At 45.8% G+C, this 111045-nt stretch overlaps 4 protein-coding genes across 5 annotated transcripts; 2 read left to right on the forward strand and 2 right to left on the reverse strand.

The window, feature by feature from the left end:
- Positions 1-30338: 30338 nt before the first annotated feature.
- Positions 30339-42293, forward strand: LOC8043329 (THAP domain-containing protein 1 A). The gene is made up of 8 exons (XM_002416215.5): positions 30339-30732; positions 31165-31233; positions 31308-31349; positions 34776-34847; positions 35850-35906; positions 36723-36789; positions 40418-40498; positions 42093-42293. Exons 1-8 carry the CDS (start codon positions 30430-30432, stop codon positions 42242-42244), a joined length of 843 nt encoding a protein of 280 aa, XP_002416260.3. The 5' UTR covers positions 30339-30429; the 3' UTR covers positions 42245-42293.
- A 1492-nt stretch (positions 42294-43785) lies between these two features.
- Positions 43786-57190, reverse strand: LOC8043328 (phospholipid phosphatase 6). 2 transcript variants are annotated; one of them, XM_002416214.5, is made up of 3 exons: positions 56960-57190; positions 50026-50326; positions 43786-44347 (listed from the first exon to the last, which is right to left on the reverse strand). In XM_002416214.5, exons 2-3 carry the CDS (start codon positions 50318-50320, stop codon positions 43953-43955), a joined length of 690 nt encoding a protein of 229 aa, XP_002416259.3. In that variant the 5' UTR covers positions 50321-50326; positions 56960-57190; the 3' UTR covers positions 43786-43952. The 2 variants fall into 2 exon arrangements, with proteins under 2 accessions (XP_002416259.3, XP_029830848.2); XM_029974988.3 differs by having other exon boundaries at positions 50026-50323; positions 56960-57121.
- Positions 57191-60608: 3418 nt separating this feature from the next.
- On the reverse strand, positions 60609-64884 carry LOC8043330 (phospholipid phosphatase 6). The gene is made up of 3 exons (XM_002416213.4): positions 64347-64884; positions 63004-63285; positions 60609-61892 (listed from the first exon to the last, which is right to left on the reverse strand). The coding sequence occupies exons 2-3, from the start codon at positions 63257-63259 to the stop codon at positions 61480-61482; spliced, it is 669 nt and encodes a 222-aa protein (XP_002416258.3). The 5' UTR covers positions 63260-63285; positions 64347-64884; the 3' UTR covers positions 60609-61479.
- A 271-nt stretch (positions 64885-65155) lies between these two features.
- LOC8043331 (chromosome transmission fidelity protein 18 homolog) lies at positions 65156-95163 on the forward strand. The gene is made up of 22 exons (XM_029974983.3): positions 65156-65389; positions 68316-68471; positions 70468-70829; positions 70911-70988; positions 71280-71471; positions 72282-72434; positions 75158-75190; positions 75354-75451; positions 76308-76431; positions 77051-77178; positions 77626-77719; positions 78370-78468; positions 79745-79872; positions 84115-84186; positions 84312-84423; positions 84830-85000; positions 86354-86503; positions 87680-87810; positions 89898-89982; positions 90080-90223; positions 91321-91378; positions 95003-95163. The coding sequence occupies exons 1-22, from the start codon at positions 65317-65319 to the stop codon at positions 95122-95124; spliced, it is 2763 nt and encodes a 920-aa protein (XP_029830843.2). The 5' UTR covers positions 65156-65316; the 3' UTR covers positions 95125-95163.
- The last annotated feature ends 15882 nt before the right edge of the window (positions 95164-111045 follow it).

Here is a 111045-nt window from a genome sequence, read left to right on the forward strand (position 1 = left end):
CCTCCAATGGGCCCTGGCGGAGCAAGCGCTCCTTTTCACAAGGCCGTAGTTTTTGGCTTTTAATAAAGTTGTTCTCCTCCTCAACTTTACAGCGCGCAAACTAACAAACGGTGCAGTGATAAAAAGCTAGTGGAACTGAAACTTCGTTTTCTACAATCGCTCGTGGAGAAGACAAAAAAAAAAGTCTTAAGCACGGTCGTGGGAAGCACGAGGAGCGACTCTCACGTGACTTCCGGCGAACACAATTTAGTGACGTAAGTCAATGCGTCCCTTCTGACCGCCCCGACACCTTGCGGTACACTGTTACGTCACAGGGTACTGGCGGGCACTTTGAAATTTTTTGGCGTGTCAGAGGCCCTTTAATTAAAAGCAAAATGCTCCGCCGTCACGGTAAGGACCCGGCCACCTGATCTGGTGATTCGCGTCATTGGTTCCTGATGAAACTGGCCATTTTAAGGCGGGGCAAAAGGGCAATGTGTCAGTCGTGGTCATTTCACACGGAGCTTTTGTCATCGGGTGCTTTCGTGCACCACCCGATCGTACATAGATCATCAACATTCTGTAAAGCGGTCTTCTTCGTGGAACTTCGAAGTCCACTGTAATAAGTGTTCGTGTGATCCTTTGCTGGCTAAAACACAGATTCCGGGGAAGTATTAACCCAAAACAGAGGAGAAATTTTTGAGGCGTTCAAAATCAGTGTAAATGAGTGCGTCGTCACTAAAATCAGTGCGTCGTCACTCGTTTCATCAAATAAGGAATTCAGGTTCATTTGGGGTGAGGTATAATAAAGTGTGTATATATGTTAGTTTTTTTTTTTTGTTTTTTTTTTTTTGTTTTTTTTTTTTTTAAATGAAATTTAGTTGCTTGTAGCGCTCCGAGTGTGCACGCCCACTTCTTTGTGCTCAATTTCTTTGCGTCTTTAAGTATAATAGCGACTTCGTTTCACAACACTCGTGTCCACGCGTGCCCACTCGCGGCGTAAAGCGAGTTCGTTTCGGCAGGCACTCCACGAGTGGTTGCACTTTCCGAGTTCGTTTCAGCGGCGGCAACCCCACGCGTGCATGTATACTCGCTGCACCGAGAAAATCGAGCGTGCGCCAAAATGCAATCCCGTCATGCCTCGCTCCGGCAAGGCCGGCGAGGAGCGGGAGCAGACGACGAGGGTTCGTCTGCTACGATGTGTCGCGGAACCGAAAAGAAAATAAGTAGATTTTCTGATAGAAATCGAGTCCCGCGTGCAACATAATAAAACGCGAGCTTGAATTGTCAGCGTCTGCTATTTCATAAAGAAGCAATTAACAACCCGCGCTTTATTTGCAGGTTTTAAGTCGCTCTGTTACCGTACAGAAGCTGAAATATACCAGTCTGTCAAGAAATGCTCAGAACAAACGCATCAGCGGCCCCCGAGATGTTTATGCCCATCCGTGTGCGGATGAAAAATTTAACATTTGTCGACAAAACTCCCCCAGCAGATACCTCTGTCTGCCCAATAAGCATCAGAGAAAGCTAAACATAGTGACTTTACTCGAGGCTTGGGCAACATCATCATGTTTAACAATTATCTACGTCAGCTAACTTGCCCCGTTATATTTTGTTCGAGAAAGCTCTCATTCTCGACGTCCTCCTGATCCTCCTGTAATGACGATCGAAATCGAAAGTTCCACGAAAAGTTTTGCTGGATATTTCAGCAGACAAGTTTTAAGCCACACCCTTTCAGTGGTTCACGCATAATACCATGCTCAAACGGATCAAGCTTCTGCTCGGACAGCATCATCAGTTTTCTTCACTGTAAACGCAACCAGCTGCTTTGTAGACAGCTGCATGCGGAAATTTATGCCGTCTGTAACTATCTCTACGACAGCCGAGTTGTTTGAAGTCATCGCAACTGTAAACCACAGGTTTCAGCGTTCAGTGGCTACACTCTCGCATTCCCCACCCATCACTCCGAACAGAAAGGCGCTAGTTTCGTTTTGAGGTCGGTACTCTTTCAACAACATAGATGGCGGCGTCATCAGTCTTCTGCACTCGGTGCATTTGGCGTGTTCGTTTGAGTGCAGTTCTCCGTGCAACACTCTGCGAGTGCGATCCATTCTGGGGATTCTGGGAGAGAACTCGAACGGTGCCAGTGCGTGTGAAACGAACTCGCTATTAGAGTTTGCACCTGACGTCACTTCCGGTTAGACTCGAAATCGAAACGATCGAAACTAGTGATGGGACGAATCTTTATCCGAATCGAGATTCGGAGCCGAATCTGCAGAATCGGAAAGATTCGAAAGAGTAGCCGAATCTCAAGCGATTCGGAAAAGTTCGGAAAGATTCGGAGCGTTGCCATGGTTGCCAAATCACGTTGATGTGTGTTTCAATGTTTTGTGATATTAAATTCACTAAATTCTACAAAGTACACGAAAGATTATTGTAATATAATATCACAGTAATAAATCAAATGTTCCGCTTTGTTTATATTATTTTGGATGTTTATCGAGAACGGTAGCCAGACATCGCGGGAAGGTTGGTTTCGGTTCTGGATTACGACCCAAATAGGCATGCCCGGTGCACGGACGTGGAAATACAAGCGCATGTTTTTATCGCCGCAAGAGATCGATGCCGTTAGTGCTGTTCGGTAGAGACACATTTCGTGCCGATAATTACTGTCAGTGTGGCACACACCACACAAGTGAGTATGCTCGATTCGATTATCTCCAACGATCGAGTATCCACTGAGGTATTGCTATCGGAACACGGGAAACAATCTGAAACTCCTGGTTAATGCATGCTATCCGATTTAGTTAGTGTCTGTTTCCTAACAATGACGTTGCGTTGGACACCCCTGTATTGTGTTTCTTTTTCATCAAATAAAGTTCACGTATACAAAACTTGCTGCCGAGAACGGAGAAACGACAGTTCGACGTTTTTCTTTGCCACCGGTATCTCGCTCTCGCGCCTTACAGGTACAGACATATGCAGCTCTAGAGAAGGAGACGAATCATTTCCTTGGCTGAATATATATTTATTTTTCGTTGCGCCACATTACGTATAATACACAGCGTTTCGCTACATTTTACCGATCACCGCGAAACCGCACAGAAAGCGAGACCGTGCATTGGTTAGGCCTAGCTCAACCACACCGATCAGCTCAGCTGGACCTGGGCGCGTGCAAGGGTCTAGAATGACAGTACAGTACATACCATACGTTGGAATAAACAAGACGAAATCTGGTTATATGCAGTAACAGCAGCTAAGAAAAGCACAACTGACCGCATTCGCGAGGTTTACAACAAGGTTCATGCTGCCGCCTGCAACCAGCGACGATTCGGGCGAATCTCCGAATCTGCCGAATATTCGTCGCGGGAAGTTCGGAAATTTCTGAATCTGTCCGAATCCGAATCTCGGGTGATTCGTCCCATCACTAATCGAAACCAACATTGTCGTCTGCTATCAGTGCCTTGACGCCATGTTGGAGGCATTCTGCGTCTTATTGTGGCAGCGGTAGTGCCGTCAGAGAGCCATCTTTTTATAATCACATTTCAGAATATATTTTTTTCTAGTCAATCGCAAAGAGGTTCCTCATCTGACACGAAGTGTTGTCCATAAACCCGTAGTTGGGGTACAAAGCTTGTCTGTCGGGATTATAGAGTCAACATAATAATCTAGAGCGAAAGTCCCATGCATTTGGGAACGAAGGAATGGCGAGGCATAGACGCGTGGACGTAACGGCGGCCCTAGTTGGCGGTCCCGATGAACCCATTTTGGTTGCGACGCCTTAACATGCACAAAGAAACAGGAAAACATATATAATTTCTGTACCACGCTATTTTCTTTTTTACTTTGCAGAAATTCACCTGAATCGCGCGTTGACAAAATTAAACAAAGTTTACAAGCGTTCGAGCAACTTCAACTTCTCGAGGCAAAGCTAACCCGCCTAAACCAGCCTATTTAAGCATGCTTCCAGTAATAAGCTAAAGGTATTTCCAGACTAACACTGACCATTATATGCCACTAAGTTCTTGCAATGTCGATGAGTAGATTCTGCATAATTTTTATGTGCGCGTTTAGCGTGACGAAAAAGCGCGTTCAAAACTTCGATCCACGAAGTTCCTTCAGCGTGGCGCAAGGGTTAGGTTACCTTAAGTTAAGCAAGCTTTATGTTATCAGCTCCACTCAATATCGGTGACCTAAATTTTTGTCCCAAATCGTCGCTTCGCCTGTTATGGCTTATCTGTCGACACCTTTGTATGGTAAGGGGTACCAGTTCTCCTAAAAATGGTACAATGTCCATCGTGTCCGCACTTTATCCCAGCCTGTCTTTCGCCCTGGTAGCCAAAAAAATTAGGTGAGCTTTTGTCGGTGAGCTTTTGTCCGGTGAGCTTTTGTCCGGTTACCTAGTGAGCTCGTGCACAAATAGAAACTCAGTGCGACTTCGATTGCTTTCTCATAAAGACGGAGTTAATTAATCGTAATTTTTTTTTTTACTCGCCTTGCAATTTTTTTTACATCTCTTTTAAGCATTTCTAATTGTTCTTCCCCACCATGGCAATCCCGTCGCTTTTGCTTTATGACATACCGCCCCCGTATACGTAATCTTTCAGGATTTTCATGACAAAATTGATACCTGAACGTTAAGCCGGGGTCACAGTGCTCATAAATCCTACGAAGGACGGCCTGCGGACAGATTCGAACGCGAGTCACCGCGAGGTCCATTCTTCGAATGCTGCAGGGCAATGAGTTGAAGAAGAGACATGGCACGCGGCATTCGAAACACGGATCTCGCGGTGACTCGATCGTGTCTGTCAGACTGTCTTTTGTATGAGGTGTAAGCTGTGAGAGCCGGATTTCAATTTAGAGTTCCATGTCGGGCCTCTGGATCAAAAAGGAGCAAATCCCATTCCGTAGATCTCCTCATTTGTTTTGCATCCAAACGTTCGCTTAGAAGACTTTTTCTTTGCAAATTACCTAGATCGATCGCACACACAATTCAGAGTGCACAGAATGTGTAATATGTGCGATAGGCTTAGCTGCCCTCGTAGGAGTATTTTGCACTTTTTTTTTGGCCACCTCAGACACCACACATCAAGTGTACTCCGAATTTATCCGTGGGATCATGGTAAGTTCATTTTTCTTTTGTTGGCAGGGGCTCAGAAAAAACTGAGGTTCTGCCTCTTGCCTTCCACTGTGAGGGCTTATAAAGTCGGAAGTAGTAGTACGCGACGAAATGAAGCTCCTGACCTTGCCGCGTGAAGACACTGCGCCAGTCAGCCTAGAGGGGAGCTTCTATTCAAACAGGGCTTGTGCTCGCGCCCTATTGGGCAAGCACATAGAAGACAAAGATGTTGAGACAATAGATCGATCTCACTAAGCGTTTGGCGCATGCGTGACGCCGCCATAACTTTAGTTCACATAAAGCAAACGGCAGTGCACGAAAGGGCTCGTGCTCCACGCGCGCAGAGCTCCAGCGCAGTTGTCGCACATGCGGAAAGACTAAAGTTCCCTCGATGCATTGCGGCAGCGGTGGCGTGGTCAAACTGGCTGGTGAGATCGGTCTATTTAAGAGCCTCCTGTATTATAGCGAAAGCTAGAGGACGAGTTCATAGCACTGCAAGAGGATCTGGCTGCACGAGAGCTCATGCAGCGGGATTACGTTGTTTCGCTTTTCCAGACTTCACTCTGTCGTTACAATCGCTCGCTCAAAATGTGTGTTAAAAAAAAAAAGAAGGTTTTTAGGCCACGGTGGAAGAAACACATTTTTCTTTCACCGTGCTCCACGCCAGACTCGTCAAACGAAACAGGCCTCCAAACAGAAAGGAGCGAAAACAGGGCGCGCCATCTATCGGTTTTCTTTCCAACGAATTCCCGCGTCGACGAAGGAGCCACGCCGTGCTCTGATCGCTCTAATCCCCTACCCCGTTATCGGCCCTTACGCTTCCCTTAGCCTTGCCGCCGTGCCCGGCCTTCCCCCCTCTTTCGTCCTCGACACCCTTCCCGGCCCTTTCACAGTCGTCTGCCTAGCCCCGGCACTCGGCAGTTCCGGCTCGCTCGGCCCTAATCCACGCTCGGCCCTTCCGCGAGGGTCGGCCCAGGGGGGATGCTGCCCGTGCGGACTGGGTCACTACCAGTTCGGCCGGCCCTCGCGGAAGGGCCAAACGTGGATTAGGGCCGAGCGAGCCGGAACTGCCGAGTGCGGGGGCTAGGCCGGCGACTGCGAAAGGGCCGGGAGGGGTGTCAAGGCCGAAAGAGGGGGGAAGGCCGGGCACGGCGGCAAGGCTAAGGGAGGCGAAATGGCCGAGAACGGGTGTGGGGATTAGAGCGATCAGCACACGCGTGGCTACTCCGGCGTCGCGGGAATTGGTTGAAAAGAAGACCGATAGATGGCGCGCCCTGTTTTCGCTCCTTTCTGTTTGAAGATCTGTTTGGTTTGACGAGTCTGGCGTGGAGCACGGTGGGGACCTGTTTGGTCGGAGAAGTTTAGTTTGGAAACTTGTTTTTTTTTTCTTTTATATTTTTAACGCACAGTTTATTAGCAAAACTATCATAAGGAAAAATATGAGGGAAACCAACCCGTCCTGGGTTTCGAAACCCAGGACGGGTTGGTTTCCTTTATATTTTAATTAAAAATCCACTCGCTAGGTAGGCCAAAGTAGCAGCCCTCTTATCCGCTAGGCCATGGACGCATGAGGTATTTTGCGTCACCTTTTTAGGAATATAAATAGAAAAAACGAGAATGCACATCTCGTGTTTTTTTTTTCTTCATTTCTCTCTATCACGAATTTTAGCAATCTCAAATATACTTGCCGCAGCCAAAGGACAGCAAGATGTTTACTTTCAGTCATGATTAAAACTGTTGAGTCCCGCTACGACACCGGAATAAAAATTTTGTAATCGGTGCGAGAACAGTAGCCGTGGTTCTAGCCGGCCCGTTACGCGCCCAGGCATAACTACTCCATGGCCGATCGCACCGCTGAAGTATCGTATCGAAGGTGCAAAAACGGTCTGCTAAAACTGAGGGATCACGGATGGCAAAGCATGCTTGGAAGTCACTGCACGCTTGAGTCACAGCTCTATATAATGACTGTAGAAGTCACCTGCGTCGCAGACGGAATCTGCGCGAGGAAGACCGATGATTCAGTCCAGCGAGAACGCGCTTGAGAGCGGACGACAAAACACATATCACTTCCAGAAAAAAAAACAAAAAAACATAGTGCGTTATCTTTTAGACGATTACTGCGCCCCAACTTCCAAGCAGCACAGCATTGTTTGACCAAATAGGCCCGCAAATGGCAAACATTGGCTCCAATGTTGGCCTAATGTTGATTTTCTCGAAACCGCTACCCGATCCAACGTTAGACCATTAAGTAATGCCAATGTAGGACCACGATTCAACCAATATTTAGGCTAATATTGAACCATCATTTATGCCATCGTTGGACCGCCTTTTAGCCCAAATGTAAGCCCAACGTTGGGCTATAATTTCACCAACACCTAAGCCATCATTGGACAACTACTGATTGTGAATCCTACAACCAATATTGGCATCAAACCTTAATCACTGGCTTATCCAATATTAGCTCTTAACCTTATGCCCTGGCTATTTAAATTTTGGCATTCGATTTCAAGCGCGGGTTGTACTATTTTCGGCAGCCATTTTAGCGGACATACAGCTTTCTTTTCAGATGTATTTATAGTGGTCAGTTGAACACTACATATACATCTGAAAAGAAAGCTGCAGTAAACAAGCCACATTCACTGTGGAATTTTTTTTATCACATCCAGGTAAATATAGAAGCATGCAATTCAAAGTGTACCGTCAATACATTTTATTAAGTATTACGATTAAAGAAAAATTAAAGCAAAAATGAGTGCCAGGATTCACCCCTGCAAGCTGTGAACCGGGCAAGAACGTGATGGCCGGGATCCCACGCAGAGTTCTGGGCTCACAGTTCTGAAAGAAACAGAATCGGGGGCCTCGATTCAGGTGCCAGTTCCCGCTAGGCCACCTCATACCACTGTAATTTTAAATATTCATTTACCTTTCATCTTCAGTCGCTGTCAGTTCTCTCTTACCTTTGTCAATTATGAATATCCAAATAAAATATAGCTTTATTAATCGTCGCCCTTTAATCAACTGTTCGATTGATCGATTCAGTTGCTCTCTAACATAAAATCTCAGGAAGGCCTACCGACTTTTTTAATGTTTACTTTTCTATAATGAAAACTTTCTTTTCCAGCGAATATTTTTCGTTATTTTGTATACAATAAACTTGAGTATTTTAGGAGATAGCAGTACTGCCTTATATAACAAATAGATGAGCAAGTAAGACACCTGGGCCGACTTGCTGGAATCAGCGTACCAGCCGACAATAGGTGAAAAAAAGCACTGCAAAGGGTGGGGCGCGCGAGCGTCTTGAGAAGAGGTGTGAGTCGCGCTCAGCTTCTGCGCTGGCTTTGGCAGTGCTTTCCCTAGTCTCAGCTGAGACGCTGTTTCCAGCAAGCCGGCATAGGCGTTAACTGTTGTTTTGTTAGCCCGACTTGTCACTCAGAGCTCAATCGATCTAGTATTAAATACTGATAGTGATTAAAGAAATTAATAAAATAGTAGAAAGGTTAATCCATAAATTGCTTAGCCCTATTCTTGCAATAGTTCAATAAATAGTCTGTTATACGAGAGGAACATTACAGTTGAACAGAACATAACGCTTGAATCAATCAAGAATTTCAAATAAATCACGCACGTAAAAAAAGCTTGACGAGTAAAGAAAATGACTGGCACTCCACTTCCAGCCAACAAACCAAATTTGGGGAAATAAGGGTTAACCAACGCTTCTGTGGTATTCAGCTTTAGATATACTGGGAGGCAAACATCTTGCGACACGAAAACACCCATATTTTAACAGGAAAAATAAAATAAAAATGACTTCGAACATAAAAGAATAACCAATCAGAACGTCTCTAACAGTCTATTAGAATAAAAAAAAAAAATACTTACAATTAGGGCTGTATAAGGCCTGTCGGGCCGATCTCTGTGGGTTACAGGCTGGACTCGTCGAATATTCCTGTCACAGAGTTCGACGCAGTCCAAACTCATCGGATCATGACAAAGCGTACATCGCGTAGCAAGAACACATGTCCCCGATGGTCAAGAGGTCCTCTCTTTGTCACTCACATGGAAGGAAGGGCGGTTCGTTGCGTCTTCGGTCCGTCGAAGGTAGTAGTGACATGTATGCACGCTACAAAGGAAGGTCACAGGTGTTTAGGGGCTGCCGAGAGTATATCCATGGTTTGGACTAGAGCCACTAAATGAGCTGCGTCTAGAGTTTCGGCACTCCGTTCGCTGACAAGGAAGCTGATGTAATACAGCTTTGCTTTGTCGCGAACTGTTTAAACATTTGTGGAGGACAAAAAAGTGTTTTCTGTGATTTCAGATAAAGCTTCACATAACTGCCAACCATGATTTTAAGCCACAATACGGCCAATGGGGTGGTTATCATTTGAGCCCGTTCTCGTTTCGACGTTCTCACTTGGCCCTTCTCAAAACAACCATTCTCAAAAAGATCTTCTCGCTTTGACCCGTCGTATTTGGCCCTTTCCCGTTTTGTCTTTCGCATTCCAACCCTCCTCATTAGGGCCCGTTCTCGTTTCGCCCTTCTCACCTAGCCCTTTTCAAAACAGCCATTCTCAAAAATATCTCGGTTTGACCCCGTCGCACTTGACTCTTTCTATACCAAAATCGTTTTTTTTAGGGTAACATTGATATACTTTGCGTGTGTGTGCGTGTGTGTGTGCCACACTGCAGGCATACTCTCGCTGCTAAGGATTTTAGCAGTGCGTTGAGGTCGTCCTAAAAGGCTACTAGCTGACAATAAAACAGACCAACTATTTATCGCAGTCAGATCATATTCCGAAATGTCACGTTGTTCGAGGTCTCTCAACTTGGGACAATGCCACCACTTCTATAATGCAGTGGTTCTCAAAAGGGGGTCTGCGAAGTCATCCTAGGGGACCGCGAAGCCCTGTCTCATCAGTCACGCACGGCAATATTAGTTGTCTTTCTTCACATTGAAAAGAAACGTTTCAAATTTCGGGAGAGTACTCTCGTGTGTATGTCAATGAGATAAGTCTAGCTACTTTACATTAGCAGTTAGTTATATCTATTTATTAAATCATTACCATGATAACTTATACCTTTCTATTCCCCGCACCCCAAACGGGGTCCTCCATTATCTCCGCCTTTCTACAAGGCGTCTGCGAAACATCAATGGTTGAGAACCACTGCTATTATGTATGCTATTTCTGTTCAAACAAAGTTTCCGAATTAAATGTTCATCGCTTTTTTTTCTTGGTTGCTTAGATGAAGGGAAGCAGGCGTCAATGTACGATTCTCAGTGCGTACCTCTACACATAACATATATCTGATGGTATGTTGGGAACCCAACGAAGGTAAGGCTCACAAGGCCGCGAAGGCATAACAACGTTAGAAGCATGCCGAACTAGTGTCATTCGGTCGTAGCGCGAACGGGCGAAATGAGAATGGGGTCCAGTTGCGAAAAACACGATTCGGATCTTATGAGAAGGTTAATGAGAAGGGGTCGAAATGTGCACGGTTCAAATGCGAATGGGACGTTTTGAGATCCCGTTACTCTGAAGCGTAGCTTATTTAGTGGCACAAGTTTTGACAATCCGCATGTTCAAGATCGCACTTGGCATTAAGACGGAATGCGCTGCTGGTGATCGGAGCTCTAAAATAGAGCACTGCACGGGCCGGAATTTCTAGGCCCGGCCCGACCCGGCCCGGTAGAGACACGGCCCGGGCCCGGCCCGAGCCCGACAGAATTTTAAATTTCTAGGCCCGGCCCGACCCGGCCCGAAAGAGACACGGCCCGGGCCCGGCCCGAGCCCGACAGAATTGTTAATTTCAAGGCCCCGCCCGACCCGGCCCGATGGCTGTAGCCCGAAGCAACCCATTTCCGTTTGAACCCGTCTTGTTTCGACCCACTCCCGAAACGAGCTCCCCATTTGAACCCGTCCTGTTTCGACCCATTCTTTAAACACCCTTCCCATATGAACCCGTCACGTTTCGACCAGTTCCCTAAACGCCCTTCTCGTTTGAATTTGTCCTGTTTCGACCCATTCCCTAAACGCCCTTCTTATTTGAACCAGTTTCCGAAACACCCTTTGCGTTTGACCGTGTCCCGTGTCAACCTACTTTTATAAGGCCCTGCACATCGCAACCTCTTCGCAAAAAGTCTCCATCGTTCTAAGCCTGGTATGCGCACCTTTTCTGTTTAAGAATGCGTTCTGAAGTAGCTTTACATGTCAACGCGTTCTTAAAATATACAACCCTTTCAGGCAAGCTTAAGTTTAATATATTCCTAGTTAACCCCTTAAAACGTTTGTTTCAAGATGGTTCCCCATACGTGCAAGCGCGGAACGGACTTTGTACACTGCGCGACACTGATACCGCGAACAGGACGTTGGCTCTTTTTTCGAATTTTACTTCGAAATGGTTTTAGTAGGCACCAAAGTATACCGCTTAGGTCTGTGGCCCAGATGAGCACTTCTAAAGACACTAATATTTTTGAAAACAGCGTTTTGATTCTATGAGATAAGCATAAAAACACGACGATCGCTTGTTCGCGCTAATATAGTGTCGCGCTCTGCAATAAGGGAGTCTTAGAATAACGTACTCAAGCACTTTGGGCAAGCTAAAATTAGCATCGCCATAGGTTTTACATCGCAACGCTATTTTTACGGTACCCAAAGCGCTTGCGTACGTTAAATCTTCCTAATAGTGAACTAGATATTTTTGAGAGCGATGAATCAGACAGGTTGACAAGCATATGACTTGGACTTTATTTTGTTTACAACTTATAACACAACCCTTGCTCACACGGAAAAAGCTTGAAGGCTTTCTAGCTCCAAAATGTCTTTTAGTTATTATTTTTAACGACGCTGTAGTGAATTTGCACTTCGCTTTTTTGTATTCAATGAACCTAAAATATTAATGAGCAAACTTATTGCTATCAACAACAATTTTTGATTTACGGCACAAAACTTGCCCAGGCACGGCTCGGGCCGGCCCGGGCCGGCGCGGCCCGAGAACTTTTTTGTTCAAGCCCGAGCCCGGCCCGGGCCCGAGGAAATACATGCTACCCGGCCCGAGCCCGGCCCGCGGGCCGGGCCGGGCTCGGGCTTTCGGGCTGGCCCGGGCCCGCGCAGTGCTCTACTCTAAAAACACCGTTTTTGCCGTTTCCAGTAGAGGTAGCGTGGGTGGCGAAGATGCCGAGCCGCTTCGCACGATAAAATCAGTCCGCTAAGCAATAAAATGCACTAAAACAACTTAAAAACTGGCACCACGATGTTCTGATATGCGCACGTTGATCTTGCTTGGAGAAAAGAGCTGTTTCTGCCCGTTTTCAGTACCCGGTTGCACAACACTGTTCACGATGGCGAACTTCGTCGAATTTTGCCGAAAGTTCCCCGAACCAGTCGAACAGTCCCCACTATTATAGGGAGCCTTCATGTGCGCTTATGAAGGCACCCTAGTCCCCACCGTTCTCCAGTCGACCCCTACCTTATCGTGTGGCCTTGGTCAACGTCACCTCACTTTCTGTGTGTGTTTCGCGGGCTGGACTCCGTCACCCCTGAGCTGACAGGGTAATGGAAGCCAAGGTGTTCGGTGAACCAATCGCACGTCTAACTTTAATCACGTGATCACGCTCCTTCCCGTAACCACGCGCAGAGAGCGGGGCAGGTGATGACTGATCCGGCGGGCGCGTAGCTCCCCCTGTACTGTCAGCTTAGGAATGAACGGATTCCTTGTCGCTCAAGGACGCCGAGTCCTCTTCGCCCACAAAGATTTGTGTGGGGAAAACGGGAGGGTAACTGTTCTCTCATCACGTCTCTCGCCCTTTCTGAGGGAAAGAGAGGGTGCGCCATGGGAGTTTAGCCGAGCGACCTTGGTAAGCAATCCGTTCCGAGGCCGTTAGGCTCGCCCCTCCCCTGTGCTCTCCCCTTTCTCAAATACTTCCGTCTGTCTCTGCTCAAATTTGCTATCCCGGTGTCCCAATTTCCAAAACGAATGAGGTAAAGTTTGCTTATATATATATATATATATATATATATACATATATATATATATATATATATATATATATATATATATATATATATATATATATATATATATATAAGAAAACAGTTCACGTCCGCTAACAATTGTAACTCTTCCTTCAAACCAGTAACCTCGGGAGTCCCACAGGGTAGCGTACTAGGTCCACTACTATTTCTAGTCTACATTAATGACTTGCCATCCTGTGTCTCATCCCGAATTAGAATTTTTGCTGACGATTGTGTAATTTACCGAATAATTTCCTCTGTCAATGACCAGAAAGCTTTGCAAACTGATCTAAATGCTATTAATGCATGGTGCTCTTCCTGGCTAATAACCCTAAATTGCTCTAAAACAAAGTTTATGTCTTTTACTAATCACGTACCCCGGATTCCTACCTCCTATGTGTTAAATAATAATACTGTTGACCTCGTCTCCACTTATAAATATCTTGGAATTCATTTGCAACCTGATCTGTCATGGCACTACCATATAAAGCTCACCCTGGCGGCTGCTAACCGCTCTTTCGGATTTCTCAAGCGTAACCTTAAACAGGCTCCTCCTAACATACGCAAACTTGCCTTTTCCACACTAATACGTCCAAAATTAGAATATGCATCAGCCATTTGGGATCCCGAACATGCTTACATCATAAACGACATTGAATCACTGCAAAATCGTGCCGCTCGCTTCATATTTTCAGATTATTCACGTCATTCCAGCGTCACAGCACTAAAACGCCGAGCAGAGCTACCCGAACTACTCCATCGTCGCAAACTTTCACGCCTATCTCTTTTCCATAAACTTTACCACCACGCGTCACTTCACGGTGATTTCTTCGAGCCACCTGCCGTTATTTTTCCACGCCGCGATCACCCCTACAAAGTTAAACGCATAACCTGTAAGTCATCTGCCTTTTCCCGGTCATTCATTCCACGTACCACAATCGATTGGAATAATCTACCATCGCACATTTCCTCAGAAAAAGACACCACGAAGTTTCAAGAACAAATTCAAAATACTGATGCCATCTAACTTTTGCTGTTTTACATTGTTGTTTCATCTTTTCCGGAACGTGCAGAGCAAATGTGTACTATTTTGTTTTTACCTTGACTCAGCTTTATTGCAGTGTGATGAGTGAATGTATGTTTTTTTTTTTTATTCGTTTTTGAGTGTATCCTTTATTTTCTTTTTATTATTAAGTGTATTGATTGTTTTCTAGTATTCTCATATGTTGTTCAATGTGCACTAGTTCCTATTGGAACGATTTATGTACCCCCCCCCTATGTAATACCCTCTCACGAGGGCCTTTAGGGGTAATATGAATAAATAAATAAATAAATATATATATATATAAGAAAACTCTAGAGCAAAAGGACAAAAAGCGACTGAGAGACAGGAAGCTCGAAACTCAACTTGAAGCCTACTGTCAAAATTAAAAAGAGACAATAAAAATGAAATGGTTACCAACAAAAAAAAAAAAAAGAAAAAAAAAGGGTCGGTATAAATTTTAAGAAAATTGTCGGCCTTGTTGGCGTTCCCTCAGATTTATTTATTTATTTATTTCAGTACCTTCAAGGCCCAGGGGGCGTTACAGAAGGGAGTGGTGGAAAACATAAAAACAAACAACAGGTAGTAAATACAGAAATTGAAACAGAATGAAAAATGCAGACAACGCCGGTTATTAAGAAAGTACATAACACTCAATGGCGGATCTGAAAGTGAAAACGTCGGTAATCATTGCGATGGAGGCGGGCAGGTGGTTCCATTCGTTACTAGTCCTTGGGATAAATGAATCGAAAAACCATTGAAGCTAACTAGATTATGCTTAAAAATAAACAAAAACAAAAAAGCATGCGCAAAAAAAAACAAAAAAAAAAACATACACACAAACATGTGGGATGCGCTACATCGGTAGTCTAAAATATCAACGACATATGGGCGATCGTACGTATGTAGCATGATAGCCCCACGTGCAGAATCGCTGTGCAAGCTTCAACCAGCATTGTTCCAAAGACTGCATGATTACGTTACACACGCTCGCGTGCCCACTTATTGTCGCTTAATTAGAAGCAAAGTGCTCCGCCGTCACGGTGAGGACCCGGCCACCTGATCTGGGGATTCGCGTCATTCCCTCCTGATGAAACTGGCCATTTTAAGGCGGGGCAAAAGAACGGTGTGTCAGTCATGGTCATTTCACACGGAGCTTTTATCATCGGGTGCTTCCGTGCACCACCCGATCGTACATAGGCTGAGTTTACATGGATGCGATCGTAGCGAATCGAATCGAGATTAACCGCCTATGATTGGGTAGACGAGGAAGGGAAAGGAGGATCGCAGGCGCGTGACTGGTCACATCTCGATTCGATGCGCCATGGTCGCATCCATGGAAACGTAGCCATAGGTCATCAACATTCTGTAAAGCGGTCTCCTTCATGGAACTTCGAAGTCCACTGTAATAAGTGTTCGTGTGATCCTTTGCTGGATAAAACACAGATTCCGGGGAAGTAGGAATCCAAAAAAAGCGGCAGAAAGTGTAAATGAGTATGACGGTTGCATGAGTGCGTCGTCACTCGTTTCATCAAATAAGGAATTCAGGTTCATTTGGGGTGAGGTATAATAAAGTGTGTATGTATGTTCGTTTTCTTCTTTTTTTTTTTCAAAATAAAATTCAGTTGTTTGTAGCGCTCCGAGTGTGCGCGCCTACTTCTTTGTGCTCATTTCTTTTGCGCCTTTAAGTATAAGATTTTGCACCTAACTCACTTCTGGTTAGACTCGAAATCGAAACCAACATTGTCGTCTGCTATCAGTGCCTTGACGCCATGTTGGAGGCATTCTGCGTCTTATTGTGGCAGCGGTAGTGCCGTAGTCAGAGAGCCGTCTTTTTATAATCACATTTCAGGATATATTTTTCCTATAGTCAATCGCAAAGAGGTTCCTTATCTGAGACGAAATGTTGTCCATAAACCCGTAGTTGGGGTACGAAGCTTGTCTAACATAATAATCTAGAGCGAAAGTCCCATGCATTTGGCCACGACGGAATGGCGAGGCATAGACGCGTGGACATAACGGCGGCCCTAGCTGGCGGTCCCGATGAACACATTTTGGTTCAGATGCCTTAAAATGCACAAAGAAACAGCAAAACATATATAATTCTGTACCACGCTATTTTCTTTTTTACTTTGCAGAAATACACCTGAATCGCGCGTTGACAAAATTAAACAAAGTTTACAAGCGCTCGAGCAACTTCAACTTCTGGAGGCAAAGCTAACACGCCTAAACCAGCCTATTTAAGCAAGCATGCTTCCAGTAATAAGCTAAAGGTATTTCCAGACTAAAGCGTGTTTCACATGCAGCGGTTTTGGCCCTAGAGCGGCGCGATTTCTGCCGTCCCGGCGCTTTGGCCAGCACCAGCGGTTGAGCGGCACGAGCGCCGCGACGGCAGAAATCGCGCCGCTCTAGGGCCGAAATCGCTGCATGTGAAACACGCTTACCACTGATCATTATAGACGCTTTCAGGCAGCTGTGCATGGGCGCCGCCATAACCGACCTTCAGTTTTTGTTCCCGCTTATTCCGTTCGCTCCACTTCATCATTACCACAGGAGGACAGGTTATTGCCCCTTTAAATGCTACTGTGTTCTTCTCCCCAGCGTAGGCCCTTGTGGAGGTTCGTCAACGCCCGTTTCAGTGGCTCGGCATCTCGGTGAGGCAAGAGAAGGTCGGTTATGGCGGCTCAATCTGGCGCGCGCTGAAAGCGTCTATATGCCACTGCGTTCTTGCAATGTCGATGAGTAGATTCTGCATAACCTTTATCTGCGCGTTCAGCGTGACATAAGAACATTGAAAAAGCGGGTTCAAAACTTCGATCCACGAAGTTCCTTCAGCGTGGCGCAAGGGTGCTCCGGCAAGTTTTATGTTATCAGCTCCACTCAATATCGGTGATCTAAATTTTGGTCCCAAATCGTCGCTTCGCCTGTTATGGCTTATCTGTTGACACCTTTGTATGGTAAGGGGTACCAGTTCTCCTAAAAATGGTGCAATGTCCATCGTGCCCGCACTTTATCCCAGCCTGTCTTTAGCCAAAAAAAATAAGGTGAGCTTTTGTCGGTGAGCTTTTGTCCGGTGAGCTTTTGTCCGGCTACCTAGTGAGCTCGTGCACAAATAGAAACTCAGTGCAACGTCAATTTCTTTCTCATAGAAACGCGGTTAATTAATCTTAATTCTTTGTTTTTACTCGCCTTGCAATTTGTTTACATCTCTTTTAAGCATCTCTGATTGTTCTTACCCACCATGGCAATCACGTCGCTTTTGCTTTATGACATACCGCCCCCGACTACGTAATATCTTTCAGGATTTTCATGATAAAATATATACCTGAACGTTAAGCTGGGGTCACACTGCTCATAAATCCTACGAAGGACGGTCTGCAGACAGGTTCGAACGCGGGTCACCGCGAGGTCCGTTCTTCGAATGCTGTGGGGCAATGAGTTCAAGAAGAAACATGGCACGCGGCATTCGAAACACGGTTCTCGCGGTGACTCGATCGTGTCTGTCAGACTGTCTTTTGTATGAGGTGTAAGCGGTGTGATCCGGATTTCAATTTAGAATTCTGTCGGGCCTTTGGATCAAAAAGGAGCAAATCCTATTCCGTAGTTCTCCTCATTTGTTTTGTATCCAAACGTTTGCTTAGTAGACTTTTTCTTTGCAAATTACCTAGATCGGTCGCACAGATGATTCGGAGTGCACAGAATGTGTAATATGTGCGATAGGCTTAGTTTCCCTCGTAGGAATTGTTTTTTTTTTTTTTTTTTTGGCCAGCTCAGACACCACGAATTTATCCCTGGGATCATGGTAAGTTTATTTTTCTTCTGTTGGCTGGGGTGCAGAAAAAACTGAGGTTCTGCCTCTTGCCTTTCACTGTGAGGGCTCATAAAGTCGGAAGTAGTAGTACTCGACGAAATGAAGCTCCTGACCTTGCCGCGTGAAGACAATGCGCCAGTCAGCCTAGAGGGGAGCCAAGAGGCTTCTATGCAAACAGGGCTTGTGACCGTGCCCTTTTGGGCAAGCACATAGAAGACAAAGATGTTGAGACACTTTAGGAGCCCCGTGTATTGTAGCGAAAGCTAGAGCACGAGTTCATATCACTGCAAGAGGATCTGGATGCACGAGAGCTCATGCAGCGGGATTACGTTGTTTCGCTTTTCCAGACTTCACTCTGCTGTGACAATCGCTCGCTCGCTCGCTCAAAATGTGTGTTAAAAAAAGAAAGGTTTTTAGGCCGCGGTGGAAGAAACACATTTTTCCTCCACCGTGCTCCACGCCAGACTCGTCAAACCTAGAGCCACTAAATGAGCTACGCTTAGAGTATCGGCACTCCGTTCCCCGACATTGTTGTGGGCGCCGCCATTTTGGCTCGTATGCAGAGCAGACGCAACTGCCGATCGTCATGATTCAAAAGTGCGACTTCCTCGGCATTCGGTTCGGTGTTAGAAAGGTTATGTAACATTGCTTTGCTCTGCGGCGAACTGTTTGAACATTTGTGGAGGGCGGAAAAGCGCTTCCTGTGATTTCAGATAAAGCTTCAGATAACTGGCAACCATGATTTTAAGACAGAATATGGCCAAGTGACGTTACTCTGAAGCGCAGCTTATTTAGTGGCACTAGTCAAACCAAACAGATCTCCAAACAGAAAGGAGCGAAACCAGGGCGCGCCATCTATCGGTTTTCTTTCCAACGAATTCCCGCGTCGACGAAGGAGCCACGCGTGCACTGATCGCTCTAATCCCCACCCCCGTTATCGGCCCTTACGCTTCCCTTAGCCTTGCCGCCGTGCCCGGCCTTCCCCCCTCTTTCGGCCTCGACACCCCTCCCGGCCCCCTCGCAGTGGTCGGCCTAGCCCCCGCACTCGGCAGTTCCGGCTCGCTCGGCCCTAATCCACGCTCGGCCCTTCCGCGGGGGTCGGCCCAGGGGGGATGCTGCCGTGCGGACTGCCGGAATGACCTTGGGGGGGGAGAGGGTTTTCGTAGCATCGGCGAGCGTTGAAAACCCTCGCCTCCGACCGTCGTATTGCGCGGTCGGACGTCGGACCGGACGGTTTCGTCGTACATGTGTTTCGCGCTTAAGGCTCGAAATACAAACGTGATTGTCATTTGCGGATGTTGTGGATCCTATTCAGCCTATTTGTGAGCAGGACGTGTATGTTTCAAATTTCGTTGAAGTATCACTTTAAAGGGATACTACAACGAAATTTCAGCGCTTATTTTATGGTCTATATGTGTTCAAAGGAGCAGTAGCACATCGAACACACCAATATCTTGTTAAAAAAAGTCGCGAAAATAAATTTTAAAACGAATCAAACGATTAGCAAAGAGCACCTGGTGGACGCTAACGCCTGGATTGTAATGCGCGTCTAGGAACCTTGACAGGTAGTGACGATGCCTGTCTCGCCTCCGGGAACAACGAGAAAAGGTGTCCCAGACGTCGATATTGTCCCTCTACAAGATTATAGTGGATTAACCCGTCACTCAAAATTCGTACAAAAGCAGCTTTGGGGTTAGTTGCGGTTGCCCGATCGCTGGCGTGCTTCGGCCGCTTCGATGGCTAGAACGGCTAGGACATCTTATCAACGTCAGCCTCGCCGCAGCTTTGCTCGTCCCAAGACAATCTTCGTCACGATTGCGGCGGATGCCACATGCTCTCCGCTGGCTGCTCTCCCAGCGCTACCCAGAGTGGGCCAAAAAAATTCAGCCCAGGCAGGTAGCCATGAGGGGGGGGGGGGGGGGGGGGGGGGGAGGGCATGGGGCCTGCTCCTTCCCCCCTCAAAAAAAAAAAAATCTTCAATTTTACTGGGACCTTGTCCCCCTCCCCCTCATACAGCATTTTGTCACGGGAGGGTCCCCGCCGAAACAAAATCCTGGCGACCGGCCAGCCACCAGACTCAAAATACAAACGTGCGATTATCATTTACGTATACTATGGATCATATTCAGCCTATTTCTGAAGATGACGGTTATATTTCCAATTTCGTTGAGGTATCCCTTTAAAGCCGGGCTCTACGCATGTGCAAAGCCCACACCTGTTGTTGGCAAAAGCGCGCTTGTTTGTCGAGACAGTGAACGACGGGGCGATGCGATCGCGAATGCGTTCTGCATACGGGGCGTTTAGGAGGTACGTTTGTAAAGCGCGCCTTAAATGCCTTACCCATTTCGTGTGTACTCAAACACCCCCTACATCGCACTAAAACACGATTCATTACGGCGATTCAGGCCGAAGAGTATCGTTAGGAAATCAATAACTGTGCGCTGCCAAGAAACCAACAAATTCTGCTTGCTCGGTTGTTCATGAAGGACGGAAACGTCATCCACGCTGCGTTGCCCGACACGTCGTGGCCATAAAATGTCCTGGAGAAGTCTTCGACGAAAGTTCGAGAGTCCCTCTGTGGCCTTGTCGAAGAGCGCCCTCTGCTGGAAGCCCTGCGGAATACGCGTGATGTCCCAGGTCAGCTGTGCCAGCCGGATGCACAGATGTTTCGTCTGTTTGTTGTCGGAGAGGAGTGGAGAGGAGTGGAGCAATGCGCCGAGAGTGCGAGGAAGAGGAGGAGACGAGAGTGCGCAAGGACATCAGAACGCCGAGCTCTGGTTGGAAGGATTAGTGGGTGGACCTAAAGCTAGGTGCCTTTGTCTCTACTCACACTTCGAATGCACTTGATTGCCATACACCGGGCTCCAGCGTTCCGAGTTCGCGTTCGAACGCGTTCGAAGAGTGAGTAATGACCAAGGCAGCTAGCTAGCCTTACGTCTCCCCACTAATCATTCCAGTCAGAGCTCGGCGTTTTGATGTCCTTGCGCGCTCTCGTCTCCTCTTCCTCGGTTTCTCGGCGCGTAATCGGTGAGAGACAGTGAACTCCTCTCCAGCGTTCCTTCCCTGAGCTCTTAACACGTCACCGACAGACCACTAGCACTATACCCTGTCGCAGGTTGAGAAAAGCAGGACAAGCTCTTTCCGCAAAGCCCTTCACCCTATCACTTTAGCAAACGAACGCTGGAGAGGAGGCGAGAGAGGAGCTCTCGCACCTCCTCTCAAGCTTTCGCTCTGCTAAAGTGAAAAGAGGCTTGCTGCTTTTCTTAACCGACAACAGGGTAGAGAGTATGACTAACAGAATAAGAACGGCACGGTGTATCTTTCGGATGCCCTGCCAGCATGCGTTAGTTGCCTCGCTGGTTTAGCTGCGCGTGCCCGCTCGAAGCTCACAAGGAATCAGTGTTACCGAAAGAACATAGCGCTTGAGGCGAGACAACTGAAAGACCTGCCTGTTGTTCTTACCCTGTCAGTGACTGTACGGAAAGAAACCGGGGGAAACGACGAGATGAGAGCCCGCGGGGACGTCAGACCGCCGAGCTTTCATTGGAATGATTGGTGGGTAGTTGCAAAGGCTAGCTGCCGTTGTCTGTATATATACTCACCGTTCGAACGCGTTTGAACGCCGAACGCTGGCGTTCGCGTTCTAAGAGTGAGTATGGAGACAAAGGCAGCTGAGTCCACCCCTGTGCTTAAAGTCTCCCGTTATCTGCGGAAGGTTTCTACAAACTCCGACTAAAGGGGAAGGGGGTCATATTAGATACACGCAAAACCGACTTGACTAGTATGTAAGTGTAGCGCGACATTTTTTTTTGTAGGAAACAAGAACGCATAACTTGAGGGGGCAATCAGATCATGTCTTATTGCATGATTCGATTAAGGTTTTCTCAACGCCAAAATTGTTGGGTGTCCGAGATCCCCCCTGGCACTGGTCCACATGCATTAAATGAAAGCTATGCGGTCGTCTGCTTCTTTCGCAGGAGTTGCGGTGACGTCAAAACGACGCCGAGCTCTGATTGCTCTTGATTGGGAGGATAGTGGGTAGACATCAATGCTATAGATGCCTTGAGGTCTACCCACTATCTTTTTTTAAATCAGCCAATAAGAGCTCGGCGTTATGACATCATCGCAACCGCTGTGCATGAAGCAGACGAACTTGCGCTCCGCATAGGCGCTCTGACGTCCCCGGATGCTCCCATCTCCACATGCATGTGCTATCGGCGTGGGCGCCCATCCGGTGCGTGACGTGCCTGCACGACGTTGTTCTGCAGCACTTGGACCAGGTTCTCGGCCACGGCGCCCACGAGCAGCACGGCGGCCGTGTGGCTCATGACGAAGCAGCAGAGGGACGCGGCCAGCATGCAGCTCCACAGCAGGCTGCGCATGCGCGTGCCCAGCAGCGCCACGGCGTGCAGCGAGGTGCGGTCCAGCAGCGACGTGGACTCCACGCGGCTCACCATTAGGATCAGCCCGACTTCGTGCAACAGCAGCTCCATCTGTGGGGTGCCGGAGACGCGAGGGCATGTAGAGCGAATTGAGCTCCAGTATTTGACCCTCGTGTGCTCAATCAATGCCACCTATAGAAGACAAAGCTACGCCTGACGTCGTCGTTAGTGGATCCCGCCCCAAGCGGCAGGAATGCTGACGCTTGACGAGAGCTGCCGCAAAGCGGCAAAGAGGAGAGGCCCCCTCCAGCTTTCTTTTGAATCTAAAATAAAAATAAAACGACAAAATAGTGTTCACCGTTTATGTCGTCAAGATTTTTGTTCAGGACAGCGGGTCATTGTAGTTTTGGGTCACGGCAAAAGCCACTGTTTTAGTTTTCAGTTTGGACTTCTTAGATGAAGGCGGGGTTGTGTGTTTATAACAATGAAGCCATAATCGTAGTACAGATTGGGAGCTGCTAGAAGTTTCACCTCACCGCTCCACCCTGCACAGATGCGGGGTAGAACGGAACGGGAAGAAAACGACATTTCCAAAGTCTACGTCTATAGAATTGAAGTGATTTTAAAAGTCTCGACGTTTATTAAAGCAACATTTGTTTGCAAGTTTTTGTTTTGAGACGGTACTACCAATAGCAACGGTGCGAATGTCCAATCCATCTGAAGGAATATTATTCGACACGGGTGAGTTCTTATAAATTTAAGGCAGGTTTGTGTCCAAATAATATTTTATATTTTTATAAAATTTTGAAGAAAACTGAGCACGCGCAGTATAATATGTGGGTTTTCTTTTTGGGGGTACCACGCAGAAACACAGTAGTTTCCTTGGGTCCGGATAATGACGTGTTTATTGACGAATACGCCATCCATTTGCCCGAGGGCCAACAAAGTCCGAGATAACGGCGCTGTCTCTTTTGACAGTATCACCACTCGGAGTCCGCGCCAATTTCAGGGAAGGGGGAGGGTCAGAACAAGAGAAAAATTGCAAGGAATTATTTCCGTCGAGCTTAGCTTCCCCCAGCGAGAGTCGCGCTTGGCCGCTGGTTTTTGCGGGGATGGACGGACCCGGAGAGGTCGGATGTAGGTTGGCTTCCCGGAGCGGCGGACGCGTCCTAGTATCAACATCCCGAAGGGTGTGCCTTTGGCAGATCACCCGAGAAGGGCGAGGGAGAGCCGTAATTAAACTCCGATAAACTCAAAATATTCGGCAAAATATAAACTCCGAAAAACACCCTCCGAATTTCACGAGAAATAAACTATACGAAAACACAGAATCCTATGTATAACCAGAGTGACCCCGGCTAAGCTCAGTTGAGAACGGCAGCGCGTCTCTCTCGGGCGCCCAAATCCCAGCACGCGCTGGTTGCCTTTCGCTGTGCGTACAAGCTCGATGGCTGGCCGAGACGCCGGAAGCTTTGTCGGAGATAGGAAGCTCACGCTGTCTGGACATAGGTCAACCTAAATTTCCCACGTTGTTTTTGTCCTGTCACTAACTATAATAGTTATCGCGTTCCACATAAAAGGCCAATACTGAACCACCTAAATCGGGAGTTCTGCGAAATCTCAAATAGACTTACAAAAAGCAAGATGCCGTACACTCGGAGGATGATAGGGATCGAATGTGGCCAGACTGTATTTCGGGAAGGGTATATTGGGGTGGAATATATACTCATAGATATCGGGCGGTGTAATGTACGAAACAAAAAAAAAAACAAAAAAATAGCTACATATTTTTAGTCTGTCGCTGATGGACACGAACGAATGGTTCAGGTGCGGGGACAGCGGACCAAGTCAAGCTTCTCATACCGAGAGAAACTGAAAGAGAGGAGATGTTGAGTTTTGATTGAAAGGATCGTGGTATATATAGAGGCTAGCGGCTTTGTCTGTACCCACTGTCGTACTCCAATTAGAGCGAACAAGAGTGTCATCTGCTCCTCGCAGTGCCTCGCGTTCGAACTTCGGACGCCGGAATTCGGTCTTTGAACTCGTTCGGACAGCGAGAAGAGACAGAGGAAGCTGGCCTTTGTGCCACTATCCTTTTAAATCAGAACTCGGCGTTCTCAGGTCTCTGGGAGCTCTTATATCCTTCGCTCCCTCAGCTTTTATGCGTACCGAAAGCTTTTAGTCCGGTGACCTCGGTACAAATCTGTTGTAATAAATTTCAATTACAAGTTCATTTATGTACGACTGCGTTAACCTAACAAATTACACGCACATAAAAAAAAAAGAAGAAAGAAGAAATGTCTTATTGAACTTACTGGTACATTGATGTTCACGGGGTCACTGTCCATCTCGGAGTTGACGAAGATAAGGAACGGCACCAGCGCGACCACCGGGGGAGGCAGTGCTTCGGTTACCATGAGGGCGACCACCGTGAACAGGCAGTAGGCTGACTTGGCCTCCTGCGTGTTGTTTTAATAAGAAATGAAATCGATCTTCACTGTCTCGCTTTCATCAAAAAGAGGTTTGGCAAGGCTGGGAAGGAACTGGCACCAAGAAGGATAAACTTTTTTTTTTAAATCGGATATTAGCTAATTGTTGAGATTAAAGTTTTGGCTAAATGGCGCAGGCCGCCGCCCGATCTGCGAGCCTTGGCTGTTTGTCTCAGGGAGTTCACGCCTCTGCCGCTGCTCTTATTTTATCGCGAGATGTGTTTATAGGCTGGTTTGGCCGCTTAGTCTGCAGCAGTGACAAATACTTGTGACACGGCTTTCCCCCTAAATAGAGCAGGGATGCTTTCTTGGTAGATTTATCGAAGACATTAGACGCAGAATATGTTCTGTGTATCTTGGCTCCCGAACAAGTCCCAAAGCCCCCAAAAGTCAGAGACCAATACACATGAAAGAGGTCTAAAGTAGTTAAAAAGTCAAGGAACCAACTTTGTGCAGCTCTCAGCTCTATGCAAAGAATCAAGTTCAGTTTCCATTTTTTATCAAACATTCTTTTTATCCTAGTGTAAAGTCATGACCCCTCTATTCTAATGCCTACCGAGTCGGTTTTTTTTTTTTTTTTTTTTTTTTGGGGGGGGGGGGGCGGAAGTTTTTAGAGCAGCAGTGATCAAGCGGCGGAGGCTCAGTAAACTGCTCATATGGGTACCGGGAACAAAGAGAAATGCTCGTTAAAGTCATGGAGCTGTTAAGTGTGACGACGGCAGTAAACAAGCGTTGCTCTCTTACGGGGGTCCCGATGAGGAAAATGGGAAAGAAAATGAACGGCGACCAGATGCCAAAGAAGGTGAGGCAGACGCCGTTTGCCGCCCTCGATCCGTAGGAGGACGCCCTCGCACGGAGCACACTGTCGCCTTCCATGGGGGCAACGCGTGGTCCCCTCCCTAAGAAACTGGCAGGAGGACGGGGTCCGTAGTCGACACCGTAGAATGGCTCGTGCCTGAACAGGATAGCCTCTTTCAAGACCGGGTGCCTAGACTTTTGACTAAACTAGCCGATTACTACCGCTCCAGTGGCCCCGGCATATCGGTGTTTGCTGATGTTCCTCGCACGTTCTCTATCGGAATCATACGAACGTCGATGTCGTCTTCTTTCTTGTTTCGTCTTCAAGCACGTGCGAGGCTGTACCAGGTCTACCTAAAGCCCCTTGATAAAGGTGTTTTCACAAGTACCGCCAACCATTGTTGTGGAAATGCGCAAGACACGTGCCACGAGCGGGTGCTCCGCCGCCATTCGCTTCCAAGGGCCGCTCATTTCAGTGCTGCGCCGCCATTTGCTTCCAAGGGCCGCTCGAGACCTGGGCCACGTGCGCTCGCGAATTAGGCGCTACTTGCAAACACAAACGAAAACATATCGAGGGGCTTTAGGTCTACCATGTGTATCTGCGAATTGACCCTGTAAGTGATGACGTCACATCATGGCGCTGTGCCCCAAAGCCAGCATTATTAGATTAGTTTATTTACGGAACTGGTCATAGACGCTGCTTGCACGAGCAGTGTACCCCAGAGGCTCCGGAAGTCTTTCTTTAGAGGGGGGGCTCGACATCCCCTAAATCCTCAAGGTTAGGTTGGTTTCAGGTTGACATTAATTGCCATCTTTGAATGAAAACATATTAATGCAGCGCGTTCGCATATTCACGCACATATCCATGGAAAACAAATTAAAACAATGGCTCAGTAAAATAACAGGAAAAGAAGCTTGCACTGACAACTCATACAATGATTGGATAATCATCGAAATCGGCCGCACCATGTGTTCTTTATTTTTTCTTTCCTATACCAACTGTTACATATCAACCGCAGCTGTGCCTATGCCAAATTGGCTATGTCTAAAAATGAAAACCTTCCTTCATTTAGGGATTCTCGGGAAGCATGATGTATTAACGCAGACGTACACAAACAGACTTCGTCCGTGTCGTTCTGTGTTTTGTCCCTTGTCCGTATCCCCAGTCTCGGGTTTACAACTATGCTCAAAGTGTTAAACGTTTTAGACAAAACCCCGAGACTCGGGGGAAAAAAAGGACAACACAACACAGTCTCAAACACAGCAAGTTGGGCTATCGGATGTCTCAACTGGAGGCAGAGATTGCACACATCGGTATGTACCTCAGGAACAAGTACATCGACCGTGATCGCTTCGGACTCCTGGCGTCAATGCAGGTTGGGGGGCATCACAAAAGGAAGGTGCTGAAGGATATGAGCTGTGTTTGAGACATCATGTTGTGTTGTCCTGAGTTTGTAAACATGCGTCGCCTCATACCTCACCACACTGCGGGCACGACGCCGCATGCGCGCAAAGCTTTCACCATCGAAGGCGCGCCTTGTCAAATTTGGGAGCTCGTAGACTTTCGCCTTTTCTAAGCACTCCCGAATCCCCACTCAAGCTCACCAGCCCCCCTCCCTCTCCTAATGATGGCCTTTTAGCGCCTCGGTAGTACCGCCTGCATCTTCTGGGCTTCTTCCTTCCACACGGTGGAAGCAGACAAACGCTCGCCAACGTCGTCTTGTCGGAATCCATTCATTTCGCTGTCCCCTCTTTGCTCGCTCTAAACTGGTTGTCAATCAGGCTCATGAGTCCTGCCTGTCATTTTCTTCTGGTTTTGACTTTTCAAGCAAGCCTCTCCGCCGCCCCGGTGCTTTTTGTGGTTGGCGGAGGTGAGGAGGGCGGTAGGTTAGCATGCATAAAGGGTCATTTCATTTATTTCGGCTCAGGAGAGACGGAGGTACAGCAGATAGGCCGAAGGCCCATACCAGATAACCTGCAAACACGCAAACTTAAAAAAAAAAAAAAAGAGGGAGAGGGAGGGGGGGCTCGGCAGCTCGGTCCTGAGGACAGGAGGGGCTCAAGCCCACTCTGCCCCCCCGCTTCCGGAGCCCCTGGTGTACCCCCTCACCACGACTCGCCTCCAATCGTTTGACGCGCCGGGCGACTGATATGGTAACTGCAGTGTATTCTATGGAATACATACGTTTCGGATGACAGCATCTAGGTGGCCGTAGATGCTGTCAACATCTACGGCCGATTTTGAACGATGTGCCGAATTTGAGCAATATTAGAAATCTTTTTTCCTGAGTTAATTTATCCCTCACCGTGAAAAGAACAATATATACATTAATTTGTATTCTGCAGGTAGTAATGATATGTACTGTCTCTGGTGTTAATTTAAATGCGATACCCCAAACAATGTAGGCGACAAAAAATACCACGTTTAGGGCATAATTGTCCGTAGGTACATGTTTGGATATTTATTCGAAACTCGTCTTGAACAACAATAATCATATCTTAAGACGACACTCACCTAGGCTATAGATCTTTCTTAAAAAGTTTGACATCTCTACCATAAATAGCTTCGGCTATAGCGCGCTTCAAATATGGCACAAACGACAATTGTCAAAAACCCGTCGTCCTTCCTCGCTCCTTCGGGAATCTATTTTTCTAAAACCAAGCATGCCAGATGATTGAAATAAACGGCATTGTCTTTCGCAAGGAATGCGGCACCCCATGTAAAATTGCAAAAAAAAAAAAAAAAAATTACGAATGTACCTTACTTTTTGAATCCAAATGAAACCGCCCGCCGGTCTTTTGAAGTTCGACGAACTTCGACCTTTTGCCCTAAAAGTTCGAACGTCGTCGAACTTTTGACTTTTCAGGAATCGAGAGTTCGACAATTTTCGAATTCTTTAGATTAATAAGTTCGAAAGTTTGAAAATTATCGAATTTCTTAGCGTAGAAAGTTCGATTTCCGTTGAATTTCTCGATATGAAACGTTCGAAAATTAGATATCTTTCGAACCTTTCGAACCGCGTGAATCGATCATCGAAACTTTGATTCGAAAAAAGTTCGCGGCATCCTTGGTTAGAAACTCGTCAGAAGGCACTACTCGTCACATGCTCGGAGGTTCGGATGTTCAAAGCTACGTCTTTTCGACCTAAATAACTGTGCCATTGGTAAAAGATAGTAAATAAATAAACATAAGAATAAATGCAAAAATAAAAAGCTGGCGAAAAAAAAAAAACTATATCTTCTTTCATTTCATTTATTGTTATAAACATAACAATAAATGCAAAAATAAAAAGTTGAAGAAAAAAACTATAAACTATGTTGTATTCTGGCATATTCAGAGGGCCAGAACTACGAAACAAGTTTCTCCGACCAAAATCTGTACAGGCTAAAAGAAACACGTCCCAAAAACGCAAAAAAAAAAAAAAAAAATTTGTATGACGTGCTGAGCTTGAACTATTTTAGAAATCTTCCCCTGTGAGTTAATTCATTTCTCAACGTGAAAAAAAAAACTATAAATACATTATTTTGTATTCTGCATATGGTAATGATATGTACTGTCCGTGGTGTTAATTTAACTGCGATACCTCAAACTATTTAGACGAAAAAAAAATTACCAAGTATAGGGCATAATTGCCCGTAAATACGTGTTTGGATATTTTTTCGAAACTCGTCTTCTTAAGACGATACTTACCTAGGCTATACATAGATAATTCTTAAAACGTTTAACATCTCTTGAAATAAGCGGTATTGTCTTTCGCAAGGTATGTGGCACCGCATGTAAAAATGCGAAGAAAAAAATTACGAATGTACTTCACTGCTTGAATTTAAATGAAACCGCCCGCTGGTCTTTCGAAGTTCGACGTACTTCGAACTTTTACTGAAAAACTTTTGACTTTTCAGTAATCAAAAGTTTGACAATTTTCGAATTCTTTAGATTAATAAGTGCGAAAATTCGAAAATTATCGAAATTCTTAGCGTAGGAAAATTCGAAAGCTCGAAAAACTTCGACCTTTTTAGTGCAGGAAGTTCGAAAGTTCGAAAATCATCAATTTTTTTAGTCTATCAAGTTTGAAAGTTCGACAAGCATCGAACTTTGCAGCGTAATAAGTTCGAAATTTCAAAAAGCGTCGAACTTCTTAGTTTAACAAGTTGAAAAATTCGACTTCCGTCAAATTTCTCGATATGGCAAGGTCGAAAATTCGAAATTTCTTTCGAACCTTTCGACCGCTTGAATCGATTATCGAACCTTCGGTTCGAAAGAAGTTAGCGGAATCGCTAGTAAAAGTAAAACGCACATTGCCCTCGCAAAACACATCCACATGGCGCCGGAACGAATCTTGATTGGTATCCAAGCGTGGGAAGGCACAGAGACGCAGGCTTTCGGCCCGGCGTGCCATGAAAGCTTTGATCCTGCCTCGAGACCAGCGAAACTTGCTTTTGATGAGTTGTGCCTCTTTTTTTGCAGCACTGCGCTTTGGTAAAATTTTCCATGTATTTACAACGGTAAGTCTCAACGGTTACATAGGGTCATGAAAAGCTCCATCGGCGAATGACGACGAACGAGATAAAAACATATCTTGAGCACGCTGTTTCCAGCCTCTGCGACGCTAGCAAAACCAAAAATCGTCTACGAGCAAGATGGTCGTCTGGTGGCTTCGCTCGCGCTCTTGCTCGCGCTCCAGCGAACAAGGGGGGGGGGGGGGGGGGGGGAGTATTATTTTCCTGGTTTTTCGCGCGCTCCTTTCGTCCCATTTGAGACGGAGACAAGTTTTCCGCGGGCGCTCAAAAATATCGGCTGCGATGAAATGTCTGGTGAACGGCTGCGGGAATACCCCAAAAAATCTCGGCGTGTCTTTCCATCGACTTCCAGCCAAGGAACCCCTTCGAACTCGGTGGTTGGAAGCCCTCGGTCAGCCCGCGTTGCCCGAGTACGACATGAAGTTCCTGCGCGTGTGCTCTGATCATTTTTCGCCGGAGTCCTACACGTCGTGGATTTCGAATCGACTCGGCTTTAGCTCGAAGAGAAAACGTCTCAACGACGTCGCACTTCCAACTCTTCACCTCGATCGAGCGGCGGCGGAGGCAGTAGCGCGACCACAACCTGTAAGTTTAATTCTTACATACACATTTTTATTTTCCTAGTTTCGTTCAATGCGGCCGCGCACCGTTTGAACACGAGTTCGTGGATGGGCGCTTCTGGGATAGTTACTGCATGTATGAAGCGAACGCGTCAATTCCAGAACTGCGCCCAAATCGAACGGATTTACTGTCCTAACAAAACAAGCACACACTCAACAGCCGGTTTGTAGGTAAGGAAGCTCATGCAGTGATTGGGAAGGTGAAGGGAACGACAGGGAGAGGAGCAGGCATGGTTCTTCGACATGAGGCAATATGGGAAGCAGACGGGCCAAAACGGCCGAGCAAAAGCAGCGTCCCCCTTCCCTTCTCCTTTCCTTGCTGGCAGCCGCTTGACTATGTTTTCATAGTAAACTCGCACCATCTGTAACCCCAGGTAACCCTCTTTACTTTCCCTAGGAAGATTCAGAAATGGTGACAAGAGCCAAGCAGCGTGCCAAAAAGAAACGTCCTCTGATGCTGGCCATCGTAAGTTCATGTTTGAGGCATTCTGCTAGCATGCAGGAGGATGTATTGCAGACCATGGTGTTTTTCATGCCTAGGTGCCGATGGCCAGCGACACTGCACTTGTCGCGCAGCGTGACGTAAGTGGAGTTGCTCTACTACGGCATGCTCAATATACTGCATAAACTTACCAGAGAAAAAAGTTAGAAGTCAAGCACTTGAAATCCCTACCTATGGTGTTTGTCATGCTAATAAAGGCGTCCAATTGTCGCATTAAATGAAGCCTTGTTCCGAAACAGCGTCCCAATCCAACGAATCTACTTTTCGAACACAAACAAAGTGGGCAGTTGATTTGTAGATAATGAAAGCTTGTATTTGCTCATGCAGTTATTGTAAAGGGAAAAGTGGCATTGGTTCTTCGACATGAGGCAATATGGTGACACTGCGATGTTCTGGGAGAGACCGCATGTCAGCAGGAAGAGGTGTAGTGTGCTCTGCGTGTGGCAAGCAGCGTGCCACACAAAAGGGCACTGCAAAAACAGGTTCCTTGGAATTTGTTATCAAAGTCCACGTGGAGCCTACAGAGAAAGGGCTCCAACTTCCTTGCAGCCTACTGAAACACACCATTAACGGTCACACAACAACCTTTAGCAGACCTCTTTGTGAAGAGGCAGTCACGAATTCAACTGTCGCTGCTGAGGCCCGGCTACACAGTTGACATGCATGACGAGCAGTCGGAGCAAAATGAAATAGCCAAGCTATGTCGGACCCCAATGCGATCGTTCGTGAGGTGCGCACTGGTTGAAAGTTGCAACTAAGCTATCGAACCCGGAGGGCATGTTTGAGATACGACCCAGGCAACCTCTACTGAGAGAGCAAGAATGTGGTATATTGACTGAGATTGCATGCCAGCATGCAGTGGTGTTGCAATCTCTTCTTGCACCGCTCTGCTGCAGCTCACGAATTATTAGAGATTGAACCCTCCATCTGGAACAACTTGTCTCTGCTCTATCGTTCAGTATATAACCGAAACAGACAAAAGACAAAGAGCCTGAGCAAAAGCAGCATGTTCCTTTTTCTCTGCTTGCCATACTGGTAACTATGCACATAACCAGAATTTTTTTTTTCTTTTTTTTTTTTTGGGGGGGGGGGGGGGGGGGGGGCAAAAAATATTTTGCTTTGAAGGGGCTCTCTGCTAGCCTCAATGTAAAAATATGCTGAGTATTCAGACATATTTAGGTCCAGTTCTCATCCTTGAAGCGTTTCTGTAAAATTTATCGTACAATGTATCAAATCATAACCAAAAACGAGCGAATCCCCGATTATTGAAGGCATACCTTTGGCACTTTAGAGAAGATTAAGCTTGTCAACTCCGGTGTTAATCCTTGTCGCTTGCTGGTTATCGAGCCGTTGCAGGCTCTGTCTTCATTTATTGCCCCCTTGTCGCTACGTTTTACTGTCGCGGATAGAGCCCTGCATGGATAACAGTTTGATCTTCCGCATCCGATCCTCATCCGTAATGATCTTAAATGATGGTATCTGCATCCAAACGGCATCCGCAAAATTGGGAACCGCATCCAACTCTCGATCCGTGCATTTTTTTTTTTAAAAACACGTGGATGGTATTTTATAGGCCGTCTGCTCGCTTTTTTACAAAATACTCTTCGTGTAAAGAAAAGGGGGAAGTCATTTTATTGTATTCTGTTTTATCGTATTTATAAAACAAGCAATCACCCTTCCAGCGACACTTTGTATCGCTCGAAAGATGATGGCAGTTATTAGATTGTCCTTGAAAGTCCGTGACACTGACACTCTGTCCAGTAATTTCCAGGAAGGAAATTTATGTTTATTATCCTTTTTGCTTTGTAAAACCCACTTCAAGCAGACACATATTTTACAAACAAATATTAAAGGACAGACTAAATTAACGAAGGACAGACTAATAACATTGTGTCATTTTATCTAGGCCAAACAATAAAAAAGTGGGAGAGGAAAGGCACTCACTCGCTGCAGCAAAATACTTGTGTATATGTGGTGATGCGCAAGTACACCACTGGGAAAATACACAATATTCAATAATGGCAGCACCTCCTATCGGTGACAGTTTTAAACACAAAACCTCAACTGCATGCTCGGAACTGGAACAAGTTGGTTCCAATTGTCGCAAAAAAGAAAACGCACACACACGCAATGTTTCACTTGTCAAAGTTGTTGTGTAGAAGAAACAGAATATTGTCAACTCGGATGGATTCATACTGGTTCGCCTATCAAATTATGATCCGCTAATGAGAAGTCTCTTTCCGTTGGTGCACTTGATGCTGGTATGGAATGCACAAAATGCACTACAAGAATGAGGTCCAAAAACTCGTGTTGGTGCAAGTTCCACCACTCCAGAGGATCGAATTCAGTCTCTATATATACCTGTAGGCGAAGAAGCCTCTTGCAGGCTTCTGCTTTCTTGTGGCTTGTACGTTTTGAGTTTTCTTTGCCCAAAAACTGTTTTCCACTCTTTCCCTGCCAAACAAGAGCATGCCTCCGGGATGACTGATAGTTCTACATTCTTTGCTTTTTCTAGAAACAGTATTTTTATCGATATAACATTTTAAAGAGATCTTTGGTGAGAATCAAAACTTTAATGACGTAAAGAACAATTTTCTCCCCGATTGGCACCTTTTATTTAAGCGAGTAGTTTGCGCCCGCAATGCATTTGATGATGCACTTTATAGTGTCACTCACTTATTCACTCCACACTGTACGGTCGCACACGTTTATGGGTTGTCTCGGCAGAAATGCATCCGGATCTGCAGATATCCGATCTGCATCTGCAGCCCCTGGTATCTGCATCCGATCTGCAGTCCGCCAAATCTCATACTTTTTATCCGAATCTGCCAGTTCACTGCGGATATCCGCAGATATTTGCGGATATGCAGGGCTCTGGTCGCAGAACATATCGTAGCCACGTTGAGGTACCCTAGCCAAGATTGTCGCATCACTCACTTTGCAAGTTTGCTGGTTTGCTAGACGAGTCTATTTTTAAAACTGATACTGGGCTCGCAAAAGGGATAGGAGGAGAGACTTTGGGGAAGGAGGAGAGATAGGATTAGCGACTTCACTCGTCTCGAAGGTTGTGAAAGATCATGTTGGGGACCTTCAGACACATGTGCACACCCTCGCCCCACAGAGAGGACGCGTGGCTCCATTTACAAACAATACCTATGGGGGACCGTATAACAAATACAGAGCTTGTTTTGGGGGAGACGGGATTTTATAACTTTTAACTGGTATCTGTTGTGCTACGTCATAGAGTGCAAGCTGTACTCCTCCGGACACTTTCCTTTGGCACCGTGGTGAAAGACAAAGATTGGTCTGCTGGAGTGTGCTGCTCACTTTCAATTTCTTTCCCTATTGGTGGAGGGGGGCGGTGAACCGGGTCCAGACCCTTATCCCTCCCCCTGGCTATGTGCCTGCTGGTAGCCACATGTCTACAGCTAACACCTGTTATGTGGTCTTTGTAGTCAGCTGCCATCATTTGTAACCTCTGGTAATTCTCCCTATTTCCTCCCCAGAAAGATTCAGAAATGGTGACAAGAGCCAAGCAGCATGCCGAAAAGAAGTTGCGGCTTCTGATGTTTTCCAATGTGAGTTCAGTTTCGGGGCATTGTGCCCGGGCAGAGGGCATATCGCAGACTACTATATTTTAGAGCGCAGCTCTTAGGCGCCCGTTTTTGCGTACACAGTCAGACCCATTTATAATGAACAGCAGGAAACGTCATGATCAGTTCGATATAGCAAAAAACATTTACAACGAGCTTCTACGATGAGTTCGTTGTAAGGCAAGAGCTTCTCTTTCTTTCTCATCTCTTCACTTTCGCCTTGTAACAACACGCTAAAAAGCTTCTTTTTTTTGCATGCATGCAGAGTTTGTTCTTTTAGCTTATCTCTCCTTCTAAATCGCTTTTCTTCGTGGGCAAACGCTTTGGGATGAAAAGTTTATTGTTATTTTTCTGTGTGCGCATGCAGAGTGTATTTTTTTTTAACTTTCTCTCCTTCTGAATCGCTTCTCTTCGTTCAATTTTGTTCGCAACTTGAGCTTTTGGAATTTTCTTTCTTTCCTACTTCTTTTTTGGGGAAGGGACAGGCTAGAAGACGTGTTTGCACATTTTTGGAAGCCTTCCCGGGGGGGGGGGGGGGGGGGGGGGGAGAGGGGGAGGGGAGGGGAGGGGAGGGAGGGAGGGAGGGAGGGAGGGAGGGAGGGAGGGAGGGAGGGAGGGGAGGAGGAGGAAGAGGAGGAGGGGGGGAGAGGGGTGTTTGATATAGCCAATATGTTGTTTGTTATAAAACATACTTTTTACATGCATTTTTATTTAAATTTTCCATGAGTTCGATATTGACAATAATTCGCTGTACACGAGTTCGTTCTAAATGGGTTTCACTGTAGCGGTGTCGCCGTTGGCGTAGCTGCCCCGCTAAATTTAAGGGAAATTGAATTGGTGTTGAGGTCATGTGATGTCAATTTTCCAGCTAAGGTTCACAGGAGGAGGAGGGGTAGGGGAGAGGGGCATACCCTCCCCTCCTCCTCCTCAAGTGCTGCACTCTAATTTTGCATTATAGAAGTTTGTAAACTTTTTTTTTTTTTTCAGGAACAGGCAAGGAAGGAGCTGGCCGCCGGTGTCACTGTACCCGTTGCACAGGGTGACGTGAGTGGAGCCACTCTACTATTGTGCATAATGGAAATGGGTCTCGTCATGTTAGCCGATGCCGTTTTGTTCAACGTTTTAGATATAATGAATGTACTTTGATTGGCTTGCTTTATAGAAATGAAAGTAAGGCTGATCTACTACTGTTTTTAGTAGATAGGGGGTGGGGGTAATCTCAGGGGGTAATCTCGTGCATAAATGTTGCTATAGCCAAAAGGAAAAAAGTGCCTTTGCCATTTGCAAAAACATTTGGTGAAGCTTTTATGGGCATTCATTGAACTGTTGAAGGTGAACGTTTTCCATCAGTAACATGTGGTTCTATTTACAGTCAGCCTGTGCAAAAAAAGCACTTTTCTACACCAACAGAACTGACAAGTGACATTTCCCAAGCACGTTGGTGTGTACTTAATTGAGTAGGTGTAGGAGGGAACAACGAAGGCATGAAGCCAGATATCAATGCAAGGATGTATATAAGCATGCATTGAAGTGCAGTCCGAATCGGCCGCAAATAAATGTAGCTCATGACTATCGTCCCCATAAAATTTAATTCCAGAAAAACTCATAAAAATGAATCTAAAAAGTAGAATGGACAAAAATTTGTTCAGAATGCTCCAACCTCTACCTTTTCTTTAGCATTGGTGTGCTGAAAATTATTTATAAAAAATTAACTAGGCAGTGTAAACTAATGAAACTTTCTGGGAATACTCTAGATGTTGGTGGATGTAAATATTACATTTTTCAAGTTCAACTTTTTTTTTTTGCAGAAATTGATTTTTCTGGGTAGTGCGCCCCCTTAAATATTGCTTCTCCCTCTAGAACTCTAAATACAGCTTGAAAGTGGAGCCATCGGATCATTTTCAGCATGTCCGGCAAAAGCACATGGGTAAGAAACAATTCAGTACTTTCAAATGCCAATTTATTTTTATATATTTATTTATACATACCCTCAATGCCTCGGGGGCGTTATAGAGGGCAGTGGGTCAATACAAGTGGTTCTGAACGGCTAGTCGGAATCGCTTGGAGTCGGGTATGGTAGCTATGGCGTCCGGGAGGTCATTCCAGTCCACAACTGCTTCTGGGATGAGGGAATGCTGGTGTGCTTGACTTGATGACTTGGGACGAGCGATCTTGCATGAATGGTCCAGTCTTTATGATATGTAGGTGGGCGGGTTTAGAAGAGACATTTTCAAGAAAGGTGTGTAAAAGACTTTATGAGGAAGAGAAAGACGGGAAATTCGATGGCGGGAAGAAGGTAGAGAAAGGTTAAGACGAGACTTCATTGATGATACACTTGAGGTACGAGAATAGTCATTAAAAATAAAGGGAGCAGTACGATTCTGAACGCGTTCAATAGAGTCTGTTCAATTTTCCTCTTCCGGATTATAATCAAGTAGTGGTTTCAATTTGTGAATCATTGAATTTACTCTACTGTTAGGGTTTCACAGGAAAGAGAGACAACACTGGTTTGAATTACAAACACAACAGAAGAAAGCTGTGCATGCTTTGAGATTGAAACCTTAAGTAAGATCAAAAGCCAAGCCAAGAAGTTATGTGGCTCTCTTGACCTCAAGCAACTTTGTTCATCTATCGACAGAAGCAAATCATCCAGCCTTGAGTCTTTCTTCAGTGCAAAAACACACAAGACTGACTGCCCCCTCAGGGTCATTGTGCCTGAACAAGGCACTTGGCAAAAGTCCATCGCAGTGTTCCTCCAAGACAAACTAAACCTTCTTGACATCAATGATCCCTACCTGATTAGGAGCTCAGATGAGGTCAGGCAATTCCTACATGATGTCACAGATAGAAGCCTCAACGCTTTTTCCATCGATGTCAAAGATCTTTATTATGCCCTTCCTCAAGACCGTCTTCTTAGGTGCATAGAAGAAAGTGTTGACTCCTTTGGTGTCATAGCCTTTCAAAACGCGTCAGGTGTCTCAGTCAAGGGTTTCCCTGATTTAATAACCGCCTACCTGAATTCTACTTTTGCCACCTGGGAAGGCTTAACATACCTGCAGAAAACGGGAGTATGTATTGGCTCCTGCATAGCTCCCGTACTCAGTGACCTTTTTCTGCCATTTCATAACAAATTATTGCAGCATAAACTTGACCAGTCCAAAGTAGTGCGAGTGTTTCGGTACGTGGATGATTACCTGATTTTACTTGACAGTAACAATAGAACCTTCCCCGACTTAGTGGCCAGTGTTCTGTCCACCTTCCAGGCCTGCCTTCACCCGTTAAGACTCGCCCATGAACTTCCAGTTGAGCGATCTATAAGATTCTTGGACCTTCGACTGTTTTTTGAAAGCAGTCACACCTGCTGGTCCTACGAACCTCAAGCAAAGAAGCCACTTCTAAACCATAGTTCCGCCCACTCTAAGCTTGTAAAAAGAGGCATTGTAAGACACTGCCTAAAAAACTCTCTGGAAAAATCTTGCAAGCACACAGTCCTCATGAGTTTCAACACGCAAATTTCCCGGTTGGTTACAGCGGGCTACCCCCCGTCTTTATTAACCTCCGTTGCCGAAGTCCTACTCAGGGAGGTGAAGAAGGAAGGAGCTATCACACGCAGAGCTAGAGACCGCACCACAAGGCCTGTCATAGTTCCCTACATTCATAACCTATCCCACAAGCTCAAGAAAATGGCCAATAGAATCAACGTAGACGTTGTTTTCTCCGCGCCGAATAGACTTTCTAGCTTGTGCAAGAAGGTGAATGGGACATCAGGTCGACCAGTTGGATGCATCAAAAACCATCAGACAAAGTTTGTGTCCTGCAATGAGGGAGTAATCTATTCCTTCCCCCTCACTTGTGGCAAGTGTTACATCGGACAGACGGGTCGCTGTCTAAATGACCGACTTCGTGAGCATCACAATAACGCCAAAAATGCCAACTCGGGTCATTTAGGCATCCACTGCAGAGAATGTGGATGTTCTCCCCTCCTGGACATATGCACCATACTGGGACGGAGCAGGAACAAACTGACGCGAGAAATAGTAGAAACCGCTAACATTGTAAGGCTAGATAGAATTTGTGTTAGTACTCCTTCGCTAGCCTTAACGGAAAAAGAGTTGAACTATATAGCACAAGCACAGTAGCAACGTCCACTGTACAGAGAATCCATTATTTTTTCTTCCTTCTATATTTTGTTTTATTCCTTTTTCTGTTTTTTTCCTTTCTCTTTTTCATATGATCATCGGTTTTTTGTTTCACTGTCATTTGCATCGGAGTGAAGGAAGATGAAGATGATGCATAATACACTTGAGTTGTCAGTCAGCGCTGCGTGAGTGTTCTTCCTGTGTATGCGTGAAATTTCTTTTAAGTGTGTCTGATCTTGTGCGCTGTGAAGCAGTATCATTAAAAACAGGTTTTGTGAATGCGACACAAAACGGCAAGCAAACCAAGTGGATTACTCTAGTTGCCTATTTATTACGAGGGACATTTTTGTTTTTGTTTATTTTATATGCACAAGGTATATGAGAAGAGATAATTCAAATATGTAAATGAGTAAACCTTACGTAAACCTTACCAGTCAAATGAAATAAGAAAAATACCAAAAACAATGTCTCCAGGCCAGGATTTGAACTGAGATCTGATCCAATAATCCATATCTTTTCGGCGATTTCCGAGAAAAAAAAAAAGGGGGGGGGGGGGGATTGTTGTTTATGGGCACAGAAGTGAAGAGACGACAATGATCGCTGGCTGGGGGTGTGTCTGCTGCCCTCTCGTTAGTATTGTTAGATAAAGTGGAAGCTTTCTGGCAGTAAGGTCGGTTCTATATAAATCTTCCCTACATGTCAAACCCCTGATGACCTCTCTACAAACCTCTCTATGAAACTGTTGGGAGATGGGACATTTCTAAGCTTTTTTAAGGGTGAAACTTTCATTTACCTTAGTATCTTCACTTATACGTATGAGTAGTCCCTCAAATCTGTGTACTAGTACAAGCATACTTCACATTTGTTTCACTTGTGCTTTACCATCTTACTATATAGAGAAAGCTTCTACAGAGCTAGCAACACGTGTTAATTAACAAGGCCGTGTTGCTGAATTGTCGGCATTGCCTAAACTTGTGTTCATTCGGAGAGAAGATCTTGGCACTCATGTCCGATCTGTGCCCCTTGTTGGCCCTCTTTCGGTGGTGCAAAAAATTCAGCACTACAGCTTTGTTATCTATGAGGTTGTTTGTGCTAGTCACTTGCTGGTCTTTTCGTTTCTATGATGCATAGGAGCTAGGTCGCAGTATGTGGGTCATGCCTGGTTGCGTAAGTGGAATCGGAGATATCTTCAATTTCGAGTTTCTAACAGAACCCGCTAGAGGGCAGCTTTCACACTTCCCATTGCGAGCAGACCAAGCGCTGAAAACTGTATGAAGAACTTGTGCCCTCGACACCCTTCGGCCAGTATGGGGCCTCAAAATATCTCTAGGATTAAGAATGGTGAGATGTTGTTTTGAGGAACTTTCACCGTAGCCTGGTGCAATCCTTGAGTGCATATTTTCATGCTGTTTTCAGGTACTCGGCTTAAACTGTGCTGGAGGAACCAGGTGGCTCAAGGGACCCAGACGAAACCTTCGGAATTTATGATGTCTCGCAGTACGTCAACGTGCCTCACAATCATCCACATTATTAGGCCGCACGATGGGACTGGAGCAACGGTTACTAGTACAGTAAACTCTCACTTGAGCAAACTTCAAGGGACCCAAGGAAATAGTTCACTAAACTGAATGTATTCACTAGAATATGGAACAGCATAGGGCACAGCATACATCGAGTCAAAAGTGTGAAATGCAGTTTATGGAGTCATGTACATCGATATATACAAATTCATAACAGTTATGTTGCTGCCTTTCTCATTTTGGAAAAAAAATCTAATCGGTGGGTGTTATAAAAATGCTTTCTGAAACGTTTAAGAGAGCATTTTTATAACACCCACAGAGTCGTAGCTGGACACTTGGGAATCCATCGTCGCGATTGTGGCTGTGTAGCACATTTTGAAAATTGTTCTGTAATAGGTAGGAGTAGAAACACATCGACAAGAGAAATAATGGAAGCGGAAAGGATAGCACAGCTGAAGGACAAGTGTGTAAGTAGTCCTTCTATAGCGCTGTCGACCAAAGAGCTCCAATTTCTATCTAAATGATAGCGATGAGGGAGAGGGACGATTTGTAAGTGTTTCGTTTAGATATTTTTCCGTTTCTTCATTTTTCTTCTCTTTTACTGTTCTTTTGCCTTCTCTTTAGAATTTTCCTTGTATTTCGTGCTACTTCTTCTACTTATCACGTTCTGAAGTCAACCCAGACGTTGAAGAGAAAGATGAAGTAGTCGAATACACAAGAATTGCAAGTTCAGCGCGTGTGCTTGTCTTCCTGAGTGTCTGGTGCGAGATTGGTTTTCCCTGCGCTGTCACCGTCAAGCATTTTTGCATAGATTGCGTATGAAAACCGCCAGGGACTTTTTAAAGATTGTTATTCTGAAGTATTTGTTAAGCCGACATTTGCTTAAGTGAGTTTACTGTAATCATATTCATTGCATCGGTTAGTGCCACTTACCATGCGATACCGCACCCTGCTGTCTCCAATCTTCATCAGCATGAATGTCATCCTTGAATGTCACATAAACCAACGAATCAAAGCACATAGCTGCCGTCACTTAAATAGCCCCTGAAAAAAAAAAAAAAAAAAAAAGTTTTTTCTGTAACAGTTTGGTTTGGACACGCGTGTCAAAAAAAATCAATTTTAACTCGTAAAAAAAAAATTTTTTTAGGGCAATATTGACGGCGCGAGACGCGATTTAATTGTTAGTCACCTCTTTTCCACTCGTCTCTCGGACTTGTGAAGGAGAGGTGGATCGGCTTCGCCTTCACGTTGAGGTGGAAAGACAGTGACCATATCGTAGAGCAAATGGCCATTCCGTGATGTCATGGACTTTGCACGCAGAATTTCAAATGAATCTCTCGCCGTCAATATTTGTCTAAAAAAATTTTTTTTTTTTAGCATAAAATTTATTTTTTTGACACGCGTGTCCCGTACAAACTGTTTAAATTTTTTAGTTTTTGTTTTTTTTGGTGGCTTTTTAAGTATGAGACCTCAAAATATCTCTGCGATTAAGAATGGTGAAATATTGTTTTGAGGAACTTTCAACATAGTGTGGTGCAATCCTTGAGTGCATATTTTTATGCTGTTTTCAGGTACTCAGCATAACCTGTGCTGGAGGGACCGGGTAGCTCAAGGGACCCAGACAAGCCCTTCAAAATTTATGATGTCTCGGGGTGCGTCACCGCGCCTCACAATCATCCGTCTTACTAGGTCGCACGATGGGACTGGAGCAACAAACAGTTAATAGTAATCATATTCATTGTGTCGGCTAGTGCCACTTACCATGCAATACCGGACCCGGTCTCCAAACTTCATCAGCAAGAGTGTCATCCTTGAGTGTCAACAAACCAACAAATCAAAATACATAGCTGCCGTCACCTTAAGTTAATTATTTACAGTGCCTTGAAAGTGAGATTTTGTGCTCTGAAACTACCGAGTGTGAGCATGAATTCAATATATCTAATCTAGGAGTGCTACATCAAGCTGTTGTAGCTCTTTGGTTGTCTTGGATGTCTTTATATCAGCATGGCTGTAATGAGCATTTCCACAAAAAGTTTTATTTATACTGTTCAGCGGAATGAGCCAACTTGTAATTATTTAATCTTTGGAATCAACTGCACACTTCTGCCTGACTCATGGCAAGTCCACTCCTATATTGCTAGTCACCAATGAAATTGCACGTTAAACTTGCACCTTCAGCAGTTTTTATCATAGATTCATTAGCTCCATACTTTAAACAAGTACCGAACAAAAGTTTAATGCATCCCTACAGTATGATGTTTCCTGTAACAAACTTGTTTTCAAAAGTTGTCTACACTTCTGTAATCTCTGAGCATTATTATTTAGTGATTCATATTAGTTCTTGACTTAGTTCCTCTCCAATTCAAACCAGTTGGCCATCGATTGTGAGTATTACAATACCTTTTCTAACCTTGCAATCTATGAATCGGCAAATCTGACTGAAGAATTCAGCAAAGCATGGGCTGCCATCGTGAGGTTTCTGAGAGGTTCCTCTCCAATATCTGTTTTCTGCATCCGCCGTTAAAAAAAAAAGTTCAGTGTTATTTTTCGCAATAAGGAAGCCATACGTTGAAATTTCACAAGGTAAACTCCACCACTGAAGTTTAGTTTACAACAAGCCCGGCGATTCAGAACACATGCAGAGGGTGTTTCACCAACAACCGAGAATAATTAAAAGACAAAATAAGTACACGAATTAGATGAAATGATTCCTGCAGAAAAGCTGAAATCCCGAGAAGCGTACATATTCGGAAAAGCTTGTGGAGCAAGCCAAAGACTGATTTTGCCACACGTCGTTTGGTTCATGGGGGAGGTAAACACATTTTAGTAAATAACACGTTAGCCTCTAGCCAACTTCCAGATTTGCTTACGCTTAGTGGGTAAGCAAATCTGGGAGCCAATCTTAACAAACAAACGCGTGAAGCTATGTTGCCTACAATAGGGAACTAAGCAGCGAAAGCAGACAGTGGCGGAGCGACCTCCTCCTGAACTCCTCTGCATTGCCTGTTGATTTCACCGGAGTTCACATTGCATGCGAGTCAAATTAGCGTGCTTGTGTTCTTTCTGTTTCCACTTTTTCTAAAAGATGAGGGTTATCCTGCCACATTGTAACTCGTCTTAAATTACATAAGTGGCGGATAAATGTTGGGAGGAAGTTGCAGTTCACGTCCAGTATCTCCAGCAGCCGAGCAGCCATGTTTGCAGCGTTTATAGAATAGAAGCCACATTTCTAAAAACAGGAAGAGAAAGTAGTATCGTAACAACTTAATTTAAACATTTTTATTATGTGAGGGAAACAAAATATAAAAACCCTAGAACGCTAATCCCCAGGGCACCACGCAGCGGTGGCCCAGCAAACGCATTGTTACATGCAACAGCAGACACGCATGTCAAGGTCGCAGACCACTTCATCGCATCGATCACTCAGTCACTCAATACACCACACCGTCCCCGAGGACATCCAACGAGCTAAAGAGGTAGCTGACAGCGTCCTGAGAAAGCCAGAGGGGACACGCGATCAGATGGTACTCGAAGTAGCCGAGCATGAAGCCTGCCAACGAGTCGCCGAGGAACTGCCTGCCCATGAGCAGCTTGGTGACGGTCACCGCCAGGCACCAGATGACGAAGGGTAGTTTAAAGAGCGGGAACAGGTGGCTGTGCTCCACCACGATCAGGGTGACCAGCACGGAGCGGGACACAAAGCCCGACGGGAAGCTCAGGTTGGACGACGACGGGTCCGACTCGTACTCCTCGCGGCTCACGCCCGGACGTCGTCTGCGAGCCACAGCCTTCAGCACGGCCACCAGGATGACGTCGATAGTCAGGGCTGGGAGAAGAAAGGCACACAAGGTTTCCCTATCTGTGCGTTCTAGTCATTTATCGTCAAGCTAAAAGGGCCATGAAACAATTTCTCTACTTTTGCAAAATACTACTCAGAATCCCTCCTTAATGTTAATACTTGAATAAATTTGCCTTTGCTTTTCTTTCTAAGCAATGGCAGTTCGCAAATAAATTTGAAAAATTTGAGCATCGTTCATCCCCTCAACTCGGAGCCAGAACAACGGCCACGCGACCTGGCGCCTATCCTGTGCCGCCAACGTTAATCCACGCGCTGGGGCCGGAAAAGCAGAAAACGCGCACTCGGCTCCAGGCGTTGTTAAAGCTCAGCTATTCCTGTCACCGCGGTGGTTAAACACAAGCCACTACCTAAGTGTCCGCCAAGGCATTGATTGTTACGAGCCGAAGTGGAGTGCTCAAGCAGTTGTATCAAACCCATGAGCCGAGCTCGACTGTCGTCAGGCAGGTAATTTCGATCCCACGTTAGTTCATCAAACTTTGCAAAGGCAGACTGAAAGAAATGGTCCCCTTTTATCCTCGAAGTTTTAACTCGACAAAGATGCTTCTGAATCGAAGACGGTCTGTGCGAGTGTACTTGGGCCAGACTAGGACCAGTACGCCTCTGCAAAGTTATGAACATTACATTCCGATCAACATGTTCTCGACACCAATGTGCGCTTCAAAACATGCAGCCAAAAGAAAGCGCAAGCTTCCAATATGCCCTGTTATTTGACGAAGAGTGCAGTAAACATAGGCGCTGGGCTCGGTAACGTTCTGGAGCAATACCGGAACGTTTCACCTGTAACACAATTGCACAGCAGTTTGCTACACAATTTTCTCATCTAAAGTTCACTAACAATCCGGGTTTTTTTTTTCGGTTTGCCCCGACCTTGATAAAAACGGTTCAAGGGTTAATTTTCGCAGTTCTTTGGTATTTACCGAAAACACAAAACCTTAATTACCTACAAGTAGCCCGGGTTACAACTCGTGACGTCACGGCGAGGTTGAATTTTGGCCGTGACGTCACGGATGGATATTATAAGAGAGTGCCACCGAAACATCTACAGTTGCAATGCCTTAGAAAAGTCTGTGGTCCATACAGTTATATCGCCTAGAACTTAGAAGCGGATGTTAGCGGCGAAGATGCCCTCCCTGCCTTGACCAGCTCTCCCGAGAAACTCAGGCAGCAGGAAGCGAACGGGACGAGAGAAACAGATGGGCTTATTCAATGCCGCGTACTGACACATCACTGCAAGGCTGCTGGATCTCGCTACTTTACCAAACTGGGCACCAAGAAGGCTTCCTTGAACATTGCCATCTACGAAGAAGCCATCCATGAAGTGGCATTTGTCACAGAAAACGGACACGTCGAGCCTCTTTGGATGCTTTTCAGTATTTGTACAGCTCCGGCCATGATGTAGAATGTTATGAACGGCGGTCTCCAGGATCTTATCGTAACCAGACGTGATTGTCTACATCAGTGGTTCTCAAATAGGGGTCCGCGGACGGAGCCTTTGGAGACCGCGAAGGCATCCTGGAGTTTGCGAAGCCTTGCCTCATCAGTCAAACCTGACAATAAAAATAGTCTTTTTTTTAGATAGAGAAGAAATTTTTCAATTTTCATTCGAGTTTTCTTGCGTGTATGTCAATAAGAGAAGTCTACTTCACACTAGCCCTTAGTTATATTCATTTCTTAAATCATAATATTTAAGCTATACCTTTCCCCTCCCCTCACCATGAATGGGGTCCTCCATCATCTCCGCCGATCCACAAGGTGTCCGCGAAACATTGATGGTTGAGAACCACTGGTCTACGTCAACAATGTGCATCTCACCAATAATGTATTGGAATACATTGAACTTCTACGCTGAACTCTGTCCTACACGACCTAGGACTATGGATTGACATCAGAAAGTATCTTTATCGCAAGTACAATTCCCTTTCCTGGCGTAATAATTTCATAAGAAAGGATTGCTTTGAGACTTCATAAGCGCACCGCGACAATTCTGGACTATGGCCCACTGCGCACAAAGAAGGACATTCAATCATTGGGCCTTGCCTCGCACTACCGTGGGCACATCAAAGACTGCTCGCGGATCGCCATCCCCAGTCATATATCTGACCAAGATGGACGCCCTTTTAACATGGTCACCAGCCTCTCAACAGGCAATAGACACGCTCAAGAAACGCTTGCCTCAGGCCTTAATTCTCGCAAACTGACCCCGACCTTCCTATGGAAGTTCATGTTGACGCGTCGTACACAGCGGCATGGCAAAGAAATTCCAATTGTGGAGTATGCAAACAAAAAGGTGCCCGAATCAGACCAGCACAAGCACTCCACAGACTCTGAAGCTATCGCTACGTACTGGGCAATTATTGATAGGCTCCATGCGTACCTCCAAGGCCTCAAACATTTTTACTCGTACACGGACAACTGGGCCGTCACCACGTCTAAAAAGAATCCGCAAAAAGTCACGCTTCGCACGGATCGTTCTCGATCTCGCCTCGTACAACTTTACGATCCACTACGCCCCGGGTGAATCCAACATCATTGTTGATGCGCTGTCCCGAGATACAGAAACACTCCGTCTACGTGCTCTAGCAAAAGGCTCAGTGACACAATCCTACATTTGACCCAATCATGCCGCAGCTAGAGCAAGAAGCCCCAGCCTTGCATGTGTCCCCGGCCCTTACCAACTCGTCGACGGCACCCTTGTACAAGACGCTTTTTTTCACGTCATCAGGGCGCAGTCACGTGACAACTAGGATCACGTGACCACTTAGCCCCTTCGTCCAGGGGAATCTGATTGTAAGCGTTGCAAAGACCTAACGTGCTGTACGCCTCCCCCTTGTTGAGAGTTGCAAAGAGGACATCAATCACAGGTAGTGGATATAGCTCTGTAATGCATCCTGCATTCACGGTTAGCTTGTAATCACCGCAAATCATGACTGACCCGTCAGGATCGCAACTGGCACAATCGAGTTGGCCCACTCTGAGTGTGCCACTGGAGACAAAACGCCGTTCTTCACTAGCCTGTTGAGCTCGTCAGAAACCTTGTCTCTCATTGCATATGAAAGAAATCTGGCCTTGAAGAACCTTGGAACAGACCCCTCCTTGACATACAGGCGAGCAGGTGGAAACTCAGACAGAGCTAGCTCAAACAGCTCTTCGTACTTGGTCAATATGTTGCGTAGATCCTTTCCTTTGCTTTGGCACTTCGAGTTTGACACACTGAGAACAGGAGTCCCCAAGTTGTTTATCGCTTGGATCTGGTCTTGGCCACACGAACACAGTCCTGGCCGGTGAAGTACAGTCATTGATGCTCCTGAGTCTTGTTGGCATAAGAAACAAGAAGCGTGAGCTTACCAGCAATAGGCATGCAGTGGACCCAACTACCAAGACAATTTCAGGGGCAACTTCTCAAGTCTTGGTCATCTATCCCTGTGCTTGTCGTAGACGTCTCAGTAAATCGCGCACGCAGCTGATCTCGTGTCGATATCCATGATGAGGTCAACTTCACCCCAACAAAACTTGCGCCGAACTGGACCGACAATCTTATTCTCTTCGGTCTGATTCTGTTTCGGGAAAAGCAGCTGCGATAAAAATGCTGTGTCGCCGTCCACCGTGGAGTTATCGGTGAGTGCAAATGTCCTCTGTTGTCACTTGCCCTTGGAGCGATAAATTTGTGCGACGTGTCCCTTCTTTTCACTCTGGAAACACTTGGCATTCTTCAACGTGCAGGCCATGTCGGACCAGTGTTCCTTGCTGCCCCACCGTTCGCACACTAGCGAATGTCCACATTTTTTCTTGCTGTGCTGCCTTGATGGTCCCAGTCGTCGCTTCCCCGCCAGCTTGTGCAATTCCGGCTCAGACTTCACATCTGAAGGCTTCATGAGCTTGACACAAGGTTCTTTGTTTCCTGCAATGCCAACTTGGGCCTAGCAAGCAGTGCATTCTGAACGTTGACATTTCGGATTATACACACTATCTTGTCTCTAAGCATGCCGTCTAACATGTCGCCGAAGTTGCATTTATTGGCCAGCTGTCGAAGTTCCATAATGAAGTGTTGAGATGACTCATCCTCGTTCTGAACCATTGTGAAAATTTTAAGCTTTCAGTCATCTTGTTTGGTTTCGGTGCATGAAATTCACTGAGAATTTCAATCGCTTGAGGGTAAGTTAACTCTCTAACTTTCCTTGGCGCGCAGTGCCCACTCAAGACATCTATTTTTCTTGAGCCCAGTGCTGAAAAAAAAAAACACTCTTTTCTTTACACTATTCACGACGTTTTGTGCAAGGGGCTAACCCTGGCACAAAACTGTGTCAGGGTTAGCCCCTTGGCACAGTTTGGCGCAATTGGCGCAGCAATCACATCACTGATTTATGTACAACTATTTACAACGAGGCAAGTTCATTGTGTCGACGCAACATCGGCAGATCGCTGAGACCATCGAGTTTGATTTGGCCCACGCGTTTGCTAACGAGGCTCTTTGTCGTCAACATTGGTGCACTCCCACGTATGCAGAAACAAGATGCTGTCTGAGATGCAGCATAGACTATCAACGATTTCAAGACCACCTCGCGGCTCATAGACCACGTGACCCAGAACGAGCAATTGGACACTGTAATACATGGCTCTCTACCTGGAATGTGTCTCGGACTGGTATATGAACTGGTATGATAAGCGCCCTCTTGGCATCAAGTGTTCCCGATAAAAAAATGGCAACAACTATGTCAAAGGAGCTGCCAGTTTGTCGCTACTCTCGCAGTCAGTTCCAGGCAGAGCATGCGAAGATAAGTGGGTATGGCTGTCATCACGGCGCCCCTGCGGCCAGTTGCAGCACGGCACGCAGGCATCTGCAGTATTGACTTGAATTGCACAATAGTGTAATTTAGCAGGATTACACTATTGTGACGTCACCAGCTGGGAACCCAGGAAACAAAAGCAAGACCCAGCTAAATGTTTCCACGTCCCTCCCTCTTCAGCCTTAACTGGGAGGAGGAGAGGAGTTGCCGGTCTCGGAAGGTTGTGCGCATGCGGTGACACAACGGGGTGCCAACTACAGCGACAGCGGGCACAGCAAGGAGTCCCTGGTGCAGAGACTGGGAATGACCATGTGATTAATGACGTAGCTGTAGCTAACGGAGTCACCGAGAGTTTTCACGGCGGACGATCACGCAATGGACTTTTTTCGGGTAACAAGCACCCGTTTGAGGTTTTTCTCTTCGAACTACAAATAGAGAGCAGCCCAAGAAGCCTCCGCCCGTCAGAACAAAGTAGCATCGTGCCGTTGCATCAGTTTTCAATGCATTTCAATGTCATGCCCCATACACCGATAGAAAAAACAAAAACGAAATACACGCAAAGTGGCGACAGCAGGATTCAAGACCAGGGGAGATGGTGTGCGCATGCGCAGAAGCCCACAGAAAAAAGGGGATCCATTTCCCATGGAAGTTTCTGTCCCGTCTGTTTGTGCTTTAAGTGTTAATCATCATGCCTTACCAACATGCCCAAGCTTCCGTGTTGAAGGTTTCTACTAATTGCTGCTGCTGTAAAAATCCATCTGTCCAACTCCGTCCTTCCACACTTTCGATTTGGCGCCCAACGTAGGGACCACTCTTCACAAAGCGAACCGGTCGCAAGACTGCGTGCGATGCTGCACTCACCTAGGAAGACGTTGAAGAGGAACGTCCTGATGGTTACGTCCATGGAGAAGAACCACAGGAGGAAGACGAGGCCGCCGAACCAGACGGCGAAGTGGGCAGACCGCTCGAGCGTGCACAGCAGTGGCCGGTACTCAGCGAGGGGGGACTTGTCGTCGGCGGCCAGAAAGAGCCTCTGGGACACTGCTTCGTCGATTCCACGAAGGGCCAGCAGCAAAGGGTTCCGCTTCCATCCGGGCGGCGGCAAGTTCTGGCGCTTGTGCTTCTCTGCCGTATCGTCCTCTTGATATTTGGACATTGTCTTCTGGAAGTATACGTCGATAATGATTGCTAAGTAAAAAAAAAAAAAAAAAAAAAAGCCGTAATGATGTTTCAAATTTTTTGGAAAAACTAAACACCTAGAGTGTTTTAGAACAATGTTCTACAACTATTATTGTCAGGACACAATATTTTATTAATTTTTATATAGTGAAAGCAGCGCGGGAACACAAGGACGTATATTGAAGAAATGCATGGGACGACCGCTGACTGTCGATCAACCGACGAATTTTATTAGGAAGATTCAGAAAAAGCGTGAAAACACCTCGTGTTTTCAAGCTGTTTTTACTATGAATTCCCAACAACTCACTCAACCGTATTTTACTAAGTATTATTTATTTATCTTTTAATTTATAGCTTGATGGGTCGTAGGATACCAGAGTTTGGGAAGATATATGTTTCGTGTAGATGGCATGCTGCTCATGTTTTGTTGCATTTTATTTTTAATTCGTGTTTTCCTTTGCTGATTACTGTTTGTTTTTCAAAAACGCGAGTTGGTGTGCTGGGGGGTACAGAAGCTAAATGGCTTGGACGAGGTCAAGCAACACCGTACAGCCTCCAGATTTTTCGAACGCCGACCGGCCGGTAGATTACCGCCTTATAGCGGAGCGAAACAGCAGGTCAGAGATACTATGCGCGTGTGGCAGATGGCCTGGCCCAACACCACCTAGAAAGAAGGCCTCCACATGGTCTCCTCTCTCTCTATGAAACGTCATTAAAATCGGATTGCGCTAACTTGGCTATTGGGCCCGAGCCTGACCTCCGACGCGCTGATTGGACACGAGCCCCAGCCTAACAACACTGACACAGCACTCATGCCTCATCTCGCGCCTCGATCGATCTGACGTGATGACGCGTGCGGAGGCCTTCCGTCTAGGTGGTGTTGCCTGGCTTCGCTGTTTTACGCTGCAATAAGGCCGCTAATCTGCCAGCCGGTCGGCGTTTGCACGATATTGTTAAAAAATCTGGAGGCTGTACAGTCGGCCACAAAAGTTTACGGACCCCAGAGCCGTGGCCAAGCTGCATTACCGCGCTGCCTTTCGGCGTGGCGCCTGTGGTCGAGACCCATAGTGTGCGCATGCGCATCCTTTGGTGCTCGCAGGCATGCCAACTCTCCCGCTTCCCGCCGACACTATCACGATTTTGACGCCGGGCACCGCTTCAATGCAGAGAGCAAGTCGTCTGCTTCTTGCGCAAGAGTTGCGGTGATGCCAGAAAGATGCCGAGCTCCAATTGGCTCTGATTGAGGGATAGTAGGTAGACCTCGAAGCAAGCTGCCTCGAGGTGAACGTTACTCGAGGTCTACCCACTGTCTCTCGTTCAAAACCAATCGGAGCTCGGCATTCTGACGTCACCACAACTTCTGCAAAAGAAGCACACCAACTTGCGGTCCACATAGCCACCGTTCGCAGCCGTGCCGCAGCTATATCTCGGTAACGCATTGAGTGGCAGAAGCCGAGACATCAACTCTACCTCCCGCCGTCTGGCATATTGCTCTTCCCAGCTCAGCGGCCAGGAAAAAAAACGATCTGCCTTTTCTTTTTTTTCTTTTTGTTCCGGAAGCATTGTAATTTTCTCAGCACTTGCTGCCTTGTCAACCAATCAGTGACCACAATTAATCCAGAAAGCGTAATTGTATATATGGCACATGTTATTAAATCAAATATTAAAATAACTTAAAAGCTTTTGAAGCAAAAACAAAAAAAAAAGAAAGATGTTTACAATCCCCTGTATTGCCGAATTAGAGCGCAGCTCTTGAAGAGGAGGAGGTATGAAGAGGAGGGTATGCCCCTCTCCTGCTCGCCTCCCGTTAGCGGGAAATTTTCGCTAAATTTCCTGCTAAACTTTGCGCAAAATTTAGCGGGGAATTTTTTCCGCCAAACTTAGCGGGGAAATTTTTCCGCCAAATATAGCGGAGAAATTTTCCTGCTGAATTTGGGGGGAATTTTTTCCTCCACATTTAGCGGGGAAATTTATCTGCTAAATTTAGCGTGGAATTTTTTTTGCTAAATTTAGCGGGAAACTTTTTTCGCTAAGTTTAGCGGGAAACTTTTTTCGCTAAGTTTAGCGGGGAATTTTTTCCGCTACATTTAGCGGGAAAATTTACCCAAAACGCAAAGCGCAGTGATGTCACGAGTGACGTCACTGGTGACCCTCGTGACGTCACGTGTGACATCATCATGGAAAACGTCCCACAACGTACCAAGCGGTTACTTCAACGCCGCTCAAGCCGGAAACGGGTGCCTAAGAGCTGCGCTCTAAAACAGAATAACCGTCTTCCTGGCCGTTGAGCATGGGAAAAACAATTCCATGGCGGAGAGCGAGAGTTGATATTGCAGCTTCTGCCAGTCATCATGCCACCGAGATACAGTTGCAACAGGAAAAAATTAACACGTTCCATGTCTCAACGGGGGGGGGTGGCCGGCAGTAAATTGAGGAATAAAATAACCTTTGAAATGCAGGGGATGGGCTGCTTTCTGCCGGCCACCCCCGCGTTGAGACATGGAACGTGACTGGCACTCTCGCTATCGGCGCTCTCGGGAACACTAGCGCCGCAAGTCGCGATTTTGCCGCTCCGGTGGTCGGTCACTTGTGCTAATCTTTTTCCGTTGCAGCTGTACATCTGTGGCACGGCGATCAGGCATCTACCGAAGCGTTGCCTGGCGTGTCGGCCGGAAGGGGTGAGAGTTGACAAGCACATACTAAACGACCTAAAAGACTCGCATGAGCGCATTGCGGGTCTCGACAGCAGGCCTTAAAGGGGCCCTGCAAGGACGTTTTTACTGGTTTTTAATTTGCACCGAACCTGAGTGTACTGGACGTAGTAACTTACTGAAAATTTTCTTGAATTTCGCATTATTTTAAAAGTTATAGGTAAGGTTCGGAGTTTTCGGTTTAAACCGATAAAAGTACGCTGAATTCATTTTTGTAAATTCGGTTTTAACCGAAAAAGGTCAGCTTTTAGGTTCGGCATTTTCGATTCAAACTAATAAAAACCGATAAAAGTATGTCGAATCCATTTTATAAAATTCAGTTTTAACCGGAAAAGGTCACTTTGACCTTCCAGTCGTACCGCAGAGCCTTGGCGAAAAAGTGGAGCGACAGTGTCTGTCGAAACGTGTCCGAATGTATGGGAGGATACACTGATGCCATCACGACATTTTGGTTAAAGGGCAACTCCGCTCAATTCCGGAGATTTCGGGATAATGATTGATTTCGAATTAAAAAGCCCTAGTAAAACACACTACGTCGTTTGCTTCGCGAAAAATGGGATATATATTTTTAAATCTGATTTTAAACATGAGCGGAAATCGAAACCGAAACTTCAGCTCCGCCTGGCAACATTGGCCTCGGGTCGCCAAGTACATGGCCATCACGTGGTACGAGATGTCACGTGATCCTCGGCCCAACGACGGGCGGGATTGGGGTGGGCGTGTGGCAGGCGCGAGTGTCTGCAGCGCACTCTTCGCCACGTTTTGGTGTCTACGGCATAAGTGTGCGCGCACGTGGTGTCCGTAGTGTGGACGAAACTCCAAGAGACAATAATCACAATCGGTGAGACGACGACGGCGGTTGTGACGCGGAAGACGGCGGGACCACGGCGGGCAGCTGGACGGCTCGCAAGAAACACGCTGCGCAGGCGCGTTACGCCAATCACGTGGACATTACTGAGCGCCGAGAGGCAACGTTGCTGACGTCATGCGCTACGCTCGCCCGGAGAAGTGAAAACAAGCAAAAGGGGGCCATGTAGATGGCGTTTAGCTCAATGTTGGCTCCGCCCATGCCGTAGCCTTGGCTGCGCTGTTGGTTGCGCCTGAATTCGCCCGCTCAAGTCAGCCGATTTCGGCAACTTGGCGAGTTGCAAAGTTTGCCGAACCGTTTAAGAAACATTTAGACAGAACTGCGCCGTAAGATTTCACGTGTGGTCTTCCTAGGCGATACTGAAGAGGACTGCATTGTTTTTTCAAAACCAAAAATGAAGCGGAGTTGCCCTTTAAATGCGCGCATCATCGTTTGGAACGTGAAGTCCGAAATGCCCCATGACTTTGCCATGTATGAGCGTGTGTTAAAGCTCGTTGTGAGGAAGACTGACTTGATGCAAGCTCTGCATGTTGTGTTATGCTTCAAAACATCGCACCGTGTCTCTTTTAACAGTCACAAATGGTTGATTGGCCTATTTCGGCTCAGGCAGTGCTTCATCTCCTCAGCCCGCCACTGTTCAGTGTTAGCGTTGAGTGGGCATTCTCGAAGCTCAGGGTCATATTAACATGTAAGAAAGAGTGTGGATCAACGAGGAGAACCTGAAAAAGTACAAGTGCGTATACTATAATAAGATCACGTAATCTTGATGTACGGAAGGTGAAGTTCCATATTTTTTCGGCATAGGCTTCGTATCTGACTTGTTTGTACTTCTGTGTCTTCTTCTTGTTCCTTTTACAGTTGCACACATTTGCCAAATAAAGTGTCCATTTATTTTTCAATGTATTTGTGCCATTAGTCTTTGAGTGATAACAAATATCAGAGCTACAAGGATCATCTGATCCGGTGATGTTTATTTTATTTTCACCGAAAAAAGCCGATAAACTATTGCGGGCGTAAATATATGTAAAAAAAAAAAACGATAATTGATTTGAACGTCGAAAAAAGTACTCCAAATTTTGAAAAAGTAGAAACCGAAAACGTGGAACCCTAGTTATAGGCAAACTAAAATTACAAAAAACAAGCAAAAAATAACCTCCTTCATGACGTCCTCGGTCGCTTGAGTGGCCGTGAACTAGGAGAGGTAGTGAGCTCAGCGAGCGCTCACGGCCGCTGCACTCAGTGTCGACGGCTCGAGGGGGCGCCACTAAAGCATGTTCTGGATAGGCTGTATGAAGCGGGCAGCCAGGGCGGCTCGCATTGCATTTGCTGTGCGATTAAACACTAATTCGGCATGACACTTCATTGGCCACATATGACAGCAAACACGGGGTAAAGATCAGTTCAGAATGGGAGCCACTTCACGCTGCCATACCGCCAAAGGGCCAAACTGCAAGCCAAAGCTGCTTGCCGAAGGCCTTCGGAACCGGTTGGATCCTTGACTGCAGCACCGCCGCGAACATCCGGGACTTTTCTACGCTCGCCACTCGTCGGTGCCTGATCCCACTATACCTTTCTAGTATGTGCCGCCTTTTCCACCGCTTGGTGGCGGGTATGTCAACGGGTCATTTCTTGTTTCCGTACTTGTTTCTTTTCTGATCTAAAATACTGAACAAAAACTACTTTTATAGATAATTGAAACGGCTCACACCACTTATATTTTGTATTTCGACTAAAAACAAGCTTTTAAGGGCTCTGACCAGTAGAAATACCAGGACCTAAAACGTCACAATGTTGTCACATATTGCGCGCTTTCGACACCGCCGGTCGCCCCTGTAGGTGGAGGAGATTTTTGCGTCATCCGGTTAAAATATGACGCACTGATATTCAGTCACTCTCTCCATGCCCGCTGGCTTGCCCGAAACCCAAGAGACGTGGAAACCGCAAAAAAGGTAGATGCTTGAATATTATTGCAGGGCCCCTTTCAGGAAGCACCGGACCACTGGGGTCCAGCTGCCCCGGTGCCTGGCCTGTCCGGTGAGCTTCCTGGGTATGGCCCCCTGGAGCGTTTTCTCCAAGGAGGCATTGTGTGTACCAAGAACACAAGTAATGCAGTTCGACCCCGGCTCGCACGGTCTGTCAACCTTTGTTGCCAACTGTAGTGCCTCCTCCCCCCACAAAGCACTCCATTCTTTCCACTTTAGCAGAGCGAATGCTGGAAAGGAGGAGGAGAGCCCCTCAGCGCCTCCTTCCAGCATTCGCTCTGCTAAAGTGGAAAGAGTTTGAGGGCTTTGCGGGGAGGAAAGAACAGCATTTTTCTCACCGCAAAAATAATTAACGACGCATCGCCACCAAATGCAGCGCTAGCGGTTGGGACCAATTTACTGTTATCCGATTCAAAAGTTTAAACAATTTATCGGAAAATTTAAACGGGGGAATGGTGCCCGTCATTTTCTCACGGGGCATATTCGAAAATCGCTTATAACTTTTGAATTAAATAACGAAAACCTCAAACTATGGCGTCTGGTCCCAACCGCCAACGCTACGTTTTGTCAAAACCAAAAGTTCAACTTTTTTTAATATTATTATTATTATTACACGGCACATGCGATGTATTACCGTACAAGTTACCACCCCCTCTCGCAACCGACTGAAATTCAGAGCAAACAAACGCCGCGATAGTCATCCTACCTGCGAGGTGTTTTTTATCTCCTACCTTCTGCTCCAGCGGAGCAAAATACAATAAAAGTGAATCCTGCACGAACCGGCCAACTGTTGCTCGAGCCTCGAAAACTTTTGTTTAGCGTGGACGACTGTTCATGCTCGCGTGACATATAGAACGCGGTTGTTCTTTAAATGCATAACCGAAACAACTACAATCTTGGGTGAAAAGAAACGCGCCGAATTAAATGCAGACGACATCGGCTTCCATAATCTTTAAAACTACATGCCGACTGTCATAGCGCTGTTTAGCGTCGCGCTGCGAATAATTTGGAAGTTGTAAAAGAGAAAAAGGGGCGGTTTAAATTGTAACACTCACCTCGCTTTATCCTGCCACGCCGATCTCAGTCGTGTACGCCGTCTGTGCCGTCTGCTTATCACGTCGTCAAATAGAACTACTAGACAAGAGAACTCGTAAATTGTTAGGGTACGGCGAATTCTCCGCCACCCGAAAGGCACAGATGGCAAGGCAAAGATTAGAAGCAAAAAAAGTACGTGCTACGCATGCGCAGATTAACGTCGTCCGCAGATGGCGGCACAACAAAGAAGCGACGCTGGATGGAAACGTGACGATGCTTGCTCGGCTCTGGCTTGTCTAGTCTTTCAGTTACAGTTTCGGTTTCGCTGTGCAAATCTACTAAACATCTGCGCATAGTAAAATTAACCTTTATTTACTGATTTAACACACGGTTATATTACCACCCACTTTTAATATATATTTATCTACCTACCGGGTTTGATCAAGAAAATGAAAACCAGCTTTTCGGCCCGCATAAGTACGCATCACAGAGAGCTGAAACTCCGTGAGAATGTGACGCTAACAAATGCGAAAGTTCGACCACATGACGTTACCAAAATTAAAAGATGCAAAAGAAAAATAAATCTTTATGAGCCGACGTCCACATTCATCAACATTATTGTCATTAAGACTAAAATGATGCCCCCCCCCCCCCCCTTTTTTTTCTTCTTCTTCAGTGAATTGAATGCTACAGGCGCCCACAATCAGTTTAGTTTGATGAATATTAGGCTTAGGTAAAGGTAAACTCACAAACTTTTTTTTTATCTAGCTTGCGTCACATGCAGTGGCGTCACAAGGGGGGCGGACCACCCTGGGTCATAGAGATCATACGTACTAACTCTTAATGAAAAAACGGTTAAAGTACAGGCGAGCTGGTGGATATTTACCATGATGGAACTTAACCCGAGACTGGGGTAGAACCAGAAACTTAAAAGTAGAAGGGACAGAGACAAGTGAAGAAGAGAATGTCTCAAACGCAGCTAAAAGATTTATTTAGTCCCACATCCTTATACACTCACAACCACAAGGTCACCCAAACACTCAACATGCCCCTTTCAAAAACACAACACACAGGAGAAAAAAATAAAAAAAATAATGAGGGGGCGTTTCTTTGCATTGTTGTCTTTGGATTTTTTTTTTTTTCTCCTGGTGTGTTGTGTCTTTGAAAGGGGCATGTTGAGTGTTTGGGTGTCCTTGTGGTTGTGAGTATATAAGGATATGGGACTAAATAAATCTTTTAGCTGCGTTTGAGACATTCTCTTCTTCACTTGTCTCTGTCCCTTCTACTTTTAAGTTTCTGGTTCTACCCCAGTCTCGGGTTAAGTTCCATCATACTAACTCTAGAGGAAAAGGTCCGCCATTTTCCCATACATTCTGGCTGCCGCAAGCGGCGGAGCATGCAGGCGGACCCTCGGGGTCCCAAACACGGTTACATCATCAGAGCAGTTTCGTGAACTTCAACAATCCACAAACTTACCGGTGGATATTCGCGTTCCTTTCGAAGCTTTCTTTTTGCATAGCGCGCAGATGTACGCAGGGGCGGATGCAGGAATTTCCTGAGGGGGGGGGGGGTCAGCTGTTGGTCAGCGTACCCAATGTTCAGGAACTCCCTCCCCCTCTCTCGTTTCACGCCCTAAATTTTACACATGCAGAAATCAAGAGGGGGGTCAAGACATCCGGACCCCCCTTCTAAATCCGCCCCTGGATGTACGGCCTCGCGTTAACGCTAAACTAAACCATATACCCGGCTTCGCCGGTGGGGCGCGGGTGGGAATACGAAACTGCGCCACCACCAGATTTCCGAGATTTCGACAGAAGGGAAGTTAATGCAGCGTAATGAGTATGCTGCTTTTTATAAACCTTAAAATAGCTTAGAATTTAGTTTGCAACGTTAAATTATCAGTTTATATTGCTGAGAGTTTTCACTCTTCGCGTTTACCAATGCGACTGCCGTCCTTCAGCTGGCAATGTTGCTTTCTTTCTCTCGTGCTCTGTCGCTGTCTTTTGCGATCTTTCACTCGGGATCCCGGGTGTCGGCGCACGGGATTTGCCACTCCTCCTCACCCACCTTTACCCCCCTGCCCTGGGTGCAGCGCTCAGGGGGGTGTCGCGGCGGGCTGCCGCCCCGGGTGCCGCTGACCCTCGTGACGCCACTGGTCACATGTTCAAACTTTCATATTTTTATCACCTCCAATAGCATACGCTGAGTAGATCACCTTCCACTCTTTTGAAGAAGGAACACCAGCGGAGCTGTACTCAATACACTGCGTGCTTCTTCTTCGTCGTCGTCTGTTTTTCGCACTGTTCCCTACGATGAATTCCCACCAACATTACTCCCACCAACCCGCCCAACTATCCATTGTTCTATTTAGGGGTGTCGCGAACTTTTGTCGAACCGGATTTTTAGGTCGAACTTTCGGGGTTCGACGAACCTTCGAAACTTTTCACCAGATTCGACCGGTTCGACTTTGCGGACAGTGTGGCCAGACCTCGATAAACGCATGTCTAAGTTTGGAGAATTTATTTTTATGCAAAGGGTTATTTTATTTTATGAACAGTTGGAATTAAAAGAAACCATTTCTAATCACTGAAGACGTTAATAACTTAATTTTTTTGTACTGTATTAACTGAAATAACCAATCAGCGGTGCCCTCAATTCATCCCTTAGCTATTACCATCCAATTCGAAGCCAACTGGCCAACCTGTCGCGCATGCGCACACGAGTCGAACAAGGTTCGTCGAAATTTCCACGAAAAGTTCGAAAAAGTCGAACCTGGTCGAACTCGAACCTCGGCCAGTTCGCGACACCCCTACTTCTATTATAGCTGGAAAGGTTGCCGCCATCTACGAGCGACGGCGGAAACCATACTAGTTGTGTGCTTGCCGCCGTCGCTTATAGATGGCGGTAGCTGTCCAGGTAGGTTTGTGTCGACGTACTTGGACATGATCCTGGGGAACCTGGCCCTTAACGGCTCGGCTGTAAAAACTAAGTTATTAACTTCTTCAGTGATTAGAATTGGTTTCTTATAATTGTAACTGTTCATAAAATAAAATAACCCTTTGCATAAAAAAGAATTCTCCAAACCTAGACATGCTTGTATCAATGTCTGGCCACACTGTCCACAAAGTCGAATCTGCTGAAAAGTTTGCAGGTTCGATCCAGTCGAACCCCGAAAGTTCGACCTAACAATCCGGTTCAACAAAATTTTGCGACACCCCTACAGATAACCTTAGGGAGAGGCGCAGCGACGCGTGGAGTAGTCACATGATACGCCGACGGAGTTTGGTAGGCTAGAATGGCTCGTAACGTCCGGTGCGGTCCATCGTAAGGTAGCTATTTCCAGATTTTGAATGCCAATGTACACCTAATTAAACCAATCATTTTAAATACTTTCCAGTAGGGCGTCAGAGGCGCGCGAAAACGCGCAAGCAACTACACAAATTGCACAATGTGACTGCTATTGCTATGTGGTAAAGAAAGCCTAGCTGTTTCTCCAAACTTTTTTTTTTTTTTTTAATTTCCTAGATAATTGGGTTTTTAAAATGTTTTCATCACCTAACTTCAACAATTTCTCAATAGCACAGTTGAGAAAAGGTGAAATATTCTGGAACAAAAATAGAAACAGGGAAGTATTTTCAGCAGGGACTAATGATTTTGACAAGATCATTAGAAACGGCATAAATGATTTTATGCTGTTTCTGCCTGGCAGATCAACACCAACATTAATTCACCGCTCTGCACACCTCAGCAACACTGACAGTGATCAGGTTACATATTAATAGACAAAGAGTGTGTTGGTGCAGGCCAAGATTGAAGAAAGAATAAAGATGTAGAATGAAGACAACACAACCACATCTTTCAGAAAGGTTTGGTTGTGTTGTCTTTGTCCTACATGTTTATTCTTTCCTCAATCTTGATCAGGTTCAAGCAGCCTCCCATTGTTCAAATTCAACACTCCGACCACTTCACAGCCATGTAGGCAATAATGTTAGCATAACAAGGAGCACAATAGTGTGACAATTCACCCGTGCCACTCAGGTTTCCACAAACCAAGCCAGCATGGGTTAGCAGCTGCGTAACCTGGTGTCTCCTCGTTACAATTTCTAACGGACATGACACTCTGCAAAAGAGAGCCAAGTTGTATTCTTGATTACATGTTGGAACCATTTCCCTCATCATCACCAACTGCAGCAGCAGGTTGTTCATCAATATCAGTCATTATCACACATTTCTCTTTGTTTGTGTTTTGAAGTAAAAAAGCATCCTGGTTTAGAACACAATTGGCCAGCATGATCACTTTTCTGCGGTGCCACCGAAAGCACCACATTTTGGCGACGAGGATGGGATCATGAAAGGACGAGGATGGGATCATGAAAGAGTGACCATGCCAGCCAATGTCCCAAACCAGAACCATATTTATGGCGTCCGGCATGCGCCACCGGGCGCATATTTGTTCCACCGTTTGATCATGTTACCAGCATAAAACTTCGTCCTTCTTGTAACACGAATTGAGACTCGCAACTTCAAATGAACCAGGCGGTCAAACCTCGACCTCGTTAATCCCACCGTGAAGGCTGTCAAATGTTGTAAAGTAGGACGCAAAGGCCAGGGCAGTCTCTGTGTTCATCCAGAAGATGCCTGTGATGACGTAGTACTCGATTAGTCCTAGGATGGCGCCACCGCACACATCTCCAACGTAATGCCTCCCAAGGAGCACCCGTGAAGCCGCCAACGCAAGGCACCAGATGAGGAAGACGAATTTAAAGAGCCCAAAGAGCGAGGTGAGGTAAAGCACAATGCAGGATAGAAGAACAACGCGGGACACGTGACCCGAAGGAAAGGAGTGCATGTCCATCAACACTGTGACGAACATGTCGTTTTTGTTCGCAGGGGGACGTTTGCGCCGGGCGATGGCCTTGATGCAGCCGACGGCGATGAGATCCAGTATAAGGGCTGGAAGGAAGGAAGAGGAAGCAAAATTTTACTAATCATAAAATATGCTTGTCAAAAAAAGGGTACATATCCCAAGTTATGGTGAAATTGCAGTGACTACAAGCGTAACTTGTTACATTCGTGTAAAAAATCAGGCCAACAATATATATAATTCTCTATTGGTTTCGTATCGGCCTAGGTAAGCGTCGTTGTCAGTGCCCCGTGCTCAGTTGTAAGCAGAGTGTTTATGAAAGCGGAAAAGTGCAAAACTGACGTATTGGAAAGTGAGCTGCTAGTTGGCGACTGCAGCATACCACAACATTATAGAACACTTTACAAAGAACTGGAAGGTAGCCTGGTTGTTTCTACATTTAAAATTCGTGAAATCTATGTATATGCTTCTAAAGAAGGCCTTCCACTGCTTTTAATTTTGTTCTGAGCTAGTATCTTGCTGTAGATGCCATACAAGGATGCGGAAAGCATTTTAAGATTGCCATGTATTACACTTGACATGTGGCGCAGTACAATATCCCAATATGCCTCTCACTTTCAGCTAGACACGAATCTTCAAAACCTGCATTTACCAATTCAAAGCCGCCGCAAAACCCAAAACCATTGAATTTTTGAGTCCTTGCACGATCAAGTTTTCGACTCCACAATCAACACTTGCTTTAAAACCATCTTATCATTCTTTTAGGGAGGATGAAAAAGTTCTAGGAAGGAAACAACCAGGGTGAGAATGTTCATAAAATTTCAGCACCATTCTCCATAATTGTGTCTGAGAAGCACATAATTATATGTTTGAATAAAACAAATATTAATTTCCTATTGCATCAGAGGCTAGTCCAAACTCAAGAGTTGAATGGGGGTGAAAAGTGTGAATAAGGGCAAAAATAAAAAATAATACTAAAACTAAGCAGCTATGTGTAATGATTAATAATCTGTTCAACAAAAACAAAAAGAGTACACAACCAGAGTAGCTTTCAAAGATCTAGGTTATCTGTAGCAGAATTATAGGCAGCACAGTCATTAGTTTACAAAAAAGAAAGAAAGTGGATGAAGACAATTGTGAGGCATTGGTGGTAGCAGCATCAACCACCACTGCACCCCAGAGGCGATGCAATTCCCTCACCCAAGAGCAGGTTGACATAGAATGCCTCAGAGTCTCTGTCACTGACGAACCAGATGAGGGAGCATGTGCCCATGAGCCAAGGGATGCCGTGAGCAGAGTACTCCAGAAGCATCAAGGAGGGCCGCAGGTGGCCCCAGGGGGAGTGTGCCGCAGAGGCCAGGAACAGCCGTGAGGAGACCCTCTCGTCGAGGTCCTTCAGGCAGAGCAGAGTAGGGTGGCTCTTCCAGCCGGGGGGAGGTCCAGAAGGCTGTGCCATGTGGCTACTCCTTCGGCAACCAGGTTCTGAAGTATCGTTACACACATAGTCCATAAGGCACACTGAGTGCGACACGGCTAGGATGAAGAAGGAACAGGCGGTTTTTCAATTTCTCTCTTGCATACAAAAATGCTGTCATCAAAAAACTAGTGGTGTGGTGAAATGTCCTCATCCTGAGAAGTATCCCAAGCAGAAACATTTTATGCTCGTAAATCTGAGAAAAACACTAGAAAGCACCAATGTCATGCCCATGGTAACTGTGCTGACAGGCCATTGGACAGCTGCCCCAAGTTAATTTATGTGTCACCCTCAATCTAGTGTCAAGCTCAGACAAAATTAATGCTAGGGTCATGCACAGAGTTGAACTTTACGTGATCACGACTAAGCTGCTGCATGCAAGAACAGGACAAGTGTAGGACTGACGTATATCAAGAAAAGTTGAATGAGTGTTTTGCAGTACTTTGGGTAGAATGGTAATTTAGAAAAGGGGGGAGAGGGGCGGGGGAGGGGCCTATGGTTTTGATCATGAATTAACGAGATACAAGTTGAAAGCCTGTGTTGTCTGTTTGCCCTCAATGTCCCTCTTCGTTGTTGTAAACCTGGGGCCCTATGTTGCACGTTTTGGACTCCCACTAGGGTGGCTAGCCACCATGCTCCCACGGCGACTATGGAGAAGGAAGTGACGTCAACAACGCAGCAAATGCAGATTGGATGTTGATTGATGAGATTAGTCAACATCCAATCTGCATTTGCTGCGTTGTTGACGTCACTTCCTTCTCCGTAGTCGCCGTGGAAGTCCAAAACGTGCAACATAGGGCTATGATTATAGTGCAATTAAAATGCAAAGGTGCAAGCGAGCTGGACAAGAATGAAGAAAATCAACATAGGGCCCCTGGGATAGGATACGGCAAAGCATGGCGCATCAAAGAACCGTGTAGTATGTAGAATTGACATCTCGAAAAAGATGAGAGAGAGTTTAAAAAAAATTTGGGTGGAATTATAATTTGTGAAAAAGGTGAAAGGATATGCAATTTATAGTGAAAACGAGACCCATGGTGGTGTCGGGCACAGCAAAGCAACCACTTACGCTCGGAGTTTCAGGAGGGCCTGAATAAACATGTAGGTACTAAGATACGGCGTTTGCATCCAAACAAATTAACTAAGGTTGGAGTATGCTGGGTGCAAATCAAGCAGTCTGGTTTTTCGCAACCTGTCAAGGCTCATTTGTGGACTTCTACCGCTACGACTCGAAATATGTTTTGGGTAGCACCGCCGATCGCGACCTAAGAATAGTTCGCTACAAACAAAATATGCCTGGCGAAACCTGGAGCAAACGAACATAGGAATGACTCCATAACATTGGATGGTGTTTATATTTAGGATAGCTGCGATTTCAAAATCTACGGACAAGCTGTGAAGAACGCTGGCGACACTCAGGAGTACCGATTCCGGTCTCGAACAATAGTAATGTGGGGGATCGGCGGGTTGCTAGACATACAAAGTCGACATGGTAAATTGAAGCTTCTGATTAATAATTATACGTTTAAACTCTAAACATTAGCTGTCGGAAACTGTGGCAAGGTTAACGCATACGGAACGGAAGACTAAAACATGAACTCACCCAAGAAAATTTAAAAATCAAAAAGAGACGTCACAACGTTGCCAACCGCACATCTGGGTATGTCCTGATCTCGTCCATTTAAAGTGGACTAGTTTCCTTTTAACTAACCTAAAATTTGTCTTAACAAGCTATTGTTTAAACTTGTGACATAATTTAAGATAATAAATACAACCTAATATGTTATTATTACCAAATATGAGGGTTACCGGTGGCGGGGCTGATTTCAGCCGATTTAACGCGCGCTTTTCATGTCAACACCTCAACACTAGCGGGCTAGCGGTCACTTCAATTTTTACCCAGACAAAACTTAATTTAACTTTCCTTTATTGGAGTTTTCTCTACATTTCCTTGAATTCTGCGTTCCTGGCTTCACCATGAAGCGTATCACCGCGTTTTAACTAACGAATCTCGCCCGCAGAAGCCAACACATTGAGAGATGGACGACGACTTTTACGACGAGTACGAAGACCTCTACGCCGACGAGCTCGAGTTGGCGGACGAGCTACATTGTGAGTTGCCGCCCACGTTTACTAGTATTAAATACTGCATAGTCTGTCTTGTTATGTACATTTAGATTCGACGTTAGCATGAACGCGCGATCGCCAGTTTCTTTTCGTATACTGCTGACAGCCCGGCTGGTTTCAAATTGACCAGTGTGGAGTTGGTACACCCAGTACACCCCACACGGGTGGTGCGCGAAAGCATTCGATGTCAGAAGACCCGTGTCAAATGCCCCGCGGCAAACGCCCTGACCTTTTTGCCCCGCTTTCAAAAGCCCCAGTTTCCGAAGCCCATGACGCGAATTCCCCGTGTCGAGTGGCCTGGTCCTAAGCGCGAGGGCGGAGCATTCTTTAACTAAGAGACGGGAAATATGCATGCGAGTTTGTGTAACATAATCATGCCGTACCCGGGACTCAAAGAGCAACTGGATAGAGCTTCTCGTTCTTCAGGCCTACGCTATACACATTCACGTCTTGTGGCGTTACAAGTGAGAACAAACAGAAAACATCAGTCACTGGCAAGACATTTCAAGTTAGTCTTTATGAATATCCATTGAACCAAACCTTTCGTCGACTCTGAAGCACGCGCGGATTCACAGTTCTGGCGAAGTGGGTTCTGTCAAAACTGTTCACATGCAGTTTGTGGCACCATACTTACTACTATACAGCACCAAACACTAGTTCTATTCTTCCTTGACAAACAAAAATATTTTTATCCATCTACATAGATAAACTCTATATTTCTATGTCTGAGTATACCTTTAGGACAGAAGAGTGTATCGCTGGTTATGCAGACTTATGCAATTGGCCATACAGATCCCCAGGTGGCGGGTTCGAATCCCGACCGAGGTGCCCACAATATGACGGAGGCTTATTGCGGAGAAGGCACCATTTAACCAAGCTTTCGGTTGCACGTCAAAAGATCCCCAGGTGGTCGAAATTAATCCCCAGTCCTCCGCTGGGGCGTGCCAGATGCCCGTCGTAGGTTCGGCACGTAAAACCCCCAAATTTGACTTTTGGCAATTGGCCATCGTAATTTGTATGTCATTCTAAGTTTCTCTGTGGTTCAAGTTAACCTTATTTTGTAGTTTCTTAACTTAAAAGACCCTTTGTAGACTCTCTACGCATTAGGTTAAGACATAGAACAATGCTGGTAGAAGCGCAAAGAGGGTGGCAGTGAGGGCGGGGCTTTTGGCACAAGAGAAATACGGGACGGGGTAATTGAACGCGGGGTTTTAGAAACATGGGGCTAATGACGTGCGGCTTTTGCGGCAGGGATTTTGCACGTGGGATAATTGTGCTACACCCCTCCTCATGGGCCATTATCTTGCATGTGACTCCATCGCGTCATGCTGGTGGTCAGTCCTACTTGTTCTTGTCGAGTAAAATGAATTTGGTGGTGCTAAATGCTTACTGCAGAAGGCAAGCGCTTAGCAGCAAGGCCGTCACATGACAGTTGATGTGACGTGAGTGCATAAAATTTGATCACTCACACTAACGTGCATGAGTAAAGTGCAGGAAAAGAGTAATGCTGGATAACAGAAAGAATGAAAGAGAGGACAAAGCACCGCTGCACCAACAAACATGAAAAGCAGTTTTTTTTTCCTGCCGGAGAGAGGGAATCTATTCCATCCCTTTCTCTTGTGAAGGAGAATATATCGGGCTAACAGGCTGGAGCCTAAATGACCCCCTCCGATAGCACTTCCGAGAGGTCGCTGATCCCAGCAAGAGTTCGGTACACCTGATAGCAGCACATGCGGAGGATGTGCGCCTAGGTTCAGGAAAACGCGCATCCTTGGGTGCCATCCTCAGAGATTTGGGAGGGAAGTAATTGAATCATTTGCAATAAAAAAACTCCGGCATCAATGTCTTTTCCCCCTCACTAGCCCTCTCCGATAGAGAGATGGATCTTGTGTGCCTAGAGCTTTCCGGGGTGACTAGATGACCTTGGTGAGCGGCCCGTCCCCAACAAGTCGACACACCCCTCAGCCCTTTCCACCCGTCCTTCCTTCTTCTGACTTCCCCCCTCTGCCTCTGTCTTTCCCCCTTTCCCTAGGAATGCGAGGGGGAAGGGACGATCGCTCTTCATGGAATAGACTTTGTTGCGAGTGTAAAGAATGTACTATCAAGGAAAAATGAAATGCGAACAGAGGAGCGCGTGGCTCGCGGTACAGGCTGCGCCGCCTGGAAGTGAGCCTAGGGGCGAGGGTGCGTGGTCTACTCCGACGTGTTCACGCCCCTCCCTCTGCACTCCCCAAGCTTCAGCAGCGCGCCTCTTAGTGCGCTGAAAGCTCTCACCGCCATCTTTGCTGGCTCAGCGCGTGCGGTGCAAAGAAGCTCGTTGCACTCGCCGAGCGCCGAGCAGGCAAAGATAGTGGTGACAGCTTTCAGTGCACTGAGAGGCGCACTGCCGAAGCTGGGGGAGCGCCAATCGAGGGGCGTGAACACATCGAAGTAGGCCACGCACCCTCGCCCCTAGGCTCACTTCCAGGCGGCGCAGCCTGTACCGCGAGCCACGCGCTCCTCTGTTCGCATTTCATTTTTCCCCGATAGTACTCGTCTGTGTTTCATCCTTTTTATGTTTTATTCTTTCTGTTATCTACTATACTTTAACAACACGCTCAGGAATATAGACTAAGGCTGATTTCGTGTTCACGCAAGTCACGTACCCAGCATTGTAAATCCGAGGCTCCGTCTGAAGGTACCCCTTGATGTGGAATTTTATCGAGGGACTTTTATACGTCACAATGGCCGAAGAGCCAACACCGTTCAACACGCAAGTATAAAATTATGCACAGTGATGGTGTAGTGGAATTCGCATCAATCGTAGGTTTGCAACTTTGATGCATATTCTGTGTCTGCCATAGTGCAGGATGGAAACCATAAAACTAATGTACCTGTACTGTTTTTTTTGTTTGGTTTGTTTTTCCACCAGCGCATGAGCCAGCTTTGCCGACGGAGCGGGTGTTGTTAGGGCGAGACGATGGCCTGGACTCCGATACTCCACGCACGACGACAACCATTTCAGCAAAGAGAATGTCTGATCAGCTCGTTGACGACTGTCCTCCACGAACACCCACACCCTCCCTCCGTAAGTTATTTCAAGTCCATATAAATTTTTTTTCTTCTATCCTGTGGGGCTTAGAAGTGAAGAAATCTACCTATATCTCTTCTGCCTTTATATAGGCATCTGAGATGAGCTATTTATTTTTTACTTTTTCATAACGCACATATCAGGTGCAAAAAGCAATGTTATTTTTTCATATTGCAACTGAATTTTCGAAGAACATGGAATTTCTGCTATTAAAAAAACTTTGCCATTTGGACTTTTTCTATATTGACATTTTAGATTCAGATTAATTTTCAGCCTTTGTCAACTTAAACATTGTCAAAGCTGTTGGCACGAGCACATGGCTTCATCTAGCACCTCATCTGTACGAGAACACATGCAAATGAACCGCATGACCATGCCACACCCTCACGTCAGAGGCTTTGACAGTGTTGTGCATTGAGTATGAAATTGAGCCTATAGAATAGAGAAAGGTAAAATATAATAATTAGCCAAAGTCACAGCCGGAAAGTAATAGTGTACAAAAAAAACAACATAAACCACGGTGGTACAGCTATGATTCTGCGTTTTCGGTTTAAACAAATAAAAACCGACCAAATTAATTTTTCCGAATTCGATTTTAACTGTGAATGTTGCACAGCCGAGAGACGTTTTTGTGTTTGTGTTTAGGGGGGAGGAGGGGGAAAGCCTCATTGTGTTACTTTGTGATGCACTTCCTCTTAGAGTTGTCACTTATCTTCTGGATTCTTTTGCTTCAAACAACAATCTTTTTGGGGGTGAAATGTTTGTTCTCTGTTGTAATTGGGCCTTATGTGCCAAGTTCCCAGTCCTTTAGAGACGGGGTTTGGATTGTTTTCACTGTCCGGAAATGTGCCACAACTTCTCAAGGTACGGGGGAATTTTCGAAGTTTCTGTCAGAGCCAATAACAAGGTTCATGTATTGCAACCGCACTTTCGTGAGTATGTGAAGTAGGCAGTGTCTTGAAATTTTTCACCAGTTGTATTTTGGCACTAGCATTTGACTGATTGGTTAGCTTTAGCTAGCGTACTATAAAATACTGTGGAAGCGCCCACTTCATTCAAGTGCCCACTATTAACATTTCCCAAACTTGGGAATTCTGCCCGTTATATGTTAAGTGCCCAATTTAACCGGATAAGCGCTCATGCCTAGATTAACACTGTTTTCAGTGAACGTGGGGTGGGCGCTCTCCCGGTATTTTACGGTACTACCTTGGATCATCAAGTTGCGAGTTTGGAACTCGTATGACGGGAAGCCTTGAGCGGTCGTGGTAAGTGGTGAGAGGTCATTCCCCAATCTGACTGTGATAGACAGAAAAGAATCGACATGCACTGGTATAGATAACCTCGAAAACTGAATATGTGAATTTATTGCAATTGAACAAACTAATTGCAACACCAGTGAAATGAAAGGCTCCTTGTTATGTTTACCCGTGGTAGAGCAAATGAGAATTTTTACCTAGTCTCTACTTGTCTGTGCAGATTTTGTCATTTATTTACTGTTGTATACGCTGTGGCAGAAACATGCTATTAAAAACATCATCTCGTTAAATTTAAAGCCCAATTTCATAGGTTCTGGATTGTCACCTTTCATATTGCAGTAGCACACTCCTCGTGACAGCACCGTGCTAAACACAACGATTTGTAAATGTTTGCCCAGTGCTGACAGAAAAGCTCACAAAACAAAGATCATATACAGTTTTGGGTTGACTAAAAATACCACAGATATTACCAAACAAAAAACAAAAAAAAAACAAGTATTTCCTTGGTGTAAAAAAGTTTACAGATAAAAAAACGAAAATTTACTTGCTAGATAAAATCCAAAGTAGCCAAAACTTGCCTCTCCCCCATCTACTACTTTCTTTTCTTGCTAGCCGCAATGAAATTTATTCTTCCGTTATTGAAGTGCTACTGAAATCTCAACTGTAACAGCTTTCCTGAAGGCGTAAATTTTTTCTCTCACATTAACTCTGATTTATTCCAAATATAATGACCACAGAATCCGTCCGGAAGAGGCTAAAACTGAACAACGAGCCGACAGCAGACGACTTCTTCCTTGGTCCCGACTCTCCACAAGAACTGATCATGGACGAGGACGCAGATGAGAGGAGCACAACCAACCCGAGACGTCCGCCGTCTAGGCAGCAGAACCTGTCGCAGTTAGAACCACTCTTCAGCGAGACGCAGTTCGAACCAGACGACGTGCAGGCGGATCACATTGCCGGAACGTCGACCCCGACGTCGTCTGCTGCGTGCTGGACAGACGAGTCTTCATATGCCCTCAGTTTAAGACTCAGGGTCCACGAAGGTCGGCTCAAGTTTGTGGGGCTCCGAGACGAGACGTGGTGTGACAATGTCGAGGTGTGCTCGTCGCTTCTTTGTCTGTCTGCTTCCATTCCCCACCGGGTCCTGCCAAATGGTCACCCAGTTTCTTCCTTGCAGGATCTGCACGTTAGAAGCCACAGAGGAAACCTGCTCTCTCGGCCGTTCTGGGACATCTGGACAGAAGCGCGAGAGGAGGTCGTAACCGAGTCTCTTCTACTCTTTGCCACTCTTTTAGTTGACATGCCCTGTCTTTTGCGAGCTGCTTTGCCTAACAATCGTGGCAGGGATGCCGGGAGGTGGGGGGTGGGCCATGCTAAGATGGTGTTCTCTCTCAAACGAAACTCAGATTTTAATATCAGAGTTTCATTTAGTACAAAAAAAAAAAAAAAAAAAGTACATAAACAATAAAAACAAAAAACAAAATTTGGCATTAGGTCCCCCACTTGCAATACACTTTTGGCGTCCCTGGACCATGGTCTTTTGCAGTTGGAGCGGAGGAAATCGCTGCCCGACAAACCGGACGGCGTAGTGGAAAACCACGCGACCCAGTCTCTTCCCGAAGGCCTCGAAGCGGGGAAGCCAAGCGAATGCGTCGACGGGGTGGTGTCTCCCGTGGCTGCGTCCCTTTGGGTTGAGAAGTATCGGCCACGGCACTTCATGGAACTCCTGAGCGATGACGTAGGTTCTCTTGCCCCTTATTCCTACTCGCTTTGTTCAGTACCTCTTAGAGAGGCTGAGCCTGGTTCGCACCATTTCTTAAGTTGCCAGGGCCGCTTGCACCGGCTTGCAACGCAGCTCTCGTACCATAATGTCCTGAGAAATAGACCATCTAAAATCGAAATAAAATCGGGTGAAAATGAGGAGCAAGCTAACTTTCGGTGTGCTATAAGAAAAAGGTTGAAGAAATGCTAATTTCAGATTACGAAACTTGTGATTGCAGGGAGGGGCAATGAACCAAAGACGACTGACTGCCCTTCCCAGTCAGCAATGTTCGCTTATCTCCCTTCGTGGCTAAGTAACCATTTCTACTGAGGTCAGTGTTGACTAGGGCCCTGCAGTTACTAGAAGTCGGCTTTCTTTCGGTGTTTTTGAAAAAATTGCAAATTGTACCAAATATGGAGGTGGGGTTATCTTTCGGGGGTGTGGCATCTTTCGGGATGTTACGGTAGTCGCGTAGGGCTGCCTCTATAGTTATGCGTAGTTGCTGTAGTGTCGACGTATTAATAGACCAACTCCTTTATGATCAATACCCGCACTTCTGCTTTCCTTTAAAGGGATACTCCACTGTTTTTTCTATTGTCGCTGATTTGCCTTCAAATTGGCTAAATGTGCCAAAAGACGGGACTGAACTGAAGACCCAAATATTATGCCAAAATAATGGTTTATCGCAAAGTTATTAAAGTCTTCATTCTTGTTCTCACCGTTCTCCCTGCTCTTCGTGTTGATTATGGCAAGTTTGATTTTGATTTGTTTTTGTTTTTTATTCAGGGGGTCAATCGCACCTTGCTCCAGTGGCTGAAACTCTGGGACTGTGTGGTGTTCGGTCGTAACCCTAAGCCCAAACCCCATCCGGAAAAGTTGCAGCAGCCAGGAACTGGCAACAACACCTTCGTAAAGAAGTTCCTCCCGGAACTTAGTCAGGTTAGAGCAAAATTGCTGTTCTCTTTTTTTTTTTTTATTCATTAGTATTCTTCCTTGTTATTGCTCCCTTGTCGATTGGTATCTATTCGTTACCTTTGAACTTTTGGAACCTGGCTTTCCAATTTCATTGGTACTCAATATCATAGATTGTAATACACTGCCGTGTTGCGTAGAATGAGTTTATTAAGGGAAGAGATAAATCTTTGGTGCCACAAAACATTTCTAAAAGGGCAAGTTTTGGGAAGTGGTGATTTTGAAGTCCGCAGCTATATTTCTTATCATCTGCCGAGTTTCTTCTTTTGTGGAGCAATATTTAAGCCACAATGTCGGTTTGTGATACCTATGCGGGTTGAAATTGCACTGAAGGTTGACACAACAATGGCGCTTTCTCAGAACACAATTTTTTTACTCTTTGCAATTTTGCAGAGGGTATCTCAGCATTTCAGACAGATAGAAATATAACTTTTTTTGCAACATGTAGCTAAATGTGAAAACCTTACAATGTTGAGAGCAGATTCTTCAGTGTGGGTGTAGGAAAATTTTTCAATTGATCTGTTGTTTTATTGTTTGTTAGCTACACCTTGCACACTGAACTTTACTTTTTTCTAAGATCACTAATAATTTTTCAATCTCAAAAGTACCTCAACATTGTAATATTTTTATTTTGTAGTATCTAGTCATAGGTTCAACACAACTTTGTGTCGAGCAGTGCTTCCCTATTGCTTTTGCAAACAAAGGTGGACGAGTTTTAATTATCTTGAGTACAAATGTACCGACGGAAAAAAATAACCAAATAATTGATAAAAAAAAAAAAAAAAACTGAACAAATTTGTGCAGTTTTATTGGGCTCTATCAAGATATAAAGCAAGGTAAGGTCTTCCCACCGACTTTGGTCATTTTTCCACAGATGTCTGTTGAGGCGGTATAGCCTTCTCTTGGTAGGGTTTGCACTGAACTTTGCTTCGCCTATTTACCGTAATATCCTGAAAAATAGCCCTCCTAAAAGCAAGAGCAAATTGAGTGAAATGAGGAGTAAGCTAACATTCAATGTGAAATGAAAAGAAAAAATTTAAAAATGCTAGTTTTCATATTTTGTGACCTCCCAAACTTGTTTTCCCAGTCCTGACCTGTCAGCAATGTTTGCTTATCTCCAAACGTAACTAACTAACCCCATTTTAGCTGGCCAGGGCACTGCATTTACTAGAAACAAACAATCTTTTAGTGTTTTTCAACAAAAGAAAAAAAAAAAATGGAAATCATGCAAAAAGCTGGGAGGACGCTTAAGCTTCTCCTTTAAAAGTGGAACACGATAGTGTTATCCGGCCTCGTTCGCATCACCTACTCATTAGCTTCTCATGCTCAGAGTTACACGACGACCTAGTTCTCATGACACAACACTCCTTTATTTGTCCACGGTACGACTTTCTTCTCATTGTTTGTTCTTACACGTGATCTTCTTCACATTCCACAACACAACTTCACTGTTCTGTTTACACTACAAAGTTTCCTGTTCCTTCGACGTTCACGTGCATTGAGTATCTCACTCACTCACTACAGACAGTCACACATACCACACTTTGGCACACTCACTCATCGTAGCCAAGATTGTTGTAAATTCCTTCACATCTTTCTTGTTCCATGACATACTTGAACGACAGTCGTCCCCCCTTTTCTAGAGCACTTTCATCAAACTCAATCACTGCAATGGTGACCTGACATCAGACGTGTGACATCATGCCACATGACCTTGCGCTCTCCACGTGTGACGTCACACGTGGCAGTGACGTCATGATCCTATTGACCAATCAAGATTTTCCGGTCCTACCGGCGTCGCCGGTGGGACCGGCAGTTGCTGGCGGGAGTTGCTGGACTTTCTGCGACACGAGCTCCTTAACGCTGTCGCGTTAAAATAGGAGGAGGTTATTTTTCAGGGGTGGGGCAGCTTTTGGGATTGGCAACTCCAGCAAAATCGACTCCGCACGGCACGGCGGCAGCGCCGAGAAGCTCAAGAGAGGATGCCATTTCGACTCTATCGTATGCGATCGCTGCTTGGTTCTCGTAGGCAGCATAGAAACAAACATTGTTTCCAGTAATTATTTTTATGTTTCTGCCATGTCATTCCTACGCACTGACTAGAAGGTTTTTACCGTTGAAAAATCGCTTTGCTTTTATATGTCACACCGATTATACGCAGCAGTACAAGAAATTTATGGCCGTTTGCGTGTTCAACAGCGAAAACAACCTCCTTTCGTCCGCCATTTTGCCTGTCCAGCACGCCCCCTATAGTTCGCTGGAGTCGCGAATATTATAGTAGTATTCTTGGTCACCTTTATGAGACAATGTTGCTTATGTTTTTTTTAAATCTTTTTATAGATTATAGCCTGGAAACACAGCCCAAGGATCATTTGATCTGTGGGCATTTTATCCCATGAAAGTTGCAATAAAAAAAAAAGATCTAGTGTAACTCTGACCCAATTTTAACATACTCTGGCCTCCATTGGACCCGGAATGACATTTTACTCGGTTTGGGGAGCATCAGAAATAGAATTCGCTACGAGTCAGTCATTTTCACTCTCTCGCATTGCATTTGGCGTGTTACCATGATGTGCAAGTTTCGGCGAAAAATAGTAGTTTTATTTAGGCTGTTTATTTCATTTGGCCTCGTGCTTCCTTTCTCATAGTTTGTTCAATCCTGCATTCGTCTAATTGTGGTTTTGTTTCAGGAGTTGGACGAGCACAAGAGGCCCCAACAAAAGGTCAGTCTGTCACCTCACATCTTGTCTTGATTCAGCCTGCAAAACATTTATATTTTGCAGCATTTTTGTGGGAGATGCAAAATATTGTTATACGTGTTACATTTGATGTGTATACCTTGACTATTGTCAATTTTCTAACGTTCCCACACGTGAAAACGTGCAGGTGGTGCTCTTGTACGGCCCTCCTGGTCTCGGAAAAACGACCCTCGCTCACGTCATCGCAAGACACGCAGGCTACAACGTCGTGGAACTCAACGCCAGGTCGGTATCGTGCCGCCCCTCTGCTTCAAGAAATGTCCGTGTGTTTTTGCATTTCCACATACTGTGGAGAGGGCCAATCATCGCTGTCAAAGCTTTGCAAATTATGATAGCCGCCTCGGTGGCTCCGAGGTGAGAGCACCGGCCTACGAATCCCCATGTGGCGGGTTCGAATCCCGGCCGAGGTGCCCGCAATCTGACGGAGGCTTATTGCGGAGGAGGCGCCGTGTAACCGAGCTTTTGGTTGCACGTCAAAAGGTCCCCAGGTGGTCCAAATTAATTTTCAGTCCTCCGCTGGGGCGTGCCAGATGCCCGTCGTTGGTTTGGCACGTAAAACCCCCAAATTTGACTTTGCAAATTATGAGGGTTGCCTCTTTCACTAGTGAAGACTGACTTTGTCTAGTCACGTGTACGCTGTTGCAACTCTTGGTAAGCTGAAAGTGCTAGGTCACCTCGGTAAGCCCTTGCCACTGCTCGAGCAGGCGTGACGATTAATCACGTGTGGAAAATAACCAGACTTATGATGTCTAAATCAACACCGAATACTGATTATGATACACAATTCCACTATGGTACTCGTCACATTGAGAGAAAAAAAGAGTTTTGCTCATTATTCGTGCATTGCACAAATTAGTCCTTACAAGATTTGGTTGTGGAAGGAAGATGTTGGTGTTTGAAACGTGTATGTCATGATAAAATAAAATAAATCTAATCTAAGATGCACCTGCATATATCTTGATTAAAAAAATAAAGGGAGAAATTAGTAACACGCTTTGAGGAGCCCGACTTATTTTTACTACGGTTCCTGAGGTGAAAACGAGTATAGCGACATTAGGGCATTACTTCTGTTTCGTTTCAGTGATGACCGAAGCCCCGAGGTGTTCAAGACCACTCTCGAAGCTGCCACCCAAATGAGGGCGGTGCTGGGCCAGGATCCCCGTCCCAACTGCCTCATCATCGACGAGATTGATGGGGCGCCAGCCGTAATATCTCCCTTCCTCTCCTGGTTTTCATTTTCTTTTTTTTACATTTGGGGGGCATGTCGGGAGAACTCGCGAGCATGCGGTTGATTGATGTTTGCCGTACGATTAGCGTCAATATGGAAATATACTTGAGCATTCCTGCTCATTGCGTCCTTACTAAACGATGTTCAATATTTTCAGAAGTTATACCGTAAGTTGAGCTCCGGAAAGTGAATGATTGGGCATTTGTTGCATCGTCTGGTTGCATGGCTTCTGACCTGTGTCCGAGCAGAATCACAACATTGTTTCTAGTTTGAAGAGCTCTCGCACGTTGCCTCCTGTCTTCTATGTTGCCCCTTTGTATCTTATGTTAATTTTCTTTTGTATACTTTGAGACACTGCATTTTTGAATTGGAGGAATGATTTGACATGACTCATTAGAATCTCAGTAATGTATGGTTGTGCTACGGTAGCATATTTAGAGGTGCAACGAAGTTCAGTCCTCGAATTTCAGAATTGCGCTCACTGATCCGTAAGCACCGCATGTCTTCTTTGCAGAATTATCAACATATTCTTTTTAATTTGTTTCTTTTTTTCCTGCTTAACCTGGCTAAAATTAAATAAAAAAACAACAACAAAGGCCTCTATCAACATGCTTGTGAACATGATCAAGTCTAGTGGGCCGACGAACACTGGCACAGGCAAGAAGCGGTCAAGGAAAGAGGGCAGTCTCCTCCTCAGACCTGTCATCTGCATCTGCAACGAGCTGTGAGTTTCTGTGCCATTGCATCTCAAAACTCTCCAACGTATGTGTAATACAAAGACAAATGAAGGAGACTGCTTCCACTATTTGGATTTCCAAGTACGCTGCTGCAGATTGTAGGGATTGTAGGGGTAGTTTAAGTAGCATTAGACAGGAGAATAAAAAAAAATAGTTGCGCCCAACAGCCGCTTTGGGGCCCCGACGAGATATTTGCATATTTGCATATAGGAGAGAAAAGCCATCCATTTCCCAAACGTTTCATTGAAAGTCGGAAGCTGTGTCGTCCGTTTTGTCCTTTCGTATATCTCTCTCAATCTTCTCTGAGCATATTTTTTCACTGTCTTTTTAAACCAAAATCCATCAAACATTCAGAATTTTTTTTTTTTTTTTCTGCTTTTGTGCATTTGTAGTTGGCAGAATTGCAGCTGCATTACTGTTGTCTTTCTGGGCAGGTACGTCCCGGCGTTGCGGCCTCTGCGACAGATTGCACTTGCTCTGCACTTCCCCCAGATTGCAAAGACGAGGCTCGCCTCTCGGTTGCAAGAGGTGACGATAATATTTTTAGTTCTGCTTTGATGTCAAGTGACTTTGTAGTGAAGTCTCGGACCCTATATAGTTTGTTTCCAACATAAGATCTGCAGTAGAAGTTCTGCCTCCAGCGAAAGCTTTCTACTTTCGATAACGAACTTGGCACAAGCGCAGCCAAACCCGACGGAAGACCATGAGCTGGGGGTGAAGCAAACGTTACTCAAAGTTATAGTTAGCTAAACTGAAATGTAACTTAGTTACAAAGGCAGTTTTGTTTGTAGAAATGTCTCTAATTACTGCTACATTTAAGCGCAGAAGTTCGAGTCCGTCCTAAAAGAGCCCATGTGGTCAAGATGTGCTATGATTGCCGACAAACGGTTTTGGTTGCCAGCAAAAAAAAAGATACTGGCACAGTTTTGTTTCGATTCGGTGCTCTGTTTATGGTAGTTGGAGACAGTGAGGTGCTGTGCTCATTACAGTTACAACATAGATTTCGCTGTAATGTCCGTGAAGTGTTCACAAACTAAAGTTGCAATTAACTTTACAGCTGTTGAAAATTATTGTCTTGCTTTTTTTTATGCCCCTTTGTATGATGTGAATTAGGTTTCATCTGTCCTTACTAATGTTTTCTTTTTAAGTCCAAAATTTTAATTGCGGTGCTTTTGCAGATCATGCGTCGTGAACGGATGAAAGGTGACACTGCAGCCATTCTGGCGCTGTGTGAGAAAGCTGAAAACGATGTCCGTTCCTGTCTGTCCACTCTCCAGGTAGTCTTAGTGGCTTGTCAGACATCTGTTATCTGTCGTACATTATGCCTGTATTCTCAGAATCTATTTTGCAATAATACATAGCTACTATACTCCGTTTCACGATAACTTGGCAAACTGTGGAGGCTAGGGCCCCGCGACCCAATAAGAGCGTCGGAGTGAGGCACGTGACCCGTTTTCACGTGAGCATTTGTGTCCCCACGCCAAATGCAAGGTGCGAGGCCCGGAGGAACCGGCTGTCGTCTGCTAGCTAAAAGTCGTCTGCTCCAAAACCAACCAACTTCGGATGAACGTCCACTGCAGCAACATATCTGTCCACGAGAAAAGTGAGCGCTTCGGGAACAGTTTACGAAACAACCATATGCTCAATTTAGCCACGAATCTGTGACGGGTGCTAATGGCAGGGCACAGTGCAGTGTTTTGAGCAGAACCAGCCAATTACACGGCTGCTATTGCCAACGGCCACGGCCAACAAGGCGGAAAAAATCGAGCGGATACGGATGCGGCATCACTTTTTGGTTTAAATATAATTGAAACTAAATTTGTGATTATTTATTCTTCATATCTTCTTGTTATAAATGGAATCATGCGAGTTCAACTGTTGACCATGGAGTGTTATCACGTGCCTTTCTTTGGTGCCCTTATTGGGTCGTGAGGGCTGCAGCCTCTGCAGTTCAGCAAGTTATATTGAAACGGAGTACGGTGTTGTCATACGTGTATTGAAAGGTAACAGACTGTATTCTTCATAATTTCTTGCCTGTGTGTTGTGTAACTATTACGTATACATAGTAGTTATTGTGCATGTGAGATGTATATGGTTAGATTAAAGGCATAAATTATCTTGTAAGAGAAGCATAGAAGTTGAGGGATTTAAAGGTGTGTTCTGCTTCTCGATGAGACATCCTACTTAAAAATCGTAATAATAATAATTATATTCATGTCCTCAGTTCCTATCGACTGATATTATGGCATAGTTTGTCCTTGAAATGTACTGCAAGTAATTCACTTCAATATATTTTTAATGTCAATGTCAAACGTCTGAAATGCAGTGGAAAAACTCAATGTTTGGCTGGTTGTAGGCAAACCACTAGTATGACTTTGGAAAAAAAGATAAGCGAGGTCGTATGACTTTATCCCCTCAGAGATCTGGCATGACCTTACATTTTTGTTGTTGTAAAAACTCCACAGACATCAAACAATTAAAGATTTTAAAAAAATTGATTAACCAATATACAATTGCAATTGTGTAGTAATGATTTTCGGTTGTCCTGTGCAGTTTGTACAAAGTCGCAAGCAGCAACTGACACTGACAGATGTGCGCACATTCAACGTGGGGCAGAAGGATATCCAGAGGGGTCTGTTCTCCGTCCTGCAAGAGGTCTTTCAGAAGCCTCGAAACGACAGGTACGGAAAGAAAAACTTTACTCTTTATTGGCTACCAAGCAATCTGCTGAAAGCTTCCTCACTATGACATTGGGTCAATTTTGCCAGCTTGGTTGGCATGCTCCATATCAATTCGGGTGCACTGTCTCGGTACAGAAGTAGTAATCCAGACACTCAAGTAGCAGACAAGATGAGACTCAGGTAGACCTTACGTGGACTGCTCGCTTTGTGTTGCTGGTGCAACATTGTGTCAATGCACTGGAAACATAAATATAAAATGCCATTATTATAAAACCATTCCCAGTTTTTTTTGTTTTCGTGTATTGGCAACATTAATGCTAGTTTGTTGTGCGAGTTACAAGTCTGGATAAGTCACTTGACCCAATAAAAAAAGGTACTGTTGCCATGTTTCTGCAGCAGCAGGATGTGTTTTTGTTGCCTTCAGGTTTCTTATGCTTCTGTGTACAGACTACTCCCAACCCCTTTCAAATCGATGCTTTTATTTTCTTGTTTCTAAAATTGCACCAACATTTTTTTTTTTTTTACATATTTGTTTTATTTTGGTGGACAGAAAAATGAGTATGACATTCATCCTAAACATTGTGCAGAGAAGTCTTAGCTTTTTATCCCCTCTACAAGTTCCCCCAGATCTGTATGGCTCTTTGAGTTTTCTGTTGATGGCTCTGCTGCGCTTCCATGCTTGCTTGACATATTTTAACTATCTTCTACTTTCGACCTACCTATAACAAAGCTGCAGCAAATTTTTCTCTACTGAGAAACCTGGATCCGGAAACATGCAGGGAAACCCTACTAGCTCGGACACTTGCGGTTGATGCTTTTGGATCGTCTGATTTCTGTTGGCATTTCAAATGTTAAATATGTCTGATTTGGGAAACTTTGTTTTAATGTGCGCTGTGTCTTTGAATTTGAAGATTGCGGACACATTAAGCCCTTTTCTATGTTAGCAGTGTCCTGCACAAATCTACAGCGTGTCACAAATGAAAATTTACATGGTCTTTTTTACCGCAAAAATAAACTAGGCATCGCCGAAGGCTCATTCTTGGCCCAAAGGTAGAGCTAGAGGTCACAACCAGGTGCCAAAGTTTCAGCCCGATCCGATAAATTAATCAAAAGTTAAAAGTGATTTTCTGAAAATTTCAATGGGAAAATGGAGCCCAATTTTGCCTGTTTTCGGTTTCTGGTGCCATAGAGCCCCATTCATTCGAAAACTCCGTCGGCCGCCATTTTCCCATTCAAATTTTCAGAAAATCATTTATAACTTTTGACTAAGTTATCGGATCGGGCTGAAACTTTGGCATCTGGTTGTGACCTCTAGCTCTATCTTTGGGCGGAGAATGAGCGTTCGGCGATGCCTAGTTTATTTTTGCGGTAAACAAAAACCGTGTAAATTTTCTTTTGTGACACCCTGTAGTTGTGATTCTTCTGACAAAGCAAGACTGTTGAGTCTGCTAACAAACTCTCAAGTGTCTTTTTTTTTTTTTTTTTCAGAAGCACAGTAACACATTTTGTTTCCTTTTTGTTTTTTAACTCACCACTAATCACTTTATATGGCCACAGTGTACATTGTCATTATTATTGTTACTTATTATTATTCATACATGCTGCTGGCTCACGTTTGAGAGCTTCAGCAGGTGTGGGTGCTACATAAACAGGTGAAAACAAAAACACCTTTTGAAGTAGATTGTACAGAATGCAAATAAAACAGCAATGTACACTTCAGGAAAAAAGTGCAGAAATAACATTCCAAGACAAAGCGTACGTATTGCGTGGGTCAAAGGGATCGATGGCCGTTTTAATGTATCGCGCTAGGATTTACTACAGAGGCGCCTAAAGTTGGTGGAAGCTTTCGCTAAAATTGTGGAAAGATCAACTCACCTAAGTAAATAAAAAAATTAAAAAAAACTATGTTTTTCCTATACTTTGCATGTACACTAGAAAAATATAATGTGTTACTGTGGCACTTATTTGGGCCAAATGAAGTGAAGAATAGGTAAGCCAGTTCTATTTTATTTTCATTTCACAAATTTTTCAATCGTAGTAAATGCCAGAATAGCCCACAACGATTTTCTGATGATTTTGAGATGAAAGGCTTAGCAATAACTATTCCATAGACAAAACTAGAGCACTATATAGCTCCTTCGGAGCGGAGTAGCGCAATCTAGAACGCCCTCTTTCGGTGACTAGCGGCGAACGGCCGGGGGTTCCAACACCATTCAGAAATGCATGGGGAACGTGAGAAAATCGCTGTTTCTTCAATACTGCGGGGATATACGGAACGTCAGTAGTTTTTGACATAAAAAAACATTTTAGATTAATTTGCGCTAATTTGGGTGCCATGTAAGGGCGTAATTTGTTTTTAAAAATTGCCTGAGCGGCATCATGCAGCAGACGACGCGGCGACGTCACGTAGACATCGCACCGTCCACGTGACCCGCTCCAGCCAACCCAGGAAGTCCACCTCCGCTGCGTACAAAAATCGTCTGCTTCAAACGCCATTGCCTTGGAAATAGCCTTCTCAAAATTTTCACACACATCTGATATTATGAAAACTTTGATAGAGTGTTTGGCGCTTTACCAACTTCATGACAGACTAGTTTCGAAAAGTGTGAACTTGGCATTTATTTTTTAATCAGCCGTGTTGAGTCGATCTCCATGTATTCTCTCATAGGGCGGGCCGCCTCCTGGAACCCTGAGTACCACGTGACTTTCGCCGCGCTGCTCTGTTGGCCATGTTGTCGGCGAAACACGCGGATCAAAGGATTGCGCTACTCTGCTCCGTAGGAGCTATATGGTGCTCTAGACAAAACCAGTCTTTATTTTATTCTTTTTTTTTTTTACTTCAGGCAGCTGTGTAGTAAATTCCAGCGCGATAAGTTAAGAAACCAATTTATGCGGTCCTTTCAAACCACCATCGATACATTTGGCCCAAGCGGTAGTTGGGTAGATATTGTGATAAATGAAGTCAGTAGCGATTTTAACAAGACCAAAGTATAGTACAAGGGAGATCGAAATAATTTTCCGTAAGTCATTTAAAATACCATCTACACTATCATGTTCCGTGACCTCTAGTGCATGTTTGTTCCAGTTCTCAAATGAAATGGTACCAAATGTTAACTTGAAAATGAAAACAAAGCACAACAATGGTCAGAGCTTGCATGAAGAACTGGAAAAGCAACCCTCTGCAAGACTCCGAGAGGTAGCTTATATTTTAGTAAGAGCCCCTTTCCTGGCAAATAGAAAGCACCCGGTGGGCGCATGGTGAGCGGATTCCTTTGCCCCTAGCAAGATACGTACAATCTCCGTGTTCTGCTCGTAGATCTGGAGCCGGTGGAGCACTCGCCGAGCGGCTCCAACAGGCTTGTGGGAAAGTGGTGGAGCGCATTGAGCGGTCTGGAGAAGTTCTCTGTGCCGCCTTTTTTGGGGGAGTTTGATCCATAGTCACTTGCAACATTTCAGCTTGGATATTTGCAATAGCAATGTTTTAGCAGCCATGAAAGCGACTGCACCGTTAGCACTTGACCATATAAAGTTATGGGATTATCAGAGGGATGTGGTACTGTTACAAGCCTCGTTACGAGCTGGTCGAAGGTCGACGAAGCAATAAGACTCGGTGCCGAGGTGTTAACGTTCCCTCCGAACAGCCAGGGTTGCGATCAAGATGTGTAAAAAGTCACTCTTACTTGGTGGGTATGCTTATTATTCTGCGGGAAGGATATGTCGATTGGTTGCCTTATAAGCTGAAGCAATAACAACAAGCCCCGCTCGTCCAGCACTGCGGGTTTCGCGCTGTACACGGGACTGGTGAGGCATCGGAGGGTGGCGGTGGTGGAAAGAACAGTCGGAACAGCACCATAGCAGCGGCAGTGGCAGCCACGCAGCAGAAATGCCAGCAAGCAGAGCAGCTTTGTCTGCTGCCTTGCGTGCCCCTGATAGCCGTCGCTTGGCCGCTGCACTACCGAGGCCAGATGCTCCGAATACCAAATATGCGAGCACTCTCTATTTGCCAGGGGAAGGGGCTGTATGACACTGAGCTTCTCCAGTTCCGAGTGGCTTTACCCTGAAGAAGCTAAGTCTCTTAGCAAAGCATTTGTTGCCACTCTTACACTTCTGGGACATTCGTTTTCAGGATCATGGAGGCTTGTGGTTTTGTTTATTTGTTATGGTTTGGTTCTTCTGCTTTTAGGGAAGGAGGAGGAGTACACTTCTTATTGTAATTGTTATTCTTTTGCCACTGTAATTTAGGAAGGCGTACCGACAGCTCTATGGCGACGAGGACCTGACACTGTCCAGACTCCGGAGTCCCGAAGACCTGAGGTGCTCCGCTTTTGTTCCGTTTGACCTTCCTTGTAAACTATTTTTAATCATGTCCTATTCTTTCTCTCTTATTTGTTTGTGTTCATTGAAGCAGGTTTTTCTGAAACATACTGTTTTTGTTCCAGGTTTGAAAACCTGGTCCATTCAACGCAGGCTTTTGGAGACTACGAAAAGTTTGTGCAGGCGCTGTTCGACAACTATGTGCACGTCAACTTCAAGGATCCCAACTTCCAGACTGCAAGTCTCTTTTTGTTTTATGTATTAGCACTACATCTGTTTCCCTTTTTATTCCAACTTCTGCCTTTCAGCGTCAGTCAGAATCTGGATGTCTTGCATTGCTTTTTGCTTCTTTCTCTTTTTTTGGAAATCAATTTTATTTCACGCTCAGCATACAAAATGATTGCCAGAAACCTGAAAGCTCTTGAACAGGCAAATCGCCAATTACACAGGGTGTAAAAAACTCTAGTTGAAGAGAATTCTTGAAAGCTCTGCCGCTTTCTTTTTCTGCTAGCCACTTCCAAAAAATATGCTGCCGCTATATAGCGCTTAGCTGCGTGACCCTTTAATGTTAGATTCAATATGATCCGTCTTTCTTACCCTTTCTCTCCCTTTTTTCTTCTGTTCTGTTGCAAACTTGGTGCAGATTCAGCAAGGTCCCGAGTGGCTGTGCTTTGTGGATGGACTGCTGAACACTGTCCACCGCCTACAGAACTACTCGCTCTACCCGTACCTCCCCTATGTCGCACCAGCCTTCCACTGCGCCTTCTCAGTGTTGCCTTACACCAAGATGGTGTTCCAGAACTCCTTCCTCGAGGTGTGTTGCCTTTTGCTTTCGCCATTAACTGCCCTAGGGACCCTTTAGCTTCTGCTCTTCTTGAGGTCATTGATCCGGCTCTCTTTGGCGAGGCGATTGACCTATATCGAGATGAGGCACATCTTTGTTTGCGTGGATTTGTTGTACTGTTGCCATTTGAGTGTATACAGGGTGTGTTTTGTTTTCTAAACACCGAAATATTTGTTTTTCAAGGGAGTTTAAAATGATGAAATCGTTCTTCCGATAGCATTTTCAGCTGCGGCGGACATGCAGTGTTCCTGGAAGCGCCTGCTGTGTGACGCTGATGGCGTGAAACGGCCACCATGTGCATGTTATAGATAACAAAGTCAAGTGTTGGACACTGCACAATATCGTTAACGCGAACACGATATCGGTACTTTATTATAGTCTGCTCAGACAGAGCATCGATGGGCACCAATCTTTAACGCTTAAATAGTGCTCTGAGCTGGGACTTTCTGCCCCTCTAGCTTGACTTGATGGCAGCTTTCCAGTTCTGAGAAACAATAAGGAAAAATCACCGACTCCTCGTTCGTGCTTGAGTCATTGAATGTTCCCAGAGTACCGAAGCTCCCGGGCTTGGCGGCGCCAAAATGGCGGCTCAATTTTTTTTTTTTTTTTTTTACTGTGGTCATTATGAGCATTTAGCAAGCATGTTTTTGCGTAAAAACCAGCCGAGAACTCTTTTTATAGAAAATTTTCACCGGAGCTTACTACAGAATGACAGGAGCCTGATGTTTTCTTAAAAGTTTAGTTTACAAGGCAATTAATATTGTTTTTATGGAACCATGTCTCACCGGTGATTTCAGGTAGCGCGTCCCACCTGGGTATGTCTTAACTTAGGTGGTAATTCGCTGCGTGTCCATTTGGGAGACGGCGGTTGGCATCCCTAAAATCCCTTCCACTATATACGTTTCGGTGCCAAAATGGCCGATCATAGCTAAAATAAAACAGTCACAGCGGACGCTATTGATTGTGATACTCTGGAAACATCAAGTTACTCTAGTTCGTGCTAACGGGATTGTGCTATGTATGTATATATAACACTGGGTTTTTGTTAATGGTATAAAGAGCATAACGATTTAAACTTGATTAATAGAGAAGGAGCACAACAGGGTACAACATTCCTAAATGCAACTTTTCCTTCTCTATACTCTAAGTAAAACATGCCATAAAAAAAAAAAGGAAAAATCTTGGCTGCTGTTTTTTTTAATTGTTTTTGATTTGCTTTATGACAAAAGCTCGGACCAGTTCCTTATTAACTGGATGGCCATCATTGAATTGAAGTGTACCCAGTCGCACCTCACGCTTTGCCCCTCACCCTTTGCCCGGCAGGCCCGTGGGAAGGAGACGCAGCTGTCCAACATCCTTTCATCCCTGCGGGCGGACACGTCGCCCCAGAGTCGCTGCTACCTCACGGGGAGCACCCTGGTGCTCGACGTTCTGCCCTGGCTCACGGGCATCCTCCAGCCCACCATCAGGCCGGTCAGTCTTGGAATCCCGCTTCTGGACGCAGGTTCCCTATGTAAAATCGAGGATGTCGTAGTCAAAGTGTCGAAACAAAAGTTCAATACAAAGGCAGCGGAAGTTCGTACTGCAGAGCCCAGACATCCTCGGTTCAACCCCTACCACTGCCCATTTCGATCTGAATGAGCATCGTACCGGCAGGCAGTTGTGTATCGCTACTGCGTGATGCATTTTAAAGACTCCAGGCTGGCAGTCATACCGTACTGGCTAAATTTGTCGTCTTCAGTGTGAAGTAGTGCTGCCATTTGTTGGCAGACCAACCTCACACTGTCTAAGCAACCAACATGCTTTGCTTTGCTCCCGAGTGAAAGACTGAAGACTAATGCTGACCACCCAAAGGTGTTCAGCATGCCACTGAAATTTCAGTTACACAACGTCTACACTGTAAGAAGCTTTAGTCAGACGATGGGCACTTTGGCTGGGGTCTGAGCCAACAACTGGAGGAGCTGTCAACGTCTGACAGCAATTGGCAATTGTCGGTGGCAAATATTACTATTGGAATGGTCGGGCAAGAATGATATTCAGCCTTGACACATAACAGTCACAGTTTACTCTAGTGGTGCAAGCAGAACTTGCACAGAACAATTGCTGTGGGAAGTTCACTGGAATGGTCAAGTAGAGGGCATCACATTTTGGTGTTATATTCAGTTCCGGTCGATGTTGCACTTCATTTATGTTTGTAGAGGCATTGTTTATCACAATCTTTTTAGTTGTAACTGGGAGGTCGGCAGCCTGTTTGCAATCGACCATCTAACACTGCCAGTTCTCATAATATGCCAATTGTTACAAGTTTCCAAGCAGCTAAGCAGTCTTACAGAAGTTCCTCTGCAAAGATATGTTTCCACACTATCCATATGCCATGCAGTAATCAAAGTGTTCTCATGTCATTTTCCCAATGAGCTTTTGTTTATTATTATTATTCGAGATGTCAGTTAACCTCGGAACGAGGGAGGAAAAAGAGGGTAGACAAATGTTAAGAGGGTAGACAAATGTGAAGGTCTGGACACTGGTAATGTGTTGCCCAATGCTAATTAGTACTACAGCAACCAATCTGCTAACCAACTCGCATGTCTACCAGCTCACATGCATTATTTACTTGGCAGTACTTGCCTGTGATTTGTCTGCGGTCCCTAGGTGAACACCCAGCTGTTCAGCGCTGAAGAGCGGCAGAAACTTCAGCAGGTCATCTCAGTCATGGCTTCATTCAACCTGACTTATCACCAGGCACGGACAGCCGACGGCGTCTACCAGTACGCACTTGAACCGTGAGTGCTTGCTCATTTCTTGGAGCAACTTAAAATGCCGCTCCAGAGCTACAACCCCTCATCCCATTCATTTCATAATTTTAGTTCTTTTATGAAACTGACTTAGCATGCATGCTCATAAATCTGTTGCAGGGCTCCCAGTGCCATAGTCATTTTGTGTAACATTTTAAAAGAGTGGTAAACTAGACATACTACTGGCTAACTTGTAATGGAGTTTGTTTGTGTACTGATAAATGCTTCTTCTTGTTATGGGATGTTTATGGCATTGTTTGTTATGGGATGTTGGGCATTGGTATCTGGTAAGCTTTTATGGAATTTGTTGGTATTTTTTTTTTGTATTTCTCTTTTCTATGGCAAACAGTATTACGACGACCATAACTAGTGAAGTACCAGTCTTGTAGTCATTTTTATATTTCTGTAGTCTTCTGTTTGTTGCACCAAAGGAAAGTGTGGATGTCACAATTATTTAACAGCATGACACCCTCTAATGAGCACAGGCCTGTACAGTAGCCATGTCCCTAATATTGAGTACAAACCCTCGCTGCAAAAAGTGCTGCTGAATTCAAACCGCTTAGAAATAATTGCAAAATGCCTTAGCATGTACATTGTCATTGATGCAACGCTTGTGTTAACTCGCGTAAATTGTATGTGTAGCACAATTCCTGTGAAAAGATAACAAGAAATTTTTTGCCATTTTTTTAGGCAGACATTTACGTTGTCAACCTGGCGCATTAGCGTCCAACATCAAAATTTTTTAGCTCTTTCCTGACCGCGCCCATATGCTGGTGATCACTGGTGATCGATGGTTTCCGAGCGCCGTCAAGAGATTAAATTTAGGGTGGAGAATTATGTTCCACAACCTCGTGGATAGCCGAAGAACTGTAGTTTTGGTTTCGACATGTAGTAGGTTTGAGCATTATCAAAAGCTGGTGCGCTGTCAAAAATAGTCCTGGGAACGGTGGCTGCACTTGTCTAGCATGGCTCACTGCTTTCATCAGTCTTTGTAACAAAAATGGCAATATTTACGTAATTCAGCTGTATTGTGGCATGTTTTTTGTACCTCAAGAGCTACGGGGACACTTTAAACGATGTTAGAGGCGTTGCTTAACAAATGGTTGTCGGTAAGCATCACTGTAATTTCCAATGCTGTTCTGAGCCAGCGTGCATGTCTAATGTTCCCTACAAGGCGGACAAAAACTGCTAAATATGAAGGAACTGCAATCAAGAATATGACAAAACCAAAGTAGAGCAAAAAAAAAAGCATTCTGCTGGGCATGTGATCTACTGTCTGTGTTTCACCAATATAAGAATTCCTTCGTTAAAAAACACGTGTTAAAGAGGCTAACCCTCCGACAAACCAAAAGCTCTGTTATATTCCGACGTTGAGTGTAGCGAACGCAGCATAACGCAGAACACGCACCTTTTATTAGCCGGCGAGCAGGAACTCGATATCTGCAACCAATCGGCATCTGTGTGCTCTGCGCTGCTCTGCGTTTGCTACGCTCAACATCAGAGTGTAACAGAGCCTCTAGAGTACACTAACTTTCAGAAGTAATAGCTGTGGGTGTGGCCAGGGCACATTTTGTGTATTTTAAATTTTTCTTTTTTTGTGGTTTAATTTCACATGGCTGTAGAAGTTTCGACATTTATATGCCTTTTGCACATACATTGTATTTTCGAGGAATAAAAATTTAAAATCTTTTTTTTGCATTATACCAACCTCTGTTTTTTTGAAAGAACAACTATTTGGGACATTTTGATGTGTCATATAGCTCCATATGCAAATTAGATAGGAAAATAAAAGCGTTTGAACGGATTTTTTTAAAATCGCTACTTTTCCCATGGTCAGGAAAGAGTTAATTAAGGTAAAAAAAAAATATTTTTGTCATTTCTCATGGGAGCAGGGTTATGTCATCAAATTTTAGGAGATAAAACCTACCACAAAAATTTTGGCTTACTGCTTGCACGTGACAAATTTTCTGGCTCAGTTTTTTGGGGTCTTGAAGATCGGTGCATTTCCGAGTCGGACATGAAAAGAATGTTAGCTCGGCGTGCGCCCGTTCGACTAAGTCACTTCCGCGACGCAGGAGCATCGACGAAGTGACGAGATTCCCTGGCGTCACCCAACCGCCGCAGCTGACATACGCAACCAAGCAGCTCATTGCCAGAGAGGTGAGCTTAGCTCAAATCGGCACGTTTTATTTTAAAGTAGTAGCTTTTTTCATTGTTTTGACGAAGCATTGGGTGACTTTCCTTTCATACGTCGCAGCTCGAGGTAGAAAAAATGCGGAGGGGCGACGTCCCCGACGTTCCCGTGCCTGTGAAAGAAACCCACCGAAATCCGACCGCGGTGGCGACTCCCTGGAAGCCACCGCCAAAGCCCAGTTTCAAGCCTGTGGAGGAGTCACCAAGGGTGAGCCAAAGATTATCATTACCTTTGTGGGTTTTGTTACGGATGTACAATGTTTCGTATGATTGATTGATTGGTTAGTTGATTTTCAGAGTACATAGTATATGTCACAGTAGACTAATTCGAGAGCTACGCTCGGACCTTCGGCACTCTTTTCGCCCTTCGTCTTATGCCGCTACGACAGTTTTTCGTCTGTTAGTGTCACGTGGCATTCGCTTTTGTGCAGGCAGCTTGTGGGTTGTGGGTGCTGCAAGTTTGTGGCCTAGAGCCGCAAAGGTGTCGTTGGTGACAGTTACGGTTCTTAAATATCACGTGTTGAGAGTTTTAGATGCAGCTTTTAGGGACTGACAACATTCCTGTTCTCTGTTGAGAACTGCTTTGGCTAGCAGTAGGACAAACAGCGCTTCTTGCATTTGCTACCTGTTAGGCAGCTTGGCAAAAACTGGTGACAACTGGCTGTATACTGCTCCTTTGCAACACTATGACTAAAGTGGCATTACTCTGAAGCATAGCTTATTCAATGGCTCTAGGACATATACTACTAATGTATTAACTTGAAGTGGATACTCCTGAAAACCTCTGGCAGCCAACATTTTGCTAAGAAATTTCGATTCTTCAAGGAAACGTTATGAGGCAGAATATTTTAGCATGGCTGTTCCCTTGACGTTTTCTCTTGTATCAAAACCTTTGCATTCATTTTTGTTTGTTTTTGCAACTGGATTTTCGTTTAATAATTGCTCGTTCTTATGTTCTGACTCTGGCATTGTTATCACTGTTGTGTCCTTATCCTTGACATTGCTTTGTCTTCTGGTACGTTACTGTGGATTGTGTTGATAGGCTAGTTCCAGGCTACCAGCTGGGCAGTATAATCTGGGATTGAGCAACAAGTGGTTGTGAAACAGAAGTGAAGGTTGGCCAGAATGGGCCAGCTAAACAAAAATTACATTACACACGCACAAAAAAACAAAACAAAAAAAAACGCCATTCACGCTGCTGATTCACCGTAAGCAATGAACCAACTAGCTCAACCTGTGAGAAGCGAAGGAATAGTGGTAAATTTTTTAGATTTTAGGTTGTGTTAATTTTCAATTATTTTTCAGGTTGTTCTGGACTTCTTTGGTCGTGTGATTCAGAAGCCAATTCAAGGGGCCAGTGCTGGTTTGTGTTACATATCTGCTTTTTTATTTTCTCCCAAGCCTGCTTTTGTTTATCCCATCAAATTCAATCTATAGTTACCAGTTGTTTGTTAAAGGGGTACTCCGGCGATTTTTTGAGCTACCTCAACTAACTATATTTTCTGGCTCCCCGTCCTTCACCCTTTCCAGTATGCTATTTAGTATTGCGAAATTCAAAATAGTTATTGTGAAATCGGCAAATGAAAACGATGCAAAAGCCAACATTAAAATATACCCACACTTTTCAGTGCCGTGACGTCATTCGTGGGCAGGCTTGCAAGTCAACCAAGCAGTCTAAAAAATAGAACATGCCAATCATTTGTTCCGTGCTGGTGCGGGGGTATTGGTACGAGCTTCCAAAGCATTCATTTGGCACCATGAAACTGCTTCCAATCAGTTGGGAACAAATTCTACAGCCCAAAAAGTGAAACCCTGCCTTCCACTGACGTCACTTTTTCGTTGTTACCAGTAGAGACTTTCGGTTTGAAAAACATGGTGAGGAGCAAAATTTTAAATTCAATAACTTTGTGAAAAAAATTTATTTTGACCTAATATTCGGGATACTAGTTTAGCGATGTTGTTTGGCGAGTTTAGCAAAATTTCAAGCAAAGCGGGGACCATGAAGAAATCGCCGGAGTACCCCTTTAAGAGCATACGGAACGTGATCTTAAACTTCCTCTAATCAATATGTCTTAAGATTGTGAGAAAGGTCAGGAAGCTGGTTGGCATTTCTTAAAGAAAGTTTTAAATGAATGTTATTGTTTTTGTTAAAAAAATGCTTTAAAGGGCAAAAAATACCAAGGGATACCAAAATATTTGCCCTGATTTCTTTCATCACTCCTCAAGTGTTTCTTCAACAATCCCCTGACAGTCAAGCGATTGTTGTAGAACCTTATCTGCTAACAAAAAGCGTGACCCAGCATATTCTTTCGCTCTGAGTATACAGCCGCGGACCGTTTTTTCGGACTCTGATCATTCGAACTTGTTCGATATTTCGAACCTAAAGGCGGAACCGTGACTTACCCCATAGAAATAGTGCATATTCATGACCAATCTTTCGGACAGCTTGAAGTCCGAAAGTTTGATTATTTGGACAAAATTGTCGCGAGCGATCAGCAGAAAACACCATCGAGAACCGGCCATTTTGAATGCAATGCTGGCTGCAAATGGAGTGACTTGGTTTGGCTATGGTGCGTGGATCGCGTCTCCGGCTGGTGTGTTTAGCGTCCTATCCCTCCCATACATCAAAAGTGGTCCCCAAGTGGCAACAAATGACGTCACAGAAGCCGGAGTGTCGTGCCGTTGCCTGTCGCGATCCTGACGGTTGGCCTTAGAAATGCTGGCGAAAAGCATGAGCGAACGTGAGTGTCGCTGTCGTCACGGCATTCCAGGCGTCCCATCTTCCGGCTGCTGTAGCTTCCGTGGACTGTCAGAATGGAAAGCGACGTGCAGCAAAACGGGCGTCTGCTACATCCACCACAGCTGTTGGGACGCCGCCAGGATCGCCACCGGCGACAGCATGACACTTCTAGGACGTCATCAGGCGGAAATCGAGGGACCACTTTTTGGACGCGGTAAATGCACCAGTCGGAGATGAGTTCCAGGCACCATAGCTTGGCAGCGCTACTTGAGTACTCCTGAGTCCTACCACTAGGTGGCGCTATGCTAGCCCCTTTTTTTCCATTTAGTTGCCCATCATCATCATTATTATCATTTTGCTTTGTTTTTTCGTTCCTTTGCGTCGCCAGTCGCCATTTTGCGCTCGTGGATTTGCGCTTATCTCATTCGGACAGCGCTGGCTTGGACGTCATGGCCCCATCTGTTGTTCTGCCACCGCGATGTGTCGTTGAGAGGCGCAGAAAGTATGCGACCATAACGCTAGAAAAGAAGGCAGTGATTCTCAAGCTAACAGAAAGTTGCCGAATGCAAACGGATGCGTAACCTCAAACAAGGCACTATTTATGGCTTTTTTAAGCCCCCTTGGAAGTAATAAAGGCAAGTTTTTCAATCTGCTGACTTTTCGAACTGCTCTATTATTTTGACGTTTTTTCGGTCCCTGCGAAGTCCGAATAATCGGTCGGCGACTGTACATGGGATCAAGGCACTTCCCAAGGCTGCAGGCTCACATTTGAGCATTCTACAGAATTTCGCCCGAGCTACCCTTTTTGTTCATCTTCACATTTCGACTGTCGTCAAACACAGTTGTGAAGGCAGTGGCGTATGTGGCAGCACCCCCCCTCCCCCCCTCTAGAAAAATATTTCTGGCTATACCATCGCTGGAATTTTTTTGCACTTCTACAGCGGTAGCTATTAGTGCCCCTTTTCTGCAAAAGATGCTGATATACGAACACAGAACCAAACCCTACAGCATAGGCACTGTTCTCCCTCTCCCCGTTGTTCCTTACACATTCGTGCCAACTGTGGCAAGGCTCTCTCTCGCTTTCCCCCCCCCCTCCCCTTCCCCGTGTAAACAGCTGCTCCGAAAAGCCCATGTGATATCAGGGAGAGCGCCGTCCTCCCCCAATCATTGTTGCCACATCCACGTACCCTCCGGCGACGCTCTTTCCATCCCTCCGGCAGCCACCGTTGCAAAATACCCATGTGGTCGCGCTGTACGGACACGCTCCCTCGCCTCCTCACTGCCACCTCCCATGTTCTGTTCTCGTGTGCTCTCCGCTCCTCTAAAGAACAGCTTGTGTACATACTTTCACTTCTTCCACTGCAAAAGCGGTCACGGGGGCTCTCATTCTGAAAGAGCGTTTCAGCCAATGAAAAAAACGCATCTCTGTGTCTCTCTTCAACACGTGCAACATCCCACACAATTGTTTCACCAAAGCACACATCTCCTTGCTCGTGTCTCCTACATCAATTCCACTGAAAGCAAAGAACCCATTGCATACATTGTAGAGCACACTGGCTGAAGGCAAATCTTTTTCGCTTGCTTGGGAGAAGAGCGTGTTGGTTTGGCTCATGGATGAAGAAGGAATAAAACAATTAAAACAGGGACAACACAACCACAGCTTGAAGTCCGAAAGTTTGATTATTCGGACAAAATCGTCGCGAACGATCAGCAGAAAACACCATCGAGAACTGGCCATTTTGAATGCAATGCTGGCTGCAAATGGAGTGACTTGGTTTGGCTATGGTGCCTGGATCGCTTCAAGCTGTGGTTGTGTTGTCCCTGTTTTAATTGTTTTATTCTTTCTTCATCCATGGCCATAAATCTTTTTCAACACGCCTTTCCACAACACAGCAGCTTCCGCCGTAAATCGCAGCACACTTTGTATGGTCGTTTGTAATTTTTATTGTTGGGGCTGTTACCACTGGCACTATCCTCATCGGGCATGTTTTATTGGCTTTTGGCACTGTAAGCCAATAAAAGTAAGTCGGCAACTCTTACAGGATACCATCAAATCACCAAAGAATTGTAGTTTCAGCAATGTCCTCTTCTTTGTTTTGCATTCATGCATGATCCAGTCCTATCTGGATCTCTCAAATGTAGTCTGTTGTACAGTGCACCAAAAATTTTTGAAGCTGTCGCTATCTGTGCTGTTTTTTGCATGTTTAGTATGCATCCAGACTAGTGTGCACCCTCCCAAATTTTCAGGGTCTTCGTCAGGTGCTGACAGATGCAGCGGTGGCCTTGGCTCCGGACAGATTTATTACCAGTTCAAAGAGGGTTTCAGCAATGCGGTGCGAAGGACAGTGCGAATGAAGGACCTCTTGTAAATAGTACACAATAAATTCATTCAGTTTCTGCAAAGCCAATGGAGCCAATGTCCAACACTTTTCAAAGTTGCAGCAATAAAAAAACATTGTCTTTCTATTTATTGCTTGCTAGTCTTTTAAAATACTACAGCATCGCATTAGAGATTGTGTTAAAAATGATCTGCAGGGGCTTGAATAAAAAAAATTTTAATGTTCTGGGTCATCTGGAGCAAACATTTGGGAATTGTTTTTGGCAATGCAATAATGAACCATGCATTGCAGAACACTCAGATCTCACCGGAAGGTGTCATCAGTGTTTAAGGCAGGGTGCGAAAGTATCTGCTCAATATTTTACCAATTAAAAGTTAGAGCAATTCTCTTGAATATTTTGATAAAAACAACGATGCTCAGTTGGCAACAGATATAACTGGTTACTTGACACCGCGATTCATAGATGGCGCTAGCTGGCTATAGTCGGTGACAACTCGTGAAGCTAGGGCGAGGAAAATGAAGGTGAGCAGAAAATGGACGCAACGTTGGCGAGGGGAGGGGGAAGCCCCCCTCGCCAGCGTTGAGTCCGCTTCCTCCTCTCCCACATTCCTTTCCCTCGCCCAACCTTCTTAACCTGCAACATACTTTAGGGAGCTGCCATCTTGCCTGTCTGGGGTGCGCTTGGACCAGTCATAATCCGATTACGAAGCCTTGCTAAGGCGTCGTAATCGGATTATGGCCTCTCCCGAGAGCGCACCCCACTGAGGAAGATGGCGGCGCCCTGAGACCGGACTTGCAAACGTGTATAATAAAACGTTTGCTGACTGACTTGAGATGCGTGATCGATGTGCAGAGTTAAATACCAAAGAATGGGCCCAGGGAATAGAAACACGGGAACATGTCATGGAATGCAGGGGCCGACTTGCTCGGAGCCCTGGGATTCGGTGAGGACAGTGGTACAAAGGATTTGGAAAGGTTGAACATGGTTAGAGAAAGCCACAGGAATGATATGAATGATGTTTAAAATCAAGGGAAGGATCGGATATCTGCGCGGGCTTGGGCGCAGGTGCGTATCGAGTGCTGACGCCCGATCTGGCAAGTGAAAATATGTCATAAAACAATGGGAACGAGCTTTTCTCCCCGTATCTTTTTTTTGGAAACAGGCATTCGCCCACTGATATCGCAGAAATCGGCGCTCTGGGGAATTTTTGATACAAAGCACTTGCGGGGTAGCGACCTTGCGAAGCGCCGCAAACATATTTTTCGCTTTGTGGTGGCGAAATTACACTCCAAGTCTGCCGAGCAGGAAGAATCTCGAATGTCATCTGTGCCCGTTCTATAGAATGTAATTGCATTCTTTTGAGGACTCGAGCGTCCTAGAGATCAGATCGGGCCGGAATTTGGGGCCCGACCAGACCCGGCCCGATAAAGCTTTGACCCGAACCCGGCCCGAGCCCGAGTGGGCTTTCTAAACGTAAGCGTGAGCCCGACCCGACCAAAAGCAAGTTTGGCCCGAACCCGGCCCGAACCCGACCCGAACCCGACTGCTTTCTTCGACATAACTCTAACTCGAACCCGGCCCGAGTTAGACTGTTTTCTATTAGTTCTACCTTTGTTTTACATGACACCGTTCATCTAGAAAGTTAAACATTTGTTTCAAAGGTCTGCACAGCCATTTTATTTACTCGGTTTTTTTCTAGAACGATAATACGTGTTTCAAGTGATTCTGTTGGTTTCGCCATTGAAATATGATGTTTAACAATTGATTAATTTAATAAGTGATCGATTAATTGGTAGTGAATAATCAGGTTAAGCTTTTAGTTGTTCAGCCCACGGGCCGCGTGGGGCTGAACAACTCGCCGATATGGTTCCATGCAGGGATGGGCAAAATACATGATAATATGTATCGAAATACAAATACAAAATACTTCGTCAAAAATGTATTTAATTACAAATCTAACTACATTTCCGAAAAAGCATTTAAATACAAGATACAAATACAACCAAATGTATTTGGTCTCCTCCAAATACTTTTCCATATACATTCCTCAAAATTTGCGGCAGCGACTTCAGGGCACCTGCAATGGCTTTCTGGTTATCTCATTTTAATTTCGCATCGCACACTCGGAAGTTAGTGTGCGAGGCTCTAGTAACGTAATAGAAATATAATTAAAAAAAAATGTAATCAGCTTGGACGTAATAGATGAAAAAAGTACAGAGCTTCAAGCAGCTTTTTTTGTCGATTACATTTTGGTATAGACAAACAAAGAACCGAGACGACCAAGACGCGCAGCACTAGCTAGAGAATTTTTTATTGTTGCAACTCGCACCAGTTACGAAAATCTGGACGACCCGCGAATTTAGAATGTTCCAGGCAAAAATATGGATGGAAATCAGGCTGGAAAGCATCGCAAGTTGTTACAAGCACTTATTTAGCCAGGCTGCCTGTGAACATTGATTTCGTCACTATTCTTGCCCTGGACTAGCACCGTAATCACAAAGTTACTAAACACTTGTGCTTGATTGAGAGACACTACATTCGGTGCAGAACGTAGTTTTCTTCCTGCTCTGGACAGAGACAATAAATTTGAGGGATGTATTTTCGCCCACAAAATTGTATTTAATTACAATTGTATTTGAAATACAGTAAAGAATGTGTCCCTCCCTGAGGGTCACTAGGTTGTTTTGTCCCGGTCCTTCCTAGAAGTCGTAGGTCAGGGCCGGGCGATCGTGGACAGCCGCGAAGGATGGTCGCTTCTTGCTCGTTGGTGGTGGCGGAGCCTCGAGGATAGACGCTCAAGGTCGGGAGCAACGGTTGATAAAAATAAATGTATTAAAACGTCAACAGCAAACTTGGTGTCAGAACTCTACTGTCCGCTCACGGCAGTAGAAATACCAAAAAAACGCGCCTCGGCGCAAAGTGCCCACCGCGCACGGTTGGGCTCAAAGAAACTGCTCGTCGCTCGCGACAAAGCTACGCGGACCGGCGGACCGCGGGAGATAACTTGCTCCGCGCACGGGCTTGTTCAAACTCAACGTTTCCTCGCCAGCGCGGACGAGAAAACTCCCCGCTGACACAGGGCCTGTCCAATCAGGACGATTATACAATTCTATTGGCCCCAGTGCCAGCGGGTCCTCCACCAATCACAGAAAGGCCACCGAACTCGTTATTTCCCTTTTCTAAGAAGAGAAACAATGCCAAACCCTTAGGGGAACTCTTCAATCGGGGCGATACTTTACCGCTTTACGGGGAAAACACCCCCCACTTCGCTGCGTCAAAACAAATTGGCGCCGTGACCTTCGAACCTAGCGAGTAAAGCGTAATAGAGTCCAAGTGGACCCAGACCGGCGCCCCTCATCGCTAAAACCTCATTGTAGCAGTCTCCCGACTGGACAAGCCGTCACTGGGAACGCGCCGTGACGACAAAGCCGGGGAGGATGCCACTACCTCGCGGCGACAGGCAAGAATGTCTGTCTCCTTCCCGGGCCAAAGATTAAAAAGGGCTCAAGCCGCTTATCCCCCTATGCTCGGGGCGAGCCGTCGGGGTGCCCCCATGCATCCGAACGGTTGAAGGTCGATTCACTCAGTTTCCAGGAAACGACAAAATTCTCAAGCGATCCCTACAAATACCTACGTTTTAGTATTTAAATACACACGTCAAATACAATACTCAATTTGTAATTAAATACAAATGCAAAATGCACAAAGTATTTGAAATACTTGTATTTGAAATACTGCCCATCCCTGGTTCCATGTGCTATCAAGATTGTGGCTATCTGCATCATAGTGATGTGACCACGGTCTTTTTGCGACTCTCCCGAGCGTTCGCGATCACGTCGGGCTTGGTGCTGACCCATCGCAGCGGGCTGCAAACCCTCTGCGACCAACCAACACCTCCTGGACCAACCCGGCGATGTGTAGGATGAAACGCGGAATAGGATTTCACTCGAAATATGCGACGTGCTCATAAAAGAAAATAGCAATAAACGTCACGCTCATTTTTATCAGCGCAACCCGCACGTTGCATTTTCAGGTCCAACCCCATCCTGAGCTTCGTCATTTGCTATGACCCTTCTGCAGATCGCAGAGCTTGACTCCTGCGCGTTCTGCGAGAAAGTGTGCGCACCGGCTTCTTTCGACACATACGCGACGTCTGGTGGAGCGGAGTCATTGATGTTGATAACTGTGTCCTGGTTCTCGGCCATTGATGTTTTAGGGACCTATTGTTAATCGGCGGAAGTGATGGATCCGCGGTGTGTGAAGAGGGAAAGGTCTGGGCTAATTATATATGTTTGTGAAGGAATAAAGGAATATTACATAGTTAAGCGCTCGTGCAAACTACACTTCTTTTATTCACGTTTACGAAAAAAAACAGCAGCAAAAAAAGGTAATTTTCTTGTTCCCAACACGAGAAAAAATCAAGCGTATTGTTAGGTTCACTGATGAGCCAGGCTTCCTGGATCCTAGAAACGCCTTCTCAGGGGCCGCGGCCTTCCATTTGAGAACAACTGACCTAGAGGGCAGTCATAGTTTAGCGGACGTAATGACCCGCGGCACGATATCCAGGCTGGCGCTTTTTGTGTTAGAACAAACTTTCCGCACCTTCCTTTGGTTTTCGAATATAAAATAAATATTTACCCCAATTCCGAAATATTTGGCAAAGTCGGGCCGTCCCTCGGGTCCCGATGCCTCCAACTAGGCCCGACCCGAGCCCGTCGCAGTTCGGGATAAATCGACCCGAACACGACCCGAACCTGAACAGTGCTCTCATATAATTAGCCCGAGCCCGACCCAACTGTCGGGCCGGGCTCGGGCTTTCGGGATAGCGTGCGCTTCCGAGGGAGATGGGGGTTTAATATCCTCCCAAAAAGGTAGCGACGGTCGCTTCCCGCCATACTTGAACCTGGGCATTTTATAGAACCGTGTCTTTCTCACTGCGAAAATGCTTTTAACTGCATCGCCGATCGTCCGTTCTCCGCCTAAATGTAGCGGCAGCGGTTGGGATCGTATGCCAAAGATTCGGCACAGGAGAACGGGACCCATTTCCCCGACGAAAATTTCCGAAAATCACTCGTAACGTTTGAATCAGATGACGGCGAGCGCTGAGACGTCGATGACAGCTACTGCTACATCTGGGCAGTGGCTGAGCGGTCGGCGACGTGCATAGTTAACTTTGGCGGTAAGAAAAACACTCCTTTTTTTTTTTTTTTTGCAAACACCCGATATTTTTGTCGCTGTTTGTTTAGCATTTCCTGCGCTCAACGAGCACGTGTCAGGTTACGATGATCGCGCAATGACGTGTTTATACTGTGTAGGCAGTTTACGCAGGCTACCGTGGGCGCGTTAACGCCCCTAACGCGCTCTGAAGAACATGCTTCCAAGTTGCAGCGCGAGCTTCTAGGGGCAATATGCCTGTTCTAAAAATCGACATTTTTTTTTTCTTTTTACGGAACTTCGTAATTATTCTACGCCCATGTAGCGATAGGATTATGTTGACAAACGCGGATGACGCGCTACCAACCGAAAAATCTTTCGACGTCGTGTCGAAGACTTGTCTGCGACAGTGGTTTTTATCAAGAGTCGGAGGAATGCTCGTGGAGCCCAGCGCCTTATCGGACATGTGTTCGCTCTCCCACGAATATGTTATATATTTTCTGCTGAGATAGTGGCATATCCTGTTGCTTTACGTTTCACCTCGATTCGGCTGAGGTTTCCAGTCGGCTGAGAGCCGGAATTCGGCCGAACGCTCCAATTCGACTTAATCCACTGTATGGATAGCATCTAATTTTCGGTCGGATGCTTCATTTCGGCTGAATTTTTACAGTGCGTAACCCGTAAGGAATACTGAGCTCCCGTCAATAAATCATAATTATTATAAAAAAGAAATTAAAAAAGTGTTCGCGTTGTACGCAAAAGCAATACCGACTGTCTTTTTTTTTTTTTCTTTTTTAAGGCGAAATAAAAAATAACGATTGGACATTTTGGCGTTTTTGTGAGCTCTGTTTTGTCTGTCGCTCTGGTGTGACAAGACCATAAGACGTAAAAATATTAATATTTTTATGGGGTGATAGCCCAACGATAAACGTGGTCACTGGATTAAAATGGTACCGTATGCATACTTCGTTCAATGAACCGTTGTTGGCTAAAAAAGTCAAATTGGAGGTGTTTTTTTTTTTTTTTTTTTTTTTTTTTTTTTACGTGTTCCATTAATATGGGCACGCCCCAGTGGAGGACCAATGATCAATTTCGACGCACTGGTGATCTTTGGACGTGCAGCCGGAATCTCGCTTACACGGCGTCTTCTCTGCAACGTGGAGCGCAAGTTCGTCTGCTTTCTTGCATACGGGGTTACGATGATGTCAGAATGCCGAGCTCTTATTGGTTGATTCAATATATATATATAGTGGCTAGACCTCAATGGCGTCTCGCATTGAGGTCTACCCACTACACTTCCAATCAAAGCCAATGAGAACTCGGCGTCGTCCTGACGTCACCGCAACCCCTGCGCAAGAAGCAGACGACTTGTTCTCCGCATAGCCTCCGTTAGACTGCGGGCACCTACGCTGGGATTCGTGGAGAACCTTAAGTAAGAGCGTTTGAAACTCAATGGCGGCGTTAGAGAGGGCATATTGTACCCCTTTTCGCGTTTAACAAATGCTTATCCTATCGGAACAAAAATGGTGTCTAAAGAAAAGTGTTATTTTATTCTTCGCGTGAAATATCCAAGCATTTCCAGGCCTCTTTATTACTGGAATTACGTTGAAAAACCACCCGTAGCCCCATAGACGCGCAGCAAATTTTTTTTTTTTTTTTTTTTTTTTTTTTTTTTTTTTTTTTTTCAATTTAGTGGCGTTAATAAACACGTAACCCCGGGCGAGCAGTTGAACACACTCTTACTTGAGGCTCTCTAGGGATTCGAACCCGCCACCTGGGTATCCGTAGGCTGGCACTTTGCCTAGGAGGCGGCCCCTGATTGGCTGAGAGCAAGGGCCGATACGAAACGAGATTGATGAGCGCAGTCTGCTGCGTTCATCAGTGGTGTGATTGAAGGGAGGGGGAAAGGTGGTGTTGGGGCCGGGGGTGTTGGGAGCTTTCGCCAGAATCATCCGGAAACCCAGCAGCTTGAGAAATGTAGCACTAGCAAGGTTGCGCGAATATTCGAATTTTAGATTAGTAATTTCAAATAATACGCGATTCGATATTCGCTTCGAGGTGAGCTGCGATACTCGTATTTTTCGAACTGGTGATCGTGGCGTTACAGCCCCGTTGAGTGTGCTTCTCACCGAGCACCGGTGCTCGATGAGAAGCGCACTCAACGGGGCTAAAACGCCGCTATCGACGCCTGGGAAAATACAATTATTGCAGCCTCGTCCTCAGCAGAAGGAAAGCACACTTTCAGAGCGGGATGGTCACTCTGTGAAGGGGGATAACCAGCGAAGCAGTTTAACACACGACACAGACCTGACACAGAACTCTGAACAAAGGTACGAACACATTTGTTGTCTCGATCGGTGGTCATCGTGACGAAAGGTTCGCACACACACGTGCCGCCCGCCGCCGCCGCTGACATTCTCGTTGCCGTTCCCGCCGTTGCTCTTCGTAGGCGCATTGCTCTTCGGGAGTAAGGACTGTACGCGGCCTTCCCATTACGACGAGAGAAGTGAGGTTGAAAATGGAGAACGGTAACCCAAGTTTCAAGGAGAATGCAGGGAATGGGGTGTTCCGCGCGCCGCACGCGCATGCCTTCCCCTAAATAACTAAAATAAAGCGTTGACGAACGCGCGTGCAAAATGCCATTTGTTTGAGGCTTTTGCTTTAGAAGAGTTACTGCGGCAGACGCCGGCACGTGCAGCACGTGGGTGCGGTTCGAGCGTAGAGTTTTTGGTCACGGACACGAAAAATATACGGAACCCTAGCCATAAACAGCTTCGCTGCAAAAGAAACGGGTACTCTGCGAATGTTGCTCGGAGCGTGAAGCGAAAGCTTGCGTTGAGAACCTCCAGGGTGCCATCCCCACCCCCTGCCCGTTTCGATCTGGATAAGTTTCGTACCGGCACGCGTTCGCGTAATCACTACTTCGTGGTTCAAACTAAGAGACAAGACACCCGTTGAAGCGTACTAGCATCAAGGCTGTATAAACATAGCAACAGAAGTTTTGTGAGTGTGATTATCAAACGTGTACATTTTGAAAAATCAAAATTTTCAAAATTAAGCTGCATAATACGCATGTGTATACATGTTAGGCATAAATACTCTGAAATCTCTGTTAATCATTCGTGACTGAAGAATAGATATTTAAACATCGCAAGAATTTTGTCTTTATTTATTAATCCTCTCGATTAGGTGTAAGCTTGAGAACAACCTTTACGAGTTCAGCTGGATTTTCGTTTAAGTATGGTTCAGTAGTGAAAGGCTTAAATAAACCATCTTATTTTCGAATGGAAAATACTCGGCCAAAACCACTATTCGCCTTGACTGCTTCGAACTCAATATCTGCTATTCGCACATGGCTAAATCGAACTAATCCCAGGACTAATGTATGCAGACGACATGGTACTCATGGCGGATAACCGCGGTACATGAAAGGAGCTAACTTGAATATACGGAGACAAAGCGGACAGCTTGGGCCTGAATTTAATTAGTAATAGCAAGTCTGGAGCAATGGTGTTCAAGGACGAAAATAGGGAACCGAGACATTGAAATAGACGTGTAGAAAAATACCAATATCTGGGAGTATATGACTCGCTGAGGCATGGAAATATTTACATTCTAGAGGAAAAGAAAAGATATTCAGCTATTGTGAAACTCAAGGCACTATGGAAATATAATTGATACGAAGCCGTCAGGGATAAATGAAAAGGAGTAATATGGTGCCAGAACTGTCTTTTGGCAATTCGGTGCTGTGCATGAGATCAGGGGTTCAATCAAAAATAGTTTTTTTGCCCGATCTTTCAAAGGTCTTTTGTTGATAGTTACAAAAGGGCCTATGGGAAGGAAAATTCACTTATAGAATGACGAGAGGAGCAATCGTACCTTTGCTTCTTTTTGGTTTCTAGGCTGGCACAACCTACTGCTGGTCATAAAGGACACAGCCGTTAGCATCCGTTAACTTTGGCGCTGCGTCGATCCAGTATGACAGGGGCGGATCCAAGGGGGGGGGGGGGGGGGGGAGGGGGCGACGGGGGCGGCCCTCCCACCCCCCCCAAACAAGGTTGACCCCACCCCCTTCCCGGAAGGCGATTTGACATGGGTGGACCCCCCAGTACACAGGAATTTTCCCGCCCCCAAAACGGAGTTCTAGATCCGCCCCTGAGTAGTGATGACGTTTGGGGGGGGGGGGGGGGGGGGGGAGGGGGGGATGCAGGGCAGGCCTCTTCACCTAGGTGGTATTGCTAAAGCAGATCTAGGCATCGTTTCCTCGGCGCCAAAGGGCTCGCGCAACTTCCCGATCTATCGCAGCGCTGACAGCGGCACAACAGCAGGCGGCACCTGCGTCGTGCGCGCGTTCGAAGCGTAAACAATAGCCCAACGGGAAAGGAGTAAACCGTTTCCCATTAGCCTCATCCGACGTTGAGGCTGTCTGTTACGCGCACACGCCATTTCACTTGGAGTTCGTGATCTCATCTGTGCCGCCGAAGCCGCTTTCGTTTGACCGCGCGCTGGCGCATACATCGTGCCTAGATTTCAGAGTGTTTCCAACTGTTCAATCGGATACACGTGGTTTATGGGCCAAGTTCGCAGTACGAGCTAGCTGCGAGGAGTTGTCGAAAGCGTCGATTGTCCGTAAGCGTCTCCACCTCGCCTCGCCGCGCACAACGCATGCGTACTTGCGACTAATCTGCCCAGGAGGCAGCCGCCATTGAATTGCAAACGCTCTCTATGGTTTGGGATTGTCCCTCTCTTAAATCTAGGCTTTCTAGTTGCGCATGCAGCGCCTGCAAACGTGAAGCGTGGGAAAGCGAAGCTCCGCCACACTTGTTCGCCTTCCGTGGGAATCACCGTCGAAGCGCTGTGTCGAAGCACCGATCGTCGGTATTGACGCTACGCAGCATAAATCGTGAACAAAGGTATTAGAGCGTTGGCAACTCCTGCCCCGTGTGTATCGAACCATTTCCGTCATGAGGCCCCTCCAGACGTCGCTGTGCACTTGAAAGGGCGGTAGCTCGCCGCTTTTTTTCTTCACAACTTTTCCGCTGGGTGGCGTTGCCGTCTTTGCAGCTGCTCTGGGGAGCTGGAAATAGGGCAGTTTGATATTTTTGCCCCATGTTCCAGGAGAAAAAAGAAAAAAAAAAAAAAAAAGAAACAGCCGCCGGATGATTGAAATTATGTTTCTCGTATAAGGTTCGTCGAACTATTAGACGCTGAAAAAAAAAATCGGCCATCTGTGTTATGTTCCTATTTTTAACTATTTTTGTTCACGTTCTGCCCATTGAAAGTTTACTACTTTAAACTGTTACAATGGATACATAAGAACGAACTGTACACCACCCCAACAAATAGCGTGAGCGCATATACGCTTCGAGATCCAAAGATAAAAATGCCCAACATAAGAACAAATTATGGCGGGCAAACTTTAACTTTTCAAATAATTAAAATTTTAAACAATACAGATATGAACATAGACTAACAACTTTCTATAAATTCAAAAGTAAATGCAGAATGCTTTTGACTGGTGGTGCTATTACATTTTCAGTGAAGTTTTCTTTTCTGGTTTCTCAAATTATCTTATTCGTGATCTTTGCGTGTACGAATTTAGACCATTCATTTTTCTTGGTCAAAGTTCTATACTAGAAACCTACCCGAATGTACATTTAATGACGTTATTAGTGTGATGTGTGACGCTTGTGGTTTTTTACTATTTCAGCTGATTGCCTGTGTATAATCTAACCTTCACTCTGCTTTATTGCTTCGTTGTTATATGGTGCGTTTTGCCTGGCTTGTGCGATCCTGTGATTGCGGCTTCCAGAGTGTGTATATTAGCTCTGCTTTGTTGCTTTGCTGTTGTATATGTCACTCTTACCTTATCTGCCACGGCTGAACGGTGACGGGAAAGGGGAGGGGGGGGAGGGGGGGGGATGCAGAGGCTCCGTCAGGTACTTGTGCCTTTATCTCTGCCCCGAATGCAAAAAAAAAAAAAAATATATATATATATAAAAATAGCACGGCGAAAGAGCCCAAGTACGTCCCTGACCTCGCCGCACCACCGTCTCCTTCCACATGATAAAGTCACGTCTTCTATGCAGTGGCGTCACAAGGGCGGGGGCGGGGATGGGGGGAGGGGGTGGACCGCCCCGGGTGCAGCGCTGAGGGGGGTGTCGCGGCGGGCCACGCGAAAGCGGGGTTGGGGGGGGGGGGGGGGGGGGGAGGGGGGGGGGGGAGTGGCGGTGGGCCACGCGAGAGCGGGGGAGGGGGGTGTCGCGGCGGGCTACCGCCCCGAATGCCGCTGACCCTCGTGACGCCACTGCTTCTATGGTCACCAAATGTCCATAGATGCATACGCGAACGTAGTAAGCCAGCTACAGCCGCGCCATCTTCAGAATGCCGTCTGCTACCAACGCGGCAATGCTATAGCTTGGTCTAAGCTAGGCCTCCAAAAAGATCGCGCTACGTGCGGACACCCCTCGCTTCGCTCGGTGAAAGTTGTTTATAATCTCAGGCTCGAGCGTGCACCAAGCCTCGTCGGAGCCGCCAAGGGTTCACGAGGTGACCACTTTCAGTGTCGACCTATACGACTTAAACAAGCGTTGCCGTTTTCGTTTGAGCAGATGGCACTCGGTAGATGGCGCCTGCCGTTGATTTCAGATAGAGTTCCAGTATATAGCTCCGGGGAGCATATCGAGGAACTCTAATTTCAGACGCTGCGTTCGCGCGTTCGTCCATAAAGAAGACGTTTCGTTGCCATGGTGACGTAGACCGTAGCAGATGGACTTCATCACGCTAAAGGAGGCGGCGGAGTGGCGAGATCGGTAGTACGTATTTTGGCGTCCTTGTCAATTGAGGGAACGTGAACAAAATGAGTTCGAAAGAAGGACTTAACGCAGGTGGCTGGTTTTCTCCAACGCCTAATATTTTGACGAGCCTTATACGCGAAAAGTATGTTTTTAGCTCGCAGGTTGGACGAATAGTTTTGTACTGCAACAGGGGGCTAAAGCTACCGATGTGCCGCGAATACTCCACGTCGCCCTGCACAACACCTGGGACTCCAGACTCGTCAAACACAAAGTTGGAGCCGAAAGTTCGCGGAGCGCACTGATTGAAATTTGGCGACAAGAGCGCAGTGTCATCGTTGCGAGAGTCCAACCTGCGCGCTTCGTAAACTTCGGCCTCAACTTTGTGTTTAACGATTCTAGAACCCATGGCGAAAACGCCAACTAAGTCCGCGCACTCGCGCTTGTAGTCTGCTGTAGACGGGGAGTGATTGTGACCTTCGTCGTGACCACGCGGAAAACGAAGGTCCTCTCGCTGTCATCCAGTTTTGCCTGTTACATCTTTGCAGTACTGACGTTCCAGTTTCGAGCGTTGAGCGTCCCGATAAAAGATATATGAAGATGTGGCTTTATGCGGCGATAAGCTCACGCATGACTCATTGAGCACGAGTGTCGGATAAGCAGCGGTGAAAGTCACTCCGCACGCGCCTTTGTGGTTAGATTTCTACAACTTTATCAAGTTTTCATGCAGACGCAGGTCGTGGCGCCACTGTACTTTTGTCCGTTACGTCGCACGACAGAACAAAGTACAGTCGGGGACAAAAGTCTCCAGGACACGCGAGCTGCGGCTGAAGCGCATTGCTCTGCCATCTGCCGGCGGGTCGCCTGGTTTCGAGATCACACAAAAGCGCATGCGCGTCCTACTCTGTCTGCAAACATGTGTGTTTTCCCGCTCTTCTGCGGCACAGCGCCTAACTCGGAATCGGGCGTGTGGTACCGCCTCGGAGATAGCGCTGGCGGCTTACGAGCGTCTGCTACACATTCCGAAACACGAGATACCGCCTGGGGCATTGCGCCGCATTTCGCTGTGTCAGCGCACCATGCTTTATAACCAGTTGATTTTATCGCTCAGTTGAGCTGCCGTGACTTCTTGCTTTATAGGTGCCATGTCAGTAAGCGCTATCTCTGAGGCGGTACCCGCGCCCGATTCCGAGCTAGGCGCCGCGCCGCAGAAGAGCGGGAAAGCGCACATGCTGGCACGCACAGTAGGACGCGCATGCGCTTTTTTGTGATCTCGAAACCAGGCGACCCGCCGGCAGATGGCAGAACAATGCGTTTCAGTCGCAGCTCGCGTGTCCTGGAGACTTTTGTCCCCGGCTGTACATGACATTCGCGAACCGCCGGGGTATCGCGCGTAATGTAGAGAGCTATGGATGGAAGAAAGACTAAAACAATTAAAACTGGGACAACACAACCACATCTTTCAAAGATGTGGTTGCGTTGTCCCAGTTTTAACTGTCTTATTCTTCCCTCATCCATGACTTGAACCAACACGCTCTTCTCCCAAATGTAGGAAGCTCACTTCAATTTTTTGCTAATGTGGTGCCGCTCGAGCAATAGGAAAGCATCAAAACCCTAGGGCTCGCTATCGATCAGGTTGAAAGCCCAATGGACACACGGTTTTCATATTATTCAACGTACCACCGCCAAAACTTCTCTTTTTTTTTTTTGCGGGGGGAGGGGGCGGCACAGGAGAAAGTTTTGAGACAACTAGTCCGCACACTTTTGGTATCAGAATACGACTACAACTATCTTAAGCTCACTCTCGCCTAAAAAGTCAAAATGAAAGTTCTCAATCGATAGGCCATGAGAAATATAGGTAAGCTGGGGCAAAATGAGACAGCGTTGTGGGGTACAATGAAACATACTAAAAAAAAAACTTAATATGCGTTCAGTTTTTGCAATAAAAACACTTGAAACGCACTGCGTGAGCTCCAACGCGCCCTTCGTGAACCCACTCGTTGCATTCTTTGCACTCGATGCATACCGAATACGGGCTCCTTGACTCCAAAGTTATTCGCACACAAGGCACTGCGCAGTCTCTTGCGGTGTGCATTGCGCGTTCTGTAGAACACTCACGACACTGCGCGGATCTTCGAGGGATCACTAATTGTCATTCTCTTCGGTTTCACGTTTTTTTTTTTGTGTTTTTTTTTTTTTCGGGGGGGGGGGGGGGGGGGGCGGAGGGGGGGTCAGTGGAACGCCGGTTCTTGGTTGGTTTCGCCGTCAGCTTTGCCTTGTGGGGATATGACGTTAGAACAGTGCTGCTCTCCTACTTGCTTGATCTCTTTTTTTAAGTCCTACGTCAGAAGAAATGTTATTGAAACTTGAAACGTCCGAAAAAAACGCGCCTTCTGTAGCCCAGCCATTTTTTTGCAGAGCCGCTGCTCTGCACACTCACCGAGTCGTTTGGCTCGCCTTTGAAGCGCATCCTTCGATACGCCTAAAAGTGTGGCAACAGTGAAGGGAGTGACGCTGCTGCTTGACACTTTCAAGAGCTTTGTTCATGTCCCTTTCGCGCTATGAAGCCCTTGTTGTTGTTGTTGTTTCTTTTTCTTTTATACGTTCGGGGTATCCTGGACACCGGGAGAAAAAGACGATGGCTCAGGAAGAACCAGGAGACCGCAGTGCGTTATTGACATGCGCGTCGTAGAATGCCAGATTGTGGCGTTTTGCCCCGCGCGTATCCTCTTACGTAAATAATTATTTCTTTAAAAACGCAACCACAGATTGCTCGAATTTGGTCCGCATGGAGCTAATAAAGTATACCAATAAAATTAAAACTTACCTTGGCAGAATAGTGGGTGCCAACCGGGGTGCAGGTCTCGAAGTGAAACATCGCGCTGATCAATTTTGCGCCTTTTTGGCGGGGGATGAACACGTCAACCTCAAATCCGCATTTATTTTCTCTGAAACACTCTCAAACACTCAATTTCTACGCATGTAAAGTAAATAATAGGTCACGGCAACTCTAAGTTTGAACGTACTCCGATTGCTTGTCTTGGACATGGATAGACACAAACTGTCGCATTTTGCCTCGCGTCTCATCTTACCCCGCCTTACCCTATCACCGGCCTCCTTGGGCATTACCCCAATTGAACGGTTTCATCAGGCCGCTCACAATATTAACCCAGTTAACGAAATTGCCGAAAAGTCCCGCTTAAGTCAGCGGCTTCGTCTCCGCGGAACCATGGCCGGGCAGTGCATTATTTTAGTCCACATAGGGGAGTGTGTTTTCCAAGTCCCCAGTAATGCCTCTCCACCTCCACCGTGGGAGGACACTCCCGTTACAATTTTCAAACCCATTCCCAAAAACACCAGAGCCAAGACCGGCCTCGACGTCGCAGCAAAAGAAGCACCATCAAGACTTGGCTATCTTGGAAGGGGATCCTCAAAATCTCATCCTGTCCACAGATGCCGCGCGTGAGTTCTCCGGGGTCAGCGCCATTGCATTTGATTCACTTACAGAAGATCGAACATAGAGCCAAATGACGCCCCTGACTCCCAGCCCCAAGACGGCAGAGCTCTTGGACATCTGTTGTGTATTAAATTCTAAATATAAACCATCCCGTCAAACAGGTGCATGTCCTTCCCGACACCAAAGAGGCGATACAGGAATGTGAGAGATCGCCCAGTCGCAATCGAATCGTTCGCGATATCAATGCACTTACTAAGACTACCTACGAGCCCATGAAAATCAGATCACACTCCCATGCATCCCAGGCCGTACCGATATCCCCGGGGAACGAGAGGGCTGACGCGGCCGCGAGAGATTTGCTATATATACGTATAGAGCCCTGCATATCCGCGGATTACCGCCGCGGATCATAAGAGGACATCCGCAGTAAACTTCCGTATGCGGATAAAAATGAAGAAGATTTGGCGGATTGCGGATCGGATGCGGATATCCGCGGGTCTGAATCTACATTCCTGCCGAGGCGGTCCGTAGACGTGTGCGACCGC

The sequence above is a fragment of the Ixodes scapularis genome, unplaced genomic scaffold, assembly GCF_016920785.2.
Source record: "Ixodes scapularis isolate PalLabHiFi unplaced genomic scaffold, ASM1692078v2 PGA_scaffold3__209_contigs__length_174095766, whole genome shotgun sequence".
Lineage (NCBI taxonomy): Eukaryota > Metazoa > Arthropoda > Arachnida > Ixodida > Ixodidae > Ixodes > Ixodes scapularis.

What these genes read in the sequence shown, in the direction of transcription:
- LOC8043328 (XM_002416214.5), bottom strand. Translation starts at nt 50,320, where the DNA reads ATGTCCAAATATCAAGAGGACGATACGGCAGAGAAGCACAAGCGCCAG. An exon ending in CCTCTTCAACGTCTTCCTAG is followed by an intron (nt 44,348 to 50,025) that starts GTGAGTGCAGCA and finishes TTCTTCTCCCAG; the next exon opens with CCCTGACTATCGACGTCATC.
- LOC8043331 (XM_029974983.3), top strand. Translation starts at nt 65,317, where the DNA reads ATGGACGACGACTTTTACGACGAGTACGAAGACCTCTACGCCGACGAG. An exon ending in TCCAGAACTCCTTCCTCGAG is followed by an intron (nt 85,001 to 86,353) that starts GTGTGTTGCCTT and finishes TTTGCCCGGCAG; the next exon opens with GCCCGTGGGAAGGAGACGCA. An exon ending in TCCAGCCCACCATCAGGCCG is followed by an intron (nt 86,504 to 87,679) that starts GTCAGTCTTGGA and finishes TGCGGTCCCTAG; the next exon opens with GTGAACACCCAGCTGTTCAG.
- LOC8043329 (XM_002416215.5), top strand. Translation starts at nt 30,430, where the DNA reads ATGAAATGTCTGGTGAACGGCTGCGGGAATACCCCAAAAAATCTCGGC. An exon ending in GTCCTCTGATGCTGGCCATC is followed by an intron (nt 31,234 to 31,307) that starts GTAAGTTCATGT and finishes TTTCATGCCTAG; the next exon opens with GTGCCGATGGCCAGCGACAC. An exon ending in CACTTGTCGCGCAGCGTGAC is followed by an intron (nt 31,350 to 34,775) that starts GTAAGTGGAGTT and finishes TTTCCTCCCCAG; the next exon opens with AAAGATTCAGAAATGGTGAC.
- LOC8043330 (XM_002416213.4), bottom strand. Translation starts at nt 63,259, where the DNA reads ATGGCACAGCCTTCTGGACCTCCCCCCGGCTGGAAGAGCCACCCTACT. An exon ending in CTATGTCAACCTGCTCTTGG is followed by an intron (nt 61,893 to 63,003) that starts GTGAGGGAATTG and finishes CCTTCCTTCCAG; the next exon opens with CCCTTATACTGGATCTCATC.